The sequence below is a fragment of the Myotis yumanensis genome, unplaced genomic scaffold, assembly GCF_028538775.1.
Source record: "Myotis yumanensis isolate MYYU_CA2020_CCGP unplaced genomic scaffold, mMyoYum1.0.hap1 SCAF_15, whole genome shotgun sequence".
NCBI classification, from domain to species: Eukaryota; Metazoa; Chordata; class Mammalia; order Chiroptera; family Vespertilionidae; genus Myotis; species Myotis yumanensis.
The window spans coordinates 80,947-217,382 of NW_027223766.1; the positions used below are offsets into that span (position 1 = coordinate 80,947).

The following is a 136,436-nucleotide window of genomic DNA, read 5'->3' on the forward strand; positions in this document are numbered from 1 at the left end:
GAGAGACATATCCATGGTACCAGTCACCGTGACCTCAGCATTAACAGAGAACTCAGGCAACAGCTATGGGCAATTGGATTGTAAGAAGAGGGTCCCTCTTGACACAAGGGTCAGAGGGGTCAATACAGGAAAAAGGAGAGTCCCAGGACAGGGCTTTCTCAGCCCAGGATGTCAGGCTCTTGGCACAAGACAACTCCATGTATGGGACATATACCAAACATCCATAGTCACGGCATAAAAGGGAGGTGCCCTTCCTGGAACAGTAGGGTAGGGAGATTCTAGAAAAGGCTGTGTTCAGGAGAGAAGGAGACAGGCCAAAGAACCAGCAAACAAGTAGTTAGATTTTTAAGAAAAAGGAAAAAGGAAAGAAGATGTGGGGCAAAGCTGGAACATAAGGACAGACAAAAGGGAGGCACATGTGATCCTCCCAATGGACAGGTGGTTCCAGCTCAGGGCTGCACATCTGCTGCAGACGGGCACTGGTCAGGTGTGCTAGGTTGAGGCGGAGATGGAGGGCGGTGAGACATAAGGTCGGACTAGACGGTCTGGAATCCACACAGTTGAGTCTGCGTCCTGTGGAAATATACAAGCATATCCTCTCCCCCGGGTTAAAAGTACATCAGGTCCCTTCCAGGCTCCTGTAAGCAAGTCTCTCCATTTGACGAGGACTTTAGGTTTAGTTAGATCAGGGTTCCAATGCCTGTACATCGGGGAATTTCCTTCAGAATCTACATTTAGTATATTAATTACAAATAGAGTATGTTGTAGAACATGATGAGGAGAGGAATATTTAAACTCATTTTCTTGTAATTTTTTGTAACAGGAGTAAATCAAACACCCCTGGGGCTATATAATAGAACTCCCATTTGAGACAAGATATCTCTTCCCCATAATGTAAAGGGGATAGTTGTAATTACATAGGGACAGAATGTTCCTGAATGTTGATCTTCATCAGCCCAAGTTAAAATCTGAGAACTCTTTTTTACATTAGATGCCTTGCCTAGTCCTACTAGGGAAGTGGAGGTGGTGTGCGTGGGCCATGAAGAGGGCCAATCCTTCCCTGCTATGCAGGAAACATCTGCTCCTGTATCCAATATACCTTCAATTGTTTTTCCCTGAATTTGTAAAATTTTTGTAGGTCTAGTAGCATGGATTTCTTGTATCCAAAATGCTGCATCACTAGATCCAAAGCCTCCGGCCCCTCTGGCTTCCTGAGTAACAGCTGTCCCTATTTTATGTATTGGTAACAGGAGTAATTGGGCAATTCTCTGGTTGGGCTGAATCTGTATAGTTGTGGTGGGTGGGGAAAGTAAAATCTGTATTTCTCCTGTGTAGTCTGCATCAACAACTCCTGGGATGACTAAGATCCCCTGTAACGAGGTGGAGCTCCGCCCTAATATTAATCCTACAGTTCCCTCAGGCAGCGGCCCAGACACTCCTGTAGGAATGGCTGCTACTGGCGAGTCTGGGGTTAGTATTGCGTGGGTGGTTGAATGGAGGTCCAATCCTGCACTGCCTGGGGTTGCCCTGAAGAGGTCACTGACGGATTGAAATTTTCAAAGGGGTTGAGGATTGATGCCCCTATTATTGCAGGGGCCTGGGGCCGGCCCCTTCTCAAGTTTCCCAATTGAGGTGATGGGATAGAACCTCCTTGGGAGCGGTTTGTAGAATTTAAAGGCCGACCGTTTTTATGGTATTTTGATCTACATTCCTTTGCCCAATGGAATCCTTTCTGACATCGGGGACAAACGGTTTTTGGAGGATTAATATTATTCCCTGATGTATTTCCAGGCTGTCGAGGAGCTTGCCATCTGGCTTGAGTATTATTATTTCTATTTGGGCATTCTCTGCTAAAGTGCCCAGATAAGCCACAAGAGTAGCAGTTCATATTTCTTTTATTACCTGTATTATTGCTGGCTTGTCCTATGCCCTGTACATATTGAGGGTATGTCTCCCCTTTGAGAGCTGCAGCTATAGCTACACCCTGTATAAATGCTGGACTTACATCAGCACACTGTTTTATAAAATCATTTATAGTTCCCGTTCTGCAAATCGGCCTTAATAAAGCCTGACAGGTATTATTAGCATTTTCAAAAGCCAGTTGTTTGATTAGGATATTGGCAGCCTCTTCATTATTGATTACTCTCTTGACTGCCTGTATGAGGGGAGAAAGGAAATCCTGATATGGTTCCTCGAACTTCTGTTTAATCTCTGTAAGGGAGGTTGTTTTTCCTGCTGTATAAGGTAGGGATTTCCAGGCATTTACTGCACAACTGTTTACTTTAATAAGTGCCTCTTTGGGCATATACATTTGCTCCTGAGCCGTGTTAAAATCACCTTCTCCTAATATCATGTCTAGGGTTACTCCTCCTCTTGATTTTTTGCTAGTGGCTACAGCTTTCTTAGCAAGATCGTCATATTCAGTTTTCCATAATAAGTAATTGCCTCCTGAGAGACAGGATTTACAAACCTGTGACCAATCATAAGGAGTCATCCATTTATTGGCTAGGGTTTCTACCAAGGTTAGTGTGTAAGGAGCTAGAGGTCCATATTCAGAGCAGGCCAATTTTAATTCTTTAAGTATTTTGTAAGGTATAGCCTCCCAGGTGGGGCTTTCGTCCTCATCAAACTCATTCTCATATGCAACTGGGAAGCAGAGTGAGAACTCAAGATCTCCATTAGCTTCAGCTTCTCTTATCGCCCTTTGAAATTTAGACATGGAGCTCCGAGGAGCCGCAGGACCTGGTTTAGGCTTTCTTTCTAATTTAGGGAGCCTGTTTTGAATGGGAGGGCCTCTCTCCTCTCTACTGACTGGAAAGGAACAATGATCATGTTTATGATATTTATTCTCCTTCCGATCAGTAGGCATAGCTAAATTGCTCTTAGATTGAGCTGGAGACAATAATGATGTGTCTTCTCTAGGTGGATCCGAGGGACTATTTAAAGTTTGAGAACGTTCAATAGTTTCTGCCTCTGGTGCCAAGATGCCACGAATTAAATTCCAGAGGGGAAAAGCATTTTCCGGGACCTTCTGGTCCTGCAGATGGAAGGTGTGATAATTCATAAATTGCTCTCCTATTTTAGTCCAAGTTGTTAAATTAACAGTTCCATCCTCAGGAACCCATTGACATGCATATTCTATAAAACTTTCTATCTGACTGGGAGTAATCTCAACTCCTCTGCTAGCAAGCAGATGCATCAAAAGATTAACACAGAGTCTTTTTTCTTTAGACTCAGTATGACCCATCTTGTCAATCTAAGTTTTGCACTAACTACCTGCTTACCCTACTTATCCTCTATACGAGGGGTCTTCAGCACCCTACGGTGCAGTCCTATCCGTCCCAAGTACGTCCAAAGTACGGGGGGACTTACCTTCGTGCCCCACGTTGGGCGCCAGTTGCTGGGGTCCAATCCCAGCGGGTCCAGGGGTCCCCAAAGGTGTGGACGGAGTCGGCGAAGAAGGAATGACACGAAGACAGCCTTCAGTTGATCAGCAGCCTAGTCAGGACCTCTAGCCAGGATCTCCAGCCAAAGTTCTGGTCGGAGCTCTGGTTAGGAACTGATCAGGATCTGATGTTTATTGTCTTGTTACATCCATATTTATACCAACCGATTTTAATCCTGTCAATTTCTATTACAAAGGTTAGGGCGTTTCTTATCTCCATTCCAGGGAGTAAAGATTATGTAGCTTAACTACCCGCCTGGCACTTAATTAAGGGGTTGTATCCCCTCCCTAACCTCAGGGAAAGATCCCCACCTGGGGAAACAACCTTTCTCGGAGAGGTGACCTTGGTTAAAAACACATGGCGCTAAAGAGAGCAAACATATTAAGAACAATATGCTATATATGCCAGGTCCCTTGAAACATATGCTGTGCAGATGTTTCTTTCCTGCAGCGACTGTGTCAAGCAGCAAGGATGGACTGGCTCCCGGCACTGGGACACTCACACACACACACACACACACACCCTCCCCCGCTCCTCACCCCCCCCCCCCCCCCCCCCCCCCGTAATCCGCAGGCCAACGCTCCATCAACTGAGCCAAGCCAGTTAGGGCAGAAAAACATTTTTGCCACCTGGGAGCTGAAAAATAAATGAGGCAGTACTCACAGATCGGATCATCTCATTCTCTCTCTCTCTCTCTCGTTGAAATTATTGGGGAGACACCGGTTCATAAAACCATATGCGTTTTAAAATAAAATAAAAAATGAATAAATCAGGTATGAATAAATAGGAATCTTTGTATGGAACTAAACAAAAAACAGCAACAACAAAAACATTCAAGTTATTCAAGTGGACAACTCAAGAAAATATCATCTGAATACATACATACATACATACCACATCCAGTATTCAAGCGGCAGGTGTCATCGGAGCACATTCTGCCCATGGAGCCCAGTGCATCAAGTCCCTCCGTCCTCGTAGATTTTTTCTCCGTCCGCCCGCCCTCCTCTTTTTTTTCTTCTCTTTTGCGGCCCACAACTTGCACTCCCCACCCAACATCCATGGATTTCAGCACAGGTAGGAGTGAAAGGGTGAGGGCTATGCCTTCCATCTTAAACCATATCCTCCATGTTGGGGCAGTAGCCACGTGCTCAGACCTCCTTCTTCCCGGAAGCCCAGGCCTCTGCTGGCCACACCCGGGATATCTTTAAACTAACCAATGACAGTCAAGGGATGTGAGGGCCATAAAAATTACCGCATCCTATGTAACAAGACACATCTTGTGCCTGCCCAATCGGCAGGGCTCACAGTCCCCTCACTCCATCCCCTTTTAAAATCCTGTTTTTTCTCACGGAGGCCTCTTCCCCTTCTTGCCATTGCATAGGAAGAAGCTGGGAGCCAGACCAAGGTCTGTAATAATAATAATAATAAAGGACTCTCTGCTTTTGCATCGGAATTGGCTGGATCCGTGTTTGTCTGTTGGGGATCTTGAAATCTGGGCATAATATTTGGGGGCTCGCCGGGATCCGAAACACCATTGAGGGACCCCCAGTCCGGATGGCCTGACTGACCACAGTAGGTGTCTCTGACCTTGCGTGTTTTGTATCTGTCCTGTGTGAACTCACTTCTGAAATCTGTAATTGCCTCCAATGATCTAAGTGGATGCACAGGGGGACCAAGGGCAAGAGGAGTCAGGGGACACCTCACACACACACACACACACACACACACACACACACACACACACACTTTCTCCGTGTCATTTCTTCTTCGCCAACTCCGTCCACACATTTGGGAACCCCTGCACCTGCTGGGCTTCGGCCCCCACAACACGCGCTGCTGCGAAGATGGCTCCTATACGGCCACGCTTCAGTGTAGCCGAAGCGCAGATGCGGTTTACCAAGTCTACCAGAGAAGCCCTGAACAACAAAAATATCAAGGCATTGTTGAATACCTTCAGCCAGTTACCTGGAACTGAAGACGAAAAAAATGTACCCTTGACCAAGCTTTCAGAGGTGTCCTGCAAGAAAAAATGATCAATCCACTCGTCGTGTGAAAATGTTTTAGGTATTATTTCTCTTGCTATTGGGGGAGTCACTGAAGGGATTTGCACCGCGGCAACACCCGCTGTCTTGTTGGCAGACACTTTGGAATGTCTGCCTTTGGATCAGTGTGACACAATATTCTCATTTGTGGGAAAAAATGTCGCTACTTGGAAGTCTGCTGGGAAAATTTATTTACTATGTATGTGCAATGACCCCTTAAGGAGATTAGCCAAAGCCCCGCACACACTTTTCCGTGCACGGATTCAACTCTTTTTGGCCAGGCTTTTCCCTTTACCTGAGAGATCCAGTCTTAACTTGCAGGGTCAGTTTAATCTGGAAAATGTCACTGTTTTCAATACCAATGAGCAGGAAAGCACCTTGGGTCAGAAGCACGCTGAAGATAGAGGAGAAGGAATGGACATAGACGAAGGTGACATGGGTGATGACGAAGCTCCAACAACTTGCTCCATTCCAATGGATTACAGCCTGTACCGCAAATTCTGGTCCCTTCAGGATTACTTCAGGAACCCTGGGAAATGCTATGAGAAGATGGCATGGAAAACTTTCCGCAGGTACTCAGAAGAAGTCCTGGCTGTTTTCAAGAATTACAAGTTAGATGATACTCAGGACTCAATAAAAAAGATGGGAGAATTAAGGGCAGGAGGAGAGCATGTATATGCTGCAAAATTTTTAACAAGTGAAAAGTTGCTGGGTTTACAGCTGAGCGACAGTAACTTTCGCCGATAGATTCTCCTGCAGTATCTCATTTTATTCCAATATCTCAAGGGACAGGTGAAATCCAAAAGTTCAAACCATGTTTTAACTGATGAGCAGTCACTCTGGATTGAAGGCACCACAAAATCAGTTTATCAACTGCTCTCTGAAAACCCACCCGATGGAGAGAGGTTCTCAAAGATGGTAGAGCATGTATTATCCACGGAAGAAAACTGGAACAACTGTAAAAACGAAGGCTGCCCAAGTTTTGTGAAGGAAAGACCATCAGATACTAAGCCGAAGAGAACCGCACCAGAGGACTTCCTGGACTTCCTGGGGAAAGGGCCCACCACAAAGATTCTGAAGAGAAATGAGGCGATAACAAGCCTTTGGGATCTCTGCCTGGATAATATGGAAGCTTGTAAATCAGCCCCCAGAGCCTATATTTCAACTTTGGAGGAATTCTTTGCAGAAGCCATTGAACAGGCAGACCCGGAAAGCATGATTTAAAACAAATATAAGGTGGTGAACCATCCAAATTATGGTTGGAGAGCCCTGAAACTGTTAGCACGGAGAAGCCCTCACTTCTTCCAGCCAAACGAACAACAGTTCAAAACTTTGCCAGAATATCTTGAACACATGGTACAAAAGCTAGCAAAGGAATCACCACCTCCTTCTGAAGACAGAAAAACGGGTGAGGGTGAAGATGAGGAAGATCATGATGCTGTAGCAAAGGGAAATGAAGGCCCTGATGCTCGCCGAGACAAACCTGTGACAGAGCAAAAATAGAGATGTTTGCCAACAAATTGGGTGAACAATGGAACATTCTGGCTCCTTCCACATCATCCCATATAGTAGAAGAAAAAACAAGTAAACAAAAAAACCCACAAAAACAAAAAAGTGTACCAAAACAAAAAACCCTCCTAAAAAGAAGAAATCCCCCCAAAAAACCAAAATAATAATAATAATAATAATTAATAATAATAATAACAATAAACCAATTAAAAAACCAACCAAACAAACAAACAAACAGGAAAACCTCCTCAGAAAGGACATTGATCCAGCCTTTCAAGGGGCGGAGGCTTCTGGAAGCCCATGTGCCCTGTCGCGGACTTGGTCTCTGAGCCGGGGCCTGACCATCCATCCTGAGAGGGAGTGGGGGTAAGGCTGGGAGGGGAGGGGGGGGGGGGCGGGTGGTTGGAAGTCCACCAGATGGCACAGCCCAGGCGGGGCCGGAGAGCCCGCCCTGCCCTCTGCTGGTCGAGAGGCGCCAATGCAAGCCCCCCTCCTGCAGCCTCCTCTGGGGAGGGCAGAGCCAGGTGACTTGACTTCCCCAGATCGGGCTGGACAAGAAGGGGGAAGGACAAGCAGGGGATGCTGTCTGCGACAAAGCAGGGGCTGAAGGGTGCTCATGGATGCCGAAGGACCATTCAGATCAAGAAGTGTCCATGCGTGACTGCGGATTTACACACACAGACGGGCACGCGGGACCGGGCACACACACACACACACACACACAAACACACACACACCAACAACAACACAAAGGTATTAATCCACTTTGTGTAGCAAAGCCACGGAAAATCTCCTAGGCCTGCCTCACTCGGCAGATATCTTGTTAGCGGGACCTTGTGCTCCCTTGTGTGTGTGTGTGTGTGTGTGTGTGTGTGTGTGTGTGGCAGGGGGACGCGGGGGGCGGGGAATGGGGGGGTTGGAGGAGGGAGGGATAGGTGTGTGGGTATGGGTGTAGGTGTGGGAGTTTGTGTGTGCGCGCGAGCGTGTGCGTCTGTGCGTGTACATCCCCAGTCACGCACAGACACTCCTTGCTTTGAATGGTCCGTCGCCATCCATGAACACCCTTCAGCCCCTGCCTTCTCAAAGACAATGCCACCTGCATGGTCTTCCCGCCTCGGGTCTAGCCAGAAATGGGAAAGTCCAGTCACCTGTCTGTGCTTTCCCCACAGGAGGTTGCAGGAGCAGGGCTTGCATTGACGCTTCTCGACCAGCAGAGGGCGGGACGGGCTCTTAGGCCCCTGCTCCAGTCCACCCAAATTCTGTAATCTACAGCCAAAGATGACGTCCTGGCCTGTTCATTTGATCGACACCCCGCCCACGCCCATCCCCCACCCCCCACCCCCCACCCGTAACCCTCCCCCCACCCCGCTAACTCTGTGCATGGATGGTCAGGCCCCCGCCCAGAGAACAAGTCCAGGCCTGGCCACCTGGGCTTGCCAAAGCCTCAAAAATTGGAAAGGCGGGGTCAACTTTTATTTCTGAGGAGGGTATTTTGTTGTTGTTCTTTATCAGAGGGAACGAGTTATTTTGTTTGTTTGTTTGTCTGTCTGTCTGTTTCTTTTTCCCACACCTTTTCGGGTGATTATGGCCAAGGTGAAAACAGCAACCGGTAAAATGAATCCCGAAAATGACTCGGCACAAAACAGGTCTTTTTCAGAGTTATTGAATAAAATAAAAGTTAACGAAAAATCTTTCTAGGAGTTTTAAATCCTATTTCCAAATAGAAGAAATAACTCCATCATTGGCCCCAGGTCCCTGGCCATCCTCGCGCACACTGACGTGCTGGTGCTTTAGCTGGTGTCCATCATCGCATCGTCATCGTCCAGCAGGGCGTCCATCTCCTCGGCGTCCTTCTGGCCGTCCAAGTCCTCGGTGTCCTTCATCGTGCCGTCAGCGTCTAGCTGGGAGTCCAACTCCTCGGTGTCCCTCATGGAGCTGTAAGCGTCCTTCTGGGCATGCAACTTTTTGGTGTCCCTCATCGCATTGTAAGCGCCCAGGTGGGCGTTCATCCTTTTGGTGTCCCTCATCGAGTTGTAAGCGCCCTTTTGGGCGTCTAACTGCTGGGTGCCCCTCATCGCGCTGTAAGCGTCCTGTTTGGCGTCCAATTGCTTGGGGCCCCTCATCGAGTTGTAAGCGTCCAGCTGGGTGTCCAACTCCTCCGCCGAGATCTGTCGCTTTGAATGGCGGCCCGTGCGCCTGCCTGGACGCCGGTTGCCTCCGTGGGCGCGGCCCTGAGTGCCGCCGCCGCCAAAGCCTCCAGATCCTCCGTTTGTAGTCACCCAGCCTCTGTTGACACTCGGTACCGGCCTAGGCTGCGTGTCTATCTGCGAGGTGAGGATCTGGATGTGGAGGGGACGGCCATCCAAAGGGATGCCGTCGTACTGTTTGCTGGCTTCCAGGGCGTCTGCCTTGCCTCAAAGTGCACGTGGGCTGTTCCCAGGCTGCGGCCAGAGCGGTCGTAATGGACAGCGGCCTGCTTCAGAGGCCCAAACTCCGCAAACAGCTGCTGGATGTCCGCGTCGGACACTCCGAAGTCCAGGTTGGACAGCAGCAGCTTCCCCCCGGTCATCAGGCCGGCGCCCCTGCCGAAGGCCCTGCGGAAGCGGTCGTGTTGCCACTCGTGGGGAAGCTGTCTCGGCCTGCTGGAGGGCGCCGGCCGGTTCCTGCCTTGGCCGAGGGCCGCCCTGCTCCGGAACGACCCCCCGCCCCAGCTCTCAGGGGCGGCGGCCTGCGCTCTGCCACCGAGGCCTCCCTGAGAGCCAGCCCTGCCTGGGTCCGGGCTGTGGTCCCTGCCCCCGCCGTGGCCGTGGCCGTGGCCTCCCTGGGAGCCGGCCCGGCCTCGGTCTCTGCCTCGGTCCCTGCCCCTGCCCCCGCCCCCGCCGAGGCCGAGGCCCCCACCGTGGCCGTCGCGCTGGCTCCTGTCCAGCCGAATGATATCGTCCAGTGACATGTGGATTTTGTCGGCCATGGCGGGACCCGAATCAGCCTCGGATCGAGCCTGTGCGGAGCCACGCCAGTCCTTCACTTCCCGCGTGGCGCCGGGGCTGTCCCAGATGTTGGGGTCCAGGCCCAGGGGGTTCCCAAGGGTGTGGACGAGTCGGTGAAGAAGAAATGACACCGAGACAACGTTCAGTGGATCAGCAGCCCAGCCACGCTCTAGCCAGGTGCTCTAGCGGCTTCTATCTACCGGGACCGGGACCTCTCTCCTGAAAGCGCCTCCCTTGGAGAACGAGGACGACGACCACGACCACGACAAGCCTAGGGCTAAGAAGTCTGTAAAGAAGGACTTGCGTTCTTTTATAGCTTCAGAGCTGGTGGGAGGAGCCAAATCAGCCGCCTGCTCGACCAATCAGCCGCCCCCAGGACCGATGTCACTGGTTGGGCCTCAAGTTGAGGGGGGAGGCTTGCATTGGCACTCCAGAACCAGGAGAGGGCGCCACTGGCCCGCCCAAGCGATTCACGGGGCTTGGGGGAGGACTTGGGAGACAGGGCAGGTGCCCAAGGAGGCCAGCAGGGCTCTGTCTCCACGCCTTGTGGGACGGCATCACCGTTTTTTCTCGGTGGATGTGGGGACAATACATACTTAGACAGGCTCTGGTGGGCCCAAGACGGGCCATTGGAAACAAAGCCACGGAAAATCTCCTCACTCGGTAGATATCTTGTGCTCCCGTGTGTGTGTGTGTGTGTGTGTGTCAGGGGGACGCGGGGGGGCGATAGGGTTAGAGGAGGGAGGGATAGGTGTGTGGGAGTAGGCGTGGGAGTTTGTGTGTGCGCGCAAGTATGTGCGTCTGTGCGTACATATCCGCAGTCACGCACGAACACTCCTTGCTTTGAACGGTCCGTCGCCATCCATGAACATCCTGCAGCCCCTGCTTTCTCAATGACAACGCCCCCTGCATGTCCTTCCAGCCTTGGGTCTAGCCAGAAATAGGGAAGTCTAGTCACCTGTCTGTGCTTTCCCCACAGGAGGTTGCAGGAGGGGGGCTTGCATTGACGCTTCTAGACCAGCAGAGGGCGGGACGGGATCTTTGGCCCAGGCCAAAGCCCCAGTCAACCCAATCTCTGTAATCCAGACAAAGATTATATCCGGCTCGGGCAATCTTGTGGGCCCTCCCCACCTCTCACCCCCACCCTGCTCACTCTCTGGATGGATGGATGGTCAGGCCCCCGCCCACAGACCAAGTCCGGGCCTGGCCATCTGGGCTTGCCAACGCCTGAGAAAGTTGAAAGGCCGGATCAAGAGTTTTTCATGGAGGTTTTTTTTATTTTTATTTTTTTTAAGGAGTGTTTTTTTTTTTTTTTTTCAATCTGGCATGACGTGGAATGTGGGGGGAGGAAGCTGACCTGAATCCAGTTCCTCAAGCTGGTTTGCCTCCTCTGTTGGTGTGTGGTGACCTCTTCACACTGCAAAACTGTTCACTATTTACTAGGAGCAATGTCAGAGTCATCCTTCAGCACTCCAGCCATGTGTTTGCTATGAGTCTTAAATCGTCGCTTTTTGTGTAGTGGGCAGGCTTTTTCCTTCTCTGGATAGGGGCCACTTTCTTTGGTCTGGATTCCTGCATGGAAGAAGTACCCTGTCGCTTCAGATATTCTTCTGAATATCTCCGCTGCCTTCTCCAGTTTTCTCTTCACCCATTGAATCCACAGTGACACTCCTCCACAGTTTCTGAAACCCTTCGTCCACAGAAAATTGACAGCTTTTATCATTGAAGAGAAGAATTTTCTTCTATTCTGGACGATTTACAAAGAATATCTGGACCCCTAAAGCCTTGACAGCTTTCTGGGAATTGGGCAGTTCTTCCTCTATGTCTTCTAGAAGAATTCCTCCTAAGCCTCGCTGGTCATGCTTATCTATGAGCAGAAGCAGAGCCTTCTTATCTTCTACTCAATGGAATACTACCGTGTATTGAAAAATAAAAAGAAGAAGAAGAAGAAGAAATTCTTGCTATTTGCAACAGCATGGGTGGAACTGGAGATCATTATGCAAAGTGAAATTAGCCAGTCAGAGAAAAATGAATACCATGTGATCTCACTCATTTGTGGAATATAGAGAACAACATGGACTGATGAGCAGGGACAGGTCCATAGACATCTGTACCACCACTCTGTGCTGGGGCCTCGGCAGCATGGCCACCACCAGGCAGTTCAGGGCTATCCCAGTATCTTTATATTTCTATCTACCTATCTACCTATCTGTCTATCAATCTATCTATCCCAAATCATGTTCATGTTCAATTTGTAACAAGGAAATTGGGGCTCCACACAACATGAGGAGCTATATTAAAGGGTCGCAGCATTAGGACGGTTGAGACCCCTGGTCTAAGGTTTATTTCTACCTCAATTTCTGGCCTCTACCCAGCCTGGCCCTGGTTTGGGCTTGGGCAGGGGGCAAACTACTGATGTGTTTCTCTCACATGGATTATGTCTCTTTCCCCCCCTCTCCCCCACTCTCTCTAAACATCAAGGGGAATATTTCCTCGGGTGAGGATTTAAAAAAAAATCGAACAAAGGTGGGTCACGAGGTCAGAAGGTCCAGTATTCAAAGTGCATGCAAGCTGCTCCCCCTGGGGTGTCCGGGCTGAATGTTTGAGAGCATCTCCAGGAAGGCCTGCGGGTATGGTGCCTCCACATGCTGGAAGGTGTTCTGGACTCTGCCTAACAGGATGAAGTATTTCATCTCCAGCCAGATGAGCCCGAAGTGGTTCTCATCGAACAGGATGAAGACTCCCCAGCCCCTGTCCTCCCCTCAGCCGCATTGGTGAATTCTGTTGGGGGTCTCTCTGGATCCACCGGATGCTGAACCTGCATGTGGCAGCTGTGGGAAAAGCTGTACAAGTCGTCCATGTACTCCACCGTGGCTGATTTCCTCTGTGTCAGGTGAATTCGAAACGAAGGCTCGAATTGCATTGGGCCGTCCACATGGGTGCTAAGGCGAGGCCGGTACATCCAACCAGTAATGCATAAGCCATCATCCACCACTACATTCAGAAGTCTTCTATAGCCATAATCTAGCTGCCACAAACCCAAAAGGTTTCTGTATGGGAACATCTTGGCGTAGACTTCTCTATAAGACATACCACTGATCGTCTCCAGTTTCTGCAAGTTTCCAGGAATGCCAAAGTCCTGGTGCCAGCGCTGTCCCCAGATGCTGTCGGTGTGCAGGATGTCCCGGAACATCTTGGCGTAGACTTCTCTATAAGACATACCACTGATCGTCTTCAGTTTCTGCAAGTTTCCAGGAATGCCAAAGTCCTGGTGACAGCGCTGTCTCCAGATGCTTTCGGTGTGCAGGATGTCCCAGAACATCTTGGCGCAGACTTCTCTATAAGACATACCACCTGATTCATCTGGATGTGGTAATTCTCTACCAAACTTCTATTTGGACAGGCATGAATGGGAAATAACCCAGACTCCTAGATGTTTAAGACTGGAAGGAACTCATCTAGGCTAACTCCCTCCCTTTATAGATAGAGAAACCAAGGCTCAGGGAGAGGAGAGGACATGATGAAACCCAGATTGCACAGCTTGTCTCTGAGGTAGGATAGAAGTCGAGTCACCTGCCTCCCATGCAAGGCCCATTCCTCCCCCCAAAGCCGCCAGGAGCCAGGCGTGCACCTGTAGGCAACCCTGCAGCACACCCTGGGGTGCCCCCATAGGGACACCGCCTATCTGGCTGCTCCCCTTGCTTCCTCCTTGCATGTCTCTGCTGTGCTTAAAGTAACACACACAGACCTCCGGAGCTCTGAGACTCCTGTGAAAACGGGCAAGCCTGCTATTATTCTGTGAAATGGGATTGTTTTCTGTCTTTTCTACTGAAGATCAATGAGCTGCTAGCCATCAAGGGATTCTTTTGTTTTTGAAGAAAACTTGGAGTAGGGTTCTGAGAGAGTAGTTGCATCACAATTAATTCCTACCAATGTTAAACCCAAGAATTAGATCCCAGAATTTTATAAAGAGTGGCAATGCTTTTGCTCTTTCTACTTCTAAACATTTTTTAAAAAATAGCATACACACTTGCATGCAATGCAAATAACCATACACTTGACACTTGGTCCTCATAGTGACTCTGGTAGGAGACAGTAGAGTAGGGGTCATTATCCCCAACTTACAGAAGAGGAGCTTGGTTCAGGGAAGCTACCTGTCTGCCTAAAGTCAAACAGGTAATAAAATGCAATGCCAAAACAATGACCTTGTCTAAGGCTTTCTTCTTTCTTACTGTGAAATTTGGCTTTAGAATTTTCTGCTCAAATTTTTCACATCAACACCAAAGAGCAACCTTTTCTGTTACATTTGAGACATTTCAGACACTTGAGTCCCTTAAAAAGGATAACAGCTTGACCCTTTGACTCAGGCAGCAGTCCCACAGCAGGCACTTCTCTCTGCTGGACACTAAATGACACAGGTGGGTTATGGGGGTGGGGGGTGAACTTTGGGGGTGCAGAAATGAGATTAACCTTTATGATGCTTTCAATTCTTCATAATGCTCTGCATCCTTTCAAAAGCAATCTGAGGTAGTTCTTAGCTTTGACAATAATTCAATCAAAAGTAAGACATTCATTTGTTCATTTCAAAAAATATTTACTCACTCACTGGTGCAGAGAAAAAGACTCGAAAAGCTATATCATGAGTCTAGGTGTACTGATTATTAGCATATTATGAATGCTAAAGTATCTTATCTTTTGTACAATGAATATATATAGCATTGGAAATAAGAAAACAAACAACAATGATCTCACTTACATGTAGAATTTATAAAGAGCTGAATTCATGAAAACATGGAGCAGAATGGTGGTTGCCAGAGATTGGGCCTGGAGGAAATGGGGCGATGCTGGTCAAGAGGTACAAACTTCTAGTTACAAGATGAGTAAGGTCTGAGGTTTTAACGTACAGCATGGTGGCCACAGTTAACAATATTAAATTGTATACCTGAAAGTTGCTAAGACAGTGTATCTTAAGTGCTCCCACTACAACAAGAAAAAAAGTAGCTATACATGTATCGACGCATCATGTGCACACATTAGACTTACACAACAGTTGCATGTCCATTACTAATATATATCTCAATAAAGTTGGCGGGTGGAGAGAGAGAAAAAAAACAAACAATTATGATTATTTGATTTTTAAAACATTTTCTTCATTCTGAAAAAGTGGGGGAAGGGGGTACCTCTACAGGGGATTGAGAGCTCTATCACTGTGAACCAAGTAAATAGAAAATGCAAACAATACTCTAAGCCTCAGACCAGAAACTTTGCTTTGCTTCTCCACCTGACTACTCTCAGCCTCCAAGGATTTAAAACAATATGCCAGGACATCAATGGTGTACAAATATTTTCAAGGAAGAATATATATCTATATATCTATATGTCTATATATCTATATATCTATATATCTATATATCATCTACATATCTATATATCTATATATCATCTATACATCTATATATCTATATCTATATCTATATCTATATCTATATCAGATTCAACATATAAAATCAAATGAAAAATTGCATAAATCCTTAAACCATTTTCAAGCTCATTGGTATCAATCTGATACCCTTACCCTCACCCCCATCCCCACCCCCTGGGGCAATTGTCAGTCTTCCTTGCTCTCAGAGACTCTTCTATTCAAAACTTTGGGAAGCCCTAAGGCAAAGAGCACCATCTGATCCCCACCCAGGAGCCCCCTCGCCGCTTTGAAAGAGCAATAACCTCATTAATAATATCACTTTTATGTTAGCTTTTTTTTAAGTCAAATTTTTCTTCATCTACTCTATCTTCTAAAATTCTTTACAAAACAGGTGGCAGCAAACATCTTGCCAGGGAAACCCAAAAGCCACAGGAGCATCCTTGGCTCTGCTTTCCTTGCTGGTGGGGCAGGGGAGGGGAGGGGGGCAGGGGGCCAGTGGAGAGAGAAGTGTCTGGCCTGGCGCCCTGGGCTCTGAGGGCTACCTCTGGGCTGCCTCACATTTCTGCAGGACAGCAGATTGCTCTGCACAAGGTGCTAATTCAGCCATTCCATAGGTATTTACTGAGTGAAACCTGGAAAAGGCCTCTTAGGGGACAGTGTGATCATTCACAAGCCAATAAGCAGGGCTAACGGATCAGATGTGGACAATTCATCTTTCATTAGACCTCAAACCACCTCTAGGATACAGCAGCTGGGCCCCTGCCGCACCCACTCAGAGCAGCTGGGCCGGATCAGGCAGGGGCTGTGGAACAGGGGTGCTGTCTGGGAGAGGCTAAGGCAGTCCCTGATCCACACCAGAATCACTGAAACCCTTGCACCTGACTTTGAGCTAACACCTCTAAATGCTTCCAATGGTGTCTGGTGTTATGCCCAGAGTTCGGGGTCCCCAAGAATCAACCACCAGGGAGCCTCCTCCGATGCAAAAGCAGAGAGTCTTTATTCAAACTAGTTTGCCGCCCCACCCCCACCCCCACCCCGTCAGCCACATTTGCAGATGCAGCAGCAAGCGGCTGAGAGAGCCCCGATTCCCAGGAGAACAAAGGTTATATAGGTCATTTGGGTGGGCTTAGGTAAGTGACGTGGGTTACAGAGACTGGTCACTTTGGTCAGGGTGTTTCAGCAGGGTCTTACAGCACAGTGTTCAGGAAGTGACCAACACATTCTAAGGTTTGAGCCATCCCTCACTACGTCCTGATTGGTCAACAGTGATGAATAGGGAACAATTTATGGTATAGCCTTGTTAGGACCTTGGCTGCATTCTTTAGCTTCATTGGTCCACTCAGGCAGTGGTTGGGGGAGTTAGGACATTTCTGGCATTCCTGTGGTCACTCCCTGGGGGGAGGGTGTCAGGCTGAAGATCCAGCTCTACAAGTATGGGTATAGTCAGTTCTGCTTTGTTCTTTCACTGGCACCTACTGAGAACTCAATCATCGGTTTTTCTGGTACTATTCCAGCTTGCCCTTCTTCATGGAGCATCAAAAAAGTGGAAAGAACACAGGTGTTAGATTCAGAAAGACCAGATTTGAGTCCCAGCTATGCCACTTACTAGCCATGTGACTAAGGGATGTGATCATTCCAAGCCTCGGTTTCACATTTGTAAAATGGGGTCAAGGGCAGTATCCCATCCTCACGCGAGGCTTTGAGAGAATTAAGGACACATTTTATGCAAAGAGAAGTGTCTGGCCCATAAGTGCTCCATAACAGATAGTCAGTACTGCTACTGGTTTGCTTCACCCCTTCCTCACCCCTCTTGAAGGGTCCTGGAATCTGAATTCACATGGAAGTCACAGTAGAGCAGAAAAACTACAGGGGTGAGGGAATGAGGGGAGTGTGGGGGAGGGGGAGGGGAGATAAGGAAGGGAAGGCTGAAGAACTTCCAGCAAAGTCCCCAGTTCCTTTCAGCCACCTTCCTCTGGCTGCTCCATCCAACTGACAGCTGGGGCCACTATTCCCTAGTTAGGGAGGCTGCCAAGACAGGGACAGGAAGCTGGACAGCGGTTTGAATCCATCCAATCTTCCTGTGTTTGTCTGTCTGTCTGAACCCCACTGGGCTTCCTCTGCACGTCCCTGCCAGGCTGAGGGGGTCAGGAGGCTGACAGTATGACTCACAGCTGTTCTTATCTGGGCTTCCATCCTCACCCAGAGCCCAAAGGCCTGGAGGGAGGCCGCTGGTCACCACCCAACATTCAATGAAAATGAGGACTTTTGACTAACCAGGGGATTTATAAAGGGAAGAGGGAGAAAAGGGAAGAGGGGGTTGGCAGGTTGGGTGCAGAGAGAGGCCCACTTCCTACATGGTGGAGGAGCCGATGACGTAGCGCCGCAGCAGTTGGCTTTCCACTTTAGAGAATGACAGCTAGCACTCCTGTCATTTATAACTCACCGTGGGACAGGTCTGCGTGTAGGAAGAGAATTCCAAAAACAAATCTGCTTATTTTCCAAGTACAAATTATCAGCCGCAAATCCCCTTCCCAACAACCCACCAGTGTGGCCAGTGGTCCTAGCACGCTGCCTAAGTCACCTGAGCAATCTGGGGACGCCCTTCTGTAGCCAGGTCCCGCCAGCAGCCAGCACCAACCCGGGCTCAGGCTGCAAAATCCCCAGGAAACCCCAGCGCCCAGCGGAGCCCCCGCCGACCCAGGCACCTTGGCTTCCTGGAGCCTCCGCCCCCTGGGCAGCGGAGCTGGCCCTTAAGTAGGTGGGGAATTGACCAAGGAAGCTTGCCAGCTGCCAAAATGCAGTTCACGTGTTAGAATTCATAAGCCTAAAAAGCACCATTCAACCCCAACGCCTTCAATGAACCGAGAAGGAAACAGACCCCGAGAAGGAGCGAAAGTTGCCCAAGGTAACACAGTGAGTGGGCAAAAAAGTCAGACTAGCACCCGGGAGGGCTCCGAGTGGCAGCCGGACAGGGAGCGCGACCCGCCGCCTTCAGAATCCTCTAACCCGCGGCCGAAGCCAGGTGTGTAACCCTCAACCCCGGTTACCTTCCGCCAACCCGGGGGCAGGAGCCTCCTCTTCCCTGCCGGGCGCTGGCGGCTCTGCCTGACTCGCCAGGCCAGACGGGCTTCCAGATGTAGCCCCACAACTGTCAGCTCAGGGCTGAGTGCTGGCCCCTCTCATGGGCGCTGGCACTGGCAGGGGTGGCGGGCGGTGCTGGGGCTCCCAGGAGCAGCCGCCAATGGAGCAGATCCTGCTCCCTCCGCCCTCGCCTCCCAAGGGCCCCAGCTCCCTTCCTGCCATTTGCCCACATTTTCCAGCCTCTTATCACTTTGCTGCTCCTTCTGAGCCCTCAGGGTCCTTCTGCCCAGCCTTCTCCAGGGCACATGAACCCCGTAAAAGCTTTTTTTTTTTTTTCTGCTCAGAGTGCAGCGCTGTTATGTTGTGACCACTGTGCGTTAAGGGACTTGGAGCAGGAGAGCGGGGAGCACTCCGCTCATTTGGGGTCAGCCATCCAGCAGGGACAACTGTGCTGAGTGGTGTGGAGCCTGGTGATCCCAACAAGATGCTTCACCTGCTCTGGGCACCAGTTTGCTCACGAGTAAATAGATAACAAATAACTCCCAGGTTGTTGAGAGGATTCAATGAGGTGATGCTTTACATTTCTAATAAACACCGGGATCAATGGTGAATGCAGTTGTAGGGCCTGAGCCCGCCCAAGGGGTCGGCAGTGAGGACTGGCAGGATGCTGAAAGGTGCTGGCTGGTGTGAGGCATACCTATAAATGCAATGTGATATTACAGCCAACTTGAAAAAATTACTGATGATGTGGCAGACCAGGCAAACTTCTGAAATTGGTGAACCTTAAGGCCTTCTCCCATCTTCCCAGTTGGTGCTGTCCATCCAACTAAAGGTGGTCCAGGTCAGCATTGGATTCTTCCAAAGATCTTCCTTCTCCCAGACTTACAAATGCAGCATTCCAAGTGCTGGAGGCAGGACTGCTAACGTGCTTAGGAATCCATGCACTGTGTTAACGTGGGTACTCTAGCTTTCACCCAAACTTGTGGAGTCTGCTGTGTCCCTGTGCAGGGTGAGCACTCAGCATGCAGAAGGGGATCAAGCTGCTTGTCTTGCCTTTGGTGAGACAAACTTGCAAATAATTTCTACTTAGGGTAATGAGTACTTTGAAACTACAAAGTGTTTAATAGTCACACTGGACGAATAGGACAAGAAAAGCTTAATTAAGATGTGGCCAAGGTAAGTCTTGAGGGGGGGGGGCTATAACTTAGGTGGGATGGAAGCAGGAGAGAGCAGTGGGTGCAGGCAGGCAGGGAAGGCATGGAGAGATGCCTGTCATATATAGTGGCTGTGTGACAGGCAGGCAGAGATGAAGCTAAGGTGATCCATACAGATGGGGTGGCGTGCCTGCGGGAAGCAGCTGTATCCTGTTGGTGATGGCTGCTGGTGAGAGATTTTAAGCAGAGGGGTAGCATGGCCTCATTTGCTTTGGTATCTCACTTCCAGTGTTGATAGCACCTTCCTTTGTTATCTCCTGTGCTATACCAGCACGGCCAAGGGTGATCCCGAGTGGGGGTGGTGGTGGTGAAAGAATTGAGAAAAGACAGATAAGAGAATGATAGCTGGGTCTCAGTGGGACGCTGCCTCCCTGGTGAGGAGACAACGACCATGCCCACAAGCCCGGTCTTTATTTTATAGCAGATGCCACGAGGTAAAGTAGGGGCATGATCAAGCTGTTTACAGCATTCTCCTGAGTTTCAACCATACTCAACTATATGCACATGAACTCTAGCACAAGGCACATGGGGCCACGTGTTCGCACTATAGGTTCAATCTGACAACCACAGTTGTTGGCTATGATTGTGCTGGGAGGGCCCTGCCCTCCAGCTGGGACTTGCACGTGGCAATGAGAGGACCCTGTCCTTTCATTAGTCTGAGGCTTGAACATGGCCAAAACACTGTAGCCGCGCCCCACATATTCCCCCTTTACTTTTGTTTTTAAACACGCCCATTTACACTATCCAAAAAACTCTAAACAAATTATTCAGCATCATCAAAACATCAAAACAAACCCCTGGCTGTTAACAAAACCATAAACAGCAATGTTAACAAGAGAACAAAATTCTGGCTACTAACAAAGCAATCCCAATGAAAATCAAACTACAAACATGTTAACGTTTTCAGGATATCTTACTCAAAGTCCTTAGATTTAGCTCCACAAGATTTTACAGAAAACTGACAGTTCAACAATGCTAGCATAGCTTCCACTTGCTTTTCTAACATCTGCTTGGCCTCAGTTGTCATCTTGTTCAGCTGACTCCATGCTGATATCTCTGTCACTAGCGTAGTAAGATGACGCCGATGCAAAGATGTCCTTGATGCAAAACCAGTCCCCTGGTCAGGCTGTTTGGACGGTTGACCTCGACACTGAGTCTGCACCAGTACCAGTCAAATCATCCCTGTCCACACAGGTGGAAGTCTGGTCCCTTCTCAGCCTCTTTCTTTATCCGCAGCTGCATGGAAAGGAGCAACCCTCAGTCCTGCAGAGCTGGAGACTTCCCACTCTGAGTCTGGCATCTCACACAGACTCAAAGTCCCAGGGATCTATCAGTTCACACATGCAAAGATAACCAAAGCCTAGAAACAATGCAGCTGCTGCAAGAGCTTGCAATCTAAGTCTAAAACAAAATTACTTCCTTAAACAGCATCAACCACAGCCATCTTCTGCTTTACAGTAGCTTAAACAAAACCTAGGAGATTGCCACTTTATTTTGTATTTCCTAATTATTTTCTTACCGCTTATTTTCTACCACTTATTTCTCTATTTCTACTTTCTTTCTATTGTTACTTTATTTCTACCACATTTTTTTTTTTTTTACTTATTTCTCTATCTCTAACTATGAGCTACAGTGGGCCTTGACTTACCAGTGTCCCGACTAAGGAGTTTTTTGAGATACCAGATGTCTCTCGCAGGTTTTTTTGCTTTGAGTTGACAGAGTAATTTGAGTTAATGAGCTCCTTAACGAGCATGGTCTCCGAAAGAAATAAACTTGTAAGTCAAGGCCCCACTTATAGGTCGGCTTGGCTGCCCCTGCCTAAACCTTCCTGGGTTGCAACCCTCTGCTGGCTTCTATATTCCTACAACTTATTTCCTACTCTCTATTTCTATGGCTTATTTTCAACTGCTTACTTTTCTGTTGATCTCATCATTTCTACAGCTTATTTTTTAAACCAATAGGTATAGCAAAACCAAACTTAGTCCTCGGTTTTGGCTGCACAAGATTTTATAGAAAACTGGCAGCTAACCAATGCTAACGTAGCCATAAACATGACTGAAGGAGTAGCTTCCACTCCTTGTTTTTCTGATATTTGCTGGGCCTCAGTTTTAGCTTCTTCAACTGACCCCATGTTGGCACCTCAGCCCCTAGTGTAGCCTTTGTTTTCTTTTTCTTCCTCTTTGCTGTCATCGGGGCAACTCTCAGTCCCTTGAACGGAGGAACAAGGAGCTTCTCTGAGTCCATTGTGGTGTCGCATGTACCGTTCTGGCAAACAAATTGGCTGCACTGCTCCTTCTGGAAAGACACAAACACAACCTCTTCCCCACATCATTACTGGATCTGGTCCGAACCATCGTCCAGTTTGTAAGTCTTTCCACCGGGCTAACCCAGAGGAGGCTATTGTGCTGGAGGCCTGATTCCTTTCAGCTGCTGGACGACCCTCTGCATCACAATTCAAAAAGTTTGACATATATAGCATGACTGAGTTTATTTTGAGGTGACACGTAAGATCCATCCCCCCCCTTTATTTTTAGTAATTGCATTTTGAAAGTAGGATTGGCTCTTTCCACTACTGCTTGCCCTTGAGGGTCATAAGTAATACCAGTTTTATGACAAATTTGATACTGTTGACAAAACTGCTGAAAAGTGGAACTATTGTATGCGGGTCCATTGTCTGTTTTCAGCTCTAAGGGAGAACCTAGCACGCAAAGGTGGCTAAGCAATGATTGATTACATGCTTGGCGCTTTCTCCTGTTTGGGGAGTCGCAAAAATAAAGAGAGATCAGGTACCTATGGTAACATGTGCCTATCTCTGCGTACCAAATTCTGGAGGATGGGTGACATCCATTTGCCAGATTTGATTAGGTTAAGACTCCTAGGATTAACCCCTAATGATTGTACAGGGCAATGAATTATACACTGATCACACTACTTAACAATTTGATGAGCTTGCTCCCGAGAAATATGGAATTGTTTACACAGGGCAGCATTTTGATGATGCAAAGCATGGGAGGGCTGTGCAAGAGAAAATGGCATCTTCTCTTGCACCACAGCAAGGAGGCGATCAATAGCCTAATAGCCATAGCTAACGGACCACGGAGACCTGAATGAGGTCGAATATGGCCAATAAGGCAGGGAAATTGTCATTCTCTAGTGACTTTTTGAAGGCTGAAAAATAAATTAAAAAGTCCCTCTGAATTAGTATGCCCTATAGTAGCTGTCTCTATAATTTTGGCCATACTTACCACGTAGGCACTATCACTATACCAGTTGATAGGCTCTGTAGCAAAATCTATCAAAGCATAGACAAGGGCTTGTATTTCTACCCATTGTGCTGAAGTAGAAGGGGTTTGACAGACCTTGGCACCTCTGTTGCATTAATATCCAGCTTTTCCAGAACTAGATGCATCTGTAAAAATGGTTAATGCTTGAGGTATAGGTTGTGATTTTATTATCATTGGGAAGATGAAGATAGTATGAAAGAAATTGTAAAATTTTATTTGCTGGATAGTGGCTATCAATCTGTCCACAGTAATTAGCAACTGAAACTTGCCAACTTGTTGACCGTTGCCAGAGCCACTCTTGCTGTATGGCTCAGGTTCTCAGCCCACCAACTGGCCCAATCCAAGACGGCCTCGAGCAATCAACTGCGACACTGAATCATGACAGGGAGTGAATACCTTAGTTGGAGAATGAGCCAGGTGTAGCCATTCAATGACTCTAGCATCTTGCCAAATAACCACAGTGGGTGTATGTATAGTGGGAAAAATTAAAACTTGTAAAGGAAGGGAGTAATCAATTCTAGTAAGCTGTGCCGAATTTAGGGCACCCTCGAATTTATGTAGGGCTGTCCTGGCTTTCTCTGTCAAACAGCGTGGGGCTGTTGGAGATGGATTGCCCCTGAGTACATGAAATAAAGGGCTTATGTCGGCTGTACTTGGTTTTAAAACAGGTCGAACCCAATTAATGTCTCCTAATAATTTTTGGAAGTCATTTAAGTAAAGTGTCAGTCTGAATTTGAATTTTCTGAGGTCTTATTTTTTGTCCTTCAATAATGCTACCAAGGTAAGAAAAAGGAAATGTTCTTTCAACCTTTTCAGGTGCTATGCATAATCCAGCACAGCACAAGGAATCCTGCAAATCTATATAAATGGTATTTAAGAGCATCTCATGTTTATGAGCTAAGAGAATATCACCCATATAATGAATAATATAAGCCTCAGAATATTTTTCCCTTATAGGATGTATGGCAGCAGCCACAAATTCCTGACATAAGGTAGGTCTATTAGCATGCCTTGAGGCAATATTTTCCACTGATACCTTTTCATGGGTCCATTGAAATTTATTGTAGGGACATTAAATGCAAATCTTTTTCTATCCTCAGGGTGGAGAGGAATAGTAAAAAAAAAAACACAAAAAACAGTCTTTTAGATCTAATACCAATAAATGATACTGCAATGGGATACCTGTGGGGGATATTAACCCCGATTGAAGGGATCCCATCACCTCCATGGTCTTATTAACTGCCCTCAGGTGTTGCAATAGTCTCCATTCACCAGACTTCTTCTTTATCACAAATATGGGTGTGTTCCATGGACTGTGAGTGGATTCAATATGCCCTGCCTCAAGTTATACTTGAACCAATTCTTCTGCAGCTTTTAATTTTTCTCCTAATAGGGGCCATTGATCAAACCAGATAGGGGTATCTGTAAGCCAGGTAATTTTAGCTGTTGTACGCTGCTGGATCAGAGAAATGATCAAGGCCCCTGTTGAAAATCCTGGTAACCCAATTCATGCCTCTCCCTTTTAACAGACATTGGGATAGAAAACAGCCTTTCTTGCTGCTTCTTTCCCTGCCTCTTTTGGGGGTGAAATTCTTGACCAGAAGTAGAAATAGAACTAGGACTTGTTTTTAAAACTTCCATTTGTTCTAACATCGCTCGACCCCATATATTGACAGGTAAATATTGCAATACGTAAGGTTTAAAATAACCTGTATTTCCATTTGGATCTTCCCATCGAAGGAGTTGAGCACTCTGTAGAGGTTGAGTAACATGCCCTACTCCGTGCAATTCAGAAGCTGCGGGATTTAAGGGCCAAGCCTGAGGCCAGTGTCTAAAGGCAATGACTGATACATCAGCTCCGCTGTCTATAATCCCTTTAAAAGTGAAAGGGCGAGGGCTAGGCCCTCCACCTTGCCCCAGGGTAAGTGCTCCATCTTACCTTGGCTACGTGCTTGGCAAGGAGCTTCTTCCCGGAAGTCTAAGCCTCTGCTAGCCACACCTAGGAACAAGACACAGACTTGTGCCTGGCCAATCGGCAGAGCACAGTCCTTTCTCCTCCCCTTCCTCCAACTCCCCCTATATAACCCGTCTCCACACAGAGTTATCTCTCTCTGCTTCCTGTCGCTGCGTCGGCAAGGTGGGGGAGCCGAGCTAGCTCGAATAAAGACTCTTATGCTTTTGCATCGGACTGGCTGGCTCCCTGATGTGGTTTCTTGGGGATCCTGAAATCTGGGCATAACAAAAAGGTTTCCTATTAATTTTTAGTTCTAATTCAGGCCGATCTTGCTTAACTATTCTTGCCCACTATACAGCGTCATTGGATCCAAACCCCACTGCACCACAGGGTCGACCGGTTAAAGGCTACCCTTCTACATAATTTGGCAGAAGGAAAATTTGTGCCATTTTTGTTTCTGGTAATACCTGAATGACAGTATTGATTGTTTGTGCTATTACTTTAATTTCTTCAGTATAGTCCTGGTCTGTTACCCCAGGGAGAACTTGAAATCCTTTTAATGTTAAACTGCTTCTCCCTAAAATTAGTCCCATCTTGCCTGCAAGAAGGGGACCATGCACTCCCGTAGTAATGGCCTGAGGCCCCATTTCAGGTGTTAGTACACATCTGGAGGTAGGATAGAGGTCCATTCCTGCGCTTCCCAGGGTAGTAAGGTAAAGGTCTCCGATGGTTGGCTTTGGGACCAAGCCGCCTGGAAAGGCTGAAGTGGTGTCAAAGATATGACCCCTACTGTTGGGTGGGGCTGGGGCTGGCCCCTCTTGAAATTTCCCTTCCTATAGGGTATTGAATTATCATTAACTTCAGTCCATGAGTAACATTCATTTATCCAATGCTTTCCTCTCCTGCATCTTGGACATAGTCCAGGCTGCCTATTTCCACTTTCCATAGCCTTCTGACCTCCATTTCTGACATTGCATTCGTTTTTTTTGTTTGTTTTTTACTGCATTTCTGTGAAATGTGTCCCCCACCACCCTCCCATAGCCATATCCCTGGAGGCATCTCCCTGCAGAAAGCAGATTACTGACTGCCTGGGGCTAGGGCTGGGGCTGGAGGACAGATAGGGGCACTGGAAAAGGGAGGCAACAGTTAATAGGTATGAGTTTAAAGTCCTACAATTGACTCCTTTCTGAGGGGGTGTGGCTAGGGCGTGGAGAGCGTGGCTGGAATCTAGGGCAGACCTAGCCAGCTTAAAACCCTGCTGAGGCTTAGTGGCCCAGGCTGTTAAGCCTGGAGGCATGGAGGAATGCGCTTGCCTCTGCAGCTTGGGCTCTTCCAGGGGATTTCCCTGTGATCAGGAGTGCCAGGGCCCAGCCTAGATTCAGAGGCCAAGGGCAAGCGCTGTCTTCAGGAGTGCCAGGGCACAGCTGAGACTGCAGCCGCCAAGGGCAAGTGCTTTCAGCAGGAGTGCGGGGGCCCAGCGGAGATTGTGGCAGCTAGATCATTGCTATAGAACACTGTTGAGTGTAGTGGTGGATGGCTTATGCATTGCTGCTTGGACGTGCAGGCCTTCCTTTAACACTCATGTGGATGACCCAGTGCAGTTCGAGCCCTGCTTTAGAATTCGCCACCTGCAGATTCAAAAGGACAGGTTCAGCATCCAGTGTGTCAAGAGAGACCACCAAAAGGATTCACCATCGCGGCTTAGGGGAGAACAGGGGTGAGTGCTGTTGGTGGAGGACTTTCTGCTTTATAACCTCCTGACCTACTTCCGAGTCTACCTCCCGCTGAGCCATGCGGAAGACCTCATTAGGCCAGGCCTCTTCCAATGCGTATACTATCACGACAGCCTAAAGATTGTCATGCTCAGCTTCCATGGGAAGTATGCCAGGGTCACCAACATCACGGGACAGGCCATGAACACTAAGTTAGATATCCACCTCATGCGCCGCATCCACCATTCAGATGGCGAGATCTTCCGCAACTTCAACGACCTCTCCCGCGTGGTCCAGGAGATTGACGAGCAGGTGATCCGGGAGCAGCAGCAGGAGCAGCAAGAAGACAGGATGGAGGAAAGCCAGGGCCATGGTTGGCAGAGCCCTGCCCAGCCCAACTTCTGGGAGTCCAGGGCTGCAGCTTCGGAGGAGCAGCCTGTTTCGTTTGTTCTGCCTGAGGGCATGGGCTCAAGAGACCAGAATTACCCCCGAACCTGCAGGATGTGTTTCTATGGCGTGGAAGCTACTAATGTTACCTCACCTACGTTCATCTGCGCCACATGCCGCCCTGGAGTCTTCATCTTGTTCGATGAGAACCACTTCGGGTTCATCTGGATGGAGGCAAAATACTTCATCCTGTTCGGCAGAGTCCAGAACAACTTCCAGAATGTGGAGGCACCATCCCAGCGGGTCTTCCTGGAGATGCTGTTGCACATGAAGTCCGGGCCCCCTGGGAGGAACAGCTTGCATGCACTTTGAAGATTTGACCTTTTGACCTTGTTAAAAAAACCCAAAAACCCTCCTTTTAAAATAAAATAAAAACTCCTAAAAAATAAAAAACAGCTCATTTAATTAAAAACTTCGTTTCAAAAATAAACTCATTTAAAAAAAATTCAAAAACTCCTTAAAAAAACCCTCCTTAAAAACAAACAAACAAACAAACAAACAAAAAATCACCTCCTTACAAATGACATTGATCCAGCCTTTCAAGGTGCAGATGATTCGCAAGCCCATGTGACCCGGCCCGGACTTGGTCTCTGCGCAGGGGCCTGACCATCCATCCAGAGAGGGAGGTGGGTGGGGGTTCGACCACAGGGCCCAGCCCAAGACGGGCCGAAGAGCCCGTCCTGCCCTTTGCTGGTCGAGAAGCGGCACTGCAAGCCACTCTCCTGCAGCCACCTCAGGGGAAGGCAGAGCCGGGTGCCTGCACTTGACCTGACCAGGGAAGGACAAGCAGGGGCCGCGCTCTCTATGAGAAGGCAGGGGCTGAAGGGTGCTCATGGATGCCCACGGGCCATTCAAATCAAGAAGTGTCCGCTACGGGGCTCCAGTGGCGCAATCGGTTAGCGCGCAGTACTTATAAGAAGTGTCCGCTCATGACTGCGGATGTACACACACAGACACGCACACCGAAAACCACACCCACACCCACACCCACACCTACTCACCAAACCCCCCTCCCCCACCTCCAAAACACACACACACACACACACACACACACACACGGGAGCACAAGTTCCACTATCAAGATTTGTAATGAGTGACCCTCGTCTAGAAGATTTACTGTGGCTTTTTTCCTTGTGGCTTGTCCCGGTCCCACCCAAGCCTGTCTAAATATGTATTGTCGCCTCTTCAACCCAGAAAACAGCGATGACGCCTCGGGAGGCGTGGAGATGGAGCCCTGCGGGTCTCCTTGGGCACCTGCCCCATCTGCCAAGTCCTCCCCAAGCTCAGGAATCACTTCGGCGGGCCAGCGGCGCCCTCTACTGGTCATGGAGCGCCAATGCAAGCCTCCTCCCCACCCCACACCCGCACCCCCTTGGGTAACCTCCTCTGGGGAAGGCAGAACCTGGTGTCCAGACCAAAGAGCCCGTCCCGCCCTGTGCTGGTCGAGAAGCGCCAATGCAAGCCACCCTCCTGTAGCCAGAGCCAGGTGCCTGGACTTGACCTGAGCGGGGAAGGACAAGCAAGGGGCTCGCTAATTACAAAACCATACACATTTTATACACATCAACTTCAGCCTCTCCCTCCCATGACCTCCAAGGCCAGCTTCATTTGGTGTGTCTTCGTCTCTGGTCTACCCCCGTCCGCCACCCACCCACACACACTCCACCCGCTCCCGGCCCATTCCTTTCGAGGAATGAATGCCAGGCACAGCCACGTTCAGCAGAACCTTTCCTTTCGGTCCTTTGGGTGAATGCCACCTGAAGGGGCATGGGGTGTGGGACCTAGCTTGGGACATGGGCGCCCCCACCTGAAACTTGACGCCCAACCGCTGATGCTTTCAGTCCTGGGGGCGGCTGATTGGTGGAGCCGACAGGCGGCTGATTTGGCTTCTCCCACCACGCTCCAGGGCTATAAAGGAAAGCAGGGTCTACTCTGCCGAGCTTCTCAGTCCTAGGCTTTTTGTCTCGGTCGTCGACCGTGTTCACCAAGGAAGCTTTCAGGGGAGAGATCTCGCAAAGACCTGGTCCAGAATATCTTGAACACATGGTACTAAAATTAGCAAAGGAATCACCACCTCCTTCTGAAGACATAAAAACGGGTGAGGGTGAAGATGAGGAAGATCATGATGCTGTACCGAAAGGAAATGAAGGCCCTGGTGCTCCCCGAGACAAACCTGTGACAGGGGAAATATAGAGATATTTGCCAACAAATTGGGTGAACAATGGAACATTCTGGCTCCTTCCACATCATCCCATATATAAAAGCAGAAGAAAAAAAAAAAAACAAACAAAAAAAACCCACAGAAACAAAAAAAGCATACAAAAAGAAAAAACCCTCCTAAAAAAATCCCCCCAAAAAACCAAAATAATAATAATAATAACAATAATAAACCAATAAAACAAACAAACAAACAAACAGAAAAACTCCACAGGAAATCCTCCTTAGAAATGACATTCATCCAGCCTTTCAATGGGCAGAGGCTTCTGCAAGCCCATGTGGCCTAGCACGGACATGGTCTCTGAACCGGGCCTGACCATCCATCCTGAGAGGGAGTGGGGGTATGGCTGGGGGTGGGGGGTGGGGTGGGGGGGTTGGAAGTCCAAGAGATGGCCCAGCCCAGGCGGGGCCTGAGAGCCCGTCCTGCCATCTGCTGGTTGAGAAGCGCCAATTCAAGAGCCCCCTCCTGCAGCCTCCACTGGAGAAGGCAGAGCCAGGTGACTGGACTTCCCCAGTTCTGGTTAGACCCGAGGCGGGAAGGACAGGCAGGGGGCCATGTCTTCGAGAAGGCAGGGGATGAAGGGTGCTCATGGATGCTGACGGACCATTCAATGCCAGAAGTGTCCTTGCGTGACTGCAGATGTACACACACAGACGCACGCCCACGTGCACACACACACACACACACACTCCCAAACGCACACGCACACCCACACACCTAGTCCTCCTCCCCCCCACCACACACACACACGGGAGTACAAGGTCCGCTAACAAGATATCTGCTGAGTGACACACGCCTAGGAGATTTACTGTGGCTTTATTCCTTGTGGCTTGTCCCGGGCCCACAGGAACCTGTGTAAATAGGTATTGTCCCCTCTCCGTCAAAGGACTAATCAATGATTGCGACTCCCTGAGGGCCCCGCCCGCCCCACCCCCACCCCATACCACTCCACCCCAGGCACAGGCGGGCAAAAGAGCACCCACACATCTGCACAAGGGGTGGGGCCTGAGGGCAGCGCTGCCTCAAGCCCCATTGGTTGGGACCTCTGGGTGGCGAGTGTCTACAAGGTATTTAAGGCGGCACTCGCAGCGCTGTTGGCCAGAGCATCAAGCGCAGAGGGACCAGGAGCATCCAGGATGCAAGACCCCGCATTTCACACCGGCTCCCGGTTGTCCCCAAGCCCCCCGAGGAAGAGGACCCGGCTGTGGTGGCGGCGGCCTCCCACAGTGTTCAGAGCAAAACAGCTGCGGGTCCTGGAGGAATTCTTTGAGGGGAAACCCTACAGGACCTATGAGGAACGCGAGACCCTAGCGACCAGGCTGAACCTGCAGGAGGAACAAGTGAGGGTGTGGCTCAAGAACCACAGGGCCAAAGAGCAAAGGTTGCAGCGACTGCGCAAGCAGCAAGGCCAGGGAGCCCAGGCTGCGCCCCAGCAACTGGCAGCCTGCGCCCCTCAGCCCGCGCCTGTGCCCTCGCCTGCAGGCCCTGCATCCCAGGAGGATCTTTTGCTCCCTGCCAGCCCTGTGCTGCCAGCCATTCCTGTGCGCTCTGAGGAGCCAGTGTTCCCCGCAGGCCCTGGGCTCCCCGCTGGCCCTGTGTTCCCGGCCAGTCCTGTGCTGCCGGCGGGTCCTGTGTTCCCAGCCGGCTCTGTGCTCCCCATAGGCCCTGGTCCTGTGCTGCGGGCGGGTCGTGTATTCCCAGCCGGGTCTGTGCTCCCCGCAGGCCCTGGGCTCCCCGCTGGCCCTGTGTTCCCAGGTGGTCCTGTGCTTCCTGCGGGTCCAGTGCTCCCTGCCGGTTTTGGCTCCTCGCTGGCACTGTGCTCCCCGCTGCCCCCGTGCACCACGGGGGCGCGGCTTTCGGCAGCCTCCCTCTGCACAGACCCTTGCGGTCTTCGCATCAGCAGATGCCAGCGCCTCGAGCTACAGCCAAGCCTGCTGCGATGCTGCGCAAGGCGTCCAGGGCACGGGCCCCCCTGCACCTGCTCCCGCTGCTGCTCTGGCTCCATCCGAGGCCACAGTCCCGCCTCAAGGCCCCGATGAAGCCGGGCATTTCTTTCCAGAACCTGATGCCACAGACCTGCTCTCACCCTATTGCTCCGCAGAGGAGCCCTTCTCCTCCCCCAGGCCCTGGTACGCCTTGGTGACTGACAGCATACGACTCTGTGACTGACCTGGACCTCTTCCAGTTCCTGGATCTCCGCGGGAGTGTATCCCCGCCAAGTCCTGCAGATGCCGCGGGACCAGAGGGGACCAGGGTGTGCGCCCACGCGGGTGCGAGGAGCGCAGGTCAGTGCGTCTCCGCCGCCAGTTGCTCGCCTGCAGAGTCGGCCAACCGCTAAGCATCCACCCTGGGGAGGTGGCCTGGGCTCTGCACCCCGCCCCTCTCGCGCCAACACCCTTTGGTGGCCACTGCGCATGCGCGTGGCGGCGGGCCAGGGCTGCTGCGTCAGTGGTCCAGGCTGAGCCCATTAGGGCACACGTGACCTCGCTGCCCATTCACAGCGCTGGGAGCGCAATAGCTGCTGCTGGTGCGGGACCCGCTGGAGAGCTGCTGCCCACAGCCTTCCCAAGGACCCAGCCCAGCCTCCACGCTCCTCCTGGCAGTGTGCTCTAGCGCCCGTAGGACTGGGCGAACTTTCGGAGTGTGCACATCTGCGACTCGCGGCTTCCTGCTGCTTTTCCCATCGCATTCCCTGGACTTGGAGGATTCACCCCCTTCTCGTGGCATCATTGAACAACGGGAAGACGCATCACGTCTTGTGGGGGAGGGGCATTTTACTTATTTTTTTTTTTATGTATTATGCTGTATGAAATGATTTATGAAATTCCGCTGCGTATACTTTTTATCCCGTACTAATAAAACTCTGCACAACATGTCCTGCTTGTGATTGGGTTTCATTTCTGATCACGTCAGATCATGTTTGGCATCATGGTTGTGCCACAAAGCTCAGGTCCCTGAGAGGAGAGTGGAGTCTGATGTTCCTTGAAATGACAGTAGTTTGGGCTCCACCTGGAGGTCCCTGCCTAATCCCTCTCTCACAGTCAAGATCATCCCCACCCTCAGGGGCACTAAAAGCCCTTAGGAATTCATCCTCCAAAGGTGCCCCTCCCTTGTGGACCTTCCGCAACCTCACTGACCCTCTCAGAAATTCTCAGTCCATGCCCACCCCAACCACATCCAAGGAGCCCTCCCTGACCTGGACGACTTCGGGGCATGTCCAGAATCCTACGTCTGCCCCCACCATGCCGTGAATATGCGAGCTCTCCGCAGCTTCTAGAAGAAGGGTGCCAAGGGCTGATAGGAGTGATGAATTTACTCATAGATCAGCCGTGTCTCCACATTCCGCAGCTCGAGTAAGAAAGAAACCAGATGTCAGCCAACAGTGCGGAAAGTCACCTGGACTAGAGGAATGCCTTAGTAGACACAATGACATGCACACCGCAGTGTGACCCTGGGATGCCCTTCAGGAGTGTTTTCCACCTCAGAGGGCAGAACATGACGCACCCTAGAGAGAAACCATGTGAATGTCATGGAAGAGGGAAAGGCTTTCTGCAACAGCCTGGGCTTAGAAACCACAATGCCATGCACAAGCGAGAGAAGCCTTATGAGTGCAGTGAGTGTGGGAAAGCCTGCAGTCAGACTTCTTTCCTTAGACAGCATGAGGCCATCCACACAGGAGAGTAACCACATGAATGTCCCCTCTGTGACAAAGCTCTCAATCAAAGATCTTACCACAGAAAAGCAGGATTGAGTCCATCCGGGCAAGCCATGCTATGAATGTCACTCGTCAAAGCTCTGGCCTGAACCAGCACGGGAGAATGCACACGGGGCAGAAACCACATGTATGCCCCATGTGTGGGAAGGCTTTCCGTCAAAAGTCTGAGCTGTCGACACGTTACCACATAACACACACCAGAGAGAATCCATGTGAATGCGGTCAGTGTGGGAACGCCAACATGCGAATCTCATCAGACACCAGAGTTCCTACACGGGAGGAGAGCCCGTGGCATGTCAGCTATGTGGAAAATCCTCCAGTCATAGTCCTCCCACTAGAAAACGTGACGGAACTCAACAAAGGAGAGGGAATCATGGAAGACCAACGCTGTTTTACACATTATTCACTCGAGTGAAATGATACAGGGTAAAATCAGGTGAAACCTTTTATTCATCAAACAACACTGGTCATGTACGGGACCATCCACAGAGTACAGACTCTTCTTTGAATGTAGAATATTGTAAGAAATTCATCTTTCAGGACAGCAATGCTTGCCCATATTGGAACAAGAAAATCTGTTGTGAAAGAAGCAAAGTGTTGGTGTGTTGGTTTTCCTTGTGCGGTTTTGAGCACATACACTCAGGTTCACACAGCCCTTTCCCCAATGGCTGCTTGGAAACATGGCAGCTCCCTCCGTCTATGGTTTCTTCAACACGATCTGCTAAAGACACAGCCAAGATCTTCTGCCTCAGGTGATAGACGCCTCTGTAGGACACGACCCTGCTCAGGCAAGTTCATTCGGGCATAACAAGGGCTCTCACGGAAAAATCTTGGTGGGATGTCATTCTATGGCTCTGCTAAGTGCGGCCAGGAGACAGAGTTCTAGACGCACGCACTTTTTTTTTTGTTGTTGTTGTTGTGTTACACACCTGTTTTTCTTTTAGACATCATGGAGCAGGGGGCCTCCAGTTCCAATTTACAAACCAAGGAATCGGTTGGGTTATCCATTGTGGACGTCAGGGCCGTCAACTGTCGTGGAGACCAACGTGCTCCCAGGAAGCAGAAATCATGTCCAGTAAGGGGAGACGCCACCCTGACACGGGAAGAGGCAGTTCAGATGGCGAGCTGAATGTAGCAAGGAGATCTGACAGTGTAGTTTCCTTTGGCATTCTATCGCGCAGGTCAAAGTCTCTCACGTGGATGCCAATAAAAGCCCCTCTCGGGAACAGCACACTCCCGAGTCCTCTTGAGGGCAGGGCCACGGCTGTCTGGCCACCTATGTCTGCCAGGCCCTAGGACAGGCGCAGACAGCTGCTTGGTTCAAGGACTACAAATGATTGCGCCTCCCCGAGGGCCCCGCCCACCCCACCCCGACCCCACCCCACCCCTACGCACCTGTGCGCGAAAAAGCAGGCACGCAGGCACGCACGCACCTGCCCAAGGGGCGGGGCCTGAGGGCAGCGCTGCCTCGAGCCCCATTGGTTGGGACCGCTGGGTGGCGAGTGCCTACCAGGTTTTTAAGGCGGCACTCGCAGGGCGGTTGCCAGAGCTCCAAGCGCAGAGGGCCCAGGAGCATCCAGGATGCAAGACCCCGGTTTTCACACCGGCTCCCGGTTGTCCCCAAGCCCCCCGAGGAAGAGGACGCGACTGTGCCTCCTGCGGCGGCCTCGCACAGTGTTCAGCGCACAACAGCTGCGGGTCCTGGAGGAATTCTTTGAGGGGAAGCCCTACGGGACCTATGAGGAACGCGAGACCCTGGCGGCCAGGCTGAACCTGCAGGAGGACCAAGTGAGGGTGTGGCTCTCGAACCGCAGGACCAAAGAGCAAAGGTTGCAGCGACTGCGCAACCAGCAAGGCCAGGGAGCCCAGGCTGCGCCCCAGCAACTGGCAGCCTGCGCCCCTCAGCCCGCGCCTGTGCCCTCGCCTGCAGGCCCTGCGTCCCAGGAGGGCCCTTTGCTCCCTGCCAGCCCTGTGCTGCCCGCCATTCCTGTGCGCCCTGAGGAGCCAGTGTTCCCTGCTGGCACTGTGTTCTCAGCAGGCTCAGTGCTCCCCGCAGGCCCTGGGCTCCCCGCTGGCCCTGGATTCCGGACCGGTCCTGTGCTCCCGGCGGGTCCTGTGTTCCCAGCCGGCTCTGTGCTCCCCGCAGGCCCTGGGCTCCCCGCTGGCCCTGGATTCCGGACCGGTCCTGTGCTCCCGGCGGGTCCTGTGTTCCCAGCCGGCTCTGTGCTCCCCGCAGGCCCTGGGCTCCCCGCTGGTCCTGTGTTCCCCGCCAGCCCTGTGCTCCCGGTGGGTCCTGTGTTCCCAGCCGGCTCTGTGCTCCCCGCAGGCCATGGGCTCCCCGCTGGCCCTGTGTTCCCCGCCAGTCCTGTGCTCCCGGCGGGTCCTGTGTTCCCAGCCGGCTCTGTGCTCCTCGGTGGCCCTGTGCTCTCCACCACACCTGTGCTCCCTGCCGCCCCCATACACCACGGGGTCCTTGGTTTCAGCAGCCTCCCTCCGCACAGACCCTTGCAAGTCTTCCCAGCAGGAGATCCAAGCGCCCCCAGCTACAGCCTGGCCTGCTGCGACCCTGCCCAATGCCTCCAGGGCACGGTCACCGCTGCACCTGCTCCAGCTCAAACTCGAGCTCCAGCCCCACATCCCGATCGAGCTCCAAATCAAGCTCCAGCCCCAGCTCCAGATCCAGATCGAGCTCCAGATCCAGCTCCAGCTCCCGCTCTAGCTCCAGCTCAAGCCCCAGATCCAGATCGAGATCCAACACCAGCTCCAGCTCCAGCTCCAGCCCCAGATCCATATCCAGATGGAGATCCAGCTCCCGCTCCAGCTCCAGCCCCAGATCCAGATCGAGCCCCAACTCCAGCTCCAGCTCCAGATCTAGATCCAGCTCCGTCTACACCTCCAGCTCCAACACGAGCTCTAGATCCAGCTCCAAGTCCAACGCCAACTCCACCTCCAACTGGAGCTCCATCCGAGGACACACTCTCGCCTCAGGGCCACGACAACGCCGGGAATTTCTCTTCAAACCCTGATTTCACAGACCTGCTCTCAGCCTATTGCTTCTTGGAGGAGCCCTTCTCCTCCCCCAGGCCCTGTTACGACTTTGTGGGTGACAGCGACGTGGACCTCTTCCAGTTCCTGGATCTCCCATGGAGTGTATCCCCGCCAAGTCCTGCAGATGCCGCGGGACCAGAGGGGACCAGGGTGTGCGCCCACGCGGGTGCGAGGAGCGCAGGTCAGTGCGTCTCCGCCGCCAGTTGCTCGCCTGCAGAGTCGGCCAACCGCTAAGCATCCACCCTGGGGAGGTGGCCTGGGCTCTGCACCCCGCCCCTCTCGCGCCAACACCCTTTGGTGGCCACTGCGCATGCGCGTGGCGGCGGGCCAGGGCTGCTGCGTCAGTGGTCCAGGCTGAGCCCATTAGGGCACACGTGACCTCGCTGCCCATTCACAGCGCTGGGAGCGCAATAGCTGCTGCTGGTGCGGGACCCGCTGGAGAGCTGCTGCCCACAGCCTTCCCAAGGACCCAGCCCAGCCTCCACGCTCCTCCTGGCAGTGTGCTCTAGCGCCCGTAGGACTGGGCGAACTTTCGGAGTGTGCACATCTGCGACTCGCGGCTTCCTGCTGCTTTTCCCATCGCATTCCCTGGACTTGGAGGATTCACCCCCTTCTCGTGGCATCATTGAACAACGGGAAGACGCATCACGTCTTGTGGGGGAGGGGCATTTTACTTATTTTTTTTTTTATGTATTATGCTGTATGAAATGATTTATGAAATTCCGCTGCGTATACTTTTTATCCCGTACTAATAAAACTCTGCACAACATGTCCTGCTTGTGATTGGGTTTCATTTCTGATCACGTCAGATCATGTTTGGCATCATGGTTGTGCCACAAAGCTCAGGTCCCTGAGAGGAGAGTGGAGTCTGATGTTCCTTGAAATGACAGTAGTTTGGGCTCCACCTGGAGGTCCCTGCCTAATCCCTCTCTCACAGTCAAGATCATCCCCACCCTCAGGGGCACTAAAAGCCCTTAGGAATTCATCCTCCAAAGGTGCCCCTCCCTTGTGGACCTTCCGCAACCTCACTGACCCTCTCAGAAATTCTCAGTCCATGCCCACCCCAACCACATCCAAGGAGCCCTCCCTGACCTGGACGACTTCGGGGCATGTCCAGAATCCTACGTCTGCCCCCACCATGCCGTGAATATGCGAGCTCTCCGCAGCTTCTAGAAGAAGGGTGCCAAGGGCTGATAGGAGTGATGAATTTACTCATAGATCAGCCGTGTCTCCACATTCCGCAGCTCGAGTAAGAAAGAAACCAGATGTCAGCCAACAGTGCGGAAAGTCACCTGGACTAGAGGAATGCCTTAGTAGACACAATGACATGCACACCGCAGTGTGACCCTGGGATGCCCTTCAGGAGTGTTTTCCACCTCAGAGGGCAGAACATGACGCACCCTAGAGAGAAACCATGTGAATGTCATGGAAGAGGGAAAGGCTTTCTGCAACAGCCTGGGCTTAGAAACCACAATGCCATGCACAAGCGAGAGAAGCCTTATGAGTGCAGTGAGTGTGGGAAAGCCTGCAGTCAGACTTCTTTCCTTAGACAGCATGAGGCCATCCACACAGGAGAGTAACCACATGAATGTCCCCTCTGTGACAAAGCTCTCAATCAAAGATCTTACCACAGAAAAGCAGGATTGAGTCCATCCGGGCAAGCCATGCTATGAATGTCACTCGTCAAAGCTCTGGCCTGAACCAGCACGGGAGAATGCACACGGGGCAGAAACCACATGTATGCCCCATGTGTGGGAAGGCTTTCCGTCAAAAGTCTGAGCTGTCGACACGTTACCACATAACACACACCAGAGAGAATCCATGTGAATGCGGTCAGTGTGGGAACGCCAACATGCGAATCTCATCAGACACCAGAGTTCCTACACGGGAGGAGAGCCCGTGGCATGTCAGCTATGTGGAAAATCCTCCAGTCATAGTCCTCCCACTAGAAAACGTGACGGAACTCAACAAAGGAGAGGGAATCATGGAAGACCAACGCTGTTTTACACATTATTCACTCGAGTGAAATGATACAGGGTAAAATCAGGTGAAACCTTTTATTCATCAAACAACACTGGTCATGTACGGGACCATCCACAGAGTACAGACTCTTCTTTGAATGTAGAATATTGTAAGAAATTCATCTTTCAGGACAGCAATGCTTGCCCATATTGGAACAAGAAAATCTGTTGTGAAAGAAGCAAAGTGTTGGTGTGTTGGTTTTCCTTGTGCGGTTTTGAGCACATACACTCAGGTTCACACAGCCCTTTCCCCAATGGCTGCTTGGAAACATGGCAGCTCCCTCCGTCTATGGTTTCTTCAACACGATCTGCTAAAGACACAGCCAAGATCTTCTGCCTCAGGTGATAGACGCCTCTGTAGGACACGACCCTGCTCAGGCAAGTTCATTCGGGCATAACAAGGGCTCTCACGGAAAAATCTTGGTGGGATGTCATTCTATGGCTCTGCTAAGTGCGGCCAGGAGACAGAGTTCTAGACGCACGCACTTTTTTTTTTGTTGTTGTTGTTGTGTTACACACCTGTTTTTCTTTTAGACATCATGGAGCAGGGGGCCTCCAGTTCCAATTTACAAACCAAGGAATCGGTTGGGTTATCCATTGTGGACGTCAGGGCCGTCAACTGTCGTGGAGACCAACGTGCTCCCAGGAAGCAGAAATCATGTCCAGTAAGGGGAGACGCCACCCTGACACGGGAAGAGGCAGTTCAGATGGCGAGCTGAATGTAGCAAGGAGATCTGACAGTGTAGTTTCCTTTGGCATTCTATCGCGCAGGTCAAAGTCTCTCACGTGGATGCCAATAAAAGCCCCTCTCGGGAACAGCACACTCCCGAGTCCTCTTGAGGGCAGGGCCACGGCTGTCTGGCCACCTATGTCTGCCAGGCCCTAGGACAGGCGCAGACAGCTGCTTGGTTCAAGGACTACAAATGATTGCGCCTCCCCGAGGGCCCCGCCCACCCCACCCCGACCCCACCCCACCCCTACGCACCTGTGCGCGAAAAAGCAGGCACGCAGGCACGCACGCACCTGCCCAAGGGGCGGGGCCTGAGGGCAGCGCTGCCTCGAGCCCCATTGGTTGGGACCGCTGGGTGGCGAGTGCCTACCAGGTTTTTAAGGCGGCACTCGCAGGGCGGTTGCCAGAGCTCCAAGCGCAGAGGGCCCAGGAGCATCCAGGATGCAAGACCCCGGTTTTCACACCGGCTCCCGGTTGTCCCCAAGCCCCCCGAGGAAGAGGACGCGACTGTGCCTCCTGCGGCGGCCTCGCACAGTGTTCAGCGCACAACAGCTGCGGGTCCTGGAGGAATTCTTTGAGGGGAAGCCCTACGGGACCTATGAGGAACGCGAGACCCTGGCGGCCAGGCTGAACCTGCAGGAGGACCAAGTGAGGGTGTGGCTCTCGAACCGCAGGACCAAAGAGCAAAGGTTGCAGCGACTGCGCAACCAGCAAGGCCAGGGAGCCCAGGCTGCGCCCCAGCAACTGGCAGCCTGCGCCCCTCAGCCCGCGCCTGTGCCCTCGCCTGCAGGCCCTGCGTCCCAGGAGGGCCCTTTGCTCCCTGCCAGCCCTGTGCTGCCCGCCATTCCTGTGCGCCCTGAGGAGCCAGTGTTCCCTGCTGGCACTGTGTTCTCAGCAGGCTCAGTGCTCCCCGCAGGCCCTGGGCTCCCCGCTGGCCCTGGATTCCGGACCGGTCCTGTGCTCCCGGCGGGTCCTGTGTTCCCAGCCGGCTCTGTGCTCCCCGCAGGCCCTGGGCTCCCCGCTGGCCCTGGATTCCGGACCGGTCCTGTGCTCCCGGCGGGTCCTGTGTTCCCAGCCGGCTCTGTGCTCCCCGCAGGCCCTGGGCTCCCCGCTGGTCCTGTGTTCCCCGCCAGCCCTGTGCTCCCGGTGGGTCCTGTGTTCCCAGCCGGCTCTGTGCTCCCCGCAGGCCATGGGCTCCCCGCTGGCCCTGTGTTCCCCGCCAGTCCTGTGCTCCCGGCGGGTCCTGTGTTCCCAGCCGGCTCTGTGCTCCTCGGTGGCCCTGTGCTCTCCACCACACCTGTGCTCCCTGCCGCCCCCATACACCACGGGGTCCTTGGTTTCAGCAGCCTCCCTCCGCACAGACCCTTGCAAGTCTTCCCAGCAGGAGATCCAAGCGCCCCCAGCTACAGCCTGGCCTGCTGCGACCCTGCCCAATGCCTCCAGGGCACGGTCACCGCTGCACCTGCTCCAGCTCAAACTCGAGCTCCAGCCCCACATCCCGATCGAGCTCCAAATCAAGCTCCAGCCCCAGCTCCAGATCCAGATCGAGCTCCAGATCCAGCTCCAGCTCCCGCTCTAGCTCCAGCTCAAGCCCCAGATCCAGATCGAGATCCAACACCAGCTCCAGCTCCAGCTCCAGCCCCAGATCCATATCCAGATGGAGATCCAGCTCCCGCTCCAGCTCCAGCCCCAGATCCAGATCGAGCCCCAACTCCAGCTCCAGCTCCAGATCTAGATCCAGCTCCGTCTACACCTCCAGCTCCAACACGAGCTCTAGATCCAGCTCCAAGTCCAACGCCAACTCCACCTCCAACTGGAGCTCCATCCGAGGACACACTCTCGCCTCAGGGCCACGACAACGCCGGGAATTTCTCTTCAAACCCTGATTTCACAGACCTGCTCTCAGCCTATTGCTTCTTGGAGGAGCCCTTCTCCTCCCCCAGGCCCTGTTACGACTTTGTGGGTGACAGCGACGTGGACCTCTTCCAGTTCCTGGATCTCCCATGGAGTGTATCCCCGCCAAGTCCTGCAGATGCCGCGGGACCAGAGGGGACCAGGGTGTGCGCCCACGCGGGTGCGAGGAGCGCAGGTCAGTGCGTCTCCGCCGCCAGTTGCTCGCCTGCAGAGTCGGCCAACCGCTAAGCATCCACCCTGGGGAGGTGGCCTGGGCTCTGCACCCCGCCCCTCTCGCGCCAACACCCTTTGGTGGCCACTGCGCATGCGCGTGGCGGCGGGCCAGGGCTGCTGCGTCAGTGGTCCAGGCTGAGCCCATTAGGGCACACGTGACCTCGCTGCCCATTCACAGCGCTGGGAGCGCAATAGCTGCTGCTGGTGCGGGACCCGCTGGAGAGCTGCTGCCCACAGCCTTCCCAAGGACCCAGCCCAGCCTCCACGCTCCTCCTGGCAGTGTGCTCTAGCGCCCGTAGGACTGGGCGAACTTTCGGAGTGTGCACATCTGCGACTCGCGGCTTCCTGCTGCTTTTCCCATCGCATTCCCTGGACTTGGAGGATTCACCCCCTTCTCGTGGCATCATTGAACAACGGGAAGACGCATCACGTCTTGTGGGGGAGGGGCATTTTACTTATTTTTTTTTTTATGTATTATGCTGTATGAAATGATTTATGAAATTCCGCTGCGTATACTTTTTATCCCGTACTAATAAAACTCTGCACAACATGTCCTGCTTGTGATTGGGTTTCATTTCTGATCACGTCAGATCATGTTTGGCATCATGGTTGTGCCACAAAGCTCAGGTCCCTGAGAGGAGAGTGGAGTCTGATGTTCCTTGAAATGACAGTAGTTTGGGCTCCACCTGGAGGTCCCTGCCTAATCCCTCTCTCACAGTCAAGATCATCCCCACCCTCAGGGGCACTAAAAGCCCTTAGGAATTCATCCTCCAAAGGTGCCCCTCCCTTGTGGACCTTCCGCAACCTCACTGACCCTCTCAGAAATTCTCAGTCCATGCCCACCCCAACCACATCCAAGGAGCCCTCCCTGACCTGGACGACTTCGGGGCATGTCCAGAATCCTACGTCTGCCCCCACCATGCCGTGAATATGCGAGCTCTCCGCAGCTTCTAGAAGAAGGGTGCCAAGGGCTGATAGGAGTGATGAATTTACTCATAGATCAGCCGTGTCTCCACATTCCGCAGCTCGAGTAAGAAAGAAACCAGATGTCAGCCAACAGTGCGGAAAGTCACCTGGACTAGAGGAATGCCTTAGTAGACACAATGACATGCACACCGCAGTGTGACCCTGGGATGCCCTTCAGGAGTGTTTTCCACCTCAGAGGGCAGAACATGACGCACCCTAGAGAGAAACCATGTGAATGTCATGGAAGAGGGAAAGGCTTTCTGCAACAGCCTGGGCTTAGAAACCACAATGCCATGCACAAGCGAGAGAAGCCTTATGAGTGCAGTGAGTGTGGGAAAGCCTGCAGTCAGACTTCTTTCCTTAGACAGCATGAGGCCATCCACACAGGAGAGTAACCACATGAATGTCCCCTCTGTGACAAAGCTCTCAATCAAAGATCTTACCACAGAAAAGCAGGATTGAGTCCATCCGGGCAAGCCATGCTATGAATGTCACTCGTCAAAGCTCTGGCCTGAACCAGCACGGGAGAATGCACACGGGGCAGAAACCACATGTATGCCCCATGTGTGGGAAGGCTTTCCGTCAAAAGTCTGAGCTGTCGACACGTTACCACATAACACACACCAGAGAGAATCCATGTGAATGCGGTCAGTGTGGGAACGCCAACATGCGAATCTCATCAGACACCAGAGTTCCTACACGGGAGGAGAGCCCGTGGCATGTCAGCTATGTGGAAAATCCTCCAGTCATAGTCCTCCCACTAGAAAACGTGACGGAACTCAACAAAGGAGAGGGAATCATGGAAGACCAACGCTGTTTTACACATTATTCACTCGAGTGAAATGATACAGGGTAAAATCAGGTGAAACCTTTTATTCATCAAACAACACTGGTCATGTACGGGACCATCCACAGAGTACAGACTCTTCTTTGAATGTAGAATATTGTAAGAAATTCATCTTTCAGGACAGCAATGCTTGCCCATATTGGAACAAGAAAATCTGTTGTGAAAGAAGCAAAGTGTTGGTGTGTTGGTTTTCCTTGTGCGGTTTTGAGCACATACACTCAGGTTCACACAGCCCTTTCCCCAATGGCTGCTTGGAAACATGGCAGCTCCCTCCGTCTATGGTTTCTTCAACACGATCTGCTAAAGACACAGCCAAGATCTTCTGCCTCAGGTGATAGACGCCTCTGTAGGACACGACCCTGCTCAGGCAAGTTCATTCGGGCATAACAAGGGCTCTCACGGAAAAATCTTGGTGGGATGTCATTCTATGGCTCTGCTAAGTGCGGCCAGGAGACAGAGTTCTAGACGCACGCACTTTTTTTTTTGTTGTTGTTGTTGTGTTACACACCTGTTTTTCTTTTAGACATCATGGAGCAGGGGGCCTCCAGTTCCAATTTACAAACCAAGGAATCGGTTGGGTTATCCATTGTGGACGTCAGGGCCGTCAACTGTCGTGGAGACCAACGTGCTCCCAGGAAGCAGAAATCATGTCCAGTAAGGGGAGACGCCACCCTGACACGGGAAGAGGCAGTTCAGATGGCGAGCTGAATGTAGCAAGGAGATCTGACAGTGTAGTTTCCTTTGGCATTCTATCGCGCAGGTCAAAGTCTCTCACGTGGATGCCAATAAAAGCCCCTCTCGGGAACAGCACACTCCCGAGTCCTCTTGAGGGCAGGGCCACGGCTGTCTGGCCACCTATGTCTGCCAGGCCCTAGGACAGGCGCAGACAGCTGCTTGGTTCAAGGACTACAAATGATTGCGCCTCCCCGAGGGCCCCGCCCACCCCACCCCGACCCCACCCCACCCCTACGCACCTGTGCGCGAAAAAGCAGGCACGCAGGCACGCACGCACCTGCCCAAGGGGCGGGGCCTGAGGGCAGCGCTGCCTCGAGCCCCATTGGTTGGGACCGCTGGGTGGCGAGTGCCTACCAGGTTTTTAAGGCGGCACTCGCAGGGCGGTTGCCAGAGCTCCAAGCGCAGAGGGCCCAGGAGCATCCAGGATGCAAGACCCCGGTTTTCACACCGGCTCCCGGTTGTCCCCAAGCCCCCCGAGGAAGAGGACGCGACTGTGCCTCCTGCGGCGGCCTCGCACAGTGTTCAGCGCACAACAGCTGCGGGTCCTGGAGGAATTCTTTGAGGGGAAGCCCTACGGGACCTATGAGGAACGCGAGACCCTGGCGGCCAGGCTGAACCTGCAGGAGGACCAAGTGAGGGTGTGGCTCTCGAACCGCAGGACCAAAGAGCAAAGGTTGCAGCGACTGCGCAACCAGCAAGGCCAGGGAGCCCAGGCTGCGCCCCAGCAACTGGCAGCCTGCGCCCCTCAGCCCGCGCCTGTGCCCTCGCCTGCAGGCCCTGCGTCCCAGGAGGGCCCTTTGCTCCCTGCCAGCCCTGTGCTGCCCGCCATTCCTGTGCGCCCTGAGGAGCCAGTGTTCCCTGCTGGCACTGTGTTCTCAGCAGGCTCAGTGCTCCCCGCAGGCCCTGGGCTCCCCGCTGGCCCTGGATTCCGGACCGGTCCTGTGCTCCCGGCGGGTCCTGTGTTCCCAGCCGGCTCTGTGCTCCCCGCAGGCCCTGGGCTCCCCGCTGGCCCTGGATTCCGGACCGGTCCTGTGCTCCCGGCGGGTCCTGTGTTCCCAGCCGGCTCTGTGCTCCCCGCAGGCCCTGGGCTCCCCGCTGGTCCTGTGTTCCCCGCCAGCCCTGTGCTCCCGGTGGGTCCTGTGTTCCCAGCCGGCTCTGTGCTCCCCGCAGGCCATGGGCTCCCCGCTGGCCCTGTGTTCCCCGCCAGTCCTGTGCTCCCGGCGGGTCCTGTGTTCCCAGCCGGCTCTGTGCTCCTCGGTGGCCCTGTGCTCTCCACCACACCTGTGCTCCCTGCCGCCCCCATACACCACGGGGTCCTTGGTTTCAGCAGCCTCCCTCCGCACAGACCCTTGCAAGTCTTCCCAGCAGGAGATCCAAGCGCCCCCAGCTACAGCCTGGCCTGCTGCGACCCTGCCCAATGCCTCCAGGGCACGGTCACCGCTGCACCTGCTCCAGCTCAAACTCGAGCTCCAGCCCCACATCCCGATCGAGCTCCAAATCAAGCTCCAGCCCCAGCTCCAGATCCAGATCGAGCTCCAGATCCAGCTCCAGCTCCCGCTCTAGCTCCAGCTCAAGCCCCAGATCCAGATCGAGATCCAACACCAGCTCCAGCTCCAGCTCCAGCCCCAGATCCATATCCAGATGGAGATCCAGCTCCCGCTCCAGCTCCAGCCCCAGATCCAGATCGAGCCCCAACTCCAGCTCCAGCTCCAGATCTAGATCCAGCTCCGTCTACACCTCCAGCTCCAACACGAGCTCTAGATCCAGCTCCAAGTCCAACGCCAACTCCACCTCCAACTGGAGCTCCATCCGAGGACACACTCTCGCCTCAGGGCCACGACAACGCCGGGAATTTCTCTTCAAACCCTGATTTCACAGACCTGCTCTCAGCCTATTGCTTCTTGGAGGAGCCCTTCTCCTCCCCCAGGCCCTGTTACGACTTTGTGGGTGACAGCGACGTGGACCTCTTCCAGTTCCTGGATCTCCCATGGAGTGTATCCCCGCCAAGTCCTGCAGATGCCGCGGGACCAGAGGGGACCAGGGTGTGCGCCCACGCGGGTGCGAGGAGCGCAGGTCAGTGCGTCTCCGCCGCCAGTTGCTCGCCTGCAGAGTCGGCCAACCGCTAAGCATCCACCCTGGGGAGGTGGCCTGGGCTCTGCACCCCGCCCCTCTCGCGCCAACACCCTTTGGTGGCCACTGCGCATGCGCGTGGCGGCGGGCCAGGGCTGCTGCGTCAGTGGTCCAGGCTGAGCCCATTAGGGCACACGTGACCTCGCTGCCCATTCACAGCGCTGGGAGCGCAATAGCTGCTGCTGGTGCGGGACCCGCTGGAGAGCTGCTGCCCACAGCCTTCCCAAGGACCCAGCCCAGCCTCCACGCTCCTCCTGGCAGTGTGCTCTAGCGCCCGTAGGACTGGGCGAACTTTCGGAGTGTGCACATCTGCGACTCGCGGCTTCCTGCTGCTTTTCCCATCGCATTCCCTGGACTTGGAGGATTCACCCCCTTCTCGTGGCATCATTGAACAACGGGAAGACGCATCACGTCTTGTGGGGGAGGGGCATTTTACTTATTTTTTTTTTTATGTATTATGCTGTATGAAATGATTTATGAAATTCCGCTGCGTATACTTTTTATCCCGTACTAATAAAACTCTGCACAACATGTCCTGCTTGTGATTGGGTTTCATTTCTGATCACGTCAGATCATGTTTGGCATCATGGTTGTGCCACAAAGCTCAGGTCCCTGAGAGGAGAGTGGAGTCTGATGTTCCTTGAAATGACAGTAGTTTGGGCTCCACCTGGAGGTCCCTGCCTAATCCCTCTCTCACAGTCAAGATCATCCCCACCCTCAGGGGCACTAAAAGCCCTTAGGAATTCATCCTCCAAAGGTGCCCCTCCCTTGTGGACCTTCCGCAACCTCACTGACCCTCTCAGAAATTCTCAGTCCATGCCCACCCCAACCACATCCAAGGAGCCCTCCCTGACCTGGACGACTTCGGGGCATGTCCAGAATCCTACGTCTGCCCCCACCATGCCGTGAATATGCGAGCTCTCCGCAGCTTCTAGAAGAAGGGTGCCAAGGGCTGATAGGAGTGATGAATTTACTCATAGATCAGCCGTGTCTCCACATTCCGCAGCTCGAGTAAGAAAGAAACCAGATGTCAGCCAACAGTGCGGAAAGTCACCTGGACTAGAGGAATGCCTTAGTAGACACAATGACATGCACACCGCAGTGTGACCCTGGGATGCCCTTCAGGAGTGTTTTCCACCTCAGAGGGCAGAACATGACGCACCCTAGAGAGAAACCATGTGAATGTCATGGAAGAGGGAAAGGCTTTCTGCAACAGCCTGGGCTTAGAAACCACAATGCCATGCACAAGCGAGAGAAGCCTTATGAGTGCAGTGAGTGTGGGAAAGCCTGCAGTCAGACTTCTTTCCTTAGACAGCATGAGGCCATCCACACAGGAGAGTAACCACATGAATGTCCCCTCTGTGACAAAGCTCTCAATCAAAGATCTTACCACAGAAAAGCAGGATTGAGTCCATCCGGGCAAGCCATGCTATGAATGTCACTCGTCAAAGCTCTGGCCTGAACCAGCACGGGAGAATGCACACGGGGCAGAAACCACATGTATGCCCCATGTGTGGGAAGGCTTTCCGTCAAAAGTCTGAGCTGTCGACACGTTACCACATAACACACACCAGAGAGAATCCATGTGAATGCGGTCAGTGTGGGAACGCCAACATGCGAATCTCATCAGACACCAGAGTTCCTACACGGGAGGAGAGCCCGTGGCATGTCAGCTATGTGGAAAATCCTCCAGTCATAGTCCTCCCACTAGAAAACGTGACGGAACTCAACAAAGGAGAGGGAATCATGGAAGACCAACGCTGTTTTACACATTATTCACTCGAGTGAAATGATACAGGGTAAAATCAGGTGAAACCTTTTATTCATCAAACAACACTGGTCATGTACGGGACCATCCACAGAGTACAGACTCTTCTTTGAATGTAGAATATTGTAAGAAATTCATCTTTCAGGACAGCAATGCTTGCCCATATTGGAACAAGAAAATCTGTTGTGAAAGAAGCAAAGTGTTGGTGTGTTGGTTTTCCTTGTGCGGTTTTGAGCACATACACTCAGGTTCACACAGCCCTTTCCCCAATGGCTGCTTGGAAACATGGCAGCTCCCTCCGTCTATGGTTTCTTCAACACGATCTGCTAAAGACACAGCCAAGATCTTCTGCCTCAGGTGATAGACGCCTCTGTAGGACACGACCCTGCTCAGGCAAGTTCATTCGGGCATAACAAGGGCTCTCACGGAAAAATCTTGGTGGGATGTCATTCTATGGCTCTGCTAAGTGCGGCCAGGAGACAGAGTTCTAGACGCACGCACTTTTTTTTTTGTTGTTGTTGTTGTGTTACACACCTGTTTTTCTTTTAGACATCATGGAGCAGGGGGCCTCCAGTTCCAATTTACAAACCAAGGAATCGGTTGGGTTATCCATTGTGGACGTCAGGGCCGTCAACTGTCGTGGAGACCAACGTGCTCCCAGGAAGCAGAAATCATGTCCAGTAAGGGGAGACGCCACCCTGACACGGGAAGAGGCAGTTCAGATGGCGAGCTGAATGTAGCAAGGAGATCTGACAGTGTAGTTTCCTTTGGCATTCTATCGCGCAGGTCAAAGTCTCTCACGTGGATGCCAATAAAAGCCCCTCTCGGGAACAGCACACTCCCGAGTCCTCTTGAGGGCAGGGCCACGGCTGTCTGGCCACCTATGTCTGCCAGGCCCTAGGACAGGCGCAGACAGCTGCTTGGTTCAAGGACTACAAATGATTGCGCCTCCCCGAGGGCCCCGCCCACCCCACCCCGACCCCACCCCACCCCTACGCACCTGTGCGCGAAAAAGCAGGCACGCAGGCACGCACGCACCTGCCCAAGGGGCGGGGCCTGAGGGCAGCGCTGCCTCGAGCCCCATTGGTTGGGACCGCTGGGTGGCGAGTGCCTACCAGGTTTTTAAGGCGGCACTCGCAGGGCGGTTGCCAGAGCTCCAAGCGCAGAGGGCCCAGGAGCATCCAGGATGCAAGACCCCGGTTTTCACACCGGCTCCCGGTTGTCCCCAAGCCCCCCGAGGAAGAGGACGCGACTGTGCCTCCTGCGGCGGCCTCGCACAGTGTTCAGCGCACAACAGCTGCGGGTCCTGGAGGAATTCTTTGAGGGGAAGCCCTACGGGACCTATGAGGAACGCGAGACCCTGGCGGCCAGGCTGAACCTGCAGGAGGACCAAGTGAGGGTGTGGCTCTCGAACCGCAGGACCAAAGAGCAAAGGTTGCAGCGACTGCGCAACCAGCAAGGCCAGGGAGCCCAGGCTGCGCCCCAGCAACTGGCAGCCTGCGCCCCTCAGCCCGCGCCTGTGCCCTCGCCTGCAGGCCCTGCGTCCCAGGAGGGCCCTTTGCTCCCTGCCAGCCCTGTGCTGCCCGCCATTCCTGTGCGCCCTGAGGAGCCAGTGTTCCCTGCTGGCACTGTGTTCTCAGCAGGCTCAGTGCTCCCCGCAGGCCCTGGGCTCCCCGCTGGCCCTGGATTCCGGACCGGTCCTGTGCTCCCGGCGGGTCCTGTGTTCCCAGCCGGCTCTGTGCTCCCCGCAGGCCCTGGGCTCCCCGCTGGCCCTGGATTCCGGACCGGTCCTGTGCTCCCGGCGGGTCCTGTGTTCCCAGCCGGCTCTGTGCTCCCCGCAGGCCCTGGGCTCCCCGCTGGCCCTGGATTCCGGACCGGTCCTGTGCTCCCCGCTGGTCCTGTGTTCCCCGCCAGCCCTGTGCTCCCGGTGGGTCCTGTGTTCCCAGCCGGCTCTGTGCTCCTCGGTGGCCCTGTGCTCTCTACTACCCCTGCGCTCCCTTCAGCCACCGTACACCACAGGGGCCTTGGTTTCAGCAGCCTCCCTCCGCCAAGACCCTTGCAAGTCTTCTAAGCAGAAGATCCCAGTGCCTCCAGCTACAGACAGGTCTGCTGCAACCCCTTTCCATCTGGGGGCTCTTGGGGAGGACCTTGCCTGCCTCCACCAGCTGCTGGTGGCCTCTAGCTTCCTGCTTTCAGAGCTAATATACAAAAGCATACACATTTTATTCACCTCAACTTCAACCTCAGCCTCCCATGACCTCCAAGCCCCGCTTAGTTTGCTGTTTTTGTGTCTCTAGTCTCCCCTTTCCCGCACCCCTACTCCATGCCCTCCTTTGGAGGAATAAACATCAGGCATCGCAGCCAAGTTCAGCACAAGGAGAGAGAGAGAGAGAGAGAGAGAGAGAGAGAGAGAGAGAGAGAGAGAGAGAAAGAGAGAAACATTGATGTGAGAGAATCATTGGTTGGTGCCTCCCACAAAAGCACCCTGCCAAGAGCCAGGATAGAACCTGGTAAGTGCAACCATGTCTGTGCCCTTGACCAGGATTCCCTTGTGACCCCGAATGGAACCTTCAGCTTTCCATTGCATGATAGGTCCTCTCACCTACTGAGCCACATCTGCAGGCCTCTGTTTTGTCTTTCAATTGGATCTTGTCATCTGTTTATACTGGAAGAGCTTATCGCCAGTTAAGGGTGCTTAGGATGTTATTTTTTACTGAGTGTTTTGGAATCCTCTGTTTCTCTTTTGTTTTCCTGCTCTCTTGTCCTGTATGTTGAGGAGTTTCTGTAGTGCTATTTGAATTCTTTTCTCTTATTTCTCGCGTGCCTCCCATAGACTTTCGTTGTGTGGTTACCTGGACTCTTGACTTAGGACAAATGAACAGCCTTTCCTTACATTGGAGGTTGAAAAACCAAGAGAAACACACACACATACACACACACACACACACACACACACACCCCAATCCACCCCCAAGGTAAAGCCCTACCTCACACCACACTCCATCACTGCTAGATGTATTCAAGGACAGTTGACAACTTGGATAGCAGAGACAGTGAACAGGGATTCTATAGAGTTATATGTCAATTTTCAACTGAAGCATGTGGTTAAGGCCATTTTTAAGGTTTTTTTTTAGTAAATTCACTAGGTTTAAGGGCATCCGTTTGCCACGGATGGAAAGGACAGACAGATATGTGACAGGCAACGATAAGCACTGAAATAGTCCTTAAAATCCAGAAATTCTACTGATTAAAAAAATACAAATGGGACCGATGTTTGTAACCATTCATTGCCCAGAAATAGAATCAATTGCAATGAATGAAGAGAAATGAGCAAAGAAATAATAAAATAAAATAAAATAAAATAAAATAAAATAAAATAACCTCCCCCCTCAACACTCTTCATGGGTACCGGGTCCAAGGAGTCCGCACAAGAGGCGATGGTGAAGCACACCAGGCATCGCAGCCAGGTTCAGGAGAACCTTTCCTTGAGATGCTTTTGGTGAATGCCACCTGAAGGGCGGGCCGTGCGGGAGCCTAGCCTGGGTCATGAGCTTCCCCACCCTAAACTTGACCTCCAATGGGTGATGACAGCGATTCAGTCCTGGGGCCGGCTGATTGGTGGGTCTCTGGCTCCTCCCACCAAGCTCTTGGGCTATAAAATGGAGCAAGGTGAGCGGCCCAGGGCCTTCTGTTCGCAGAGCCTACTTTTGGAGCACTTTAATAGAGTGATCTTTGTATAATATGCTCTTTCATTATTTATTTTATTTTATTTTATTTTAGAAATTGTTGGGGCCTGAAACTCGAAAAGCATTCCCGGCATTCCTCGTGGGCGGTACTTCCCGTTGACCCCACGCTGAGGTGAGGCACTTCCGGGCCTCTGTCACTAAGGCGGGGAAGATGGAGGTAGCATCGGTGTTGGTCCCGGTTGAGTGGACAAATAACTGGGAGAAATCAGGGAGAGGCGACCTGTTGGACTTATGTTGGCGTCTCAGCGAAAACAAGAGCCACGGCAGTTCGACTTACAGAGATTTCCAGCGAGCTCTCTATGAGTTATCACACCATGTCATTCAAGGAAATATGAAGCCGAACAAGCAGCTGATGTTTTCAATGACATCAGCGAATTTCGTGAGGATGTGCCTTCCATTGTTGCTGATGTCTTTTGCATGTTAGATATGGAGACAACCGTTTTAGAAGGGCAAGAGAGACTGTTTTTACGCAATTGGTATCAGCGTGTTTGTATTTCGTTTCAGACACGATTCTAAAGGAACGCCTGGATCCAGAAACATTGGAATCATTAGGACTCATCAAGCAATCACGGCAATTCCATCAAAGATCAGTGAAAATCAAGACAAAACTCTTTTATACGCAGCAAAAGTTCAACTTGTTAAGAGAAGAGAATAAAGGCTTTGCTAAGCTGATTGTTGAATTGGGGCAAGATTTATCGGGAAATATGACTGGTGATTTAATCTTAGAAAATATCAAATCCTTAATAGGATGCTTTCATCTAGATCCCAATAGAGTTTTGGGTGTCATTTTAGAAGTGTTTGAATGCAGACCAGAATGTGATGACTTCTTTATATCTTTATTAGAATCTTGTGTGAATATGTGTGAGCCGCAAACACTTTGTCATATACTTGGGTTCAAATTCAAGTGTTAACAGGAGCCGAATGGAGATACTCCTTCATCTTTATACAATGTTGCAGCAGTGCTCCTACAAGGTAATCTTATTGATTTAAATGAACTCTATGTACATCTTCTTCCAGCTGATAATTGCATGATGGATGAATATAAACGAGAAATGTTGGAAGCTAAGGCCATTCTTAAAAAACTAAACGGTGGCTGTATTGTCTTCTGAAAAAATGGATAAGCAAGAGAAGGCAAAGGAAGAGGAGGAGGAGGAGAAAGTAGAAAAGCCACCTGACAACCAAAAACGTGGTTTGTTAGAAGCCTTATTAAAGATTTCGATTGGCAGCATGCACAGAACATGATGGATCGGATGGCTCCATACTATGTTGCTTCCCACAAGCTGATAGCTCTTGCTATTTGCAAGCTTATTCACATAACTATTGAGCCTCTCTATCGAAGAGTTGGCATTCCTAAAGGCGCTGAAGGCTCACCTGTTCATGCTTTGCAAAATAAGAGAGTGCTAAAACAAGCAGGGAGCTTTGAGGATTTGAGGACAGATGCCTTCAATATGTTCTGTTACCTCAGTCCCCACCTTTCTTGGGATCCCATTTTATTTGCAAAAGTGGTGTGCATAGGCCAATCCTTTATGAAGGAGCTTCAGTCTGATGGAAGGAAACAAGAGGATTAAGAGAAAGTGGACGTTATTCTTAGCTGTTTACTTGGCATTACTGACCAGGCCCTACTTCCATCTCTTTCTCTAATGGACTGCAATGCTTGTATGACTGAGGAACTATGAGGAATGTTATAAACATTTCCATATCAGCATAGATATCATCTGTATGGCCAGTGGAAGGACGAAACTTACAACAGGTCCCTACTTTTAGTAAAAGTTAAAGCTCTAACAATAGACCAAGCTAGAGATATCATGAACCATCTCACCAAGGAAAATGTGAGGCCTTCTGGAAGACAAATTGGGAAATTGAGCCACAGCAATCCAACTATTTTGTTTGATTATATCTTGGCAAAAATACAAACGTGTGATGACTTGATGGCACCTGTAGTAGATTCACTGGAATGCCTCACATCATTGAATTACGATGTCTTGGCCTATTGTATCATGGAGGCTTCAGCAAATCCAGAAAAGGAAAGGATGAAACACAATGATACAACCAGTTCAAGCTGGCTTCGGCCTCGTTAGTTTCTGTGGTGCAGTCTTTCCTAAATATCCAATGGATCTGGCTGGTCTTCTGCAATATGTGGCTAATCAGCTAAAGGCAGGCAGAAGTATTGGCCTGCTTATATTGCAAGAAGTGGTACATAAAATGGCAGGAATAGAAATCACGAGGGAAGAGACGATGACAGCGGAGCAACTAGAGGCCATGACTGGTGGAGAGCAACTAAGAGCTGAGGGAGGTTCTTGTGGCCAGACCAGAAACACTAAAAAATCCTCCCAGAGATTAAAGGATGCCCTATTGGACTATGACCTTGCTCTTCCCCTTGTTTTGATGATAGCTCAGCAGGGGGATAGGGTGATCTTTCAGGAAGGTGGAGAGAAAGATGTGGAACTGGTGGGAAAGCTCTATGACCAGTCCTATGATACCCTGGTACAGTTTGGTGGATTTTTAGCACTGAATCTAAGCACAGAAGAGTACACAAAGAGAGTGCCTTTGATTGATGTGCTTTATCACGAATTTCATATACCCCATGATGCAGCATTTTTCTTGTCTAGGCCAACATATGCATGCCATATCTCATCCAAATATGATGAACTTAAAAAATCAGACAAAGGAAGTAAACAGCAACATAAAGTCCACAAGTACATAGCAGCCTGTGAAATGGTGATGGCACCTGTCCGTGAAGCGGTAGTCTCATTGCACTTTTCCAATGTCTGGGATGACATCAGCCCTCGATTCTATGCCACATTCTGGTCACTGACAACGTATGACCTTGCAGTTCCACACACCAGCTATGAATGGGAAGTCAGTAAACTTAAAGTCCAGATGAGAGCACTTGATGACAATCAAGAAATGCCTCCAGAGAAAAAGAAAAAAGAAAAGGAGCACTGTAGTGCTCTTCGGGACAAGTTGCTTGAAAAAGAAATGAGCCGAAACCGATTTGGCTCAGTGGATAGAGCGTCGGCCTGCGGACTCAAGGGTCCCAGGTTCGATTCCGGTCAAGGGCATGTACCCGGGTTGCCGGCACATCCCCAGTGGGAGATGTGCAGGAGGCAGCTGATTGATGTTTCTCTCTCATCGATGTTTCTAACTCTCTATCTCTCTCCCTTCCTCTCTGTAAAAATTCAATAAAATATATTTAAAAAAAAAAAAGAAATGAAACAGATGGAACATGTACAGCGAGTTCTACAGAGACTGAAACTGGAAAAGGACAACTGGCTTTTAGCCAAATCTAGACCAAAGGAGACCATCATAAAATTTTTACAGCTGTGTATATTTCCTCGATGTATTTTTTCAGCAGTCGATGCTGTTTACTGTGCTCGTTTTGTTGAATTGGTACATCAAGAGAAAACTCCAAATTTTTCCACACTTCTTTGCTATGATTGAGTTTTCTCTGACATCGTTTTCACAGTGGCAAGCTGTACTGAAAAGGAAGCGCGTCGATATGGGAGCTTTCTTTGCTGTATGTTAGAGACTGTGACTAGGTGGCACAGTGATAGAGCCACATATGAAAAGGAATGTGGAAACTACCCAGGATTCCTTACTATACTGCGGGCAACTGGATTTGATCGGGGAAATCAAGCTGATCAACTAGACTATGAAAATTTCCAACATGTGGTACATAAATGGCACTACAAACTAACCAAGGCATCGGTACATTGCCTTGAAACAGGTGAATATATTCACATGAGGAATATTTTGATTGTGCTAACAAAAATACTTCCTTGCTACTCAAAAGTTTTAAATCTGGGTCAGGCTTTGGAAAAAAGAGTGCATAAAATCTGCCAAGAAGAAAAAGGGAAAAGGCATAGTCTACATGCCTTAGCTACCGGCTACTCTGGGCAGTTAAAATGTAGGAAGTCATACATGATAACTGAAAATGAGTTTCATCACAAAGACCCCACTCCGAAGAATGCAGTTCAAAATGGGCCTGTTGGTGGGTCTTCTTCATCTTCCAGAGGAAGTGCATCTAAATCTCATGAAAGCTGTGCTGATGAGAATGATAACTCAATGGAGACAACTTCTTCACCACTAATCAAGAGTAAGGAGAGAGAAACAGGCAGGAAAGGATTGGACACGTCAAGGGAAAGTAGATCCAGAGAAAGAGAGAAAAAAGATGAAAAGGACAGAAAAGGTCGGAAACGGCATCACTCAAACAATGACTGGGAGGTGCTACCAGACCTAAGGAAGAGACGAAGGAAAGGAGAAAATGGAATGATGGCAGTTTAAAAACACAAAAGTGAAAATCCAAGTGATAATCCTTCTCCAAATGAGAAAAACAAGGGGGCGTGGGGCGGGGGGTGGGGGGGTGGGGAGAGTCAAAATTCTTCAGGTAATGAAAAAGGCAGCGATTCATTTAACTCTGAAAAGATGGATAAAAATCTCCCCCCAGTGGCAAAAAAGGGTATATACAGACCCCTAAGTTGAAGGTCCCCTGGAGGAGGATGCCAATGCTCCATGCATCACTCTCAGAACAGTATCTCCCATTCTTAAGAGCGTCGGGTGTTGCCCATTTCAGGGCAATCCGCTTGAAGTCAAAAGATGACTGCAACCCACCATCCTCTAGACAAGTCATTTCAAAGTCACCAGTTGTCAGGATATTCTTTTCACCTCTAGTCAGTTCCTTGCAGCACGGTTCCTGGGTATACAATTTTCATTTGAAATGCGACACCTGGAAGCAGCATCTGATGAAAATTTCATCCCCTTTTTTCTCAGAAAAGAGAGGAAACGGCCTCCGCGGACTAGTTCCTTCATAATGAGAATAGTCTGCGGTGATGTGCAAACTCCTATACCTTTGGCGATATTGGGATGACTGATTGTATTACGTGAGGATTTTGGCTTCTTGTAAAAAATTTAACTTTAGTCCCTACCGGGAGCCGATCCACCCTTGCTGCTTGACGCAGTAGCTGCATGGAAGAAACATCTGCACAGCTTACATTTTTCAAGGCACCTGGCGTGTAGGACATATGTCTGCTCCCCCTCTTAAGCTCTATGTGTTTTAACCAGGACCCTCTCCCCGAGAAACGGTCGTTTCCCCAGCTTAGGGGTTAACAGGACTACGGAAGGAAATCAATCAGTAACCCCCCCTAGTATTACAGAAATACCATGTACTACTTATGAAGAACTTGGACTAAGACCATTGGCAATAAATGTGGGACTTGCTTGACCCACATCCCCAGGGTTTTGCCCACCAGGGAGAGTACCAGAACCTATACCCCTGGAGACTCACTGACACAGGGAAGTCCCAGGGAAGGCAAGCAGCAAGGCTGGGAGGACATGACCTTGACTGGGTAGGATAAGCTCCTTCAGTCACTTTCTTGTAGCTTATCAGTAGAGCAGTAGAAGAGTGACCTTGGAATAGCCCTTATAATGAAACACAAGAGATTAACCTAGACAAGATCAAAATCAACAGCACTAGATAGAGACTAGAGACAGGATTATGGACATGAAACTAGGAACAGTAGAAGGTTTCCTGAAACATACCATGATGTAATGGAACAATAAAAAGAGAACCCAACCATGATGATCAACTGAACGCTGCCTCTGTGTCATTCATTCTTCGCCGACTCCGTCCACACCTCCATGGGAACCCCTGGACCTGCTGGGGCTGGACCCCAGCAACGTCCTGGGAAAGATCATTTGTACATGTGGTAACAGCCGTAGCAGCTTGATCCTTTCATATGCCCTTAAATATGTCACCAGATTTTCCCTTGCTCAGTCATCCTCCTGTTGTCACATCTTCTTATTCCAGTTATGGAAATACTGACCACGATAAATCCTACCCATATCCCTCACGCTCACCCTCACCCTCACCCTCACCCTCAGCCCTCACCCCTCACCCTAACCATAAACCCTAACCCTAAACCCTAAACCCTAAACCTAACCCTAACCCTAACCCACACTTTTTTCCAGAAAGGCATGTCAATTTATACTGTAAACAGTTTATGTGAACATGGTTGTCCTATTGCACCCTCAGCAGCAAAGAGAATAATAATTTATTATCTTGCAAATATAATAGATCAAAAATAAAAAGATGCCCTAGCTGGTTTGGCTCAGTGGATAGAGCGTCGGCCTGCAGACTCAAGGGTCCCAGGTTCGATTCCGGTCAAGGGCATATGCCTAGGTTGCGGGCACATCCCCAGTGGGGAGTGTGCAGGAGGCAGCTGATCGATGTTTCTCTCTCATTGATGTGTCTGACTCTCTATCCCTCTCCCTTCCTCTCTGTAAAAAATCAATAAAATATATTTAAAAAATAAAAAGATACTGCATTTTGTATTCAAGTTGCATTTCTTTATTAGACTAGTTCTAGGCTGAACATAAAAATTACAGGACATTAATATTTTCCTCCGTAAGTGGTTTGTTCACATCCTTTGCAAATTTCTCCTAATAGATAGTGTTCTTCCAATAGCTCATGAAGATCTTTCTGTGTTAAAGGGGGGGGGGGGGGGTGTAAAGTTTCAAAGCCAAGAAGCAAGAATCCAGTTCCTTCCTTGCTATTTCTCTTTCGCCTGGTCAGTCTCAACCTGTTATTGCCAGCACAGAAAGCACTTGGCAGGAGCATCACCTCTGTATCTCACAACGGGAGGGCCAAGCACTACAGGAATTGTCTCATTACTTCCACAAAGAGATACAATTCCCAGGAGATTCTGCTGACCAGTCAGGTCTGGGAACACTGCCATGAGGAACAGCTAACTTCTGAAGAAAATAAATCTAAGATTTAGCAATGGGTCCCTTAGAGACTTAGAGTCCACTGCTACAACGTGCCCTTCTGAAGAAGCCTGTACTCAGCAGACAGGTCATAAAGAGACAGATGACAGCCAAGCACCCACAGGGTACTGGGCAGGCAGGCAGGTACTTTTCTTCCTAGATCAGTGGCAACAGAGAAACATGGCTCCATGTCACAGAACATACCACCATGACCTCGACGTTTCCTTTCTGTCACTTCTTGAACACTGCCGTTCAGACTTATGATCCCAGGTGCCTCTCTCCTGTGGCATCATTTGTTTAGCTAACACTTCTTGCCAAGATACACGTCCCTTAGGAGAAAACTCAGCAAACAGAACTGCAGAGGCAATTATCATTATTGTAATTAGCATACTTGCTTCGTAACCACCATGTAAATGCCTGGAATCCTTCATTCTCACTCAAGCTGGACTGGGAAGTCTAGGGAATAAGAAAAAAACACTAGGTACAGAGACCAGAACCACAAGCAATGGGCCTGGACACAGGGAAATGTTTGCTACCTTTTTCTCTCCCTTCTTTGTATCATTAGTAAGTACCTGGTGCCTGGGCCCCATGGCAAGCAGTGAATATAAATGATTTGTGAACCGATTCTTACCACCTGCTTTGCTGACATGGAAGTGCAAATAAATATCCCCACAGAAACCAGGGCAATGGAAGTATATTTGAATATACTGTATCTGCAGAAATAAGAACAAGAACACATTAGGAAGGCACAAGTACCAATTTCCACAGGATGTTTTCAGTAGATGGTGCCTGAGAGTATAAATCACCAGCAGAGCCCATGTAAGTCTTCATGTGCAAGGATCAGGGTGCCCACTGGTTGCTATACACACCCTTCCTTGGTGTTGCTTAACATAGTTTCTAAAAGTTTGTGGACCAACAGATTGTTTCATTGTGGGGGGGTGGGGACAAGACGTGACATTCCATTGGTGACAGTCACATAGAACAGTTCTGACACTTTTCATTCTATCTTCTTGGCCACTTGGGCTTTATTTGGAATTTTCTTTGTACTAAGTGCACGATTAGTCCTTCGTTCACTGTGTTGCACTAATGAACACCTTCTCTGACAGCACTGTCCCACACAACTATGAGCCTGGAAGTGCTCCATCCTGGGCTCTCCAATATGGTCACCAATAGCCACATGTGGCTACTGGCAATTAAACCCTGACCAGTGAGACTTGGAAACTAGATATTTAATTTTAAGTAATTTAAATGTTAAATGTGAATAGTCACATGTGGCTACTGGTGACCACAAAGGAACTGAAATTCTGAATCGATTGGCTTCATAGGTTAGGATGGATCTAAGGACTCAGTGATGCTAAGAGCTAATTCTACAGAGAGAACACTGCTGCACAGGTGGGACCCCCTACCTGGTCAGCTGCTCCAGGAATGCACATCATTGTCACAGAGAGAACTCAAACAAAGAAGGCCAGGAGCATGCCCCCTCTAGCAGGAGAAAAGTAATCCACATGCCTAGCCTATAGGTGGGGCCAAGAATGTGCTTCCTAAACATAAATTATAAAAGCGTATTGTTTACCTTTTCTTCAAAATGATAATCCCTAGAATCATGTTGGCAATTAGAGAACCCTGTAAAAGGAGACAAGAGGAAGTTTTAGTGCACTAGGGAAAGACAACATACTTCAAGATAAAAATGAACATCTCCAAGAGGGAAAAACATCTGGGCAGGAGAAGATTAGGATGAATAATTAGTAAGGTCCAGGTGTTCTTATGATGGCAAAAAGTATAAGCCATAAAAATCTATCTTGCAAAATAATTATGCCTTTTAAAGATGACAATGAAGATAACAATGATCAATTCTCAATAACTACTCATAGCTGAAGCTTATTACAGGCTTATTTTTGTCAACTTTTCCATCTAATTTATAAGAGCTTTTACTACGTTTCTCCTCCCCCCTGCGTTTTGAGGAAAGAAGTTATGTGGAGATCTCTCTCTTCTCTGGAAGGGTATCTGTCCTTCATCAAGTGCTCATAGAAAGTCTACTATGTGCTCAATGCTGTGAGGGGCATCTTAGTCATTATAATTAGCTCTGGGAAGTGCCTTTAGAAATAACACATTTGATCTTACAAAAAACTCAGACCACACCAAAATGTTACAATTCTAATCCTCACCCATTTTGTATTCTTCTGCAACCCTAACTATATTTCCCTTGAAGTCTTTTCTGCCCTCCAAGGAAAACTGTTCTTATCTATATACTGAACACAGTTCTCTCACCATACATGAGGCAAAGAAAAAACCTCTACTGCTTTGGAAGAAGCATGCCTCCAAGAATTTTCCTTTATTTAATTATCTCAAGTCTCTGATTTAAAAAAAAAATCAGGAAGGAAAAGGGTCTGGCCCTGGCATGTGTTTCTCAATGGTTAGAGTGTGGGCCTGAGCACTGAAGGATTGTGGGTTTGATTCCTGGTCAAGGGCACATACCTCGGTTGCAGGTTCAATCCCCACCCATGGTCGGGGCACATACAGGGAGGCAAACAACCCGTGTGTCTCTCTCACATCGATGTTTCTCTCTCTCCCTCTGTTCAACTCTCTCTAAAAATCAATGAAAAAATATCCTCAGGTGAGGATTAACAAGAGAGAGAGAGAGAGAGAGAGAGAGAGAGAAACGAAATGAAAGAAGGGTCTGTTTCATTTACTAGAAATAAATGTAATTTTATGTAAGAAAGAAACAAAAAGTGATGAGAAATGTTAAAGAACATTCATAGGAAGTTTGAATATAAAATCAACCAGATGAAGGAAATTAAAAGTTAAAATCTGCTTCTTAGGAAAATGTTAACTTTCCTTATATCAATCACCCATAAGACCTGAGATAGATAAAAGTAAACCATCCACTTTCACATTGCTCTCTTTCGGCCTTCTCAGACGATAGTCAGCCTCTGCTCACTGATCTGAGCAGCAGTACTCGCAGATCTAAATATCATGTGCAGGGGCATGGTGATGTTGAGGTTCAGGGCATAGTTGTTCACCAAGCTGACCGTGAAGAACATAGTCACCATGACGGCATAGTATCTGAAATGCAGAGGCAACAGCTTACCACACAGAATCTGCTAGTTCAAGAAAATCAAATAGAGAAGGAAATAAATACCTCTAGTTAAAAGTATATTGCTTATTTCCTCTTTATTAAAATTGTATCACTATTATAATTTGAGTAGAATAATAAGTACCTATAAAAATACTTCACAAAGCCAAATTAACATGGAAAAAGTTTAACTTACAGAGTATGTTTCAAGAAACACTATTTTAATATGCTTCAAGTATACATAGCAACTAAAAACTAGGCTTCAAAAAATGTTACCTAATAGCAATTGAGTTTTTTTTTTAAAATATATTTTATTGATTTTTTACAGAGAAAAAGGGAGAGAGACAGCTAGAAACATCGATGAGAGAGAAACATCAATCAGCTGCCTCCTGCACATCTCCTACTGGGGATGTGCCCGCAACCCAGGTACATGCCCTCGACCGGAATCGAACCTGGGACCTCTCAGTCTGCAGGCCAACGCTCTATCCACTGAGCCAAACCGGCTTCGAAAGTAATTGGTTTTTAAAAGTAAATTGGGAGAGATGACATCAGCATCATGGAAGAGTGAGAAGACTCCATTGTTTCTCCTCTTAAATTTATCTCAAGACAGTTATAACTCAACAAAGATCCCGTGCTCAGCACACAAACACACCTGAAATATTTATGCATTAGCACATCTGAAGGTGGGCATGTTGAAATGAGGGAAGGTGGGATGGGGGAAGGACAGGAGGGGAGGTGGGACATGGGGAAGGACAGGGACGTGACCACAGATGCAGTTTGGTGCCCATCCTGGCTCCAGCGAGCAAGGAGCACAACAGTGGGGGAGAAGTCTGGCTGCAGCCCTCATACTACAACCTGGAGGGTCAGAGGGGCAGAAGCAGTTTTCTTCCTAGAAAAGGCATTTCCCTTCCACCCTCCCCATTAAGGCAAAGCTGGTATTGAGGTGGCTGGGAAACCATTACTGTAGGGGTGGAGCAGAGCCATAAGATCTCTACCTCAAATGCACACACAGAGAAACAACCCATCAAATACCATGAACAACAGGGTAACTTGGGAGCACAGAAAGGAAATGAAAAATCTCCAGGAACCAAACTCAAAGGCATGGAAGACTGTGGTTTAAATGTCAGAGAATTCAAGACTGCAATTACAAAGAAACTCAACAATATACAAGAAAACTCAGAAAGGCAAGTCAAAAGTTCAGGAATACAATTAATGAGCAAAAGCAGTACTTTACCAAAGAGATTCAAACTATAAAAAGAGAAACACATTCTGTAGCCAAAGAACTCAATAAATGAGACAAAGAATGCACTAGAGAGCATTGGAAACAGAGCAGACCAGATGGAAAAAAGAATTAGGGAACTTGCCTGGCCAGCATGGCTCAGCAGTTGAGCATCAACCTATAAACCAGGAAGTCACAGTTCAATTCCTGGTCAGAGCACATGACCAGGTTGCAGGCTCCATTCTTAGTGCAGGGTGTGCAGGAGGCAGCCAATCAATGATTCTTTCTCATCATTGATGTTTCTCTCTCCCTCTCCCTTCCTCTCTGAAATCTACAAAAATAACCTGTGAAGAAGAGAGAGAACTGAGAGTTGAAATTTAAAAAATAAAAGCAATATAAGGATAATAGATATGGTATATCAGAAGGAGAAGAGCGAGAGGAGGGAACAAAGATCCCACTTAAAGAAATAATGGACGAGAACTTCCAAGCCTATGCAAAGAACTAGATGTTAGAATAGAGAAAGCTAACAGAACACCTACTTATATCAATGCAAAAAGAGCTTCTCCAAGACTCATTTTATTCAAACTGTCAAAAATCAATGACAAAGAAAAAATTCTGAAGGCAGCCAGGAAACAATAAAGATTAACCGACAAAGGAAACTCCATTAGATGATCATCACCAGACTTTTCTGTAATGTTTTCAGTAGCAACACTACAAGAGAGGAGAGAGTGAACGAAAATATTTAAAATATTGAAAGAGAGGAACCCATCAGCAAAGGATAAGATATTCAGCAAAGTTATCCTTTAGACATTAAGAAGAAATAAAGGGTTTCCTAGACAGACAACAGTTGAGAGAATTTACCACTGTAAGACTGCACATAAGAAATGTTGAAAGGACGTCTTCTACTGGAAACAAAAACACAAAAGTACACAAAAAGATGAATAAGATGATTAATAGATAGAAGCAGGAAACTGAAAATCTATTTCAGAGTAGTTTATCAAATAATCTATACTAATAAAAGAGTAATATGCTAATTAGACCGTGAGACCTTCCAGAGACCTTCCGGACGTCCTTCTGGACAAAGCCAGGGGCTTGGCCGGCCTGCAAATGGCCATCAGCCCCTCACCCAGGTTGGCCACGCCCCTTAAGGGGACCCCCAACCTGATCCGGGACCCTCTTCAGGGCAGATCAGCCGGCCTCCACACGTGCACCAGGCCTCTATCTATACTAATAAAAGGGTAATATGCTAATTGGACTGGGAGACCTTCCAGGAGGCCTTCCAGATGCCTTTCCGGACAAAGCCATGGCAGCGGGGCTGAGGCAGAGGCAGTTAGGGGTGATCAGGCCAGGAGGGGAGGGCAGTTGGGGGAGATCTGGCTGACGGGGGGGGCAGTTGGGAGCGAGCAGGCCGGAAGTGGGGGGCAATTGGGAGTGAGCAGGCTAGCAGGGGTGCAGTTGGGGATGAGCAGGCCAGCAGTGGGGGACAGTGGGGGGCGAGCAGGCCAGCAGGGGGGGGCAGTTGGGGGTGATCAGGCTGGCAAGGGGGGCAGTTGGGGGTGAGCAGGCTGACAGGCAGAGTGGTTAGGGGCGATCAAGAAGGCAGGCAGGTGAGCAGTTAGGAGCCAGCGGTCCCAGATTGCGAGAGGGATGTCCGACTGCCGGTGTGGGATTGGGCCTAAACTGGAAGTCGGACATCACCCAAGGGGTCCCAGATTGGAGAGGGTACAGGCCAGGCTGAGGGACACTGCACCCATCCACCTCCCAGGCACGAATTTCATGCTCCGGGACACTAGTTATAACATAAAGGTTAAAGGGGGGAAGGGCATTAAAATAATTGTAACTATTGCAGATTACAAGTTCACAACATAAAGAGGGATAATTTGCAACAACAAAATGATAAAAGAGGAGGAAGAGGATTGAATAGTACAGGTAAATGAAGAGGCAATCAGAAGAAAAAGGACTGTTATATGTATGTATGTATGACACATTTTGCACAATCCTAATGGTAACCACAAAACAAAAATCCAGAGCTGAGATAAAACATTAAAAAAGAAGAAGAAATGAATAAAATCATAGAAAACTGTCAAATTAAAATAGCAGAAATAATTATAAGAGAAAACAAACAATGGAAATAGAACAACAAGAAAACAAAGTCTACAATAACTGTGGTAAATCTTCATATATCATTAACAACCCTAATTATAAATGGATTGAACTCACAAATCAAAAGTCTCAAAGTAGAGGTATGGATTATACAACAAGACCCAGACTCTCATAGCCAGTTAGCCTGGAGGTCAATGCACCCCTAGTATTGCCAACAACAAGTAAGGCTTAACTACAACAAGACTGCACACAAAGACCACAAAGGGGTGCACCAAGAAAGCATAAAAAATGCAGAGACAAAAAAACATGACAGAAATGGAGGATATAGAGCTAAAAAACGCACTTTTGAGGGCTTTCAATAATTTGCTAGAAACTGCCGATAAACTTGATGAGAGCCTCAAGAAATCTAATGAGACCCTCGATGTTGTGATAAAGAACCAACTAGAAATTAAGCATTCACTGACTGAAATAAAGAATATTATACAGACACCCAACAGCAGACCAGAGGAGCGCAAGAATCAAGTCAAAGATTTGAAATGCAAAGAAGCAAAAAACACCCAACCGGAAAAGCAAAATGAAAAAAGAATCCGAAAATACGAAGATAGTGTAAGGAGCCTCTGGGACAGCTTCAAACACACCAACATCAGAATTATAGGGGTACCAGAAGATGAGAGACAGCAAGATATTGAAAACCTATTTGAAGAAATAATGACAGAAAACTTCCCCCACCTGGAGAAAGAAATGGACTTACAGGTCCAAGAAGCGCAGAGAACCCCAAACAAAAGGAATCCAAAGAGGACCACACCAAGACACATCATCATTAAAATGCCAAGAGCAAAAGACAAAGAGAGAATCTTAAAAGCAGCAAGAGAAAGAGACTCAATTACCTACAAGGGAATACCCATACGACTGTCAGCTGATTTCTCAACAGAAACTTTGCAGGCCAGAAGGGAATGGCAAGAAATATTCAAAGTGCTGAATACCAAGAACCTACAACCAAGATTACTTTATCCAGCAAAGCTATCATTCAGAATTGAAGGTCAGATAAAGAGCTTCACAGATAAGGAAAAGCTAAAGGAGTTCATCACCACTAAACCAGTATTATACGAAATGCTGAAAGGTATCCTTTAAGAAGAGGAAGAAGAAGAAAAAGGTAAAGATACAAATTATGAACAACAAACATGCATCTATCAACAAGTGAATCTAAGAATCAAGTGAATAAGTAATCTGATGTACAGAATGAACTGGTGATTATAATGAATCAGGGACATAGAAAGGGAATGGACTGACTATTCTTGGGGGGGAAAGGGGAGTGGGAGATGCGGGAAGAGACTGGACAAAAATCGTGCACCTATGGATGAGGACAGTGGGTGGGGAGTGAGGGCGGAGGGTGGGGCGGGAACTGGGAGGAGGGGAGTTATCGGGGGAAAAAGAAGAGGAACAAATGTAATCTGAACAATAAAGATTTAATTAAAAAAAAAAAAAAAGACCGAACTATATGTTGCCTGCAGGAGATGCTGCTCAATTACAAAGACAAACACAGGCTCAAAGTGAAGGGGCGAAGATGATACTTCAAACAAATGGCATCCAGAGAGAAGTGGGTGTAGCTGTACTTATATGAGACAAAACAGATGTTGATTTTAAAAAAAGAAAAAAAGAACAAGAGACAAAGATAGACATTTTATAATGATAAAGGAGACAATTCATTAAGAAGACATAACACTTATTAATATGTATGCACCCAACCTGGAAGTATCAAGATATATAAAGCAATTACTAATAGACCTAAGGGAGAAACTGACAAAAATAATATTATAGTAGGGGACATGAATCCCCCACTGAGAGCAATGAATAGATCATCCAGACAGAAAGTCAATAAGGAGATATGGGCCTTAAATGACACAGCAGGGTGAATCAACTTAATATTTATAGAATTTTACATCCCAAAATGCCAGAACACACATTCTTTTCAAGTGCACACAGAACATTCTCAAGGAAAGAGCAGGCCGGCAGTGGGGGGCAGTTGGGGCAAGCAGGCCAGCGGCGGCAGGGGAGGGGGGCAGTTGGGGGCGATCAGGCTGGCAAAGGGGGGCAGTTGGGGGTGAGCAGGCTGACAGGCAGAGTGGTTAGGGGCGATAATATACTGGATAATAAAACTAATCTTGATAAATTTAAGAAGACTGATATCATACCAAACATATTTTCTGGGAAAATCACAAATATGCAGAGATTAAACAACATGCCACTAAACAACTACTGGGTCAAAGAAGATATAAAAGAAGAGATCAAAAGATACATAAAGACAAATGAAAATAAAAATACAATATACCAAAATTTGTGGGATGCAGCAAAAGCAGTACAAAGGGGGAAGTTTAGAGCATTACAGGTCTAGCTCAAGAAACAAACAAAATTTCAAATAAACCACCTAGCATTACACATTTAAAAACTAGAAAGAAAAAGTCCAAGATGCTGGCAGCATAGGAGGTCTGAACTCAACCCCTCCCATGAGCAAACACAAATATACACATATATACTGAGTAATTACTCCTGCAAGATAGCTAAGGGCTTCATAAACAGTTTCTCAACAACAAACAACAACTGAATGGAGAAGGCTGGGAAAGCCACAAGCCCTCTGGGAGCTGCAGGAACTCCATGGCTTGGAGGCACCTGTGAACACCTTAGGGCAGGCGGGATCTCTGTTCAGGGGCTGTGGCTTGCCTGCAAATCACAGCAGTTTCCTAGATCTGCTGCCCAATCCTTTTGCCTCCAGGAAAGGGAGCAAGCAGGAACAACTCAGTGGTGCAGATGCCTGGCCTCCCTGCTGGGCTCCAAGTTGGCACTAAAGCCAGAGGTCACTTCTACATAAGACCACTTTCTGTACAACAAATGAGAGAGATTCTATAGAGAAGTCTGGGGAGCCACTGGAGCTCTCTGGAGACTGTGGGGATTATCCCTTGTTGGAGGTGCCAAAGAGCACCATTGCTTACCCCCCCGCCCTTCTGCCTCCACAGAGTGGGCGGCAGGGGCTCTATCCAGGTACTCTGGCCTACAAGCAAGGTAACTGCAGAGTGTACCTGACACATCACCAAAACCCATTTCAGTCCCAAACAACGGGAGAAAACAGGATCAACAGGACATTACTACATGCACCTGGCCTCCCTACCTGGAGCCATTTCAGCTCAGTGGGCCAGTGTCCAGGACACCTGACACCTGCTCAGTTCCTCTGGCTGACCAAAATCACCTGACAGACACAGCCTACACCAAGGACCCTGGTACATAAGGCCACTTTACAAAGAATGGGAGAGAGGGCTATTTCATCTAATTCATAGAACAAACATAGACACTTTAACTAAATGAAAAGATGCAAGAATTCTCTCTCAAATGAAAGAACAAGAAAAATGTGCAGAAAAAAGAAAAACCTAAGGAAATGGATATAAGCAATTTGCCTAATAAAGAATTCAAAGAAATAGTCATAAAGGTGCTCACCAAACTTGAGAGTGACATAGAAAAACTTAGGGAGAACTTGAACAAAGAGGTAGAAAGGATAATAAAGAACCAACCAGGTCTGAAGAATACAGTAACTGAAATGAAAAACACATTAGAGGGAATTAACTAATACAGAAGAACGCATCCTGAAGACAAACAATGGGAATCAACCTATCAGGAGAGAAAACAGAAACAGAATTTTAAAAAACGAGGATAATTTAAGGGACCTCTGGGATAACATCAAGAACAGCATTACAGGCATCCCAGAGGAGAAGAGAGAAAGGAACAGAAACTATATTTAAAGCTGGGAAAGGAAAAGACACCCAGGTCCATGAAGCACAAGATTTCCAAAGAAAGATGAACCCAAGAGACTTACACCAAGACATATTGTAACTGAACTGGCAAAAGTTTAATATATAGACACAATCTTTAAGGAAACAAGAGGAAAACTGAATTACACACAAAGGAAACTCCATAAGGTTATCAGCTGATTGCTCAGCAACAACTTTACCAGCTAGAGGAAGTGGCAGGACATCTTTAAAGTTCTGAAAGAAAGAAAACTACACAATAATTTACCCAGCAAGGTTATCATTCAGAATTGAAGAAGAGATAGTTTTCCAGAGAAAAGCAAAAACTAAAGAAGTTCATCACCATTAAACCAGCTTTACAAAAAATGTTAAAGGCACTTCTTTAAGCAGAAAAGGACAGGCCATATTCAGAAATAGGAATATATATATTATAGGGAAAAATCTCACAGGTTAAGCCAAATATTAAATAAATACAGTGAATCACACATTGAAAACATACTAAGATCAAAAGAAAGAAGTATCAAACACAACTCAAACAATAAGTAGCCAGGATATACAAAACACAAAACATAACACCAATAGCATACAGCACGGATGGGGTAGTAAAATGTAGTCCTTCTAGAATATATTCACCCTTAAATGCTTATCAACTTAAAACAGACTGTTATAGATATACATAGACCTCATGTAAACCACAAACCAAAAACCTACAGAAGATATACAAAGAAAAAAGAGAAAAAACCCAACTACTGAAAACCAGCAAACCACAAGGAAGAGATCAAGAGAAGAAACAGAGAACTATAAAAACAACAAAAACAATTAACAAATGGCAATAAGTACATACTTATTAACAATTATTTTAAATGTAAATAGATTAAATGCTCCAATAAAAAAAATAAGGTGGCTGAATGGATTTAAAAACAAGACCCATCTATATGCTGCTTACAAGAGACACTGCAAATCGAAAGATGCGGACTGAATGTGAAGGGATGGAAAAAGATATTCCATGAAAAGAAAGATAGGGTAGCAATTTCAGACAAAATATACTTTTAAACAAAAATATTTTAAGAATACAAAGAAGGACATTACATAATTATAAAGGGTTCGATCCAAGAAAAGGATGCAGCAAACATAAATATCATAACTATCACATCCAACACAGGAACACCTAAACGTATAAAGCAATTGCTAATGGCATAAAGGGAGAAACCCACAGTATTACAATAGTACAGGATTTTAATATCCCACTCATATCAAGGAATAGATAATCCAGACAGAAAATCAATATGGAAATAATGGCCTTAAATGTCACTTTAATCCAGATTGATTTAATATCATTTTTAGAATATTTCAAACAAAAACTGCAGAATACATTTTTTAAGTGTACAGGGAACAATCTCTAGAATTGATCACATATTACATCACAATATAAGCCATAATAAATTCAATAAGACTAAAATCATATTAAGCATCTTTTCTGATCACAATAACATGAAACTTAGAAATCAACTCCAGCAAGAAAATTGGAATATATCAAAAAGGAAGTCAAACAGAACATCAAAAACTATCATAAAAACAAATGAAAATGAAAAAACAACTTTTCAAAATTTATGGGATACAGTAAAAGCAGGTATAGAATAAAGTTTAGAGCTATGCAGGCCTACCTCAAAAAAAAAAAAAAAGGAAAATCCCAAATAAACAATTTAAGTCCACACCCACAGGAATTAGGGGAAAAAAACCACCCAAAGTAAACAGAAGCAAGGAAGAGATCAAGAGAAGAAACAGAGAACTATAAAAACAACGAAAACAATTAACAAATGGCAATAAGTAATACTTATTAACAATTATTTTAAATGTAAATAGATTAAATGCTCCAATAAAAAAAAAATAAGGTGGCTGAATGGATTTAAAAACAAGACCCATCTATATGCTGCCTACAAGAGACTCACTGAAAATCCAAAGATGCGGACTGAATGTGAAGGGATGGAAAAAGATATTCCATGAAAAGAAAGATAGGGTAGCAATTTCACAATTTCAAAAAAGCAAGGAAACAGTGAAGATCAGAGAAGAAAAGACAAAATTGATATTTTAAAAATTGAAAAGATCAATAAACTAAAACACTCTTTGAAAAGATAAACAAAATTGCAAACCCTTAGCCAAACTCATCAAGAAAAGTGAGCCCAAATAAATAAAATCATAAATGAAAGAGAATTTACAAGTGATACCACTGACATATAAAAACTCATTAAAGAATAATACAAACAATTGTTTTCCAACAAATTCAACAAAATAGAAGAGATGGATGAATCTTCCAGAAGTATATAACCTTCCAAGCTGAATCAGGAATAAATGCAAAATCTAAATAAACTGATTACTAGCAATGAAACTGAAGCAATAATTTTTAAAAATTTCAAACAAATAAAAGTCCAGGACCAGATGGCTTTATAGGTGAATTTTCAAAGAAGAATCAACACCTACTCTTCTTAAACTATTTCAAAAAATTGAAGAGGAAGGAATGCTTCCAAACTCATTCTATAAAGCCAGCATTATCCTGATAACAAACTCAGACAAAGACATTACAAAAAAATAAAATTACAGGCCAATACCCGTGATGAACATAGATGCAAAATTCTGAAAAAAATATCAGCAAACCAGATTCAATGATACATTTAAAAAAAGTATACATCATGATCAAGTGAGATTTATCCTAGGAACGCAAGGATGACTCAACACCCATAAATCGATCATCATGATACATCACATTGACAAAATAAAGGGTTAAAACCATATGATCATCTCAATAGATGCAGCAAAAGCATTTGACAAAATTCAACAAAAAGCTCTCAACAAACTGAGTATACAAGAAACATAGGCTATATATGATCAAACCTATAGGTAATATAATACTCATTGGTGAAAAGCTTAAAGCTTTTCCTCTAAGATCAGGAATAGGACAAGGATGCTCACTATCGCTAGTTCTATTCAACATAGTATTGGAACTCCCATCTATAGCAAACAGACAAGAAAAATAAATAAAAGATATCTAAATAGAAAAAGAAGTAAAGCTCTCATTATTTCCAGATGACATAACCATAAGGACTGAAAGAAAAAAAACAATTAGAATTAATAAATGAATTCAATAAAGTCACAGCATAGAATTAATACACAGAAATCAGTTGGGTTTCTCTACACCAATAACTAATGATCAAGAGGAGAAATTAAGAAAACAATTCCATTTACAATTGCATCAAAAGCATAAAATACCTAGAAATAAATTTAACCAAAACCTGTATTATGAAAACTATAAGACAATGGAGGAAAAGAAATTGAAGAGCAAATAAATGGAAGAATACACCTTGCTCATGTAATGGGAGGATTAATATTGTTAAAATGTCCTTATTAAAGGAAGATACAGATTCAATGTAACCAATATTAAAATATTAATGGCATTCTTTGAGAATTAAAACGAATCCTAAAATTTATATGGAACCACAAAAGACTGAAAACAGCCAAAGAAATTTTGAGAAAGAACAAAGTGAGAGGTATCACACTACCTGATATCAAACTATTATTATTACGCTACAATACTTAAAACAGTATGGTACTGGCATAAAAACAGATGTATAGATCAATGGAATATTGCTGGGGTCCAACCCCAGCGGGTCCAGGGGTCCCCAAAGGTGTGGACAGAGTTGGCGAAGAAGGAATGACATGGAGGCAGAGTTCAGTTGATCAGCATAGCAAGGTTCTCCCGCCAGATTCTGTTGCCAGGTTCTTTAGCCAGGTTCTCCAGCCAGGTTCTATCCAGGTTCTTTTGCCATGTTTTGTCTAGGTTCTCCAGCCAAGTTCTGTAGCCAGGTTCTGTCCAGGATCTTTTGCCATGTTCTCTGGCTAGGTTCTGTCTCTAGGTTCTGTGTAGGATCTCCAGCCAAGTCCTGTCTCTAGGTTCTTCAGTCAGGTTCTCTTGCTAGGTTCTGTTTCTAGGTTCTGTCTCACTCTAGGTTCTGTCTCTAGGTTCTGTTTCTCATTGTATTGTTACATCTGTATTTATACCAGTTGATTCCAATCCTATCAATCTCTATTCCAAAGGTTAGGGCGTTTCTTATCTCCATTCCAGGGAGTAAAGATTATGTAGCTTAAGCGTGATTGTTTGTAGTTAAAGTGATTAACTACCCGCCTGGCACTTAGTTAAGGGGTTTCATTCCCTCCCTAACTTCAGGGAAAAATCCCCACCTGGGGAAAAAACCTTTCTCGCAGAGGTGGCCTTGGTTAAAATACATAGCGCCAAGAAGGGAAGCAAACATATTAAGAACAGTATGCCATAGACGCCAGGTCCCTTGAAACATATGTTGTGTAGATGCTTCTTCCCTGCAGCGACTGTGTCAAGCAGCAAGGAAGTACCGGCTCCCAGCAGAATATAATAGAGCAACCAGTAATAAATCCTTGCTTATATGATCACTTAATCTACAATAAAAGAGGCAAGGATATACAATGGGGTAAAGACATTCTCTTCACTAAGACGTATCAGGAAAACTGAACACATTAAAAAAAAGAGAACTAAACCACTTTTTTATACCACATACAAAAATAACTCAAAATGGATTAAAGACTTAGATATCATACCTGAAACAATGAAACTCTAGAAGAAAACATAGGCAGTAAACTCTTTGACATTTTTTTAGCAATTTCTTTTTGGATATGTTTCCTCAGGCAAGGAAAACAAAAGAAACAATAAACAAATATGACTACATCAAACTAAAAATGTTTGCACAGCAAAGGAGACAATCCACAAAACAAAAAGGCAACCTACTGAATGGAAGAAGACATTCACAAATGATACATCCTATAGGGAATTAATATGCAAAATACAGTACATAAGGAACTCATACAACATAGCACCAAAACAAAACAAAAAACTAATCCAATTTAAAAATGGGCAGAGGACCTGAATAGACATTTCTTTAGAGGACATACACATGGCCAACAGATATATGGAAAAATGCTCAAAATCACTAATCAGGAAAATGCAAATTAAAACCACAATGAGATATCACCTCACACCTGTTAGAATGACTATCATCAATAAATCAGCAAATAAGTACTAGTGATGATGTGAAGATGCACTGCTGGTAGGATTATAAATTACTGTAAACACTATGAAAAATGGTGTGGCACTTCCTCAAGAGATGAAAAGTAGAATTGCCGGAGGACCTATAAATTGTTTTTTTGGGAGGTATTTATCCAAAGAAAACAATATCACGAATTTGAAAGACATATGCACCCCTATGTTCACTGCAGCATTATTAATAACAGACAATATAGAAGCAACTTAGATGCCCACCAATAGATGAATGGGCAAAAAAATGTAGTGAACATATACAATGATATATTAGTCAGCAATAAAAAATAATAAAATCTTGCCATTTGCCACAACATTGAGGGACCTAGAAGGTACTATGCTAAGTGAAAAAATAGAAAGACCAATACTGTATTTCACTTCTGTGTGAAATCTAACAAACCACACCAAAAGAATGAACAAAACAATACAAACAGACCTATAAATATAGAGAACAAGCTGACAGTTGCCAAATAGGGTTGGGGGAGGTGGTGAGAGGGGGATTTAAATATTTATTTTTTTAATTAAATTTTTTAAAAAGCAACAAGCTATTGAATAACTATTGGGTCAAAGAAAAAAAAGAAGAGATCAAAAGATGCATAGAGAAAAATTAAAATGAAAATTCAACATACCAAAAATTTTTGGATGCAGCAAAAGTGATATTAAGAGAGAAGCTTAGCTTATTAAAGGCCTATCTACACTAATAAAAGAGAAACATGCAAATTGGTGTCACTCTGCTATCCTTTTGATTGGCTAATCAGGGAGATATGCAAATTAACTGCCAGCCAAGATGGTGGCCGGCAGCCAGGCAGCTTATGCGAACAGGGAGGATTCATTGCTTCAGTTACAGAGGACTCCAACGTTCCCCGCCTGACTTGCCGGCCTCTCACCTGCAACTCTAAGCAACTATGTTGCAAATATAGAAACTAAACAAAATCCCAGAAACCTGCTTTACTCAGCCGGGCTTCAGCCAGCTGGACCGCAACATTGTATCAAATACAGAAGGTAAACAAAGGCCAGAAAGCTCCTTTCAGCAGCCGAGGCCTCAGAGCTAAAGCTGGCCCAGAATAACAAAAAGAAAGAAAGAAAGGGGCAGCTGGGAACTTCCGTCACCCGCCAGCCTGAAAACGCCCTCAGCCCCTCACCCAGGCTGGCCAGGCACCCCAGTGGGGACTCCCACCCTGATCCAGGAAACCCTTCAGGGCAAACCAGCCAGCCCCCACCAGTGCACCAGGCCTCTATTCTATATAGTAAAAGGGTAATGTGCCTCCCGGCACTGGGATCAGCGGAGCTGCGAGGCCTTCTGGCACCGGGATCAGCATGAAAGGGGGCACCACTCACACCCCCTGATCGCCCTGCAGCTCTGCGTGTGACAGGGTGCAGCGCCCTAACCCCCTGATCGGCCCTGCTCTGTGTGTGACAGGGTGCAGCGCCCCAACCCCCTGATTGGCCCTGCTCTGTGAGTGATAGAGGGCGGCGCTCCAACCCGCCCCCCCACCACGGGCCCTGCTCTGTGTGTGACAGGGTGCGGCACCCCAACTCCTCCCCCCCACAGGCCTTGCTCTGTGTGTGATGGGGTAGAGCCATAACCTCCCCATCGGCCCTGCCCTGAGTGTGACAGTGGCGGTACCCCAACCCCCTGATCAGTCCTGCTCTGTGTGTGACAGGGGGCGGTGCCCCAACGATCCAATTGGCCCTGCTCTGAGCCTGACCAGGGGCTGCACCTAGGGATTGGGCCTGCCCTCTGCCACCCGGGAACGGGCCTAAGCCAGCAGGTCATTATCTCCTGAGGGGTCCCAGACTGTGAGAGTGCACAGGCTGGGCTGAGGGACACCCTCCCCCCCCCCCCCCCAAGTGCACAAATTTTTGTGCACCGGGCCTCTAGTCTCAAAAAAAAAAAAGAAATTTTAAAAATTAAATGTATCTTAGCAAGTAGAAAAAACATCTAGAAAAAGAAGAACAAATAAAGCTCAAAGTCAGTAGAGGAACAAAAATAATAATAATCCGAGCAGAAATAAATGAAACAGAGAACAAAAAAAGGATAGAAAGAAACATCAATGAAATCGCTGGTATTTTGTAAAGATAAACAAAATTGACAAACCTCTAGTTAGATACACTAACCAAAAAATGAAAACAGACTCAAAATCAGAAATGAAAGAGAAGTTACAGTGGCCATCACAGAAATATAAATCATTATACAAAAACACTATGAAAGGATATACACCACCAAATTCTATAAAAACTAAAAAAAAAATGGTAAAGTTCTTAGAAATATACAACCAACATAGCCTGAACCATGAATTGGAAAGCCTAAAGAGAGTGATCACTAGTAAGGAAAATGAAACAGTAACACTCAAAGAAGACTTAATACTAATCCTTCTCAACCTCTTCCAAAAAATTGAAGAGGAGGGACTACTTCCTAATTTATTTTATGAGACCAACATTCCCCTGATATCCACACACAAAAAGAATATTACAGGCTAATATCTCAGATGAACATAGATACAAAATTTCTAATCAAAATATTTGCAAATATAACAATACATTAAAAGGATAATACATCAAGATTAAGTGGGGTTGCCAGTCAGTGTAGCTCAGTGGTTGAGCAATGACCCATGCACCAGAAGGTATCAGATCAATTCTTGGTCAGGGTACATACCGGGTTGTGGGCTCAATCCCTGTTGGGGAGCACAGGAGACTTGGTTGGAAAGTTTGTAAGGAGGACATTCCGAGAGGGAAAAAAATAGTGTGCTGAAGGCAGACTGCCCTGTTTATTGGAATTACGACTTAGGGGAGTGCCAAAGGCCACACCCCTAATTATTCCTTGACCTTTCCAAACAAAAAGTCTGTGCACGTGCAGACCCCTGGATGTTTACTGGAATCCTTATGCTTAATCTTTGGGTGTCCTTGCTTAAAGGACACTGCAAACACATATGTCCTCCCAAGATTACTTACCCTACTGATTGTATCTAAAAGATAAAATTTATCTCAAACTGCTGCTACAATAAAAGCCTAATGAGACAGGTGATTCAGGCTGTCTGGTTCCTTTAGCCAGGGAGTCCCTTAGTCCTCTCTTTCACAGCAAACATTGTGTTAGAGTAATCATTCACCCGTCCCTCAGGGTGTGCTGGTCAGCCCTAACAGATTCCCAGTAGGGGGCGTGCAGGAGGCAACAGATCGATATTTCTCATCGATGTTTCTATCCCCCACTTCCTCTCCTTTCCTCTCTCAGAAATCAATTCTATAAAATAAAAGCCTAATATGCTAAGTGTCTGACCTTTCAACCAGTCACTATGATGCACACTGACCATCACGGGGCAGACACTCCAACCGGTAGGTTAGCTTGCTGCTGGGTATGGCTGATTGGGACTGGGCGAGGCGGGCCGAAGACACCCTGGAGCCCTCCTGTGGTCCCTCCCGGCCCCGATTGTGCACCAGTGAGGTCCCTTGGCCTGGCCTATGCTCTCTCACAATCTGGGAGTCCTCGGGGGATGTCTGCAGGCCAGGCCGAGGGACCCCACCAGGGCACAAATCCATGCACCAGGCCTCTAGTAAAAACAAATTGGAAAAAAAAAAAAGTTTAAGTAGGGTTCATTCCCTGGATGCAAGGATGGTTCAATGTTTGCAAATCAAACAATGTGATAAACCACATTAACAAAATAAAAGATAAAAATCATATAATCATATCAATAGATGCAGAAAAAGCATTTGACAAGATACAACATCCACTTATGATTAATATACTCAATAAGATGGATATAGAAGGAAAGTATCACAACATAATAAAGGCCATATATGACAATTCAACGGTGAAAAACTGGACGTTTTTTCTCTAAGATCAGGAACAAAACAATGATGCTCACTCTTGCCACTGTTATCCAACATAGTACTGGAAGTGCGAGCCAGAGCAATTAGGGGAGAAAAATAAATAAAAGGTGTCAAAACAGAACTGTCACTATTTGCAGACAACATGATTCTGTATATAGAAAGCCCTAAAGATTCCATGAAAAGACTATTAGAAACAATGACAAATACAATAAAGTAGCAAGATACAAAAATCAGTATACAAAAAACCACTATATTCCTATATGCCAGGGGTCCTCAAACTTTTTAAACAGGGGGCCAGTTCACTGTCCCTCAGACCGTTGGAGGACTGGACTATAGTTTAAAAAAAACTATGAACAAATTCCTATGCACACTGTACATATCTTATTTTGAAGTAAAGAAAAAAAACGGGAACAAATACAATATTTGTATTTGCATGTGGCCCGCGGGCCATAGTTTGAGGACCACTGCTATATGCTAACAACAAAATACCCTAAAAATAAACAAAACATCCCATTTACAACTGCAACAAGAAGGATAAAATACCTAGTGAGAAATTTAACAAAGGAGGTGAAAGACCTGTACACTGAAAACTACAAGACATTGTTGAAAGACACTGAAGAAGACACAAAGAAATGGAAAAATATCCCATGTTCATGGATTGGAAGAATAAACACTGTTAAAAGTGACCATTACCTAAAGTAATATACAGATTTAACACAATCCCCATCAAAACCCCAATGTTATTTTTCACAGAAATAAGAACAAAAAAATCCTCAGATCTATATGGAACCACAAAAGACCCTAAAATAGCCAAAGCTACCTAGAGAAAAAAGGACAAAGCCTGATGTATCACACTGCCTCTCTTAAAATTATACTACAAAGCTAAAACAATCAGAAAAAGAGACATACAGACCAAAGGAACAGAGTTTAGAGCCCAGAAATAAGCTAACACATACTAGTCTATGGGCAACTAATAGTTGACAAACGAGACAAAAGCACACAGCAGAGAAAAGAAAGTCTCTTCAATAAATGGTGCTGAGAAAACTGGAAAGCCACATCCAAAAGAATGAAACTAAACTGCTATTTGACACCATAAACAAAAGTTAGCTCAAAATGGACCAAGGACTTGAATATAAGACCTGAGCCAATAAAATACATAGAAGAAATCATAGGCACTAAACTTGTGGACTTTGGTCTCAGAGGGGCTTTTGTGAACTTGACCCCAAAGGCATGGGAAATAAAAGCAAAAATAAATGAATGTGTCTACTAGTACATCAAACTAAAAAGCTTCCACATAGCAAAAGAAACCATCAACAAGCCAGTCAATGAAGGAAAAATACCACATGATCTCATTCTTTCATGGATAATTAAGACCATTACAAACTTTTGAACAATAATAAATACAGTGGCAGAGCTGCCTCAAACCGATTGTCGTACTTCAGTGGTAAGGCCAGGGAGGGTTGGGCGATAGGAGGGAGGGGAGTAAGAGATCAACCGAAGGACTTGTATGCATCCATATAACCATAACTAATGGACATAAGACACTGGGGGGTAAGGGAGGGCAGGGGCTTGTCAAGGGTGGGGGGGGGGGGGAAAGGATACATATGTAATACCCTTTGTAATGCTTTTAGCATTAAAAAAAAAAAAAAAGAAACCATCAACAAAACAAAAAGGCAACCAACTGAATGGGGGAAGATATTTGCAAATGATACCTCTGATTAGGGCTGATACCAAAAATACATAAATAACTCATACAACTCAACGACAACAACAACAAAAAAAAACACACCAAACAATCCAATTAAGAAATAAGCTGAGGCTGAACAGACATTTCTCTAAAGAGGACATATAGATGGGCAATAGAGATATAAAAAGATGCTCGGCATGACTAATCATCAGGGAAATGACAATTAAAACCACAATGAAATATCATCTCACCTCTGTCAGAATGGATATCAGTAAATCATCTAAGTGCTGGCGAGAATGTGGAGAAACAGGAACACTCTGGCATTACTGGTAGAAATGTAAATTGCTGCAATCACTATGGAAAACAGTGTGGACTGATTCCTCAAAATATTAAGAACAGAGCTACCACATGACCCAGCAATCCCTCTTCTGAGTATCTACCTAAAAAGTTGGAAAACATTTATCTGTAAAGATATGTGTATCCCTATGTTCACTGCACAAGACCCAAGATATGGAAACAACCTAAGTATCCTTTGACAGATGATTGGATAAAGAAGATGGGGTACATATATACAATGGAATACTACTCAATCATAAGAAAAGGTGAAATACTCCCGTTTGCGATAACGTGAATGGATCTTCAGAATATTTATGCTAAGTGAAAATAAGACAAAGAATAACAAGAATGGTATGATTTCACTCGTATGTGGGATATAAGAAAAAACAAACAAACAAACAAACCCCAAACTCTTAGAAACAGACAACAGAATGGTGATTACCAGAGGGGAAGTGGTAAGAAGGGAGAACAAAGAGGGTAAAAGGAGTAAAATATAGTGACAGAAGATTTGACTTGGGTGGTGAACACACAAAAGAGTATACAGATGTCATAACTTGTATACCTGAAATTTATATAATGCTATTAATAACAAATTTATTGCTACCTCAATATACTTAATTTCAAAAAGAAAACAAAAAGTGAATAATTTTTTTGACTTTTTAAAAAATATATATTTTATTGATTTTTTACAGAGAGGAAGGGAGAAGGATAGAGAATTAGAAACATCGATGAGAAACATTGATCAGCTGCTTCCTGCACACTCCCTACTGGGGATGTGCCCCCAACCAAGGTACATGCCCTTGACTGGAATCGAATCTGGGACCCTTGAGTCTGCAGGCTGACGCTCTATCCACTGAGCAAAACTGGTTAGGGGAAAGTGAATAATTCTTATTACTGTATCACTTCTTTTTATAAGTTTCATATACCTCTAAAGAACTTAAAAATGGTTAATTCTCTCAAATACTTCTTCTATACACTTGTTTATACCAATAATTTTCATTATTTCTAAAGAAATTATTTGCTAAGTCAAAGGTTACTTTCAGCCTAGCAACTCTTAATAATTATCTCGCATTTGGAGTGGCCTCCAAATTAATGAGGACATCATTTAACTTGTACAAATTTGTTTTTAAAAACCAGCCCCCCCCCCCTCCCTTGCCGAAATCGGTTTGGCTCAGTGGATAGAGCGTCGGCCAGTGGACTGAAGGGTCCCAGGTTCGATTCCGGTCAAGGGCATGTACCTGGGTTGCAGGCACATCCCCAGTGGGAGATGTGCAGGAGGCAGCTGATTGATGTTTCTCTCTCATCGATGCTTCTAGTTCTCTATCTCTCTCCCTTTTTCTCTGTAAAAAATCAATAAAATATATTTTTTAAAAAAAACAGGGCCCCTGTTTTTAAGACTTATAGATCTTTAAATAAAAAACAACCACACAAAAGCTAAAAAGAAAATCCAGTAAGCCTAGTACCTTAGAAAAATAAAGGGATAAATACAAATAAACAAATGAATTAAATAATTTTACTTTTGTATGACCCCATTTTGAACTACAAAATACTTTTACAATGCCTTTCATACGTACCAGGTTAAACCAAATAAAATTAAGATGCCTTTTATACATGTCACATTCAACCACATGAAATTACCATACTTTTGTAGGTCAAAAAGGATTGAATGTCAGTAATTTCATTTTATTCAACCTAATACATTCAATAGGAGAAAAAATTATATATATATCTCCTAATATATTAAAAGCTTTCACTACCAAAACAACCGGGATAACGACTGAAAAGGCTGTTTGGGGCGACAAGCCCGGCAAGGGGGTTACAGAGGGACAACCAAATGAATGAATAGCAGGCTGCGTGGGGCAACCAGGCCAGCAGGGGTGGTTAGTGAGGGACGACCAAATGACTGAACAGCGGGCTACATGGGGTGACCAGGCTGGTGGGGGAGGGGGCAGTTGGGGTGACCAGGCTGCATGGGGTGACCAGGCTGGTGGGGGAGGAGGCAGTTGGGGCGACCAGGCTGGCGAGGGGAGGAGGGGACAGTTAGTGGTGACCAGGCCAGCAGAGGGGGGCAGTAAGAGATGACCAGGCTGGCCAGGAGGGGAGTTAGGGGTGAACAGGCTGGTGGGGGTGGGGGCAGTTGGGGGAGACCAGGCTGGCAAAGGGGGCAGTTAGAGGCAATCAGGCAGGTGAGCAGTTAGGAGTCAGCAAGCCCGAATTGTGAGAGGGATGTCCAACTGCCGGTTTAGGCCCAGGGATCAGGTCTAAACCGGAAGTCAGACTTTCCTGGAATGGAGAGGGTGAAGGCTGGGCTGAGGGGACCCCCAACCATACACAAATTTCTTGCACTGGGCCTCTAGTATCTATAATAATAAAAACATACTATGCTAATTAGACTGGACGTCCTTCCTGACGACCTTCTGGACAAAGCCGGGATGCAGGAGAAGCCTGAGTCAAGGGTGCCAGAGGGAAGCTGGTGCCGGCAGCCGGGGGAAGGAAGGCCTATCCTTGCACAAATTTTGTGCACCAGGCTTCTAGTCTACACTAATAATAGACAAACATGGTAATTGACCATACCTTCGCTACGATTCCCATTGGCTATTCAGGGTGATATGCAAATTAATTGTCAACAAAGATGGCAGTTAACCGCCAACAAAGATGGTGGTTAATTTGCATATGTAGGTGCAATGCTGGGAGGCGAAAGGGGAAGGAGGGAAGAAGCCACGTGCTGCTGACAGTGATTGGAAACCCAGACAGCACCCAGGCCCATGATCGGAGAACCGGGCCGCCTTTGCCTGCCCCCCGGCAAGTGATCAGAAAAGCCGGGCAGGGCAGGGAAGAGGAGGACGCCAGCAGCCGCCTCTTCCCTGCCCCACTTGGCTTCTCTGATCACTGATCACTGGTGATCGGTGATCAGAGATGACCCAGAAGCCGGGCTGTGTTGCAGCCCGGGGACCCGATCTGGAACTGGGTGGGGAAGCGGGAGGCAGCTCTTCACCTGGAAGCTTAAGCCCAAGGTGGGAGGTGCCATTTTCTGTACTGAAAGGCAGGGGGCATGGCTAAGCACAAGGTGGCACCATGTTTGCATATGGAGAAGGGGCGTGGCTCCGAGCAGGGTGGCGCTATGTCTGGAGAGAATGGTGCTGAGGCCAGGTGTTCACCTCAGAATTCGAGAGGCAGGAGAGGAGTGCAAGGTACAGGAGGTGCGGCTTCAGGCAAGTGAAGGAAAAGGGCAGGTCTCCCAGCCGCGACACCGTTCCAAGCTTCCCGGCCCAGGTTTTCAAATGTAAATATTACTTCAGATGTTGTAGTTGCATGTACTTTATTCCCTTCCCCTCATCTTGGCTGTTAAAGTCATGCTCACCCCCTGGGCAGCTAGGCCTCACGTTCATGGCACAGACAAGGTTTGGTTCTGGGGTCACCCCTTAGATTTTAAGCGGCTGCTACACTTGGTTGATAGGAAGAGTGAGACTGTAGCCCTGAAAAGATGGAAGGCTTGGGGCAGATGGTTCTCTTGAGGGCTCAGCATACTTTCGGGCCATAGGCACAGGCATTCGTCTGAGCTCGGACAAGGCCATTTTGCAGCCTCCCTGTCCTCTGTCCCAGGTGGTGGGGGCTGTGACTGCCTCAAGGCTGCTCCCAGGAAGCCATTCTCCCCTCAGCCTGTAGCTGTAAAACAGTGCACATGAAGAGAATCTTTTTGTGCCTCATGTTAAAAAAAAAAGGGTGTGTGACTCCTCACTGTGTTCATTTGTTAAAAAAAAAATGCTATTAAGACCCCGGGCAGTGAGGCAGCCCAGCCCCAAAGACAGTATATGCACAACATTGGTCACAGACAACAATATGGTGATGGCCAGAGAGAAGTGGGGCTCAAGAGCTGGGTAGAAGGGGCAAAGGGGGTGAAATAGGGACATCCTACCCTATCTAATAAAAGAGAAACATGGTAATTAGCCATAACTCTGCTACCCTTCCCATTGTCTAATCAGGGCAATATGCAAATTAACTGCCACCCAAGATGGCGGCTGGCAGCCAGGCAGCTTGAAGTGAACATGAGGTTTGCTTGCTTCAGTGACGGAGGACTCCAACGTTCCCTGCCTGCCAATGCCGGCCTCTGAGCTTGCAGTTTGAAACAATGTTACAAATATGGAAGCTAAACAAAACCCCAGAAACCTGCTTTCAGCCAGCCGGGATCTCATAACTGGAGTTGAAACAGTGTTTCGATTATAGAACCCAAACCAACTAGATACCTTCTTTCAGCAGCCAAGGCCTCAGAGCTGGGCCAGCTTTAGCTCTAAGGCCGCCTCGCTGCTGAAAACATCTATGCAATGTTGCAGTCCGGCTGGCTTTCAGTCTAGCTGGTTTCTGGGGTTTTGTTTAGCTTCTAATTTGCAACATAGTACATAGTTGCTTAGAGTTGCAGCTGAGAGGCCGGCAAGTTAGGTGGGGAACTTTGGAGTCCGCAGTCACTGGAGCAAGCAAGCCTCCCTGCTCGCTTCAGTGCATGGCTGCCGGCCGCCATCTTGGCTGACAGTTAATTTGCATAAGGATATGCTGATTAGTCAATGGGAAGGGTAGCGGTCATACGCTAATTACCATGTTTCTCTTTTATTAGTGTAGATGCTGTTGTCTCCATCGCAGTTATTTAAAGTGTTGTGGCAGGAATTTTATTCTAAATAACGGCTCCTGGAGTTTCACAACGTATTAAATTCAGAAAATGAATATAAACTCTACTAATATCTTTGATACAAATCTTATAAATGGATCTCATATTCCTTTTATATAAGTACCAGAAAAGCTCTTAATTTTTTTTTTATTAAATCTTTATTGTTCAGATTATTACATTTGTTCTTCTTTTTTCCCCCAATAACTCCCCTCCTTCCAGCTCCCACCCCACCCTCCACCCTCACTCCCCACCCACTGTGTTCATCCATAGGTGCATGATTTTTGTCCAGTCACTTCCCGCATCTCCCACACCCCTTTTCCCCCCAAGAATAGTCATTCTATTCCCTTTCTATGTCCCTGATTCTATTATAATCACCAGTTCATTCTGTACATCAGGTTATTTATTCTCTTGATTCTTAGATTCATTTGTTGATAGATGCATGTTTGTTGTTCATAATTTGTATCTTTACCTTTTTCTTCTTCTTCCTCTTCTTAAAGGATACCTTTCAGCATTTCATATAATACTGGTTTGGCGGTGATGAACTCCTTTAGCTTTTCCTTATCTGTGAAGCTCTTTATCTGACCTTCAATTCTGAATGATAGCTTTGCTGGATAAAGTAATCTTGGTTGTAGGTTCTTGGTATTCAGCACTTTGAATATTTCTTGCCATTCCCTTCTGGCCTGCAAAGTTTCTGTTGAGAAATCAGCTGACAGTCGTATGGGTATTCCCTTGTAGGTAATTGAGCCTCTTTCTCTTGCTGCTTTTAAGATTTTCTCTTTGTCTTTTGCTCTTGGCATTTTAATGATGATGTGTCTTGGTGTGGTCCTCTTTGGATTCCTTTTGTTTGGGGTTCTCTGCGCTTCTTGGACCTGTAAGTCCATTTCTTTCTCCAGATGGGGGAAGTTTTCTGCCATTATTTCTTGAAATAGGTTTTCAATATCTTGCTGTCTCTCATCTTCTGGCACTCCAATAATTCTGATATTAGACCGCTTAAAGCTGTCCCAGAGGCTCCTTACACTATCTTCACACTTTCGGATTCTTTTTTCATTTTGCTTTTCCAATTGGGTGTTTTTTGTGGAATCTTTGGTTTGATTATTGTGCTCCTCTGGTCTGCTATTGGGTATAATATTCTTTATTTCAGTCCGTGTATGCTTACTTTCTAATTTCTTTATCGTAGCATCGAGGGTCTCATTAGTTTTCGTGAGGCTCTGCACAAATTTATGGCAAGCCCTCAAAATTGCGATTCTTAGCTCCATATCCTCCATTTCTGTCATGTTTTTTTGTCTCCGCATCTTTTATGCTTTCTTGGTGCACCCCTTTGTGGTCTCGGTGCACAGTCTTGTTCTAGTCAAGCCTTAATTGTTGTAGTTAACACTAGAGGGATTTGACCTCCAGGCCGACTGGCTATAGGAATCAGCTGTATGGAAAACGTCTGCCTTCTGGGGAGGCGCTAATCCAGCCTTTGCCTGAGGCGATCGGCAAATGGCTGTGCACAGGGCCTGGGCGGGGCGGGATCAACAGGGCGGGCGGAGGGAGCAGTTATGGCCACGCTCAGTCCCGTTCCCAGAGGCTCTGCTTCTCAGAACCCCGGCAGCCGCTGCAAACCTCAGAGAGAAAGCTGCCCTCAGGTTCCAACTGATGCCGGATAATCCCGCTTCTCCCGTTTGAGTCTGGGTCCCTAGAGACTCGCCCGGATCCGGAGCCCAGAGTCTGAGACTCACTCCCGACAGAAAACGACAACCGCGCCCTCAGCCACCAGCCCGCTTTGTGCGCGCACCTCGGTACCTTTGTATTTTCCACACTGCGCCGCCTCTGAGCCTCGATTTGCTGTTCTCTTTCCTTCTAGTTGTAGAGTCTCTCTTCAGCCAGCCTTCCTGTGGTTCTGGGTGATGTCCGTTCTGTCTTTTAGTTGTATTTTTGAAATGGTTGTTTGCGGCAGCGGTCTCCGGTCTCCGGTGTTTACCTACGCCGCCATCTTGGTCCAAGCTCTTAATTTTTTAAAAATTTCTCTTTATCATCGAAAGCATTACAAATCTCCTGTATGTGTTTTTTCCCCATTGAACCCCTCCACCCAGTACCCACCTCTCCCAGGCTTTTACCACCCTATTGTCTGTGTTCTTGGGTTATACATAAATGCATATAAGTTCCCCAGAGAATCTTCCCCTTCCACCCCTAACCCCCCCCTTTCCCTCTGAAGTTTGTCAGCCTGTTGCATGCTTTTATGCCTCTTGATCAGTTTATTTTGTTCATTAGATTCCACAAATGAGTGAGATAATGTGATACTTATCTTTCTCTGACTGGCTTACTTAGATTAGCATAATACTCTCCAGGTTCATGCCCACTGTTGCAAATGGTGAGTTCTTTCTTTTCTTACAGCTGTGTATCATTCCCGTGTGTAAAGGTACCACAGCCTTTTTATCTGCTCATCTCGCTGATGGGCATTGGGGCTGTTTACAAATCTTAGCTAGTGCAAATTGCACTACTATGAACATAAGGGTGGATATATTCTTTCTGACTGGTGTTTCTGAATTCTTAGGCAATGCTATTTTAAGACAAACAAGGCTAAAAGAGACTTCAATGTACATACCTTATTGGGATAGATGGCTGCTTCCTCCCCAAATTGGCTTCAAAGAGGAAGCCTTCCACAGCAATAAATAAAAATGGTGCAAATGTCACAATGTTCCCGCATCCTGGACGATTTCTGCATAGTGAGGGCCAAAAAGAAAAAGACACAAAAGACTGAGATAATGGCCACTATGACCTGTTATATTGACAGTTCAGAGTAACAGGGAGATAGATTTCCATTACCGACTGTCTTCTCGGTTTTCATGTCCCATGGATCACATACATTTAGCAATATACCTCACAGAGAAGAACATCAAGCCTTATTTCACTCTTCCAGGCCATCATGAAGGACCACTCTGATACACTCTTCCTGGAACTATGACACAACCTTCCTAGTAAACTATAGGAAGTTGGTCAGTCAGATATTCTTTTTGAGATCTTCGCTTATGTAACCAAAGGGACTTCATTTAGGATCCTAGTCAGCCTATACATCTCATGCTCAGGTCTCCTAGAAACATTTATATATCCTCCTGACCAGCAATCTCCAAGACTACAGTTAGTCAAAGACTCATATCCAGGGACATTGCCTTTGCTCCTGTATAGGGGCAAAAACTGGTTCTTAAGGTCGGAGAAAGCTTTGTATTTTGTAAGTATAAAGTACAGATATATGTACAGTACATAAACCCATATACAGTGTGTCTGTGGGGAGATGACTAGGAAAAAAATGTCTAAAGGGGGTTTTAGATGGGGGTGGGGAGAGTGGTAAGAAGCAATAATGAAAAGAATGAGGACACTGCTATAGTCTATTATTCTCCACAACCTTTAACACAAATATACTGAAGCATAGTAATTCCTCCTTTAGAAAACTGCTGTTTGAACTACTCTGTTATTCTTAGACAGTCTCTTATTATGTAGGTCAACTCTGTTATTTTTAGATAGTCCTTTATTCTATAAAAGAATTGTTTTAGTTTGAATAATAGGAAAAGATAAAAACTTAACTGTCTGACCTTGCAAGCTAGCCATCTAACGTAATAGGTGAATACTGACAATAATTCCCATATTCTCATGCCAAGTGTTTGTTCATTATTTATCAAAAGTTACAAACTGTCTGCAAAAATAACCTACACAAAGCTCTTTGTAAAATCTGCAAAGTGATCAAAAGATATAAATAGAGAGGATTTCCTCTATGTTTGGGGATTCAGAAGTTGACAGCGGTATTCTGCTCTGAACCCGCGTGCAATAAAGATGACTCCTAACTAATTTACTCATTAAGGCGTCTTGTCTAGCTCGCTGATTTACAATACAACAGGATTAGGCACTCAGTGAATTGTTACAGTTAAGCCCCCTTGTAAAATCTCTTAACCTATGAATGTCCCTCTCAGGTATGTTGGCAGTTACTGGGGAAATGGAACCAACTATGGTCAAGGGTAGTCTGGGAAATGGGGCAAGTTTATAATAGCTAGGGCAAGTTGATATTAGTAGCTAGAGAAATGGGGCAGTGTTGATTAACGTACCCCAGGTAACTTTGTGTGTGTTTAGCCAACCGTTGTATGGCTTTTGGGAATAAAAGGCTGGCATGGAACCAGAGTTGGTGCTGTTGTGGGAGAACACGCCTGTAGCAGCCGCTGGCCAGCTTTTCAATAAATCCTCAGCTTTTCAATAAATCCTGCTTAAGACCTAATTGGAGTTGGTGGTCTTACTCTCGCGAACATTGGTTCATAACAGAATGTTCATGAAATTCAATCGAAGCTCTTCAGTGATCTAGAAGGGATGGGGAATCTTTCATGGTGACTTAGGGAAAAATGTACAAGAGAAGAATTCCTTCTAGAATCCCTCCTGAGGCACGCTGAAAGGAGTTACTCAAACCGTGTGTGTTATTCTTGAGCTTGTCCTCCATGAGGCTCTGCTCAACCACTGGAGGAAGGTCAAAGTGAGCAGCTAGCTTCCTTTGTTTTCCTGAAGCTTCCTGGTTGCCCATACTACCCATATCCCTACATTACAAAATTCAGCCTTTGTATCCTGCATCTTCACCTTCACCCAAGGCATTTACCCACAGGTACTGAGTAGAGGGGTGTAATTATATTACTACATATTAATACAATGCTATTTTTTTTTAAAAAAAAAAACCTCCATCCTCTGTTAGTGATTTTAGTATTGAATAGCAGTGCTGAGCATACAAATTCCAAAATACACCCAACAGGCATAAAAATAAATAGCTCCAAGCACAAGCCTTTCTTGTACGGAGCTATGCTGACATCTAAGGCAGGGCTGTTGCTACTCTTTAGGTTCCACTGCCTATGAAAACTACAGCTTTATATTCAATTCGGTGATTTCTTTTAGCACCTCTTACGTTCAAGGGACATGGCTAAAGGCTGCAGGAATCCATAAATAATCATGTAAGACATTTACCTCATTGAAGGAGCTAATTAAAGCCACTAGCCTCACTATGAGTTAGGGGAGAAGGAACCTGAGCTGTAGATAGTTCCTGGCACAGTCTTCACACTTAGGCTGCTCCTTAAAACCATGTACACTGGGAGCCTCCCCTCCCAGTTTGGACTGGATTGGTCTGGGGTAAGTCCTGTACTTTTGTAAGCTTCCCACTTGATTCTCATGTGCAGCCAGAGCTGAGAACCCTAAGGTAGGTCTGGGGGAAAGGACAGGAGGGGTGAAGGTGTGTGTAAGATGCACAGGCAATCTTTATGTGCTGACACAGGGTTGAGAATTACTGCGCTCCAGTGGCTAAAAATACACAGTGACATGCAAGATGCAGCTGTCACTTACCCAGTGACATGGAAGTTGATTATCCTATCTACATCTAGTTTTCTTATCTTTCAAATGGGAACAGTATGAGTGCTTACTATCTCATTGGTTTTACTGCAGAGCAAATAAGCCAGTCCCTGAAAAGCACTTCCCACAGTGCCTGCCAAGCAGGGAAAAAGGCAGACTGGGACTCTAGGATGACCAAAATGTTGCATCTTGCATATGAGAAGGTCTTCAATTGAATATAGTAACCTTTTAAAATATGTTTATATTGACCGTTTTCTTCTCACTTATAAATCAAAAGGGACATGTTTTTAACCTTGTCATGAGGATGCAATGAAAAAAATATACATAAAGTGCCAAGCCCAAGACTTAGCCCAAGGGCTCAAGAAGCTTCCTGGCTTTCCCTCCCATTTCTCTTTACCAAAAGCCTAGGATTCAACTAAAGAACAATTAGGGAGTACTTACTGTGGGAAAAGTTAGTGGCTAGCTGCCAGGAAGCTCCCATGTGAATGAGACCTGATCCCTGCCCCCTAGATGACAGGATGAGGGAGTATGAGATAGTAAGGACCCAGTGCCACAGAGGGATGACTAGAGGAAGGTGCCCCTACTCTCTGGGCAGTGTCTGGCCTTCCCTCAAGCACCTGAATGAATGTGGGGATGCCTCACTTTAAGCAAACATGATCTGGATTTAGGACACCTCCAACAACAAATCCAATCAGCCCCCTGACAACTCTAATCTCTGTGCTCTATTTCCATAGCATTGTTAAACTTCCCTACTGCACTCACATGATTCCATTTATTAAAAATGAACTTACAGAGCTTTTTAGGAACACACTGTTGTGTAGATACCAATGGAATTATTTACTTTAACTTAATTCATTTTAAAACTTCAGAGTAAAAACTTAAGAGCCTTTTCCCTAAATCACTTGTTTTGTTGAAATTCATTTTTGGGAATTATGGTCATAATTGCAAGCAGGTTCTTTGACTTTGAATTCTCTTTTGCAAGAATCCAAATTTATTTTATTTCATTCTAACTTTTTATATAAAATTTTTTAAAATCCTCACCCAAGGATATGCTTTTATTGATTTTAGAGAGAGACATACACATGAGAGAAGAACATCGATTGGTTGCCTCTCATATGCACACTGACTGGGGATCGAAACCACAACCTGGGTATGTATCTAACCAGGAATCCAACCCATGACCATTCAGTGCATGATGGAACGATGCTCCAACCAACCGAGCCATGTGGGCTAGGACAAATTTTTATTTTTTAAAAAAGGTAACTTTGAAGAGAAATGTTAATGTAAAAAACCATTGAAACCTGTAAAGAATTTTTGTGAGTTTATGTGTGCCAAACTGTCGACATATGCCCGGAAGCAGAACCTCAACCAATTGAGATAGTGCTCCAGAGAATGGCAGGGTTACATGCGTACTTATACATGAAATTCATTGGTGACAGATTTAAGGAGGTGGGATTAAGCGAAGAGGGGAAACCTACCTGATAGGATAAAAAGTAAAAATGGACACATACTTAGGTGGGTGCAGGAACAATTAACATGATAATTGAAAGAATCTCCTGCATCTGTCCTGGGCCCAGCACACCTGGCTGTGCCCTAGGGCCTTCAGATACAGGGAAATCACGTTACCCAGACATTTCAAGGTTATGTTATCATAGATGCAAAAAGACAGATAGGCTCAGTTATGGTAAAGGTTGACCTTATCAGTGAAGATATCAGCTTAGAACGTAACTGCTCACCATAACTGCTTTTAGTTAAGATTTAATTTCAGACCATTCTTTGTGGTTACTTTAGGTCTCCGAGTCTGCAAAATTGCCATGCAGGCCTCTCCTGAGCTTGTCATGTCAGCATGTGGCCCCTTTCATCCACAGAAAGAATTGGGCATATATTTTTTGCCTTTTGTTATCTCATAGTCTAGATTTAGGAAACTTTTCTATTTGATTCAATACCAGGCACTTGATTGGAATAAAATGGGGGAAAGAAAATGTTTCAGAGTGTTTTCCTCATGTAAAACACACAATACCTTGCTTACTCAGTTAGCTGCTGCATATCCCCTCAGTCATTCACATCTTCTCTTTACACTGCATTATGGCCTGTATTTTATTTTAGATCCTCAATATAGGCATGAACATCAGAAAGAAAAAACCTACATTTGTTTTTCCAATTTGGGAAAAATGATTTAAAATGTTCGCTTCTCCCTGCAATTCACTTTAGCATTTCCATGTTTCTACTTTCCATTTATTACAGCACCCAAGGGTTCCAAGGAAGCCATATAAAAAGCACAGTTCCTGCTCTATACAGATTTATGAGCTGTGATGTCCCAAGACGGAGTCGCAAATTCTGAGAAGGCCAAAACTAGAAAGAACTTTAAAGACCATCCAGTCCAACCAGCTCTTATTTTATTGTAACATGAGAAGTCGTGAGTTGCCCAAGCAAATCAGGAAAAAAGCTGCTATTCATCTGATGTACTATTCATTAAAGTCATAAATGTACCCCTCTCCTTACGAAAGCCCACTGCTGTATGCAAAAATTTCGATTTACAAAAGAGATAAATGAGTGACGATTTATTTACCCATTATTCAAAGCATTCTAAATAGAAGCTTCCATAATGCATGAAAACATTCCATAAAGTTAGATTTATTCACAACTTCTCAGGAACAAACCCATAAAACAAGGCAGACCTGCACTGAAATAAAAGTTGTTAGAGGGGAGGGGAAGCCTGAATGTGCTTCAGGCTTTGCACGTGAATCTCCTTCAAATCCATTTGAAGCAGGTGGAGCCATCACCTCCCCATCCCACTTTTACTGTTGATCAAACAGACCAGGGAGATCAAGTAATTTAGCCGAGTGCTCATAACTAGTAAAGAAGACCTTCAGCTGCTAGTGTAACTGAGTTCACACAACCTTTCAGAAGATTTAATTTAATGGCATATTCAACACAAATGTGACACTATTCTTCTCTGACCTTTATTTGGCTGGCCTGATTTTATCACATTTTTATATTTTAAAATCAATTTCCATTAGTTAAGTTGTATGAGTCCTTTAAATATTTTGAAAATTAACCCCTTACCATATATATGTGTGGCAAATATGTTCTCCCATGCAGTGAGCTCACTTTTCATTTGTTGGTGATTTCTTTTGCTGTGCAGAAGCTTTTTATTTGATGTAGTCCCATTTGTTTATTTTCTCCTTTGTTTCTCTTGCCTAAGGCTTAGGAGATCTATCAGCAAACATGTTACGAGAGGTATCAAATATTTTGCTGCCTAGGGTTTCTTGCAGAATTTTTATGGTTTCATGACTTACATTTAAGTCTTTTATCCATTTTGACTTTATTCTTGTGTATGGTGTAAGTTGGTGGCCTAGTTTCATTTTTTTGCATGTATTTGTCCAATTTTTCCAACACCACTTATTGAAGAAACTGTCTTTACTCCATTATATGTTCTTGCCTCCTTTGTCAAATATTAATTGAGCATAATGGCTTGGGTCGATTTCTGGGTTCTCTGTTCTGTTCCACTAACCTATATGCCCATTCTTGTGCCAGGACCAGGCTGTTTTGAGGCACAGTGGCTTTGTAGTATAACTAGATATCTGGTATTGTGATCCCTACCACTTTGTCCTTCTTTCTCAAGATTGCTGCAGCTATTCATGGTCTTTTTTGGTTCCATATAAATTTTGGAATACTTGTTCTAGATCATTGAAATATGCCATTGGTATTTTAAAAGAATTGCATTAAATTCATAGATTGCTTACAAATAATCCAATTAAAAAATGGGCAAAGACCTAAATACACACTTTTCCAAAGAGGACATTAAGCTGGCTAAGAGACACATAAAAAAATGCTCAGTCACTAATCAACAGAGAGATGCAAATTAAAACAACAATGAGGTAGCACCTCACACCTGTCAGAATAGGTATCATTAAGAAATCAACAAAGGACAAGTGCTGGTGAGAATGTGGAGAAAGGGGAACCCTAGGACACTGCTGGTGGGAATGCAGACTGGTGTAGCCACTGTGGAAAACAGTATGGAGTTTCCTCAAAAAATTAAAAATGGAACTGCCATTTGACCCAGTGATCCCACTTCTAGGAATATATCCCAAGAAACCTGAAACACCAATCAGAAAAAATGTATGTACCCCTATGTTCAGAGCAGTACAATTTACAATAGCAAAAATCTGGAAACAGCCCAAATTAGATGCGTGGATAAAAAAAGCTGTGGTACATTTACATCATGGAATACTATGCAGCAGTAAAAAAGAAAGATTTCTTACCATTTGGTATAGCATGGAGGGACCTGGAGAGTATTATACTAAGCCAAATAAGCCAGTCAGAGAAAGACAAGTATCACATGATCTCACTCATATGTGGAATGTAATGAACAAAATAAACTGATGAACAGAACAGATCCAGACGCATAGAAGCATGGAACAAATCAACAAATCTCAGAGGGAAGGCAGGGTGTTAGAGGGGGTGAAGGGTGGGAAGAGATTAACCAAAGAACTTCTATGCATATCTGCATAACCCATTGACACAGACAATAGTGCAGTGAAGGCCTGGGCCAGGGGTCAATGTGGAAAAAAGGGGGACATATGTAATACTTTCAACTATAAAGATAAATTTTAAAAAAGAGAAAAGAACAGAAATCATTAAAAAAAATGATTTCCATAGTAACCTTCCTTTGAAATGTACCAGCTTACAGCAGGATACATTGCTATATCCCTCGCCACCTACTCTCAAGAAGGACAAATGGGAGAATCGAAGATGGCGGCATAGGTAAACACCGGAGACTGCTGCCGCAAACAACCACTTCAAAAATACAACTAAAAGACGGAACGGACATCAACCAGAACCACAGGAAGGCTGGCTGAAGAGAGACTCTTCAACTAGAAGGAAAAACAACAGCATTACGAGGCTCAGAGGAGGCACAGTGTGGAAAATTTAAAGGTACGGTGGTGCGGTGGTGCGCATGCAAAGCGGGCTGGTGGCTGAGGGCGCGGTTGTCGTTTTCAATCAGGAGGGAGTCTCAGACTCTGGGCTACAGATCCGGGCGAGTCTCTAGGGACCCAGACTCAAACGGGAGAAGTGGGACTGTCTGGCTACGGTCCCTCCGAGGTTTGCAGCGGTTGCTGGGACAGAGAGGCAGAGCCCCTGGGGACAGACTGAGAGCAGCCATAGCTGCTCCCTCCCCCCGCCCTGTTGAGCCTGCCCCGCCCAAGCCCTGCACAGAGCCATTTGCCGATCGCCTCAGGCAAAGGCTAGATTAGCACCTCCCCAGAGGACAGAAGTTTTCCCACAGCTGATTCTCACAGCCAGTCGGCCTGGTGGTCAAATCCCTCTAGTATTAACTACAACAATTAAGGCTTAACTAGAACAAGACTGCGCACAAAGACCACAAGGGGGTGCACCAAGAAAGCATAAAAGATGCGGAGACAAAAAAACATGACAGAAATGGAGGATATGGAGCTAAAAAATTGCAATTTTGAGGGCTTGCAAAAAACTTGAGCAGAGCCTCACAAAAACTAATGAGACCCTCGATGCTACGATAAAGAAATTAGAAAGTAAGCATACACGGACTGAAATAAAGAATATTATACCCAATAGCAGACCAGAGGAGCACAAGACTCAAACCAAAGATTTGAAATTCGAAGAAACAAAAAACACCCAACTGGAAAAGGAAAATGAAAAAAGAATCCGAAAGTGTGAAGATAGTGTAAGGAGCCTCTGGGACAGCTTCAAGCGGACTAATATCAGAATTATAGGAATGCCAGAAGATGAGAGACAGCAAGATATTGAAAACCTATTTGAAGAAATAATGGCAGAAAACTTCCCCCACCTGGTGAAAGAAATGGACTTACAGGTCCAAGAAGCGCAGAGAACCCCAAACAAAAGGAATCCAAAGAGGACCACACCAAGACACATCATACTTAAAATGCCAAGAGCAAAAGACAAAGAGAGAATCTTAAAAGCAGCAAGAGAAAGAGACTCAATTACCTACAAGGGAATACCCATACGACTGTCAGCTGATTTCTCAACAGAAACTTTGCAGGCCAGAAGGGAATGGCAAGAAATATTCAAAGTGCTGAATACCAAGAACCTACAACCAAGATTACTTTATCCAGCAAAGCTATCATTCAGAATTGAAGGTCAGATAAAGAGCTTCACAGATAAGGAAAAGCTAAAGGAGTTCATAACCACTAAACCAGTATTATACGAAATACTGAAAGGTATCCTTTAAGAAGAGGAAGAAGAAAAAGGTAAAGATACAAATTGTGAACAACAAACATGCATCTATCAACAAGTGAATCTAAGAATCAAGTGAATAAATAATCTGATGTACAGAATGAACTGGTGATTATAATGAATCAGGGACATAGAAAGGGAATGGACTGACTATTCTTGGGGGGAAAAGGGGAATGGGAGATGAGGGAAGAGACTGGACAAAAATCGTGCACCTATGGATGAGGACAGTGGGTGGGGAGTGAGGGTGGAGGGTGGGGCGGGAACTGGAAGGAGGGGAGTTATGGGGGGGGAAGAGGAACAAATGTAATCTGAACAATAAAAATTTAATTTAAAAAAATAAATAAATAAAAAATAAAAATATATTTAAAAAAAGAAGGACAAATGGCTCTGGCCAGTGTGGCTCAGTTCGTTGGGGCTCCTCCTGTGCACCACAAAGCTGCCGGTCAGATTCGAGGTCAAGACACATAGCCTGGTTTTGGGCTGGACCCCCGGTGGAGAGCGTGCAGGAGGCAGCTGATCGATGTTGCACTTTCATATCGATGTTCCTCTCTCTCTTCCTCTATCTCTAAAAATCAATAAGCTATTCTTTCTTTAAATACTTTATCCTTTAAAAAGAAAAGAGTGACAAATGACAGATCTTTATCAACACTATCTGCATAACAAAATTTCAAGCTCAGTAACTGCAAAAATTAACCCCACACAGAGTTTACCTTAAATAAACTGGTTGATTCAGAATGACTTAATCAATGGTATCAAGAAAATAAAATATATTTTTAGTGAGCACCACATGAGAAACTGGGTGACCAAAACCTATAAGCTACTCAAGTTTAAAATTAACAGGTTCTCAAACTTCCTAATGCCATCACCCTTTAATACAGTTCTTCATATTGTGGTGACCCCTAATCATAAAATTATTTTCGTTGCTACTTCAGTAATTTTGCTACTGTTATGAACTGTAATGTAAATATCTGATATGCAGGATGTATTTTCATTGTTTGCAACCCACAGGTTGAGAACCGCTGGACTAGGAGTTTAGATACCCTGGATTCCAGTTTTGTCTCTGCCACTTACAAGAAGTAAAAGACGATCTAACTTCTTGGGAACTCTTCCATTTTCAGTAAAACAGACATTATAATTCTTGACCTATACTGGACACAGATTGTCCTGAGGGTCAATGGAGATAACGTGTAGACTCAGAAACATGATGGTAGATAGCGCCATAAATAGCATTTTACAGCAGGAGGAGGAGGTCCAGAGAAGCGAAATGATTTAAAAAGGTCACCCAACCTGGGTATGACAGAGCCAAGAATGAAGTTCATAATATTGAGATTTTTCAGTCCTGAGCCTTTTTCAGGACACCTGGTGCTTTCTCTGTAACAGTTTGCACCCATTATTGAACATTGCACATTATTACTCAACATTATTTGCATGCCATCCTAGTTTCCCTTTGGTGAAGCCATTCTTTTCTTTTCTTCTTTTCTTCTCTTTTCTTTTCTCCTTCCTTCCTTCCTCCTTCCCTTCCTTCCTTCCTTCCTTTTAGCTAACATTGCATAAGTTTCAGGTGTGCAACATTAAAATTTGACATCTGTGTGTAGTACCTCCTGATCACCACTAGAAGATTCCATTTGGCACCCCCATTTTTTTTTCTTTTTTAAGTGAATTTATTGGGGTGACACTGGTTAATAAAACCATACAGGTTTCATGTGTACAACTCAATAAAAACATCACCTGCATCCAGCGCTCACCACCCAAAGTCAAGTATATTTCTGTTCCCACTTACCTCTTCTTTGCCCACTTCTACCTCCCAACTCCTCCTTTCCACCTGGCTATCACCATACTGTTGTTCCTTTCTATGTGTCATATAATATATATATATATATATTTTCTTAATCCATTTACCTTTTTTCACCCAGCCCTCAACTCTCCTCCCCTCTGACAGCTGTCAATCTGTTATGTACCTATGCTTCTTTCTATTTTGTTTGTCAAATGATTGTGTTGATCATATTCCACATGTACCTGAGATCATATGGTATTTGTCTTTCTCTGACTGGCTCATTTTACTCAGCATAATACTCCCCAGGTCCATCCATGCTGTTGCAAAAGGTCAGATTTCCTTCTTTTTTACAGCCAAGTAGCATTCCACTGTATAAATGTACCACAGCTGTTTTTATCCACTCCCCCAATCTTAATTTAGAAAGTTAGGTCTCAAAATACATGCCTCCCAATTTAAAGACTAATATCTTAAAGCTGGAAATGCTCTCTTAGGTCAATCAGATGGACCATATACATAAATAAGAACTGATTCACCTACATCACTGAGAGGTAATGTTTGAGCAAAGTCCTCATGGCCATCTGATCTGTAAGGGTAGCAATCAAATGCTTTGGAGGCACTTTAATACACATGACACTTTCTTTGCAGCGTGTGCAAAACCAGACTGCATTATAAGTCGAAAAGCTTTGCTTTAGCCAAACATGGCATTATTACCCGAGAAGAGAGCTAGAGGAACCTTATGGTCTGCCACAAGTTCCTGCCAACCTGAGGCCAGTCACGTGAGAAATCCCCCCGGATTAAATCCCCCGGTGTGTGAAAAGGGGGTGATGCCAGCAACACCCCGAATGTTTCTGCGAGCGACGCTGTGAAACTATTTGGTGGGACAGCGGGCGGAGCGCAGGATGAAGGAGTGGACTCTCAGGGTTCCAGGCGCGCAGAGCAGACCCCGCGGCGCGTGGGGGTGACGCGTGCGGACGCCCCTCCGGCTTTCTTGGTGCAGCCCCAGGAACCGAGGGGGGCACTCACCTGACCAGGAGCTCCAGGAAGATCACGTTACTGCAGCAGCCAGCGAACACCAGGCCCACCGCCAAGAGCTGGCGCATGGCGGGCGCGGGGAAGGGGAGCGCGCGCGCGCAGAGGAAGCGCCCGCCTAGACCAGTACCTCAGAGGTGGCACAGAACTTCCTCCCTTCCCAGAGCGCCGCTCTTCACCGGCGCCGCCACCAACGCTCCCGGCCAGAGGAGCTGTAGTTCACTATCAGCCCCGACCCATTCATTTGAGGGGGCGCTCTGGTCCCAGCCAGACTACATATCCCAGGATGCCGCCCGCACTTTATACCTTGCTGGGAGGTGTCCCGCCTCTGCTGGGACCCTCCACTCCAGAAGAGAGAGCAGCAAGGTTCTCCTCATGCCTCAAGGAAGCAGCAGGGTTTGTTGGGAAGTGAAGTTCAACCCTGCCCAGGTGGTTTCTGGCTAGTAAGCCAAGGGCTCAGAGAGGGATGCGAGCGTCCCAGTCTCAACAAACACAGAGGCGGCACTAGAGCTGCAGACCTGTGATTGATCGCTAGCATCTGAAACAATTCTGAATGGAGTGAAAGCAAAAACTCCTCTGAACTTACTTTTCTATCTTTTGAAAGAAACATTGGAGTCAGAAAGTGCTGGGATTGAATGTTGGCTCAGCTGCTAATCAGCTGTGCTATCTCAGGCAACTTCTTGAAGCCTTAGTCTCATTATTGGTAAAAAACGGGAGCAGTAATGCCCATCTCACCGCTTGTTGTGAGGGTTACAAGCTATGATCACCTGGGGATCTTGTTAAAATGTGGATTCTGCTTCATTACACCTGCAGTTTGCCCTGAGATTCTGCATCTCTAGCAAGTTCCCAGGTGCTGCTGATGCTACCTGTCTGGACCTCGCTTAGGAGAGCAGACACCTTTAAAACAATCCTCTCTGGAGACTTCTCTACCGCACCCCATTGACTTTGGGACCACCTGCCACTCAACGGTTGCTTAGTTTTCTCCTTCCCCTTAGCCTATAATAATGCTCACAGTAATTTACTTTTCTCCTTCAATTTACCACCAAATATCTCTAAACACTAATCTATAGTCATAGCCTTTTTTATTCTGATCAAAGCCAGATTTTTAAAAATAGTTTCATTTTGACTCCTACTGACCTCTTTGTTGAAACCATATACATCAGGTCTCTGAGTACCATTTCATTTAATGTTGGTTTAGTTATAACGTTCATAAGATGCCATTACTGTTATGCCCAGATTTCAAGATCCCCATTAGACCACACCAGGGAGTCAGCCGAGTTCGATGCAAAAGCAAAGAGTCCTTTATTTTCAAACCCTGGTTTGGGTCTCAACCTCCACCGAGGCACGGTGAGACGAGAGTGCCCGCCCGTGGGAAAAAATGGGGTTTTAAGAGGGAGGTGGAGTGAGGGGAGGAGAGATGACTGTGGGCCCTGCCAATTGGCCAGGTGCAAGTCGGGTCTTGTTATACAGGATGTTGTTATCTCCATGGCCCGCACATCCCCTGATTGTCATTGGTTAGTTTAAAATAATCCCAGGCATGGCCAGCAGAGGCCTGGGCTTCCGGGAGAAGGTACTTTCCTGAGCACATGGCGGCTGCCCCAACATGGAGGATATGGAGCACGATGGAGGGCATAGCCCTTGCCCTTTCATTCCCCTCTTTGTCTTGGAACTTCTGGCTCAATCATGAGTCGGACTGCATTTCTATTTCACCGTTGCTAGAGGCCCGTACTGGACACACAGAACTATCAACTGAATTTATTTTTAGCTTTAATAACTTCTATTGAAATAGGATTTTTCTTGTTAAAATTCCTCCATGGCTATCAAAAAGCCAAATTAAGATTAATTTATTTACTGTCCTGATGTTTGCATAAACACAACAAGAATGGTAACTGACTACCTTTGCTGGAATCTCATGGTTGAATCTTAATGTGCCCCGAAGGGCCAGGAAGCCAAGCCATCCAGCTGCCATCAGGCCAGCCTGCAGTATCTGCTGAGCTAGGTGAATCCTTCACCTGTAGCAACTCCACCTGGGCCCACGCTCCAGGCTTTAAGGCCCATCTCAGTAGCTCTCCTACTCGTTGTGGCCCAGAGTGTGTGGGGGTTCCGCAGGGATGCAGAGGCATCTTTACTGCTCCCCTTCTACTCTCACCAACCGTCAGTGATGGTAGGGCATGGGCCTGACGCTCCAGCGCCAGCCATCTTCAGGGCTCCCAAGCAGGATACCAGGCTTTCTTTGTGGCATTTTTACTGGTTTCAAGTCTTTAGAGCTCAGACAGTGCTCTTTAAAACATGATACTCCAATTAAAGTTTTCCATTAATAAAACCACTATTAGGAACCGGTCTTATTGAATCTATGCAAAGAAATGTATTGCCATGACTTATTTAGCATTGCCAGATTTCGGAGGAATTACATAAGGAGAAAAACATACTGATCTACTCTAAGATTCTCTGACTTTTCTTGCCAATTCCTTTTCATAGATTTTTCAGAGCTATAACAAAACAGTAATTGTTGGCATTAAACTTTCTTTCTATGCATAACCATGCCTTAGACCTTTTATTCTAAACAGGCCTTTTCCAGCTTACTACCCCTGACATGGACATGGTCACGCAGGCCTGCAAGCAGTACACAGGCTGCCAGCTGTCAACTGTCTCTCAACAGTGACCAAAACCTGATGGACACCCTTCCCTGCCCAGTTGGTCACCTGCCCTCTTGGCAGCTAGACACCTTTTACTTTTGGGGTTCACCCCACATAGTCCCCTTTCAGGATAACCAGTATACATTCAAACCTGCAAGAGAATCAAAGGTCAATATAACATATCAATACCATGAAACATAATATTGGCACCATGGCCACTTCAGGCAGCCAAATCTTCTGCTACTAAACATGCGATCCTATAAATTGTCCTTGTCTCTTTGGAGCCATGTCCATGAAGATACAGGCATTGTCTAAGTCTATTACACAGTATTGTGGGGGCTCCCAGTGACAGGAGTGATCGCGAGCAATGTTGCCAGCATCAGGCAGGTCGAGCCCACCGTAGCTTGAGCTTGAGGGGGTTGTGTTGATCTTGATCGACACTCCATTTGGTGCACGGATGGGACCGCTGACTGTAAGTGAGTGTAATGGACCCAGGTCGCGACGACATCTACCTTGAGAGCGGTGGGGGTTGACAGCACCACAGTTTCGGGAACATTTCAACATGGCTCGAGGGTCTCCTAGCAGTGCCTTCTGACGTAGACCCAATCTCCTGGTCTGTGCTGATGAGGAGTTGGGGTTGGGCTGGTCTTGTATATGGCGCGGATGCATGGCCAAATGTCCTCGGGTGCCCTCTGGAGCCCTCTCAAGGAAAAAGATAGTTAAAGAAGAGGGTTTTATAATTATACCTGCCAAACATGATAGGAGAGCAGCCCAGTCCCTGCCAGTCTCCGAGTCAGATTCCTCTTCTTTTGGAGAATTTCAAAGTCCTGATGGCTTCTAGGTAATCCTGTTTATTAGTTACAGCACTCTGCTTTCTTGTCTTTCTACCAGTTCCCTTTGTAGCAGAGCAGCAACTAGGGCTCTTTCAAGGGAGTGTCTAGGAGGGGTATCAGCCCCTCCTTTGCTAGCAGCAACAGGTACCAAACTCTTTCAGTACATTTGACCAGCCTCATTCCCGCCCACCTTAACAGATTCTAAGGCCCATTGTCTTCCTTTAACCAGCAAGCCAAGTGACACTGGCCTGTATTATTTATTCAGCACAGGCAGGGGGAAGGGTCCATGAAATCTCTGCCCTGAGGAATTGTGAGCCCCACCCTTAAATGTCCCAATTAGACTAGAAAAACCACAAATACCTTTTAAATCTACCCCAGAATTCCAAAATCCCAACCCAGAACAGAATATCACGTAGCAAATCAAAGTTCCCAGCAAACAAACAGACAGAGATGTTTATTAGTTAAGCGGGCCGATTCCACCTCTCACAGAGAGCAAGTGCCCTTAGGGAAAGATCCCAGCAGTCACTCAGGGCACTTTGCTATGGGTAAGAGCACTCAGCCTCAAAGAAATCAAGCGTGTGGCGTTTTTGTTTGTTTGTTTGTTGTGTGTGTGTGTGTGTGTGTGTGTGTTTAGCAGACTTCCACACTTTTATGAACAAATAATTATACCCAAGTAGACATACAAATATCAAATAAACATTTACATTTACACCCTTTTAGGGCTTGGGATCTTGAGCAGATAACAGGAACACTGCCCAAGTCCCCTAATGGGGGCCTGACAGGAATAGATGTGGGGGCCTTCCTTTCCCACATATCAGGACAGGATTCTTGACCTATGTCTTGTCCAGATAGAAACGGTACTTATCACAAACAAACAAACAAATCCAAAACCAAAAATAATTAACATTATACATAAATAAGCAATAAGGACAGATCTATTTACAGAATCAGAGACAGCATACAATCTAAATCACAGCTTTGGGTAAACACATTATCTAGAACCTAGGTTAAACTGGGTCTCCAGAACACTGAGTTGGCAAGTTAACTGGAACCCTTCGACCCTTGGAGAGCTGTGCTGTCCCTCCCAGGTAAAGGAAAAATGTGCCCTCTAAGATCAGTATGAAACCACAGTTTCTACCTGAAATAATCATACTTTAGAAATTGGATTACTGCTATGAGTCCCTTTTAAAGACTTTGACATAACCTTTAATTGTCCTTAGTTTAAGGAAAGCAGGGTTTTTTAGATTTAAGAGATTAGCTTAAAAATAAATCCGTGATGCTGAAACCGGTTTGGCTCAGTGGATAGAGCATCAGCCTGCGGACTGAGAGGTCCCGGGTTCAATTCCGGTCAAGGGCATGTACCTGGGTTGCGGGCACATCTCCGGTGGGGGATGTGCAAGAGGCAGCTGATCAATGCTTCTCTCTCACCGATGTTTCTAACTCTCTCTATCTCTCTCCCTTCCTCTCTGTGAAAAATCAATAAAATATATTTTTAAAAATAAATAAATAAATAAATAAATCCGTGAGGCAAGCACACTTCCTGCCCCATTCACATTTCTGCAGCAAAACTCCGCCTTAAAGCTCCACCCCTGACTAAATCAGAGGGAGGGGCCTTTGCTGTTTCAAAATGGTGGCCCCCAGGGGAGTGGCAAGTCATGTGGCTGTATTGTAGAAAAACAGAAATCTTATTAGCTGTTTTTATACTTTTTATAATCATTTTAAAGCAAAAATCTTCAGTTGAGGTCACAAAATCAATCCTCCTTTCTGAATCAAACCAATAAGCAAAGGCATTTAGTTATTACAGTTACATAATTTTTTCCAATTCAATCCGAACCTTAAACTTTTAGCTGGCAAGTTAAATATTCAGCATTTCTCAATATTCAATCAATAGATTTAATTCTGTTCTTTAGATTTTTCATGAGCCAAATTAGAGTAAACTACTTTTTACTTTTAAGAGGCTCTGGAAAACCATATTAGAGCCTTGCAAAACAGGTTCTGGCCTACCTGGTCTTTTCAGATGTAAATTTACCACAATCTTTAAGATTTTGCTACAGACAGGAGACAACTATCTTCTTCCTCCATTAAGAAAAGCTTTCTTAATTAACAAAGGACCAGTTTTTCCCCCCTTTGGAAAAACTGTTCTTTATTATGGAAATGCCAATCCTGCTGCTAGAATTTAGCTAGCATCTTTTTTCCCTGGGTAAATGATTAGTCTTGGGATCTATCCTGCACATTTACAAAGATATTCCAGCTTAAAACTCTATCCAAAATCGGATGTTGCGCACATTAGTTCTAAACCAGCGCTTTTCTTCTTACATGTGCACAGAAATCCCAGACGCATTTATTTGGGGAGGGGGTAACCTGTTTTCACAGATCATTACTCAGATGCCCACCTGGCCAAAATCCTGGAGCCACACAAAGGAGGGGAGAAGGCAGGCACCCTCCCTCCACACTCACATACTTTCACCAGATATTCATTCAGAGTTTAAACAATAACAACTTCCCAACTCCTGAGGGAGCTCTACAGCCTCCCCCAATCTCCTTGAAATGATCAATCACAATACCCAAAGGAGCAGTCTGAGTCCATCATAACGTCCATCCAGCAAGTCCACAAAATAAAACGGAAAAAAAAAACAACAACTAAGGGCCCCCAGAAAAGTACAGCCTTCCAACTCCATGGAAGCAAAAACCGAAAGCTAGACGATGGCTGCGTGCCAACCAGCGGGAACGACCCGCCTGTCTCAGATTGAGGGGTTTCTACAGACCTTCTGACTCCACGGAAGCAAAACTACACCCCTACAGATGGAGGGTCAAGGCATCCCCTGACTCATCCAGCCTGTGATCCCCCTGTGCATCCACTTAGACCTTTATGGGCAATTACAGATTTCAGAAGTGAGCTCACACAGGACAGATACAGAACACACAATGACACAGACACCTATCGTGGTCAGTCAGTCTCTTTGAATCGGGGGTCCCTTGATGGTCTTGGGGATCCCGGACGAGCCCCCAAATGTTATGCCCAGATTTCAAGATCCCCATTAGACCACACCAGGGAGCCAGCCGAGTCTAATGAAAAAGCAAAGAGTCCTTTATTATCAAACCCGGGTTTGGCTCTCATCCCCCACCGACGCATGGTGAGACGAGAGTGCCCACCCATGGGGAAAAAATGTGGTTTTATATGGGGGTGAAGTGAGGGGAGGAGAGATTACTGTGGGCCCTGCCGATTGGCCAGGTGAAGACCTAGCAGAGGCTTGGCCTTCCGGGAAGAAGGTACTTTCCTGAGCACATGGCTGCTGCCCCAACATGGAGGATACGGGGCAAGATGGAGGGCATAGCCCTTGCCCTTTCAACAGGAGTTCTGAACTTAAACCTACTTGCTCATTTGCAACCCTCACATTTTCATGTCCAGGCTTCCTGTTGGTTTGACTTCCTCCTTCCTGTTGATTTGTGTGTCTGGCAAAGGGCTCTGCCAGGAGCAGCAGGAAGCATGGCAGGTGAGCTGCTCGAGGGGCTACTCCATGTCCTGGAGGGACAGGACCCTTCCCCCTCTAGGAGTCTTTGTCTCTCTCCTGGGTCCTTCCCTGGAGTTTGTAAACAAGCTTAGATAAACCACACTCAAGGACTACCTGAAAAGTGTCCCTGGAATAGATCCCCTTCACCTCTACTTCCTTACACCCACCTCATACCCATCACCTCCAGCTTTCACCAGGAGTGTCCCTTCACTTCCTTTCCCAGAAACTGTCTCAGGTTGGATCAAGGTTCCACTCCTAGTCCACTCAGCTATGGAGGGGGTAGGGGGTGTGAAGTTGCATGGGGCTAACTTAGCTCCAAGGTAATGCCTACTGATCCTGAAAAGCTGGGGTTGGGCTTTGGGCTTTCCTACTAGAAAGGAGACAACTATTTAGGACTGGGCTATCACCCCAAGAGCTCTCTATTGCTTTTGTCCTCCATGCTTTTGTCAGAGGATTAATAAAACCCTGGCCTGACTATATAAACCTATACAAAGAGCCCAGCTGACCTGGCTCCATGGTTGAGCGTTGACCTATGAACCGGGAGGTCACGATTCAGATTCCCAGTCAAGGCATATTCCTAGGTTGGGGGCTTGATCCCCAGTTTGGGGCATGCAGGAAGCAAGCAAGCAATGATTCTCTCATTGATGTTTTTATCTCTCCCTCTCCCTCCCTCTCAAATCAATAAAAGTATAAAAAATAAACCTATACAAAAGCGTTAACCTCTGATGTGTAAATTCTTCCAATGTGAGAACAACAAGTGAGCTATCTCCAACCCTGGGCTCCTTGGGCTGCTCAATTGGAAACACATGATATTTAACAAGGTCCCACAAGGGAGCGCTGTGCTTTGTAAAGAGGTGACTGCATGGCAGGTGTAACCAGTGCTGTGAGAGTCTTCAGCTCCCTGCAAGCTGTAGACCTTGTGCCTGAGTTCCGTTCCCACTCGAAGTTGTCTCCAGGGACAGGACCTCCAGGAAGAGAACGCTACCACTGCATAGCCTCGGGCTAGTTTGAACAGTTCCAGGGAATTACATCCTTAAGTTTCTGACCTGTTGGTTTAAGCCATCAAGTCATCATCAGCTAAGTCTGCTCTATCTGATCCCTCTCAGGTCCGGGTAAGAGTTAACTGCTGTCACCTGCAAATTTGGCCTCAGAGACTTGGCCCTTGGCCCGTGTTCTATGCTGCCCCCCTCGCCACCTTTCCCCACTGAGCGGCAAGGGTCTGGCACAGTCACTGCCACCTTCTGTCCCTCTTTTCATTTTGCACAAAGAGCTCCAGTGAGTGAAATTGGACGGGTTTTGTCCTTTTCCATCTGATTTATTCTGTTTAGCATAACAGCCTCCGGACCCATCCATGTTGTTGCAAATAACAAATGAAGAAAACAGATTCCTAAATACATGTTTCCCTGTAAGTGGAGCCTGTTGTTGCCAAGACCTGCGCATGGCTGGAAAGATGTCTTTGCTGGAGCTGTGGTAACTGAGTACCACAGCGGAGGGGCCGGAACGACAGACCATCTCCAGTGGAGGCTGGCCATTGCGTCAAGGCCCCAGCCATGTTGGCGCCTTCTGCAGGCTGCGAGGAAGAGTGGGCTCCATGTCCCCAGCTCCTGGGGCATCGCCCCGATCTCGGTCCATGTTCACATGATGTTCTCCCTGAGTGGGTCTGTGAACCAAACTCCCCACCCCCCTTTTAAACAACATCAGACATGTTGGAATAAGTCCACCATACTCCAGCATGACCACTTTTTAACTAATTACACTGGCAGTAGCCCTGTTTCTGCATAAGGCCCCACTCTAAGGTCTTATGTATCGGGACTTGACTGTGCCATTGTGGGGGACACAACTCAACCCATAAGTCAGAGGGGCTTGTCTGTTACCTCCGTCACCCTCCCATCTGGAGCCCCAGTCCTGGCCCTGAGCCCCACAGAGGGAAGGACACCTACATACATTGCAGTTGGCGCACATCCACTGTGGCAGAGGCACTTGCCCTGTAGGTCTGCCACCCCTTCTGGGCACCTGCTTTTGGGAAAACCCCAACCAGGGCACAAAGTGAGAGTACAGGCAGGTGTCCCACCAAAGACTCCTCAAAGGGGAGACACATTCTTACACTCCCTTATGCTCTGCTTGGGACTCTCGGCCCTCCCGACAATTGTCCTGTTATTTTCTTTGTAGGTGGCATGATTAACTGCCTCACCGTTTCCAGGCGGCCACCTACACCTGGCCCCACCTGCACCTGGACCGACTGGTTTCTCTGACTGACCCTCACAATGGACATAAATACCCCGCTCCCCCTCCTTGGTCCTGCTGATGCCATCTTGGTCTCGGCCCTTCTGCTGGCAGATGTAATCATAAACTTGTAATTCCTTACCCCTTTGGACCTTATGCACTCCTCCTTCAGTGACCCTGACACTCTACACCCCACCTCCAGATCTGGCTTCAAATGCCTTTAGCCACTGGAACATGTTTGTTCTGTTTGGGGGCTGCTTGGCTCTGGTGGTGCCCTTGGGGCTGTGAGCACAATTCCTCAGTCCCGCTGACACGAAATACTCTCCCGACCAGGCGCAGTCACAGAGGCCAGGACCCGTTCTGCCTTGGTGCCTCCAGCTGGCATCTGGGCCCTGAGGAGCCCAGGCCCCTTGTCCCTGATGGGCTGGGCACCAGGCCCTACCAGGGCATTGCTGGGACTGCACAGGAAGGGTCTCTGTCTGCAGGCACCTGGAGCTGTGTGTGATGTTCATTCTCAAGTCGATAGTCCAAAGGGAGATGGCAGAGATGCGGGTGCGGGAGAGTGAGCCCAGCCGCTGCTACCAACATGAATGGATCAGGCAGCACCACTGATGTGCCTTTGGAAACAGCTGGCATCTGGTTTTAGTTTTCAGCAATGTTGGAGTCTCATTCTGGGCATGCCTGTCCCATGGAAACCCTAAGTACCTTGGCTGTAGCTTAGTTCTCAGGAAGGTGGTATGTCTGTGACCTATTGAGGGATTCCCCAAACTGGGGGATGATGCAGTGCCGGCCACAGCAGGGTTACAGCCGTGGGAGCGTGGGTCTTCCCAACTGGGCAGAAAGAACTGCCTTGAACCCTAGTTAAAGCTGAAGAGGACTTGGAGTCCCCAGGTTACTTCCTCTAAAGCTCTGCCTTCGTAGAGAATCAACCAGTTCCCTCTGTGGCTAGCTGGTTAGCACACTAATGAGTTGAGTTATTTTTAGTGTAATGGGAGTTGGCTGAGCTAACAGTGCCTAAACTCCCATGCTGGGGATAGCACCTAAACATCTGTGCTGGGAAGTTAGCTGGAGAGGTATGAGAATATCTGGGCTGTAAAAACATAGACATGGTCCATGAAATTACTACCGAGACCCAAGTTACTTTGACGTGCTACATAGTAGCCATCCAAGTGAAGCAGCAATTCTCGATAGCCAGCTGCTGCAAATCATCTATGCACATGTGACTCATAGAACTGAGGTAGGTTTGGTCTTATCAGTCATTGTCTGTGTTATTTGCTCAGTTCAGGATTAGCCCAGTGCTGTCTGGTGGCCCAGTCCTTGTTCATAGCTCCCAGGTGGTGTGGGGACCACTAGGGGCCTAGTGCTGGAGACTGACTGCACAGGCAGCGGTTTTATCATTCGAGGGATGTTGGGTCACTTGGAGGGGTGGGGAGGTAAAGGACGGGGACCTATAACGGAAGAGCTGGGGTGAGCACAGGCCCAGCTGGTTTTGAAGCGGCCCATCTCCATGCATGAAGCCACTTGTCTGTACCCTCAGTCTGAGCAGACATCAGGGTGTGTCTACTCAGTCTGAGCAGACATTAGGCTTCTTTCTTGGGTTCTGAAGAGGCTCGGGGTGGGGCGGGGAAGCCGGGACACTGCACCATATGGGACTGGGGGGTGGGTTGACACAGGGAAATGTTGCCTATGATTTCCTATGTGGCCATCTTTGACATCTGTGTTCCACTGGATAGCAGTAGCTCCTGCATTGCACTCCAGAGCTCTCTGAGCTATTTTCATCAGCAAGTACTGGTAATCATTGTTTTCCTGGAAGTACAAGTGCTGGGACCTCCTAGTCCACCAAACTTGCTGATGTTATAGTCAAAAATGTTTGTTTCTTTCTTTTGTGTAAGAAATAATGATGGTTATTGGGGAACAGGAATTTTTAATGGTATTGACGGTAGCTGGGGTGCTTTCATGGTGCTAAGCTAACTGTGAGAGGCTAGGATCCAAGGAAAACTAGCTGATTCTGCTTCCTCCAAAGGCGCTGATGACTGTCCTTCATACTGACATTTGGCTCAAGAGATTCAGAGGACAGACACTGTGGGCAGTGATGAAAGGTATATTTTCTAGCCTAGCCTGTTTGTCTTAGTGGATAGAGCATCAGCTCATGAACTGAAGGATCCTGGGTTGGATTCCAGTCAAAGGCACGTGCCTGGGTTGCAGGTTTGAATCAGGGCACATGCAGGAGGCAACCAATTGATGTCTCTCTCACATAGATGTTCCTCTAGCTGTGTGTCTCTCTCCTTCCCTTTTACTCTCTCCAAAAATCACTGGAAAAATATCCTCGGGTGAGGATTTAAAAAATGTGGTTACATGGTCTTTTAAAACGTATCTTTCAGTTATTCTCAGGTGTTCTGGACTAAAGGTTGTGCGGTATTGGTGAGCAGCCCTTGGCTTTTTGGCCAGAATGCCTTGTAGAAATAGAATGCTTCCGAGTTCCTGAATGTTGTTTGTGTTCCTACTGGGTTTAGAGGTCTAATATAGCCACATTTGATGTTTTTAAAATAACTCTCAGGGTTGGGATTGTCTTTCCTCAAGTTATTTTCAGGGTGTAGTCCCATGTGCTCTTATTCTGTATTAGTTTTTTTTTTTTTATTTTAAATAACAAGAAAACGAAAACATCTTTATTCCATATTTTCACAAACTGTTCTAAAGACAGCAAATTGCTCAGTTGTTTATCCTTGGCTTTAAAATATACTGATAATTCTAAACCCGTCTAAATTGTATTGTTAATGAATAAAATCTAAGCATTTATACTTGCAAAAATGTTTTGCAATGAATGAAGCATTGGCCTAAGGAGAAACTAGAATTTATTTTCAAATTCTGTAACTGGCTTCCAATAATTCCTTATCAGTAGACTTATTGGCAAAATACCAGATATTAAGGATCAGATTTAATGCTTTAGTAGAAGCATGAAACTGTTTCTGAGAGCTTTTCATGGCTAGCATAAACCAAGTAACCCAAGGAGCATGGGAGACAATAATGAAGTCTAGTATACAATGCAAGTCAGGCAGGAGCCATAACTTAACATTTTGTTTTTAAACAGGGGAAATCAACACTAACAATACATTCTAGGGAAGGAATCTAAAACCTACTTAGAAGCTTTAATATTATATCAAACCAAAAGATTAAGCTTCAAAATGACTAAATTTATAACTGGATATTTTGCTGCATTTTGGCTTTATACTGTAACTTGTAGTATACAACAATCTGAGGACTCTTAGCACTAGCTTGACACAACTGACTAACTCCTCCCACCCCTCCCTCCAGAGTGTGGGGGGAAATAATATTCTTCTCACCATAAATGCCTCAATTTTATACAAGTCAGAGTGAAAGGTATAAAAACAACGTTACAACTATATTATCATTTTGCATTTTTTTCTTTGTGACATATACAAGTATATTTTTGTTTTGGGGGCTGTATACTTTTTAATTTAGCAAGTTTAAAGCCTATAAAATTTAACTTTTTGAATAAGAAGAGTATAGGACTTTATAGCTTTTAATTTTATCATCAAAATATCTAAGGGACTCAATCCACTTTAATAATGATAATTTTTCTAAATATCACTTGAAAAATTCTTTGTGCACACTAGACTCAAGACTACGCTAAAGGGAGAGGAAAATGGCGACAAGCAGGAAGGTAGGGAGGGAGAGAGTGTGAGAGCACAAGGAAGTGATAGAGGAGTGTGTGGAAGTGTGTGGTGTGTGTGTATGAGCTAAGGACAGTTAGATTCTGCAGGTCTTCTAAGGGGCTGCTAAACCGGGCAGTCTTAGGCGGCGGAGTCCCACTCCCGGCGTGGACACTCCTGGGCAGCCAGCACAGGCACAGCAACCATGCCATCTTGGGAAAGAGAGCTTCTTGAGACTAGGATCCTTGCCTCAGCACCACCCAGTCTGATCTCAGATGCATACCAGGACCCTGCAGTCACTGGGGACAGAGACCTGTGACCACAGCTACAGACTTGCGGACACCAAAAGTTCAGAGATCCCCGCAGCAGATCCATGAGTAACAGAGCCCATCGCCCCTTCCGGCAGGCTCCTGGGCAGCGCCAGAGTAACTAACTGATAGACCCACCACTTGCTGGGGCCTCAGCGCTGCGGGAACTTTGGCCTGGAAGTGCGCAAGCACCTTGTAACTGATCCTACGGAGCCCTGGGCTGGGTGCAAACGCTCGAGGGAATTTGTCCATGTAGCACAGGCCCAGGGACCCTGTTTCTCCGGGGCAGGAGGCAGCATCAAGCACCAGTGACTTGGTTGTGTTTCTTATCACCTGTGCCTGAGATCCTGATTCCCTGTGCATTCATACTAAGAGCCCGTGAATCCAATTCCTGGTGCAAGGGCACATAGGGACCCTGATTCTCAAGGCGAGGTCGCATGAAGCAACAGAGACTCTGATACTGGTCTCTTGGGGAACTCTGACTCCTGGCGCATGCTAGGGGGCTCTGGTTTTCAACACAGTGCAGGCAGGGTCCCTAATTCTAAGGGCATGTACCAGGCCACATTGAGCGCTGGCAACACTGACTCAGAGCGATTCTGGTTCCCACTAACCAACAACAACCACACATCTTAGTGTCAGAGCTCTTCAGTGACACTAGGATGGTGGGAGGCTCTCACTGCACATGGCCCAGGCCCACGCAACTCGACGTTTGAACCATAGGGAGATAATCAGAATGAAGAGACGACACAACACCCAGAGGAAAGACAATGAGGAATCACCAAGAAAGGAAATTAATGAAGTTGAAGCATGCAACATGACAGAAAAAGAATTCAGAATAATGGTTGTACAATTCATTCACTGGATGGATGAGAAAATCAACAACCTATGCAAGAATCAGGAAGAAATGAAAAGTGATATAGCTACAATCAAAAATACCATGGAAAGTTTCAACAGCAGACTAGAAGAAGCAGAGGACAGAATTAGTGAGTTAGAAGATAAGGCAGAGAAACAAGCTCAATCTGAACAGCAACTGGAGAAAAAAATTAAAAAACAGGAGGAGAGCCTAAGGGATCTTAAGGACAACATGAAATGAAGTAACATACGCATAATAGGGCTGCAAGAAGGACAAGGAGAGCAGCAAGGATTAGAAAATCTATTTGAAGAAATAATGACAGAAAACTTCCCAGATATGGGGAAGAAAAAAAGTTACAAAAGTACAGAGAGTCCAAGGCAAGATGAACCCCAAAAGACCCACACCAAGACACATAATAATAATGATGGCAAATGTACAAGACAAAGAGAGAATCTTAAAGGCTGCAAGAGAGAAACAGAGAGTTACCTACAAAGGATCCCTCATCAGATTATCAAACGATTTTTCAACAGAAACACATCAGGCCAGAAAAGAATGGACGGAAATCTACAAAGTGATGCAAAGCAAAGGACTGAATCCAAGAATACTCTACCCAGCAAGGCTGTCATTCAAAATTGAAGGGGAAATAAGAAGCTTCACAGACAAAAAAGGCTAAGGGAGTTTATCACCACCAAGCCAGCAATGCAAGAAATGCTAAAGGGACTGGTGTAAAGAGAAGAAATAAAAAGCCCAGAAAGGAAACAGCCACAAAAAAAAAAAATAGAAATGGCTACAAACAAATACCTTTCAATAGTAACTTTAAACGTAAATGGACTAAATGGCCCAATCAAAAGACATCAAGTGACTGAATGGATAAAAAAAACATGACCCATACATTTGCTGTCTACAAGAGACCCACCTCATTAGAAGGGACTCACACAGACTGAAAGTGAAGGGATGGAAAAATATCTTTCAGGCAAATGGAAATGAAAAAAAAAGCTGGGGTAGCAATACTTATATCGGACAAAATAGACCTCAAAGTGAAGGCCATTACAAGAGATAAGGAAGGCCACTTCATAATACTAAAGGGATCAATACAACAAGAGGTTATAACCCTGATAAACATATATGCACCCAATGCAGGAGCACCCACATACATAAGAAAACTCCTGGAAGATAACAGGGGAGAGATCGACAACAATAAAATCAGAGTAGAGGACTTTAATACACCACTGACATCACTGGATAAATCCTCTAGACAAAAAATCAGCAAAAAAACAGCAATCCTAAATGACTCACTAGATCAGATGGACTTAATTGACAACTTCAGAACACTTCACCCCAAAGCCACAAAATATACATTCTTCTCAAGTGCTCATGGGAAATATTAAAAAATAGACCACATATTGGGTCACAAACATACTCTCCCCAAATTCAAGAAGATTGAAATCATACCAAGCATCTTCTCAGACCACAAAGGCATACTATTAGAAATAAACTACAATAAAAACAACTCAAAATACTCAAACACTTGGAAGCTGAATAGCATGTTATTAAATATTGATTGGGTTACCAATGAGATCAAAGAAGAAATTAAAAACATCCTGGAATCTAATGACAATGAAAACACAACAATCCAAAACCTTTGGGACACAATGAAAGCAGTCCTGAGAGGGAAGTTTATAGCTCTACAGGCCTACCTCAACGAACAAGAAAAAATGGTAGTAATCTAAATCTACAGCTCAAAGAATTAGAAAGAGAGCAACAAGAAAAGCCCAGAGTGAGCAGAAGGAAGGAGAAAATAAAGATTAGAGCAGAAATAAATGACATAGAGACTAAAAAGACAATACAGAAAATCAATGAAACCGAGAGCTGGTTCTTTGAAAGGATAAACAAGATTGACAAACCTCTAGCCAAGCTCACCAAGAAGCAAAGAGAGAGGACCCAAATAAACAAAATCAGAAATGATACAGGCAAAATTAAAACAGACCCCACAGAAATACAAATGATTGTTAAAAAATTCTATGAACAACTTTACTCCAACAAACTAGACAACCTGGAGGAAATGGACATATTTCTAGAAAAATACAACATTCCAAAACTTAATCAGGAAGAATCTAAAAATCTCAACAGGCCAATAACTATGGAAGAAATTGAAGCAGTCATCAAAAAGCTTCTAGCAAACAAAAGCCCAGGACCAGACAGCTTCAAAGGGGAGTTTTACCAAACATTCAAGGAAGAACTAAAACCTATCCTCCTCAGACTACTACAAAAAATTCAAGAGGAAGGAACACTTCCAAGCTCATTCTATGAAGCCAGCATCACCCTAATACAAAAACCAGGTAAAGACAACATAATGAAAGAGAATTACAGGCCAATATCCCTCATGAACATAGATGCCAAAATCCTCAACAAAATCTTAGCAAATCGGATCCAGCAGTACATCAGAAAGATCATACACCATGACCAAGTAGGATTTATTCCAGGGATGCAAGGATGGTACAATATCCGCAAATCAATAAACGTGACACATTACATAAACATATTGAAGGAAAAAAACCACATAGTCATATCAATTGATGCAGAAAAAGCGTTTGACAAAATTCAACACCCATTTTTGATAAAAACTCTCAGCAAGGTGGGAATAGAAGGATCATACCTCAACATAATAATAGCCATATATGACAAACCCACAGCCAACATCATACTCAATGGACATAAACTAACACCATTTCACCTAAGAACAGTAACAAGACAGAAATGCCCACTCTCACCATGCCTATTCGACATAGTACTGGAAGTATTAGCCATTGCAATTAAAGAAGAAGAAGAAATAAAAGGCATCCAAATTGGAAAAGAAGAAGTAAAACTGTCCTTATTTGCAGATGACATGATATTATACATACAAAACCCTAAAGACTCCATCAAAAAACTATTAGACTTAATAAAAGAATTTGGCAATGTAGCAGGATACAAAATTAATGCCAAGAAATCTATGGCATTTCTATACACCAATAGTGAACCAACAGAAAGAGAGACTAAAAAAGCAATCCCATTTACCATCACACCAAAAAAATTAAGATACCTAGTAATTAACTTAACTAAAGAGGTAAAAGACCTCTACTCAGAAAACTACAGGACATTGAAAAAAGAGATAGAGGAAGACATAAAGAGATGGAAGAACATACCATGTTCTTGGATTGGTAGAATCAACATCATTAAAATGTCCATACTGCCCAAAGCAATCTATAAATTCAACACACTTCCCATTAAAATACCAACGGCATATTTCACAGACCTAGAACGAATTCTCCAAAAATTCATCTGGAATAAAAAATGACCCCGAATAGCTGCAGCGATCCTGAGAAAGAACAAAGTAGGTGGGATCTCAATACCAGATATCAAGCTGTATTACAAAGCCACTGTTCTCAAAACTGCCTGGTACTGGCACAAGAACAGACATATAGATCAGTGGAATAGAATAGAGAGCCCAGAAATCAGCCCCAACCAATACGCTCAATTAATATTTGACAAAGGAGGCAAGAACATACAATGGAGTCAAGATAGTCTCTTCAATAAATGGTATTGGGAAAATTGGACAGATACATGCAAGAAAATGAAACTAGACCACCAACTTACACCATAAACAAGAATAAACTCAAAATGGATAAAGGACTTAAATATATGACGGGAAACCTTAAAAATACTAGAAGAATCCAAAGGCAACAAAATCTCAGACATATGCCGAAGCAAGTTCTTCATGGATACAGATCCTAGGGTATTGGAAACTAAAGCGAAAATAAAGAAATGAGACTACATCAAAATAAAAAGTTTCTGCACAGCAAAAGAAACCATCAACAAAACAACAAGAAAGCCCACTACATGGGAGAACATATTTGCCAACATTATATCTGATAAGGGCCTAATCTCCAACATTTATAGGGAACTCATACAACTTAACAAAAGGAAGATAAACAATCCAATCAAAAAATGGGCAAAGGACCTAAATAGACACCTTTTAATAGAGGACATTCAGAAAGACAAGAGACATATGAAAACATGCTCAAAGTCGCTAATCATCCGAGAGATGCAAATCAAAACAACAATGAGGTATCATCTCACACCTGTCAGAATGGCTATCATCAACAAATCAACAAACGACAAGTGCTGGAGAGGATGTAGAGAAAAAGGAACACTTGTGCACTGCTCGTGGGAATGCAGACTGGTGCAACCACTATGGAAGACAGTATGGAGTTTCCTCAAAAAACTGGAAATGGAACTCCCATTTGACCCTGTGATCCCACTTCTAGGAATATATCCCAAGAAACCAAAAACACCAATCAGAAAGGATATATGCACCCCTATGTTCATAGCAGCACAATTCACCATAGCTAAGATCTGGAAACAGCCTAAGTGCCCATCAGTAGATGAATGGATTAGAAAACTGTGGTACATCTACATGATGGAATACTATGCTGCTGTAAAGAAGAATGAACTCTTACTATTTGCAACAGCATGGATGGAGCTGGAGAGCATTATGCTAAGTGACATAAGCCAGTCAATGAAGGAAAAAATACCACATGATCTCACTCATTCATGGATAATAGAGTCCATTATAAACTTTTGAACAATAATAGATACAGAGGCAGAGTTGCCTCGAATAGACTGTTAAACTACAGCCGGAAGGCCGAGGAGAGTGGGGGGGCAGGAGGGGGGGGTAAGAGATCAACCAAAGGACTTGTATGCATGCATATAAGCAAAACCAATCGACATAAGACACTGGCGGGTAGGGGAGGCCAGGAGATTGTCAAGGGCAGGGGAAAAAAGGAGACGTATGTAATATTCTTTGTAATAATTTAAGCAATAAAAAAAATTTAAAAAAAGACTACACTAAATCCAAACAGTATACCTATGATCTGGGTTTTAAAGTTTTTCACCTCAGTAACCTGACTTCAACCTGCTACTTCCTCTCATGCTTTCTTCATTTACTTACAAAAATTGTCAGATTTTTACATTGGACCTTCTCCTCCAAGGCTCTATTAGGCATATTTTTAAACATGCATTTATTGCCTTCAAAGAGCAACATTTTAAACTGAGACTTATGCTAGAGTCACCTTTCTTGTTAAAATTTCAACTTTAAAGATTTATAACTCTGGAGCATTAGCCTAACACTATCTGAAAAATGAACCAATTTCCAGATCTTCCCATAAATCTTAAAACCCAAAAGTAGAATTCTAAGTTTTTAAATATCTCTAATGAAAGAAGTCAACTGCACTTATTACATCAACACTATTAAAGGATAAGGGACAGCAACAAAAGGACCTACTTATATTTCTGAAGACCAAGATTTACCATGGCAAAGTACTAAAAGTGGGCAAAGGAGATGAGATCCTAAATACCACTATCATAAAAATAATTTTTGTCTTTCTGTCTTTCTGCTGTATGAGGAACCAAAAAGTCAACTAGAGAATTGTTCTATCTGGCTCAACCAAGAAATCTTTAACAACAGGTAGGCATATTCCCTGTTATTCTTTCAGGGCATTATTTATACATGTTTAAAAAAACTTCAAAAATAAAAAGAGTATTTAGCCTTGTGAATATTTTGAAATAAAGTTTCTTAAATTTCTGCGATAAATATATCCCAAGAAACCAGAAACACCAATCAGAAACTCTTCAAGTAATTCAACTTTTTTAACAGAGTCATCACTCAAAAGTCCCTTTAACATGGGTTCTATCCCACAGTTACAAAGCAGCTTCCTCCTTTGTTGAATGTGAGAGTGGCTCTTTGTTCCTTCAGGATTCCAAATCGCTCATTCAAAGTCATCCCTGTCTGTTTTCCCACACTATTTATATCAAATTGCAGGGGAACACCTTTAGGGACTTTCTTTACATCAGATTGCTCCCATTTTGCCAAGAATGAAGGTACAGCAGTAGGAGTTAATCATGGTTTCTTAGTTACTGGGCACTGCACTGTTCCAGGGTTATCAATGGATACAGTTAAAATTCCTCCATTTGTGGTGGAAGTCTGCCATTGAGGAGTTCTCTTTGCTACTACATCATCTGGCAGTTGTTCTGTGTTCAACAGGGCCTGAACCTTCAGGTCTCTTCTGAAAAGAAAAGTTGCCTGACGAGTGTCTTTCTGATGACTTAATTTATTTTCACTCCTGGTATAATTGGTTGGGATGTTATTTTTTTCTCTTTAGCTGGTTAGGTCTCTTAAGAACTGCAACTGGTTTTCTCTGCACTTCATTTTGTCTCAGAAAGTTTGCCTTCCTTTTTAACGCTGGAAAATATCTCTCTATATTCTTGTCACTTAGAGGCGGTCGATTCATAGGACTAATTCCTTTTCGAATTCGTTGTTTTCCTAGCTGCAAGGCCAGTGACAACTCCATAAGGAGGTCTCTTCCCAGGCATCATTCTTCCTCTACGGCTCAAATTATTCTTACCAAAACCAGAACTCTGCTGGATTCCCCATCGTACTCTCATCCTGAATTGTCGGGCACCACTTTGCTGGAGTCTTCTAGTTAGTCGTGGAAAATTCTGCTTCTTTCCTTCCTTTCGATTCAATTTGATGATATCGTCCAGAGACATATCAATTTTGTCGAGGTTTTCATTAGTGCGGTGTTTCGGCGGTGGTGGCGGCGGCGGCAGCGGGATCCTAGTGGCTCCCACTAGCCGGGTACCAAACCGGTTCATGGCTGGAGGCGTCCTGCAGATTCAGTCAGTCCACAAGGCCAGAGACCTAGGCCTACCACCTTCCACTTACGCTCACAGACCAGCTGCACCAAAGGAGCGCGCACACTTGCTAGCAGAACCCTCCCCTCCCAACCGCGGCTGCGCGCAGGGGGCCTGTATTAGTTTTGAAGGAAGTGTGGAGAGACAAGGACCAGAGGCAGCTGCTATTGCCTGCAGCCTTTCTTCCTCTTATTTCTGATAAAAACTAAATTTCCTAACACAAGTGTGAAGTAGAGTTGCAGCACCACTGCTCCTGCACTTTAGGGCTATTATGAAGTAAAATAAGGGTGATTTGTTGGTCTAACAACCAAGACAGCTACTGAATGCCTAACAGGAAGGGTATTAACACAGCATGGGTATGCTGGACAAAGGGATGATTTCATCATGCTACTCAGAACAGCATGCAACCTGCACCCCAGTCCGAGGTTTCATGTTCCAGGGGCCCAGAAGGAAGCCCTTGTTAGGTGCACCTGGTGAGCAGGGTCACTACAGGGGCACATCACAGACTCCATGTCATGAAAATGCCATGAAATAAAACTCCCTGGAGCTAAAGTACTTGGTGTCAAGATGGATGGTCCTGGGTTGTCCTAACTCCCTCAGTGTCTCTGTGAGCTCAGCCCGGATCAGGGCAACTCTCTCCTGGTCCACAGTCTCTTGGGTCCTGTAACACTCCAGGGGGACAGGGTATAGCTGGAGCTCTAAACTGTGCAGCCAGGCTGTGTGGCACAGCAGCTTCTTTATGGTGGCCACAGAGAGGTGGTTCTCAGAGATGGTGAAGCCCCTGAGCTGGTGACAGTGGCTCAGGACAGGCAGGATGGCCTTGACTTGGGAGTCCACCATCCCACAGTTATCCAGGCACAGGTCCTGGAGGGTGGGTGTCACTGCCTCTGCACTCACTGGTGAAGAGAAAAAAACTCGAAAGGTTATATCATGAGTCTAGGTGTACTGATTATTAGCATATTATGAATGCTAAAGTATCTTATCTTTTGTACAATGAATATATATATAGCATTGGAAATAAGAAAACAAACAACAATGATCTCACTTACATGTAGAATTTATAAAGAGCTGAATTCATGGAAACATGGAGCAGAATGGTGGTTGCCAGAGATTGGGCCTGGAGGAAATGGGGCGATGCTAGTCAAGAGGTACAAACTTCCAGTTACAAGATGAGTAAGGTCTGAGGTTCTAACATACAGCATGGTGGCCGCAGTTCACAATATTAAATTGTATACCTGAAAGTTGCTAAGATAGTAAATCTTAAGTGCTCCCACTACAACAACAAAAAAGTAGCTATACACGTATCGACACATCATGTGCACACCTTAGATTTACACAGCAGTTGCATGTCAATTACTAGCATATATCTCAATAAAGTTAGCAGGTGGAGAGAGAGAATAAAAACAAACAATTATGATTATTTGATTTTTAAAACATTTTTTTCATTCTGAAAAAGTGGGGGAAGAGGTTACCTCTACAGGGGATTGAGAGCTTGATCACTGTGAACCAAGTAAACAGAAAATGCAAACAATACTCTAAGCCTCAGACCAGAAACTTTGCTTTGCTTCTTCACCTGACTACTCTCAGCCCCCAAGGATTTAAAACAATATGCCAGGACATCAATGGTGTACAAATATTTTTCTAGATTCAACATATAAAATCAAATGAAAAATTGCATAAATCCTTAAATCATTTTCAAGCTCATTGGTATCAATCTGATACCCTTACCCTCACCCCCATCCCCACCCCCTGGGGCAATTGTCAGTCTTCCTTGCTCTCAGAGACTCTTCTATGCAAAAGTTTGGGAAGCCCTAAGGCAAAGAGCACCATCTGATCCCCACCCAGGAGCCCCCTCGCCGCTTTGAAAGAGCAGCAACCTCATTAATAATATCACTTTTACTGTTAGTTTTTTTTTAAGTCAAATTTTTCTTCATCTACTCTATCTTCTAAAATTCTTTACAAAACAGGTGGCAGCAAACATCTTGCCAGGGAAACCCAAAAGCCACAGGAGCATCCTTGGCTCTGCTTTCCTTGCTGGTGGGGCAGGGGAAGGGACGGGGGCAGGGGGCCGGTGGAGAGAGAACTGTCTGGCCTGGCGCCCTGGGCTCTGAGGGCTACCTCTGGGCTGCCGCACATTTCTGCAGGACAGCAGATTGCTCTGCACAAGGTGCTAATTCAGCCATTCCATAGGTATTTACTGAGTGAAGCCTGAGAAAAGCCTCTTAGGGGACAGTGTGATCATTCACAAGCCAATGATCAGGGCTAACGGATCAGATGTGGATAATCCATCTTTCATTAGACCTCAAACCGCCTCTAGGATACAGTAGCTGGGCCCTTGCCGCACCCACTCAGAGCAGCTGGGCCAGATCAGGCAGGGGCTGTGGAACAGGGGTGCTGTCTGGGAGAGGCTAAGGCAGTCCCGGAACCACACCAGAATCACTGAAACCCTTGCACCTGACTTTGAGCTAACACCTCTAAATGCTTCCAACGGTGTCCGGTGTTATGCCCAGAGTTCGGGGTCCCCAAGAATCAACCACCAGGGAGCCTCCTCCGATGCAAAAGCAGAGAGTCTTTATTCAAACTAGTTTGCCACCCCTCCCCGCACCCTGTCAGCCACATTTGCCGATGCAGCGGCAAGTGGCCGAGAGAGCCCCGATTCCCAGGAGAACAAAGGTTATATAGGGCTAGTCATTTGGGTGGGCTTAGGTAAGTGACGTGGGTTACAGAGACTGGTCACTTTGGTCAGGGTCTTTCAGCAGGGTCTTACAGCACAGTGGTCAGGAAGTGACCAACACATTCTAAGGTTTGAGTCATACCTCACTACGCCCTGATTGGTCAACAGCGATGCATAGGGAACAATTTATGGTATAGCTTTGTTAGGACCTTGGCTGCATTCCTTAGCTTCATTGGTCCACTCAGGCAGTGGTTGGGGGAGTTAGGACATTTCTGGCATTCCTGTGGTCACTCCCTGGGGGGAGGGTGTCAGGCTGAAGATCCAGCTCTACAAGTATGGGGATAGTCAGTTCTGCTTTGTTCTTTCACTGGCACCTACTGAGAACTCAATCGTCAGTTTTGCTGGTACTATTCCAGCTTGCCCTTCCTCAAGGAGTATCAAAACAGTGGAAAGAACACAGGTGTTAGATTCAGAGAGACCGGATTTGAGTCCCAGCTATGCCACTTACTAGCCATGTGACTAAGGGACGTGATCATTCCGAGCCTTGGTTTCACATTTGTAAAATGGGGTCAAGGGCAGTATCCCGTCCTCACACGAGGCTTTGAGAGAATTAAGGACACATTTTATGCAAAGAGAAGTGTCTGGCCCGTAAATGCTCCATAACAGATAGTCAGTACTGCTACTAGTTTGCTTCACCCCTTCCCCACCCCTCTTGAAGGGTCCTGGAATCTGAACTCACATGGAAGTCACAGTAGAGCAGAAAAACTATAGGGGTGAGGGAATGAGGGGAGTGTTGGCGAGGGGGAGGGGGAGATAGGTAAGGGAAGGCTGAAGAACTTCCAGCAAAGTCCCTTTCAGCCACCTTCCTCTGGCTGCTCCATCCAACTGGCAGCTGGGGACACTATTCCCTAGTTGGGGAGGCTGCCAAGACAGGGACAGGAAGCTGGACAGCGGTTTGAATCCATCCAATCTTCCTGTGTTTGTCTGTCTGTCTGAACCCCACTGGGCTTCCTCTGCATGTCCCTGCCAGGCTGAGGGGGTCAGGAGGCTGACAGTATGACTCACAGCTGTTCTTATCTGGGCTTCCATCCCCACCCAGAGCCCAAAGGCCTGGAGGGAGGCCGCTGTTCACCACCCAACATTCAATGAAAATGAGGACTTTTGACTAACCTAGGGGATTTATAAAGGGAAGAGGGAGAAAAGGGAAGAGGGGGTTGGCAGGTTGGGTGCAGAGAGAGGCCCACTTCCTACATGCTGGAGGAGCCCATGACTTAGTGCTGGAGCAGTTGGCTTTCCACTTTAGAGAATGACAGCTAGCACTCCTGTCATTTATAACTCACCGTGGGACAGGTCTGCGTGTAGGAAGAGAATTCCAAAAACAAATCTGCTTATTTTCCAAGTACAAATCATCAGCCGCAAATCCCCTTCCTAACATCCCACCAGTGTGGCCAGTGATCCTAGCACGCTGCCTAAGTCACCTGAGCAATCTGGGGCCTTCCCTCTGTAGCCAGGTCCCGCCAGCAGCCAGCCCTGACCCGGGCTCAGGCCGCAAAAGCCCCAGGAAACCCCAGCGCCCAGTGGAGCCCCCGCCGACCCAGGCATCTTGGCTTCCTGGAGCCTCCGCCCCCTGGGCAGCGGAGCTGGCCCTTAAGTAGGTGGGGAATTGACCAAGGAAGCTTGCCGGCTGCCAAAATGCAGTTCACGTGTTAGAATTCATAAGACTAAAAAGCACCATTCAACCCCAACGCCTTCATTGAACCGAGAAGGAAACAGAGACTCCTAGAAGGAGCGAAAGTTGCCCGAGGTAACACAGTGAGTGGGCAAAAAAGTACAGACTAGCACCCGGGAGGGCTCCGAGTGGCAGCCAGACAGGGAGAGCGTTCCACAGCCTTCAGAATCCTCTAAGCCGTGGCCAAAGCCAGGTGTGCAACACTCAACCCCGGTTACCTTCCCCGCCAACAGGGGAGCAGGAGCCTCCTCTTCCCTGCCGGGCACTGGTGGCTCTGGTCTGCTCTGCTGTGGCAGGGGCGGAGGGCAGTGCTGGGGCTCCCGGGAGCACCCGCCAATGGAGCAGATCCTGCTCCCTCCGCCCTCGCCTCCCAAGGGCCCCAGCACCCTTCCTGCCATTTGCCACCCTTTTCAGCCTCTTATCAGTTTGCTGCTCCTTCTGAGCCCTCAGGGTCCTCCTGGCCGGCCTTCTCCAGGGCACATGAACCCCGAAAAAGCTTCTTTTTTTTTTTCTGCGCAGAGTGCAGCGCTGTTATGTTGTGACAACTGTGTGTTAAGGGACTTGGAGCAGGAGAGTGGGGAACACTCCACTCATTTGGGGTCAGCCACCCAGCAGGGACAACGGCGCTGAGTGGTGTAGAGCCTGGTGACCCCAACAAGATGCTTCACCTGCTCTGGGCACCAGTTTGCTCACGAGTAAATAGATAACAAATAACTCCCAGGTTGTTGAGAGGATTCAATGAGGTGATGCTTTACATTTCTAATAAACACCGGGATCAATGGTGAGTGCAGTTGTAGGGCCTGATCCCCCCAAGGGGTGGGCAGTGAGGACTGGCAGGATGCTGGAAGGTGCTGGCTGGTGTGAGGCATACCTATAAATGCAATGTAATATTACAGCCAACTTGAAAAATTACTGATGATGTGGCAGACCAGGAAACTTCTGAAATTGGTGAACCTTAAGGCCTTCTCCCATCTTCCCAGTTGGTGCTGTCCATCAACTAAAGGTGGTCCAGGTCAGCATTGGATTCTTCCAAAGATCTTCCTTCTCCCAGACTTACAAATGCGACATCCCAAGGGCCTCTTTCAGTGCTGGGGGCAGGACTGCTAACCTGCTTAGGAATCCATGCACTGTGTTAACGTGGGTACTCTAGCTTTCACCCAAACTTGTGGAGTCTGCTGTGTCCCTGTGCAGGGTGAGCACTCAGCATGCAGAAGGGGATCAAGCCACTTGTCTTGCCTTTGGTGAGACAAATTTTCAAATAATTTATACTTATGTTAATGACTGCTTTGAAACTACAAAGTGTTTAATAGTCACACTGGACGAATAGGACAAGAAAAGCTTAATTAAGGTGTGGCCAAGGTAAGTCTTGGGAGGGGGGGGCTATAACTTAGGTGGGATGGAAGCAGGAGAGAGCAGTGGGTGCAGGCAGGCAAGGAAGGCATGGAGAGGTGCCTGTCATATATAGTGGCTGTGTGACAGGCAGGCAGAGATGAAACTAAGGTGATCCATACAGACGGGGTGGCGTGCCTGCGGGAAGCAGCTGTATCCTGTTGGTGATGGCTGCTGGTGAGAGCTTTTAAGCAGAGGGGTAGCATGGCCTCATTTGCTTTGGTATCTCACTTCCAGTGTTGATAGCACCTTCCTTTGTTATCTCCTGTGCTATACCAGCACGGCCAAGGGTGATCCCGAGTGGGGGGTGGTGGTGCAAGAATTGAGAAAAGACAGATAAGAGAATGATAGCTGGGTGTCGGTGGGACGCTGCCTCCCTGATGAGGAGACAACGACCATACCCACAAGCCCTGTCTTTATTTTATAGCAGATACCACGAGGTAAAGTAGGGGCATGATCAAGCTGTTTACAGCATTCTCCTGAGTTTCAACCCTACTCAACTATATGCACATGAACTCTAGCACAAGGCACGTGGGGCCACGTGTTCGCACCATAGGTTCAATCTTACAACCACAGCCGTTGGCTATGTGCTGGGAGGACCCTGCCCTCCAGCTGGGACTTGCACGTGGCAATGAGAGGACCCTGTCCTTTCATTAGTCTGAGGTTTGAACCTGGCCAAAACACTGTAGCCGCGCCCCACATATCCCCCTTTACTTTTGTCTTTAAACACGCCCATTTACACTATCCAAAAAACTCTAAACAAATTATTCAGCATCATCAAAACATCAAAACAAACCCCTGGCTGTTAACAAAACCATAAACAGCAATGTTAACAAGAGAACAAAATTCTGGCTACTAACAAAGCAATCCCAATGCAAAATCAAACCACAAATATGTTAACATTTTCAGGATATCTTACTCAAAGTCCTTAGATTTAGCTCCACAAGATTTTATGGAAAACTGACAGTTCAACAATGCTAGCATAGCTTCCACTTGCTTTTCTAACATCTGGTTGGCCTCAGTTGCCATCTTGTTCAGCTGACTCCATGCTGATATCTCTGTCATGAGCGTAGTAAGATGCCGCCGATGCAAAGATGTCCTTGATGCAAAACCAGTCCCCTGGTCAGGCTCTTTGGACGGTTGACCTGGACACTGAGTCTGTACCAGTCCCAGTCAAATCATCCCCGTCCACGCAGGTGGAAGTCTGGTCCCTTCTCAGCCTCTTTCTTTATCTGAGGCTGCATGGAAAGGAGCATCCCTCGGTCCTGCAGAGCTGGAGACTTCCCACTCTGAGTCTGGCGTCTCACACAAACCCAAAGTCCCAGGGAGCTATCAGTTCACACATGCAAAGATAACCAAAGCCTAGAAACAATGCAGCTGCTGCAAGAGCTTGCAATCTAAGTCTAAAACAAAATTACTTCCTTAAACAGCATCAACCACAGTCATCTTCTGCTTTACAGTAGCTTAAACAAAACCTAGGAGATTTCCACTTTATTTTGTATTTCCTAATTATTTTCTTACCGCTTATTTTCTACCACTTATTTCTCTATTTCTACTTTCTTTCTATTGTTATTTTATTTCTACCACTTTTTTTTTACTTATTTCTCTATCTCTAACTATGAACTACAGTGGGGCCTTGACTTACCAGTGTCCCGACTAACGAGTTTTTTGAGATACCAGCTGTCTCTCGGCAGGTTTTTTGCTTTGAGTTGACAGAGTAATTTGAGTTAATGAGCTCCTTAACGAGCTTGGTCTCCGAAAGAATTAAACTTATAAGTCAAGGCCCCACTGTATAGGTCTGCTTCGCTGCCCCTGCCTAAACCTTCCTGGGTTGCAACCCTCCGCTGGCTTCTATATTCCTACAACTTATTTCCTACTCTCTATTTCTATGGCTTATTTTCAACTGCTTACTTTTCTGTTGATCTCATCATTTCTACAGCTTATTTTTTAAACCAATAAATATAGGAAAACCAAACTTAGTCCTCGGTTTTGGCTGCACAAGATTTTATAGAAGACTGGCAGCTAACCAATGCTAACGTAGCCATAAACATGGCTGAAGGAGTAGCTTCCACTCCTTGTTTTCTGCTATTTGCTGGGCTTCAGTTTTAGCTTCTTCAACTGACCCCATGTTGGCACCTCAGCCCCTAATGTAGCCTTTGTTTTCTTTTTCTTCCTCTTTGCTGTCACCGGGGCAACTCTCAGTCTCTTGAATGGAAGGACAAGCTGCTTTTCTGAGTCCATTGTGGTGTCGCACATATCGTTCTGTCACCCAAATTGGCTGCACTGCTCCTTCTGGAAAAACACAAACACAACCTCTTCCCCACATCATTACTGGATCTGGTCCTAACCATCATCCAGTTTGTAAGTCTTTCCACCGGGCTAACCTGGAGGAGGCTATTGTGCTGGAGGCCTGATGCCTTTAAGCTGCTGGAAGACCCTCTGCATCACAATTCAGAAAGTTTAAGACATATAGAGCATGACTGAGTTTATTTTGAGGTGACACATAACATCCGTCTCCCCCCCCCTTTATTTTTAGTAATTGCATTTTAAAAGTAGGATTGGCTCTTTCCCATACTGCTTGCCCTTGAGTGTCATAATTAATACCAGTTTTATGACAAATTTGATACTGTTGACAAAACTGCTGAAAAGTGGAACTATTGTATGCGGGTCCATTGTCTGTTTTCAGCTCTAAGGGAGAACCTAGCACCTCAAAGGCGGCTAAGCAATGATTGATTACATGCTTGGCGCTTTCTCCTGTTTGGGGAGTCGCAAAAATAAAGCGAGATCAGGTACCTATGGTAACATGTGCCCATCTCTGCTTACCAAATTCTGGAGCATGGGTGACATCCATTTTCCAGATTTGATTAGGTTAAGACTCCTAGGATTAACCCCTAATGATTGTACAGGGCAATGAATTATACACTGATCACACTGCTTAACAATTTGATGAGCTTGCTCCCGAGAAATACAGAATTGTTTATACAGGGCAGCATTTTGATGATGCAAAGCATGGGAGGGCTGTGCAAGAGAAAATGGCGTCTTCTCTTGCACCACAGCAAGAAGGCGATCAATAGCCTCATTGCCATAGCTAATGGACCAGGGAGACCTGAATGAGGTGGAATATGGCCAATAAGGCAGGGAAATTGTCATTCTCTAGTGACTTTTTGAAGGCTGAAAAATAAATTAAAAAGTCCCTCTGAATTAAAATGCCCTATAGTAGCTGTCTCTATAATTTTGGCCATACTTACCACGTAGGCACTATCACTATACCAGTTGATAGGCTCTGTAGCAAAATCTATCAAAGCATAGACAAGGGCTTGTATTTCTACCCATTGTGCTGAGGTATAAGGGGTTTGACAGACCTTGGCACCTCTGTTGCAGTAATATCCAGCTTTTCCAGAACTAGATCCATCTGTAAAAATGGTTAATGCTTGAGGTATAGGTTGTGATTTTATTATCATTGGGAAGATGAAGATAGTAACTGGAAGAAATTGTAAAATTTTATTTGCTGGATAGTGGCTATCAATCTGTCCACAGTAATTAGAGAGTGAAATTTGCCAACTTGTTGACCGTTGCCAGAGCCAGTCTTGCTGTATGGCTCAGGGTCTCGGCCCACTAACTGGCCCAATCCAAGACGGCCTCGGGCAATCAACTGCAACACTGAATCATGAAAGGGAGAATGAGCCAGGTGTAGCCATTCAATGACTCTAGCATCTTGCCAAATAACCCCAGTGGGTGTATGTATAGTGGGAAAAATTAAAACTTGTAAAGGAAGGGAGTAATCAATTCTAGTAAGCTGTGCCAAATTTAGGACATCCTAGACTTTATGTAGGGCTGTCCTGGCTTCCTCTGTCAAACAGCGTGGGGCTGTTGGAGATGGATTGCCCCTGAGTACATGAAATAAAGGGCTTATGTCGGCTGTACTTGGTTTTAAAACAGGTCGAACCCAATTAATGTCTCCTAATAATTTTTGGAAGTCATTTAAGTAAAGTGTCAGTCCGAATTTGAATTCTCTGAGGTCTTATTTTTTGTCCTTCGATAATGCTACCAAGGTAAGAAAAAGGAAATGTTCTTTGAACCTTTTCAGGTGCTATGCATAATCCAGCACAGCACAAGGATTCCTGAAAATCTATATAAATGGTATTTAAGAGCATCTCATGTTTATGAGATAAGAGAATATCATCCATATAATGAATAATATAAGCCTCAGGATATTTTTCCCTTATAGGATGTATGGCAGCAGCCACAAAATCCTGACAAAAGGTAGGTCTATTAGCATGCCTTGAGGCAATATTTTCCACTGATACTTTTTCATGGGCCCATTGAAATTTATTGTAGGGACACTAAATGCAAATCTTTTGCTATCCTCAGGGTGGAGAGGAATAGTAAAAAAAAAACAAACAAACAAACCCAAAAAACAGTCTTTTAGATCTAATACCAATAAATGATATTGCAATGGATACCTGTGGGGGATATTAACCCCGACTGAAGGGATCCCATAATCTCCATGGTCTTATTAACTGCCCTCAGGTCTGTTAGATTTAATGTAAAGTTTAATCTGAGATGTAAGATTTAATCTGACCAAAGCCAATAAATTGACCAAGACAAGCAGGGTAAGAGCGAATTATCACGTTTATTGGAAGCTCTCGGGTGAGGTCCCACGGTCTGGGAGTGCAGGCCGGGGGAGTCACACCCGCCTATGCCTGGCAGAGATTTTTTATGCTGCTGTTGGACCAATCAGGTTTATCTGAGGTAGCTTGTGGCGGGTGATTGATGAGTGGGAAGTTGGTGCAGCTGCACCCTGGCCATCTTGAGAAGCCTCCGGTGGTTATTTATTGGCCATCAGCACAACAGGATGCTCTGGTGGGTCCCAGGATGGCAGCTATTGTCCAGCAGGATGTGGCTTGGCAGTTCTGGGTTGTTTTGTCCAACTCAGCTGGTGGGATCAGGAAAGACCCTATTTTCCCAGCCCCAGACCTTACAAGGTCTTGCAATAGTCTCCATTCACCAGACTTCTTCTTTATCACAAATATGGGTGTGTTCCATGGACTGAGAGTGGGTTCAATATGCCCTGCCTCAAGTTGTACTTGAACCAATTCTTGTGCAGCTTTTAATTTTTCTCCTAATAGGGGCCATTGATCAAACCAGATAGGGGTATCTGTAAGCCAGGTAATCTTAGCTGCTGTACACTGGATCAGAGAAATGAGCAAGGCCCCTGTTGAAAATCCTGGTAACCCAATTCATGCCTCTCCCTTTTAACAGACATTGGGATAGACAAACGCCTTTCTTGATGCTTCTTTCCCTGCCTCTTTTGGGGGTGAAATTCTTGACCAGAAGTAGAAATAGAACTAGGACTTGTTTTTAAAACTTCCATTTGTTCTAACATCTCTCGACCCCATAAATTGACAGGTAAATATTGCAATACATAAGGTTTAAAATAACCTGTATTTCCATCTGGATCTTCCCATCGAAGGAGTTGAGCACTCTGTAGAGGTTGAGTAACATGCCCTACTCCATGCAATTGAGAAGCTACGGGATTTAAGGGCCAAGCCTGCGGCCAGTGTCTAAAGGCAATGACTGATACATCAGCTCTGGTGTCTATAACCCCTTTAAAAGGCTTCCCATTAATTTTTAGTTCTAATTCAGGCCGATCTTGCTTAACTATTCTTGCCCAGTATACAGCGTCATTGGATCCAAACCTCACTGCACCACGGGGTTGACCCGGTTAAAGGCCGCCCTTCTACACAATACAGCAGAAGGAAAATTTGTGCCATTTTTGTTTCTGGTAATACCTGAATGACAGTATTGATTGTTTGTGCTATTACTTTAATTTCTTCAGTATAGTCCTGGTCTGTTACCCCAGGGAGAACTTGAAATCCTTTTAATGTTAAACTGCTTCTCCCTAAAATTACTCCCATCTTGCCTGCGGGAAGGGGACCATACACTCCCGTAGTAATGGCTGAGGCCCCATTTCAGGTGTCAGTACACATCGGCAGGTAGGATACAAGGTCCATTCCTGCGCTTCCCGGCGTGGTAAGGTAAAGGTCTCCGATGGTTGGCTTTGGGACTGAGCCGCCTGTAAAGGCTGAAGTGGTGTCAAAGATATGATGCCTACTGTTGGGTGGGGCTGGGGCTGGCCCCTCTTGAAGTTTCCCTGCCTATGGGGTATTGAATTATCATTAACATCAGTCCATGAGTAACATTCATTTACCCAATGCTTTCCTCTCCTGCATCTTGGACATAGTCCAGGCTGCCTATTTCCACTCTCCATAGCCTTCCAACCTCCATTTCTGACATAGCATTCGTTTTTTGTTTTTTTTTACTGCATTTCTGTGAAATGTGTCCCCCACCACCCTCCCATAGCCATATCCCTGGAGGCATCTCCCTACAGAAAGCAGATTAGTGACTGCCTGGGGCTAGGGCTGGAGGACAGGGAGGGGGTACTGGGAAAGGGAGGCAATTGTTAATGGGTATGAGTTTAAAGTCCTACAATTGACTCCTCTCTGAGGGGGCGTGGCTAGGCCGAGGAGGGCGTGGCTGGAATCTAGGGTGGACCTAGCCAGCTTAAAATCCTGCTGAGGTTTAGTGGCCCAGGCTATGGTGGCTGTTAAGCCTGGAGGCATGGAGGAATGCCCTTACCTGTGCGGCTTCGGCTCTTCCAAGGATGTCTCTGTCATCAGGAGTGCTAGGGCACAGCTGAGATGGCAGCAGCCAAAGGGAAGCAATGTCTTCGGGAGGGCGAAGAACCAGCTGAGAAAGCACAGGACAATGGCAAGCCGGCCCCAGCAGAGAAGCACCTGGAGGCGGCCCCTGCCGCGCCCCTCTGTGCGGGGAGTGGAGCAATGGCGAGCTCCATGCCGCCCCCGCACTGCTCGCTGCAGGACCTGCCTGTGGAGATGCTGGTGGACATCTTCGCCTCGCTCCCTGGCACCTACCTGGCCAGCCTGGCCCAGGCCTGCACCAAATTCCGCCACATCCTGCGCACCGACAGCATCTGGAGACAGCGCTGCTGGGAGGAGTATGGCGTTCGTGCAAACTCGCAGATCCCGGAGTTGATCGGTATGTCTTATCGAGAGGTCTACTCCAAGATCTTCCATACAGACACATTTTGGGATTGACGCAGCTAGATCATTGCTATAGAATGCTGCTGAGTGTAGTGGTGGATGGCTTATGCATTACTGCTTGGACGTGCAGGCCTTCCTTTAACACCCATGTGGATGACCCAGTGCAGTTAGAGCCCTGCTTTACAATTCTCCTGACGGAGAGGAAATCAGCCTCGGTGGAGTCCTACATGGACAACCCCTACAGCTTTTTCCACAAACGCCACCTGCAGATTCAAAAGGACAGTTTCAGCATCCAGTGTGTCAAGAGAGACCACCAAAAGGATTCATCATCACTGCTTAGGGGAGAAGGGGGGGGGGGGGCGATTGCTGTTGGTGAAGGACTTTCTGCTTTATAACCACGTGACCTACTGCCGAGTCTACCTCCCGCTGAGGCACGCGGAAGACCTCATTAGGCAGGCCTCTACCAATGTGTATACTATCACAACAGCCTAAAGATTGTCATGCTCAGCTTCCAGGGGAAGTATGCCAGGGTCACCAACATCACAGGACAGGCCATGAACATTAAGTTAGAGATCCACCTCATGCGCCCCATCCACCTGCCAGGTGGCGAGATCTTCTGTAATTTCAACCAGCTCTCCTGCGTGGTCCAGGAGATTGACCAGCAGGTGATCCGAGAGGAGCAGCAGCAGCAGCAAGAAGACAGGACAGAGGAAAGCCAAGGCCATGGCTGGGAGAGCCCTGCCCAGCCCAGCGTCGGGGAGTCCAGGGCTGCAGCTTCGGAGGAGTAGCCTGTTCCGTTTCTTCTGGCTGTGGACATGGGCTCGAGAGATCAGAATTACACACCCTCCACCCCGAACCTTCAGGATGTGTTTCTATGTCTTAGAAATCATTAGTGTTTAGTGTTAACTTACCTACCTTCTTCTTCGCCAGGCACCGCCCTGGAGTCTTCGCCTTGTTTGACGAGAACCACTTCGGGTTCCTCTGGCTGTCGGCAAAATACTTCATCCTGTTTGGCAGAGTCCAGAACACCTTTCAGAATGCGGAAGCACCGTCCCCGCAGGCCTTCCTGGAGATACCCTCGAACATGCAGTCTGGACCCCCTGGGAGGAGCAGCTTGCATGCACTTTGAAGATTTGACCTTCTGACTTGGTTTAAAAAAAAAAAGAAAAAAAAAACACACCCTCATTTAAAATTAAAAAAACAAAAAACAAAAAAACCAAAACATATTAAAAAAAAACCCTGCCAAAACGCAAACACACACACACACACACACACACAGAGAGAGACACTAAAATAAAATAAAATAAAATAAATAAAATAAAATAAAATAAACCTTCCTTAGAAATGACATTGATCCAGCCTTTCAATGCTTTTAGACGCTTCGGCAAGAGCTGTGGCCCGGCCCGGACTTGGTCTGTGGACAGGGGGCCTGACCATTCATCCACAGAGGGAGCTGGACCCCAGGGCCCAGCCCAAGCAAGGCGTAAGAGCCCGTCCCGCCCTCTGCTGGTCGAGTAGCGCTAATGCAGGTCACCCTCTTGCAGCCACCTCTGGGGAAGGCAGAAACAGGTGCCTGGACTTGACCTGAGGGGGGAAGGACAATCAGGGGGCGCGCCGTCTACGAGAAGGCAGGGGCTGAAGGGCGCTCATGGATGCCAACGGACCATTCAGATCCAGAAGTATCCGTGCGTGACTGCGGACGTAAACACACAGACAAGCACACGCCTCACTCAGACCCTGCTCCCAAGGGCCCCACAGACACAGGGACTAGTCATGCCCTCCCTCGGTAGGGCTAAGCTGTTTGACTGCAAGCAGATGGCATTCTCTTCCTAGGCCCCCACTCTTCACCCTGTTCAGAAGGAAACCCTCGCCCTGGCCCTCAACTTCTTCAACTGCAGCTTCCTGTCTTCCCGTTCATGCAAATCAATTTCACCTGCCTCAGCCTCAGTTTCCTCTTCCAGAAATGGAGTAATGTAACCTGCAAGGTGTCCCTGCTCCCACCACACTGGAAGCCCTCAGGTGCCATTGGCACCTGGGTTTCCCCCCACCCCCAAGGGAGGGGCCAAACCCTAAACTGCTTTCTGTTGGGAGATGCCTCCAGGGATATGCCTATAGGGGTTTGGGGGTGTGGGATGGGGAGTGGGGGGGGGGAACATTTCACAGAAATGCAGTAAACATAAACACCCACACACGCAACTGGGGTACATCTACACACAGTGGAATACTACGCTGCGGTAAAAAAAAAAAAAGTAGGAAGAAAACGGAAGGAATTCTTGCCAGCATGGATGGAACTGGAGAGCATTATGCTAAGTGAAATTAGCCAGTCAGAGAGAAATGAATAGCACATGATCTCACTCATTTGTGGAATATAGAGAATAACATAGACTGACGAACAGGGACAGATCCATACACATCCATACCAGCACTCTCTGATGGGGCTGTTTCACTGCTGGTGGCCTCTGGCGTCCTGGGCACAGAGCTAAGATACAAAAGCATACACGTTTTATTCACATCCACCTCAGCCTCTGCCTCCCATGACCTCCAAGGCCCCGCTACGTTCGGTGTGTTTGCGTCTCCGGTCTCCCCCTCCCCCTCCCTTCGAATGCCAATGGGACCGACGTTTGCAACGGTTCGTTGCCGAGAGAGAGAATCAATTGCAATGCATGAAGAGAAATGAGCACAGAAATAAGAAAAAAGAACATAAAGTAAAATAACCCCCCCACCCCCAACACTCTTCACTGGTCCCGGGTCGGAGGAGCCTGTCCAAGAGGCGCCGGTCAAGCACCCCGGGCATGGCAGCCACGTGCAGGAGAACCTTTCCTTGAGATGCGCCACCTGCCCCACCCTAAAGTTGGCGTCACCCAAACGGTGACGCTTCATTCCTGGGAGGGGCTGATTGGTGGGTCTCTCTGGCTCCTCCCACCAGGCGCTGGGGCTATCATATAAAAGAAGGGCGGCAGTGCCTCACAGGGTCTATCATTAGCAGGCCTTCTCAGCCCTGGGCGCGTCTGAAAGCTCTCCGTCCACACCTTTGGGAATCCCTCGGCCTGGCCCGCAGCATCTGGTGCCCTCTCAGGAACAGCTCCGGCGCCGCACTGGAAGTGAAGGGCCGGCCTGCTTACTGCACGGGCTTGACCCGAGGACGATGCCGGGCCCCGCCATGGCCGACAAAGTCAACATGTCTCTGGACTACATCATTGGGCTGCACCGGAGCCAGCAGGGCGGCGGCGGCCTCGGCGGGGGCAGGGACCTAGGCCTGGACCAAGGCCGGGCCGGCTCCCAGGGAGGCAGCAGTGGCGGAGCGAAAACCTCAGCACCAGGGAGCCAGGGCGGCGGGCTGTTCAGCAACCTGGCGGCCCTCTGCAGAGGCAGGAACCAGCCGGCGCCTACAGCAGGCCGAGACAGCTTCCCGACGAGTGGCACCAAGACCGCTTTGGCAGGGGCGCCGGCCTGAGGACCGGGGGGAAGCTGCTGCTGTCCAACCTGGACTTCGGAGTGTCCGACGCGGACATCCAGCAGCTGTTTGCGGAGTTTGGGCCTCTGAAGCAGGCCGCTGTCCATTACGACCGCTCTGGCCGCAGCCTGGGAACAGCCCACGTGCACTTTGAGCGCAAGGCAGACGCCCTGGAAGCCAGGAAGCAGTACAACGGCGTCCCTTTGGATGGCCGCCCCCTCCACATTCAGATCCTCACCTCGAAGATAGTCACGCAGCCCAGTGTCAACAGAGGCTGGGTGACTACAAACCGAGGATCTGGAGGCTTCGGCGGCGGCGGCGGCGGCGGCAGCACTCAGGGAAGCTCCCACGGAGGCAACCTGAGTACAGGCAGGCGCGCTGGCCGCCATTCACAGCGACAGATCTCGGCGGAAGAGTTGGACGCCCAGCTGGACGCTTACATCTCGATGAGGGGCCCCAAGCAGTTGGACGCCCAAAAGGGCGCTTACAACTCGATGAGGTACACCAAAAGGATGGACGCCCACCTGGGCGCTTACCAGGCCATGAGGGACACCAAAAAGTTGCACGCCCAGAAGGACGCTTACAGCTCCATGAGGGACACCGAGCAGTTGGACTCCCAGCTGGACGCTGACAGCGCGATGAAGGACGCCGAGGACTTGGACGCCCTGCTGGACGATGACGATGCGATGATGGACACCAGCTAAAGCTCCAGCAAGTCAGTGTGCGCGAGGATGGCCGGGGACCCGGGGCCAATGATGGAGTGGTTTCTTCTGTTTGGAAATAGGATTTAAAACTCCTGGAAAGATTTTTTGTTAACTTGTACTTTATTCAATAACTCTGAAAAAGACCTGCTTTGTGCCGAGTCATTTTCGGGATTCATTTTACCGGTTGCTGTTTTCACCTTGACCAGAATCGCCCGAAAAGGTGTGGGATAAACAAACAAACAAACAAAATAACTCGTTCCCTCCGATAAAACAACAACAACAAAATATCCTCCTCAGGAAAAAAAGGTTGATCCCGCCTTTCCAATTTCTGAGGCTTTGGCAAGCCCAGGTGGCCAGGCCTGGACTTGGTCTCTGGGAGGGGGCCTGACCATCCATCCACAGAGCGAGCGGGGTGGGGGGAGGGTTGGGGGTTGGGGGTGGGTGAGGGTGGGCGTGGGCGGGGTGTCGATCAGATGGACAGCCCAGGAGGTCATCTTTGGCTGTGGATTACAGAATTTGGGTGGACTGGGGCAGGGGC

At 46.9% G+C, this 136,436-nt stretch overlaps 1 protein-coding gene and 4 pseudogenes across 1 annotated transcript; 2 read left to right on the plus strand and 3 right to left on the minus strand.

Annotated features, from left to right (window-relative positions):
• Positions 1-5,290: 5,290 nt before the first annotated feature.
• LOC138993436 (THO complex subunit 1-like) lies at positions 5,291-9,944 on the plus strand (annotated as a pseudogene).
• A 1,472-nt stretch (positions 9,945-11,416) lies between these two features.
• Positions 11,417-13,306, minus strand: LOC138993437 (general transcription factor IIE subunit 2 pseudogene; annotated as a pseudogene).
• Positions 13,307-51,300: 37,994 nt separating this feature from the next.
• On the plus strand, positions 51,301-57,061 carry LOC138993438 (THO complex subunit 2-like; annotated as a pseudogene).
• A 526-nt stretch (positions 57,062-57,587) lies between these two features.
• On the minus strand, positions 57,588-98,187 carry LOC138993439 (nucleotide sugar transporter SLC35B4-like). The gene is made up of 7 exons (XM_070392702.1): positions 98,111-98,187; positions 86,315-86,428; positions 60,872-60,974; positions 59,485-59,534; positions 58,543-58,624; positions 58,303-58,367; positions 57,588-57,627 (listed from the first exon to the last, which is right to left on the minus strand). Exons 1-7 carry the CDS (start codon positions 98,185-98,187, stop codon positions 57,588-57,590), a joined length of 531 nt encoding a protein of 176 aa, XP_070248803.1.
• A 19,683-nt stretch (positions 98,188-117,870) lies between these two features.
• Positions 117,871-118,845, minus strand: LOC138993068 (UAP56-interacting factor pseudogene; annotated as a pseudogene).
• Between the last annotated feature and the right edge of the window lie 17,591 nt (positions 118,846-136,436).

Coding starts and splice junctions, on each gene's coding strand:
- LOC138993439 (XM_070392702.1), bottom strand. CDS start 98,187: ATGCGCCAGCTCTTGGCGGTGGGCCTGGTGTTCGCTGGCTGCTGCAGT. Junction 58,368..58,542: donor CCATGTCAGCAAAGCAGGTG/GTAAGAATCGGT, acceptor CTTATTCCCTAG/ACTTCCCAGTCCAGCTTGAG. Junction 57,628..58,302: donor ACATGGTGGTTACGAAGCAA/GTATGCTAATTA, acceptor CCTTTAACACAG/AAAGATCTTCATGAGCTATT.